The sequence below is a fragment of the Python bivittatus genome, unplaced genomic scaffold, assembly GCF_059951505.1.
Source record: "Python bivittatus isolate LINGU-HERP-01145 unplaced genomic scaffold, Pbiv_v1 ctg000590_np1212, whole genome shotgun sequence".
Taxonomy (NCBI): Eukaryota; Metazoa; Chordata; class Lepidosauria; order Squamata; family Pythonidae; genus Python; species Python bivittatus.
In genome coordinates, this window is record NW_028277086.1 from 7744620 (window position 1) to 7888798 (window position 144179).

The 144179-nt window shown below is 40.3% G+C and overlaps 1 protein-coding gene across 3 annotated transcripts; it reads right to left on the reverse strand.

The window, feature by feature from the left end:
* Positions 1–1947: 1947 nt before the first annotated feature.
* KHDRBS3 (KH RNA binding domain containing, signal transduction associated 3) lies at positions 1948–97148 on the reverse strand. 3 transcript variants are annotated; one of them, XR_015797552.1, is made up of 11 exons: positions 96775–97147; positions 60456–60574; positions 49422–49538; positions 42945–43091; positions 37210–37349; positions 31966–32158; positions 23343–23425; positions 11150–11208; positions 7218–7364; positions 5621–5673; positions 2095–2179 (listed from the first exon to the last, which is right to left on the reverse strand). XR_015797552.1 is itself a non-coding variant. In XM_088148943.1 (10 exons), exons 1-10 carry the CDS (start codon positions 96860–96862, stop codon positions 2085–2087), a joined length of 1182 nt encoding a protein of 393 aa, XP_088005069.1. In that variant the 5' UTR covers positions 96863–97148; the 3' UTR covers positions 1948–2084. The 3 variants fall into 3 exon arrangements, 2 of the variants coding, with proteins under 2 accessions (XP_088005069.1, XP_088005070.1); XM_088148943.1 differs by lacking the exon at positions 11150–11208 and having other exon boundaries at positions 1948–2179; positions 96775–97148; XM_088148944.1 differs by lacking the exons at positions 2095–2179; positions 5621–5673 and having other exon boundaries at positions 6713–7364.
* Positions 97149–144179: the final 47031 nt, after the last annotated feature.

A 144179-nucleotide genomic window follows, 5' to 3' on the forward strand; every position in this document is an offset into this window, starting at 1 on the left:
CCCTTTAATAGGATGGCTATCCAAGTTTATGCTCCAACCATTAATGCAGAAGAAGAGAAAGTTGACGGCGTTAAGGTCCAATTCAATCTGAAATTGACAAAACATGCAAGCAAGATATACTGCTTGTGGTGGAGACTGGAATGCCAAAATTGGAAATAGTTAGGAGGAAACATAATTGGACAGTATGGGTTAGGAAGAAAAAAATCAAGAAAAATAAAGCAGGAAAGTGACTTAATTTCTGCCAATCCGATGCTGTTTTCATTGCTAACCCTGTTTTCAAACAATATGACCCCTATATAATGGACAATATCAAATCAAATTGACTATATTATTGATACAAGGAGGTAGAATAACTCAATTATAGCAGCAAAGATGTGGCCAGGAGCTGACTGTGGAACAGATCATAGATTGCTCATGTGCAAATTTCAAGTCAAGCTAAAGTGGGAGAATAAGGCCATGATATGATCTTGAGCATATACCCACTATTTTCAAGGAACCACTTGAAGCCCTGAACTTCACTGATAATGAACCAGAGGAACTGTGGAATGAAGTCAAAAAAGTTGTTAAAGATGAACATAAGAGACCGCCAAAGACTAACAAAGAGTAGAAAACGAACTGGAGGTAAAAACAAATAGAAATTGCTAAGAAAAGAAGAGAAACCAAGGACAAAGATCTCTGGAAGAAACTTAACAAAACATTTCAGAGAGCTGCTAGAAGAGTCAAGAAGCAGTATTATGACATCTGTCACTGGACGTTGGAAATGGAACAGCAAGGAAAATCACCAATGGACAGATAGTGACTTCAAGAAGCGCAAATAAAATGGAAGGAATATACTGAAACTCTATACAGTAAAGGTGTCAATATCCAAAATACCATAGAAGATATTCCCTGTTTATAAGTACATACTAGAATATGAAGTTAGATCAGCATTCTGGTTATTACCAAGTTGGAAGGCTACAAGAATTGATAGAATAGTTACAGAAATATGGCAAGCAACAGAAGAATCAGTAAAGGTTCTAAGCAAACTATGCCAGCAAATATGGAGAATGACACAGTGCCCAACTGATTGGAAGAGGTCAATCTGCATATCAACACCAAAGAAAGAAGACCTAACAGAGTGTACAATACCTTTAATTTCACATGCTAGTAAAATAATGCTTAGGATCATCCAATGCAGATTAGAGTCCTACATAGAAAGGGAAATGCCACATGTTCCAGCTGGCTTTAGAAAAGGCCAAGGAACAAGACACAGTATTGATGATCCACGCTGGATAATTGAGAAAGCCAAAGAGTACCCAAAAGAAGTCAAAATGGGCTTCACTGACTAAAGAAAGGCCTTTGATTGTGTCAATCATGTCAAGCTGCAGAAGGTCCTTAGAAACCAGGAATCCCAGAACATCTTATGGTCCTCATGTGAAACCTATGCACAGGACAGAAAGCTGCAGCCCAGATGGACTTGACAAAACAGACTGGCTCCAGTGCGACAAGGCTATATACCCTCCCCTTATTTATGCTGAATATACTTTATGGGAAGCTGGACTGGAAGAAAGTGAGCACGGTTTTAAAATTAGAAGAAACTTCAATAACCTGTCCTATGCTGATGACAGCACAACACAAATTGCAATGAGAAGGATTTTTGATTAACTGAATTTCTACCAACACCATGGAAATAAATGTTTGGTTCCCCCTCCTTCCTTTCTCTTCATATGATTTTGTATCTAGAAAGCCGGCTGACATTTAATCAAAGTATTTTCTGGCTATGTTTATTTCCTCTGATTGCATCCATGGCAGGTAACCAACTTTCTACAATGGACAAGTTTGAAAGAAACCCTACCTCAAGTTATTCTTAAGAGTTGTTGAGTTGGGTAGTATAACAGTTTAAATCATCATCATCTATGGAAAAACTACAGGAGTTTCATGACTGAAAAATATTCCTTTGCACAGAACAATAAAAAAGCCCTTTTATTAACATCTCTACAAATATACAGCAGTAAGTGATGAAACACTTAAGATTTAAAACAGAGATCCAAAAAGCTATTTGTGTTACAAAGTTTAGAAACGATAAGCAGTATAAAAAAAGGAAATCATACTGGAGTTTCATACACAGGCTGGCTGTAGTTTCGGAGGCACATTGGTGAGGAAATGATTTTGAAGTTGTCCGTATCAGTGACCAAAATCCCTGGAAAACATCAGAACAAAAGACACACATATGTGTAGATATTCTTGAAATTAATGACTGATCATCCTCCTGGGACTTTTCATGTTGCAAGGATGGAAAATAGCAATTAGAAAGGTTAGCAATTTGTTTGAGGAAATCGAGACAGAACAAGTGAACAATGGCTTGGCTTTACTGTTTAGCTGAAATGATCTATGACTGAAAGCTTCAAACAGCAGGCTAAACATTAAAAGATACCCTTTTAATATTTCATGTTTTAAATGTAAACTAACAGGGATATGCCAAAGACAGGGCTGTCTTTATTCTGACTGTCCACAAATTGAGATGTAGTATAACAAAATCAATAATGAACTTACAAAGCTCTATGCAGGCATGAGCTATCTATATGTGCAAAAATCAAACTATTTCAGGTTATATGTATATGTATACATTTTTTTCAGTGCAATCTCACTGAAAACAATTTTTTGAAAATTAAAAGCATGACAGGCCTCATTAATTGACCTGATTGTTTCGCTTCTTCTGTGTTTTTGCCTTAAAACAATTTATTTTATCACATTATTTTTTCCTGAGTGTTTGGTCCAACTTGTTCATATTTTAAAAATATATGCAGGAGAACCTCATCAATAGGTCAGGGGATCCCCAATTTGGTGTTCTCTGGAAGTACTTGACTTTAAGCCCCATGTTTCATAGCTACCATCCATTTGGGGAAAACTACAACAGGTATTAATCAGCATAGCTGAATGGACTTTTCCTCTTATAGCTGTAGGATTCTGATATGCAGAAACATAAACCTAATTCTCAGAGCGAGAAACCTACTGCTTAGACCCTGGACTAAAGATTTTTTTTGTAATATGCAGGGAATATTTTCTTTGGAAGATTATGAATTTGGAAAGAAATACTGCCTAGGCAGAGATTTAACTTTTAATGAGCACAAGAAAAAAGAAACTATTGCCATTATGAAGCAGTATGTATAAAAACTGCATTATTTTTAAGAACAATAAAAATGGAATGCTTTTTCTCAAAAACCTAGACTGAACTGATACTGAATATTTTGGATATGAATATATTACATGTACAGATAATTGGTAAACCGAATCAATATCTCTACTTAAATGCATTAAAATAAAATGAAGAATCAATTTGTTAATTTCTGAAATACTAGTATCTACGTCCTGTGCATTGCACAGCCATTTCATTTTCATCTCATGGGGGAAAAAAGATCTTTCTAGACTGCTCAGTAACTGCCAGTTCTAATTAACTGACAGACTAAAATAGAAAATATTAACTTTGGAAAGAGGAAGGGCCAAAAAACTCCTCCTCAACATAATCTCCTGAAATATCATACCTAACCTTAACTTCTACCTATGTGAAATAATTCAGAAACATTTGTCTAGAACAAAGAAACAGATACAGCAGAAGACAGTGAGATGCAAGTCCTGGAGATAAGATAAGATTAGATAGATAGATAGATAGATAGATAGATAGATAGATAGATAGATAGATAGATAGATAGACAGACAGACAGACAGACAGACAGACAGACAGACATCGTTCAGTTGCAAATTAACAGTTAATTTGTCAAATCTCCACAAAATAATGAGAAATATACAAAATAGCACAAATGAAAAACAATGGCCCAATCTGAATCAGTGAATCCACTTTGCTTTTATCAATTGCTTACTCATGACAATGCAGTAGTTAAGTGAATTAATGAGAGTTTGAACATTTTGTACATGATTGATTGATCTGCTCTTTACATTCCAAGCCACATTTTAAATGTCTTGGTATTGTTTTGTTCCATGCAGATTTATTAAAGAATAATACATTTATTCATTATCTGATTCAAAGGAATATCTAACTGTAGTACTATTCTTTCTGCCTCAACAACTTCAAAAACTCAAGCAGAGACTGTTGTAGCACCAGCACTTAACTACCCTAGCAGTTTTACTTTCTGAGATTTTGTACTTTTCAAAACAACTTTTATTTCTGGAAATTTCTGGAACAGACTTTGGGTAAAAGCAATAAAATATTCTATGGTACTATTATGGGGGAAAAGTGCATCAGTTCACATAAAACGTGCATCACTTTATACCTTAAAAACACATGCCATTACGGGAATAGGCTTTTATGGGGGGGAAAAGCTATTGAAGAAGGAGCCATCACAGCACTATGGCATGGTTAAACACATACTATTTTCCAAATGGTGTAAGAATGGTGTCATCAAGTACCAAGTAAACAAGCGGCAGATCGAAATTGAAAAGACGTAAGGACTGGTGCTCAAGACTCTACATAACTGATCATATTGAAATATCATAAATGGATTCTTTACAGTAACTTTGGAAACAATGAGATAGAGAGTGGGTTTTTTAAATTTGTTTGCACAAATACTGGTCTATCTAAAAACATACCTTAAACTCCCTACACATGTGGTTGCCGAAAGCCAACTGTTACTTAGCAGAAAGAGTCAGCTGAATGGTTAGTTATAAGGCTATGTTTTCAGGTAGTTTTGTTCTTGAGCCATACATCACTTTCGCCCAAAGTGATTCCCTTCCAGATGTTTTGGACTAAACTCCCAGAACCCCTGACCAACATGGAGTCTCCAGATATCCAACAGTCAAATTGGGGAAGACTGACTTTAAATTTACTTCGGATTTCCCTGCAAGGCCATGATTTTATTTAAGGCACAGATAGGATGCAATTTCCCCCACACACATAAAACTCAAAATAAGGTATCAAACCAAAAAAAAAAAAAATCATCTTCCTGCATCTGAAGTTTTTAAAGAATATGATTTAAGCATTTGGGAAACACCTGCCAAATTCCAACACCCACACATCACCTGTCAGGAGGTGCCTTTTCCCCCAAAGGAGACAGAGAACGTGTCACAGAGTATCACGCAATGAAATGAGCACAGGGTTCTTTTCAAATATACATAGGCCTGATAACAGGTCACAAAAAGACAGAGTAGACAATTTGACCAGGGTATTAATACCATGGTATGTTTCCTGTTCAAACTGCACCTCAAAGCCACACGTTCATGTCAAAAGGGTGAAAGGATAACTCACCAATTGGGATGTCAACACAAATGACAGTCCAGGACTCACCCTGGGCTTTGGGTTTCCAAATCTACAACAGCCAGAGCCCGTTGCATTCTTTGGTTTTTCATCTACTCCACAAAATCACCTTCTACCACAAAAGTGTAACAGCATCTTGAAACAGAGCAGTTTTATAACTGTCAACAGTAACAAGCATCAACCATAGCTTGTGGGACACCATTAACGGTGCAGTTTGATACTCTTCAAGCAGGTAAAAGTTTGGCTATAAATCTCCTATTTCTTTCAAGATGGGTAGAAAAGTGCCAAACAGTCTGAAACACAGCTTAGTCATTTGAAACTAATTCTCTGGTACATTATTAATTAAAGCTTAAAATAAAAATAGATACCTACTGAAGTATGAAGAGAAACAGGTCTCTTTGGCCTCCATACACTCCATGTGACTCCTAACAAAAGAAGAAAATTACTTTTTTTTTTTACTAATTCAAGAACTCCACATTTCTAAAATCTAAAATAAATAAAATGAATGATAAACCATAATACCACAATTAAAAGACATCAAGCCAACAAAGAACAAGAAGTTTTAGGGGGCAAAACATTTGCAATGTTTTGAGTTCTTAGTTACATTATTTGTCCCATAAATTCTAGGATTACAAGTTACTAGTTATGATGTTTTACATTTGTTTAATCAGGAATAATTGGCTCCAATTAAACTGACCGAGCTAAGGCTTTTTAGGTACTAGAACAAATTAAACTTTTTAATATGAAATTTTAGGTGGTGATCTTAAAGCCTCTCTCTATAATCTAAAATAAAACTTGCTAATTGGTACTCTTCCCTGCTTTTATGGGTTATATTAAGATAAATTAAGTGAGATTAAAATCTTATTTGATTTATTTACCTTTGCAAATGAAGACCGTTTTAAGGGTTACACATCCTCTGCCTCTGACGAAAGCGACCGCAATTAGTCAAGTCAGAAAGTCTTTAAAAGCTTTGGGTTTATTGCTTCCAGCACGGAGTGAGGTTGTCATTAAGGTATCAAAACTCTCAGAAAACAACAACAACAAAAAAATTCCAAAGTTGCACTAGTGAAGAAACGCTCAACAAGATGAAAACTAAGTCACAGGTATTTTTGTTGTTCCTTTTTAAAATTTATCTGATTCAGAAATGCATTAGCTATTTTAAAACAAGAATATTTTTAAAAGGTGGATTCCAGCCGCTCAATACCATCTGGACACTTCCTTTAACAACTCTTTAAATCTATATTGTGTGTATAAATGGAAAATATATATATATATATATATATAGCTATAGAAAATATAATGCACCTTTAGGTTTTTACCATATTTTTTAAAAACAAAAATAGTTGTACAATATTTTAATAGGAACCATTTTATGTTGATCATTGTTAAAAATCACTCCCTCCCTGTTTACTACTATTTATTCAGGTTTTTAAATAAATAATGCATACTCTCACACACACTGAGTTTTCTTTCAAAAGTTTATTTAGTATCAAGCAAGAATAAACTTTGCTTAACACTACAGAACATTTCAAGACTCAAATTACAAAATACCACATTATTTGCATTTGTGATGTTTCCCTTTTTACGCATGTTTGCAAGAGAAAAACTAGCAAAATAGTTGAAAGATAAAACTAGAGAAGAACTTAATTGTTGAAAACCTTTAAAATAAAAGGTTACGCTTAGATTAAAATAATGGATTAACATGTTTAGTAAACCTAGCTGTTTTTAACACTAGTTAAAGGTTTTTTTTTTTCCTTTTTGTATGTTTTGATCACCTATTTTTCTTTTTCTCTCTTTTTTTTTTTCCTTTTTCCCCCAAATACAATCTGGAAATAACAAAGCTCATTTCACGTGTCTTCCTTCCTGTACAGGTTTTTCATTCAGCAAAAAATAGATTAAGCTCAGTCCGTCCATTCAGATTAAGCACTTTGATTTTAATAAAAAGGGATTGTTCATAGAAAAAAATTACTTTGAACAGTTTACAGGACTGGAGATTGGGCATTTCACAACATCGGACAGTATAATCAGTATCTTGCATATGGCTGCTCTCTGTAGGTTCCTTTTGTTGCCCTTGCTGAAGGAGCCTTGTGTCTTGAGTTGGTCCACTCTTCCTGTCCTGAAATCACAGAAAGCAAAAGGGGTCAGCCTTTTTCTACCAATCTGCAAGGAGAACATCTACTTCATTTTCAAGATGGAGGAGGGTGGGTGGAAAAGTCATCCAATATGAATGGTTCTCACGCTTCCTCGATACCTGTCCCCTTGCCCTCAGCACCCTAGAAACACAAATTACACCGAACGTCTGAACAAAAATTCAAGACTTAGCCCAGAATGAGGATGTGGACCTCAACCTGAAGTCTCCATTAGTAAAAGCTAGGCCCAAGCTTAATTCTTCAGTGACAGCCAAGCTCTAGGTCTCAGATTTGCACAGATGTTTCTCTTCCCTCTTAAGCAACAGTTAAAAGCTGCCTATTTCCCTGGTGCATTTGCACACCCAGCTTCACAGTTATTCCTTTCAAAATAACTTTGTGGCTGGAAGAAGAGATGCATTATATCAAACAAAAATTTTAGGGGATGCCGACAGTTGCTGAGTCGTATCTCCCTAATCGCATGGAAGAAGCACTGCCTGAGAAGTCATCCCTTCCCTCCTTCCCTTGGCAGGTAATGAGGAATAAAAAATTCCAGTCATCCAAAACATTTTTAAAAATTTAAGCGCATCGGCAATCGTTTGGTCTAGTGGTGAAGGCACCAGGCTAGAAAGCAGGAGACGGTGAGTCCTAGTCCTGCCTTAAGCATGGGAGCTGGGGGACATGGGGCCAGTCATTCTCTCTCACCCCAACTCACCTCACAGGGTTGTTGTTGGGAGGAAAATAGGAGAAGGAAGGAGTATTAAGTATGTTCGCTGCCTTGAATTACTTATAAAAATAGTAAAGGCAGGTTGAAAAAGAATAATGATTTTAAAAAATCCTTAGAAAAACTGAGAGGAACCATTTTTGCTCCTTGTCTAAAAGTGCAGCAGGGACAGGTGTCAGTGTATCCCTCTTGGGAGACTACTCACAGCTCCAAATGGCTCTCCTTTAACTACGTATTTGAGAGTGCAGGGATCCAGAGAACCAACCCGCTCAAAGATATGCATAATATGAATGCAGTGGGGGAATCTCGGCTCTTTTCTTTACACGATTACTTGCTACTTCCCCCTCCAGTCCCGGTGCATTAGGCGGGAGAAGAACAGGAGAACTAAGATGGTGTCAGCATGAGAAGTAAGAGAAGACGGCAATGGCTCGCTCCCTGCTTGCACCAAGCACGCTGCGAGATCAAGGCTAAAATGGCCCACTGCAAGGAGGCCAACAGGAGCCAGCTCCCTGCTGCCAGACAACTCATGTTCATGCTGAAGCATGGGACAATCAAAGCTCTGAAGTCCATGGAGGCCAATTTAGCATGTTGCAAGGGGGAAAGGAGGAAGCTCCGGTGACTTCCCTTTTTCCAGCATCGTGTAATCAGCTCAATTAGCGAGTTAGAGTCATTTAAATCTGTGACATGGAGATAGCTTGCATGGTAGAATAATTTACTATATTACGAGAAACCCACGTTAAGAGTGTGGTCGCTTCAGGTGAGAAATGCTGTTTCACCCCCACACACATACTTAAAAAGAGCGCCAGAGAATCAGCAATTCAGTCTTGTCCCCCCCAAAGTCTAGCAATTAGTAGGAAAATTTTGAGTCACTCCCTCTGACAACAGGCAAAATGCAGCGTGCGTGTCTGTGAGTGTGACCGTCTTCATGCGGGTGAGTGTCAGACCTGACTGAAATGTTGGTCCCTGATATTCAGCCACAATTTTAACTTTTTACCCCTTTGCCAATAGCACCTCTGGACATCCTTTAAACGGTACTTCTAATCTATTACAACTTTCAGCTTTGCACTCCAGCCCTTGCTTTCGTTTCAACTGACCCCCGCGACCAGCACGCCGTTTCTGCTTCTCTTCACCAATGAGCATCCTACACCCCCTGCCTATTGAAAGCACTGTTTGGGACCTCTGCAGAATAACAGTCTGCTCGAATGTGTTCCCGTGGCCCAGAAAAGCCAATCTGAAGTGCTGAAAAAAAGCCTGCCAGCCATCTTGGAAATGTTCAAAGGTAGCCTTTGATTCAGAAAAGGACCTGGATTCAGAATGAGGTCATGAGCGCTTCTGCAGATCCCACCAGCCGCCCGGGTCAAAGGGAGGCTAAGGGGCAGCCTGGCATACTGGGAGCTGTGAGGGGGTTCCCATGGGGCTTCTCAAAGGAACTGGCAGTGTGCATTTTCTAACAGCCTGGCCAATTCCTTCCAATTTAGCCCTGTTCTCCTCCTGCCGCTGTTCCTGCCTGTTCTCTCCCTGCACAGATAACGGGATGCCAATATTCCCTGCTCTGTTGAGCCTAGGTCTCCCATGGGTGCCCTTTCATTTTCCCTTTTCCTATCTAAATATTGGAAATGCCGTTCTGTCTTCTCCACACTTTCACTTCTTTTTGTTCCTCTCCTCGGTCAAAATTTAGACTGTAGATTCTTTTTCTTTTTCTCTTGTTTTACGTATGTTACATTGGATATTATTTATTATTTTATGCAACAAAAGCTACGGCTTTATATTTTGCTGCAGACTTGTAGGGTTTTTTAAAAAAAATTTGTCTGCCTAGTCTACACCGCCAGGATCTCCTGGTGGTCTCCCATCCAAATGCTAACTAGGTCTGACTTTGCTTTTCAAGATCAGCGAATGGTTGGCTGGATCCTACCGCTTGGCTGGGTGGAGAATGTCAAAATAATCATAAGAATCAGAGGGACCACCAGCAGCAGCAACAAAAGAAAGGTTTATTTCTGAGCTTGAATGAGCTTTTGCTGGGTCTGTTTTCAGAGATTCCAATTGTGTCCATACTGCTCACAAAATGAAGCATCACAACAACATGGATTTGGGGGGGCGGGGGGAGTTGTAGAAGAAGAAGCAGCTTCTGACTGTGCTGAAGTTTGGTGGAAGATGAAATGAAGAACAGCTTGTGCGTCCCATTCATCTACGCATATGTGTAAAAAAGGGCCACACTTAAAATAGATGTTCTAATTAACGAGACACCCAATTTACCATACGCTTGCCTGCCTCAAGTGGCCTTTGAGTTCTAGAGCAGTGTTTCTCAACCTCAGCAATGTCAAGCTGCGTGGACCTGGACTCCCAGAATTCCCCAGCTGGGGAATTCTGGGAGTCGAAGTCCACGCAGCTTGACGTTGCTGAAGTTGAGAAACACTGCTGTACACTAAGCACGGGTGAAATGGGACCCACTCCATCCAATCTAGTGGAACGGGCAGAAAGCCTGACCCAATTTGCTTTCACCGCCAGCCATTTGGGTAGCCCCCCCTCGCCCCCCCGTCCCAGTGAAATGTTAAGTTTAACTTCCCAATCACTCCAATTTGGGGACGGACCCCAGAATCTCCTGCTATATAAAGCAGCAAATTAAAAGAATCACAGAGCAGGACCTTACTGGCACCTCCAACCCCAGCTCAGTGCAGGAGTTTGAAGCCCAGCCATGCTGAATTGTGACGGTTCAGCCTCTACAATAAATACAGACGATAAAAATAAGTTCCCCACCTTTCTGTGTCACTGGTTCCGCCGGTGAACTCCTCTTACTGTCAGAAATGAACATTGCTAACATTCACTCAGAATCTGCCTTCCTGTAATTTCAAACCCTCCTCTGTACCGCACGCCGGAACGAGAGAGAACATGTTTTGAATAATTTTACCTCCGTGCCGTCTTGCCTCCATGCATAATTAATTTCCATTTTCAATAATAATGACAACATGGAGCATTATTACTTTGGGAAATATACGAGAGCCATCACCTCTTTCTCTACATAAAAGTTGATTCCAGAGCATTAAAGGTACTCACTGTAAGAATCGTATGTCTCGTCGTTCAAGCCATGGGCATAGTCATAGTAATCGCCACCACTGTTTGGAAGGAGAAGAAAAAAAAAATATATATACACACACACACACACACATACACGGTTACAAGATAGAACTAAGCTGAACCTACTTAGCAGCTACGTTTTTGCAGGTCTTTCAAAAGCAGCAAGAAGACATTAGTGGGCATTCCATACTGGCACAATGAACTACATACATCCCTCAGTCAGGTGGTCCTAGATACATACCCTTCGAATGTACACCATGGTGTATTGGCAGACCTGATGGAAGCCTGAACCTGCAGTCCCCCAGATGTTCCTCAACAGCAGCTCCCAAAGCTTCGTCAGCAATTTTCCCTCCCTGTTGGCCATGCTGATGAAGCTTTGGGAGTTGCTGTTGAGGAACACCGATTCTTGGAATTTATTTATTATTTAAGACTGCTTTTGTATTGTATTTGGATTGATTTTATCTTCTCTGGAAACTGTCCAGAGTCGCTTTTTAACAAGATGGGCAGTGACAAATTTGATTATATATATATATATATATATATATATATATATATATATATATATATATATATATATATATATATATATATATATATATAAATAAAAAAATACCATCTTGGTAGATGGTATTAAGGCGGTATTAAAGAGCTCCAAATAAAGACAGCTAAATACAGGTTTACACTGAAATTATTTATTTATTTTAAATACTTACAAGGGTTCTTAGTTTTGATTCCAAGGAGAAGCACAAAACCAAAGAGAAACCAGATAATAATAAAACAAAACAAAAAAGAAAAGAAAAGAAACAAAAATCATGTAAAAACTGTAATGACTCAGTAATGCTTCAAAATGACCAGGATGCTCAAAAAAGATGTTCACTTGGCCGTTGTTTTTTTTTTTAAAGGCAATTCTGGCCCCTGGAGAGGCTCCTTAGGGGAAGGTGGAATGCCACAGCCAAAAAGGAAAGCCCTCTCTGGTTGTTGCTTGGTCCTTCTCTAAGAGAAGAGAATGAAGAGTTTTCCCCTGCTGATTTTGTTGTTAATGTTATGGGCTTACTGGCTCGCAAGGAAGTGTAGCACATTCAGTGTCTCAAAGTCATAAAAAAGCTGACTGGTCATCATCTCAGTAGGTGGCACCAATCACCCCTAACTGGCTGCAGATCTACTTCAGGCCAACATGGTCCTTGATGCACTCCTTGCTCTACCGAATCTTTAGATTCTTTTTACTAAAAAAAAAGAAGAACAAAGACTAATCTTGTGTGACTGGTCCCATCCATCACAGCAACTGTTTTGCGAGAGCCTCCACAATATGCCATCACGTCAAATAAGTCCTCTGACCTAAACAAGCTGGGCCCTCCCTGCTCTACATTTCTGCCTTGTTAACTGAGACAGATTCCTCTTACAGCTGGAAACGTTTAAACTAAGGTGTGACTTTGGCACTGCTGCTGCTAAGCTCCTGGGTTGAAATGGGCACCCCTTTGCCCTTAAGGGGAGTGAGGCCCATATCACATGCATGGGCAGGATCGGGGCTTTTCTAGTGTTCAGAGTGGGGAATGATTTGAAGGGGTTTCCTGGTTTTACTATGTTAAATCTAATTTAGGATTTATGCCAGTGTTGTCCAAACTTGGCCACTTTAAGATAAGTGGACTTCAACTCCCAGAATTCCCCAGCCAGCCATGCTGGCTGGGGAATTCTAGGAGTTGAAGTCCACTCATCTTAAAGTGGCCAAGTTTGGACAACACTAGTTTATGCTACAGCTTTCATGTGGCTCCCCATCAGAAAACGGGGAAACCATGCAGTTATGGCTGGAAGGAGCTCGAGGGGTAGAAGGGCAAGCAAACAGATCCCTTGAAGACTGCAGGTGGCTGAATGCTCTCAGGTCGCCAAGTCCTGCCTTGACCCATGAGCTGTAAATTAAAGGCAGGATTTCCAAATGCCAGTTTGCTCCTGATGAAAGTTCAAGATTTTCCCCAACAGGCTCCTTCCAGATGAGTCAGCATTACATATTTGGAAGTGAGAATTTGCAGTCAGCACAGTCTACCAGAAAAACTTCCTCTCTGCTGTAGGAGTTGTGTTTTTTGAGCAGAGAAGCGAAGTTGAAGGCACTGGCCATGCGTTGGAGGCTTCGTTACCATAATGAATGCAAACCTTCTCACCTTAAATGGTAGTCACTCTCCCGTATGGAAAGCATATGAGATAAATATTAGTACTACAAGGGGGTGAGGGTCCAATGTACACCATGGTGAACATTCTCCATGAGGAACCCCAATGAGGATTATGGAACACAGTCTGAACAGCTCGGCTGGAGACGAAACTGCAGCCCTGTTTTTGACTCACAAAACTTCACCTCCCCCATCACGCCAAGATGCTCATATCTTGACGCAGAACTTTGAAGTGACAGTTGCTATTCCTCCATACAGTATCTGATTACTTATTGTAGGACCCATCAAGGATGGAAGCTTCAAACAGCTGAGCCCCTGTTCCACTCCCTGTCAATCCTGTCAGATTTACTTTGGCTGGGCTTCATTTTATAACCGAAGTGCCTGTTCAAGCAAACGTGACTCGTCTTTCATGACATGTAAACAGTAAAACCAATAATCCTTGGAAAGGAAGAAAAATCGCATATTTACATTGACGGTACATGAAAAAATCCACAAGCGTTATTAGCTTCACCCCCAGTAATCACATCAACGAAGTGGCAACTCAAAGTGATCTGAATTGTTTGTTCAGTGCGGCCAGCACTTTGGCAGGTCCATAACTGCATCCTGCTGTAACCCTTTGGCAGACTAAAACAGACCTGACTTTTGTTAAATATTACATTTTCTAGAAAGCAGCAACCCAAATAGGAAACCTATCGCTAGGTGACTACTGGGTCTAAGTGTGCAATCTGGCCTTCATTTCAATGTCCCTCCTGCCACGACAGCAGGGTCACAAAATGCATTTGCGTGTCCAGTATTTCTGCTATCATTTCAGAGCCTTCTGAAAGTACATTTTTAAGGTAGTACCTGTTGCAGAATAAAGCGGTTTGCACCCTGCTCAACAAAATGGCATGCCCACTTGTGACTGTAAGGGCCGTATCATTTTTCTTGTTAAAATAATTTTGGCCAGAAGGAAAAACTCTTGATGCTCGGCCAGGAATCCCCAGCCTGTCGTTCCTTTGCACATGGTCAAGAGACAGCATGTGATATCAAAGGGCTTCAGCAGAAGGACTTCAGGAAACTGACAGAATCGGCAAATCTGGAGAGCGGCATGGTTGGAAGACGTGACCAGGTGTTGAAATCATCCTTAGCTGGGGCAATAGGAAGTTCCCTTTGCATGTCATTTTAGTCTCATTCCAGAAAAAAATGATACTTAAAGTAGCTGCCACTCTCACTGGCAAACAAAACTAGGACACAGAATATAGTTCATTAGCAACCTTGCAACAGGCCTGCAGGTCTTTCTACTTAAAGTTATCAAAAATGGGTAAGGAGCTTATAGCTTCATCATGGGCACCAGTTGTGCCTATTCTCAGAACAGGAGGCCCTTCAGACAGTCACAAAGTCAGATGGCCTTCTAAATGAAATAAATACGTTTTATTTAGCTATGTTCTTTATGTATAATCCAGTGAATGAATTCCACGACCTAGCTCAAAACAGAACCACTAAATCAAATAAACACTAAGTGGCAGAAATGTAACAGGCTGAAACTGACAAGAAAGTGAAGAGTTCATTTCATTGCCCTAAAATAAGGCAGTAGACAAAACAAAAACATGTTTTGACCTGGGCATGGAACGAACACAACGTGGCTCAGAGGCTGGATGGATTTCTCCAAGCAGGGTCGCAGTAAAGTTGTCCAGAAACCCAAAACATGCTGACCTTTCCAGATTTCAGCTGAGACAAACTGGGGGGGCTCTCACCAGAAGGGCTGCACCTTGCCCGTCTCCCTTCTCCTCTATGTGGCCTGTGGACTCACCATTCCCTGATCTGCCCACTTCCACCTTTCTCTTACTTCTCCCTTGGCTGAGCACCATTTTTGCTGATGCTGTTTCAGTTCCAATCTGACGTACCCAAGTGGGCCAGGAGCTTAAGAGAGCCCTGCGGGATAATTTTGCTTCACTGTCCATTGGAACTGTCCTTTGTGACCTTGGATATTATGATTCCGATTGTTTAACTTGTTTTTTTACCCAGAACACAAACACATTCCAAGTCTGCATTTGTTGTGTGTTCCAAGTCTATGCCTGGGTGAATCATGTCTGTTTGGATCTGAGATGGACCTCCCAGGACTACCTAGGCCGTGAGGAGAACTGTATGTGCACAGAATTTTGTTATCCATTCCTGTTTCTTCCTTTCATGCATTATCCCAATTCTCACTCTCCAACAATCTCCCAGGTAGAGAGAAGTAGCTAAGCATACAGAAATGAGAAAAGTTAGCAAGATAGATCAGTACAAGTGGCCCTCAAACCACACAAATCGGGTTGCCTGTTTGTGATTGGAAACAGAGATACAGGGTTCCAAGTATCCACAATTTTTAGTGCATGGTTCAGTTTGGCAGACTAGTTTTTAGGGTGTTTTGTGTATTTATGCACACAGAATAGCATATGAACTTTTGCACATGCATGAAGAATTTTTTTCAAGTTACCACTGTCTGTGGGTCCATCATCCACAGATTTTAGCCCTTTGCAAATAACCAGGATCACCTGAATCTCATAACCCTCCAGTCAGTCAAGGAGCCTGAAGATTACAGGGACTGATGCCAAATAAATCTCGATGGCCCTGGCTTGGGGAAGGCATATAACAACTATCTAGATCACTGTTTCTCAACCTTGGCAGCTTGAATATGCGTGGAGTTCAACTCCTAGAATTCCCCAGCACCATGACTGCTGAGGAATTCTGGGAGGTGAGCTCCACACATCGTCAAGCTGCCAAGGTTGAGAAACATTGATCTAAAGTAGTAGTTTGCATCTTCAGGTACACATATATTTCTAATGTTCTAGAGAACCACAGATCAAAGTAATGGACAGGCACCATTAAAAGAGAGCAAGATGCGCTGAAGCATCTTGGACTTCCAGGAGCAAAGTTTCCCAGTTCAGCTATTCCATCTCCTAGCATTTACAGATCTGCTACTTGCTTGACCTTTGCAACGGCCTCAGTGCAGTGCTTAGCGCATGGTTCACTTGCATGGAATAACTTTTGCGTTCTGCATGAATAGCACTTCGGGTTCAAAGCCTCCAGTCAACTGGAAGGAGACCTGCCTAATCATGTTAGATCAACAGCTGTGGAGATACGTATCAGGTTAAACCCTGGGCAAGTCTGGATGCTTGGTATAATAATATGAATTATGAAATCCTACCTTCCCCGAACAACCGAAAGGTCTTCTCATACATCTATACAGCAGCTCCTTAGTAAGGGCACAACAAAAGCTTGACTCTTTTAGTAAAGATGCTCAGATGTTACTTGTGCAACCTTTCAGTTTTCAGGAAAGTATTTCTAACAACTTAAAGCTATTTCCAAGTATGATACATGAGATAGCTTGGGTTTTTCTAATAAAAAGATCTTTTCATGTCGTCCCTGTCATTTGGGATGAGCATGACAGTATCTAATCAATAGCAATAGAAAATCCTCCATTACTCCAACCACGGCTTTTATGTTTTGCTCATTTGTGTATTATTTGTGGTGAGGTAGCTTAGCATCAGCAGGAACATCAACTTTGATCTCCATTCTTTGCTCCATTCTGGCACTTCTAGTGAGCTTTCATCTCCTATAGCTAATGGCTGCTTGGTTGTCTCACAAGCAATTAAAACAAATATAAGTAGGATAATCTCTAGCCGTAGCATAATTTTAAAAGGTCTTTATCTCTGAGAATAGCATGTCACAACCCTCATGATACAAAACACTCTCAGCTCTACAAAGAATAAGCCTTCAGATGATCCCTTTTAAGCTACTAATTTTAGCACAGCTTTTCCCCAAGCTGGATACCTCCAAATATGTTTATTTTTACTGACTGATTTTTTTTTTAGGCCACCCATCATCTAAATCCCTGGGTGTTGTACAAAAGGCTGGGATGGGACTAGAGCTGGCTGGAATCTTGGAAAACAAAATTCTATGCATCTTGAATTGCCAGATTTGGGCTGGAGCATATAAATACCCCATGTCCACCTTTTTAGATTACCGGCACTTCCACGCCTAAACTGTTTCTACTTTCTAATCCTTACAAAGGAGGGTGAAGATGACCTTCCATCATCTTCAAAGTTGCCTCTGAATTACTGGAAGTACACAGGGAACACCCAGAGTTAATCAGGGCTTTCTCCATCTGCCTATCTGGGTTTCAGCAGCATCCCCTACTCCAAACTGTTGCTGGTCCAGAGTTCCAAAAATTCCTTCATGCCCCCCCAAACTAAAAAATTAACGGTTAGCACAAGTGCCTTCCATCTCTTCAGCTATGAAGGAAAATTATTATTTTTATTTTTAAAAACAAAACATCCAGGACCCCTTGCAGTCACATTTTTGCTGCTTTTAAAAAAGTGAAATGACAGCATGTCTGCATGTTTGCAAGCAGACGTGACAAGGAGTCAGTCCTAAACAATGCAGATGCACTCCAAGGAAAGGACAACCTAGAAGCTCAGTTGTGGGGTGAGTTAAGAGCTCTTACCAATGGGAAAAGACCATCCATCCAAGTTTGCAGCATTTCAGACAAAACCCAGCTTTGGTCTAGTTTCAAATATCTAGGCTATCATGACTCCTGGTCCAGGAGATATTTTTCAGAAGCGGTTTGCCATTGCTTCCTTCCTAGGGCTGAGAGAGCTTGTCTGGCCCAAAATCACCCAGCTGGCTTCATGTCTAAGGTGGGAACAGATCTCTGGATGCCCTAGTCCAGCACCTTAACCACTACACCAAACTGGGTCTCCCAGTTTCAAATAGACTGACACAAACCCAGAAAACAACAACACTTCTTGTCTCTCAAGGCCCATGGCTGGTTCCACGCTGAGACAAAGCCCTCATGTAGAAATATCCCAGCTGTACTGTTGGACTGAAGCTGTAGCAATTGTATTTGCTTCTGACAAGGAAGAAAATAAGAAGCAGAGAGACAAGTTTGGTTTACTGGGAGAAAATCAGCTTCAGTTTCTTTATATCAAATAATAACTGAGATGAGGGGGGAAGAAGAGTGAACAGAAAGCTCCAGTAGACTACAGGAGACAGAGAAATGAAGCAATTAGGGATGCTATGCTGGATTCTTCTCAGTAACAGAATTTTAGAGAGACCTCTATTTTTCAGAAAGTCTGAAAAATGCCCCTCTGGGTGAAGACTCAGTCTGTGTTTCTTCTAAAACAGATAAAGCTATTTCCTTGAATAGGACTTAAAAAGCCTTACTGTGGTACAACCTTCCCCAGCCGGGTTCTTCAGGAGGTGCTTTGCTTGAAAGGCCCAGAATTGCAGCTCAGGCTGGCTAGATATTCTGAGTGTGGCTACCCCAACACATCTAGAAGGTTCTAGGTTGGGCAAGACTGACCCAGTGCTCTCAAAGTGCTTCCTAGAGCAGCTGAGAACCAACAATCTCAGAACTACCTGAAATCTCCAGATGTTTCTCCATCACCACAATGGTTAGAATCTTATTTATCTTTTAAATAGAAAATTTTCTTTCTCAGTTCACGCTCAGCAAAGGTTTTAATGCAGAGCAAATACAAGCCAGACCTAACTAAAACTCATCTCCAGAGAAGCCATTTCAACTGTGTGTGCACAAAATTTCCACGTCTGAACCAAACAACTTTCTGGGAACAAAGCTTGTCTGGCTTGTACACAGCAACCTTGCAGTGCCAGCAGGGGATTAGATCTCAGATACTTTTTCCTTGCTTTCTTAACTAGGCCACGCCAAAATTTGGAAAGCTTCCCCTGAGCCTTCTGTGATCAGGAAAACAAAGTTGCTTGCTTAAAATTCAAATATATTTGTAACTGAAACTGAATAAGCCTTCCAGATTTGACTCTATTCACAGGGCATCATCTGCCATGTGGAGCTGAGAAAGTAAAAATGTGCATCTTACTCTTAATACAACATGGCTTTATTGGGAACAGACGTGCTTTCAAAGGAGAGAGAAAGCAGATGCCTCATTAAAACTCACTCTTACCTCCATTAGTTACTTTTCCTTGTGAAAGTCAAGCAATCATGCATTTCTGAGCAATAGATTTTAAAGAGATGTCTTCACTTCTATTCTCAGGCAGACATGAATACATTTTTGTGACCTTAACATGATGGATATCCTTTAGACAGATATATTACAGCACAAAGTTGCTTCCCTTACATAGTGCAATGCTTCAAATGTTAGCTTTTTTTAGTTGTTTTCAATAATGATTAGCCTGGAGCTGAGATTAATTTTCAGTCCTTTAGCATAGCTCGTTCCCCACACCATCTTTTCATCCTATCTGGATGTATAAAGTCAAGAGATATTGTTACGAAAACTTAATTTGTAAGACTGGATGAAGTCTGGTGCTCTTTGAGATACAACTGGTTGAGATCTGGACTTGGACATGACATATCTGAATCCAGACCTATCACAATCTGTCATGTCCCACCTTGCCTTCTGTTCCCCATCAGCAATGTCTTCCTGACTCACAGGTCTGAGAAAGAAGTTATATACTTTGACTAAAATTTAACCAATCAATCTCCTCCATAGCAAAAACAGCAGCAGCAACAACAAAAACCCTGAGTAGTTCGTACAGCAGTGAAGGCCACATTGGAAAATTACTGCAAGTAATTAGTTGTTAGATTTTTATTTCATTTTCTGGCCCATTGGAAGGCTACTACTAACTTGTAAATTTAGAACACATCAATAGCTAGAAAGGGCTGTGTTTACCGACAACAATTCCAACCAGTAGCTCTCCATACACAAGAGTGCTTAAAACATATTTATTTGGATATGCCTGACAATATACCGCTGATTCAAATATAATTCAGAGAGATGGAAGGCCAACATTAGCAAGTCTGTTTTAGTACAAGTTTTAAAATCTCAATGCTACCACTTCAAAACACCGGCTGCAACGTGGACCTTCAGAGTTGAATTATCCAATTAAATATACTCTAAAAATCCAGGAAGAATGTTGCTGCGTGCCTTTGCAACAATGCAGCACCATTTGTCCTGTGATTGATAACTGCAGAGCATCGCAAACACAGCTTGGGTGCTCTCAAGCTCTGAAAGAGGCGCTACAGCTTTCACAAGCAAAAGGATTTCTCTGCAATACACTTTTCATGTTGCAGTTTTCTTGTATATTGGACTCAGGAGCTTAATTCAGCCCTCCACTGTGGCTTGAGAACATCTACAAAATTCAAGCATTTCTGTCAATGCGCTCCTGTCACAAATTTCATACCATCCACTCAATTTTGGGAGGAAGAGGAGGAGATGGCTGCAAACAAAAGTAAAAGAAAGGAAAATGGGGCCAAGAAGCCACAGGGGGAAATGATGAGAATAATGAGTAGAAACCATTGAGATTTTAACACTAGTGACCTCACACGCTCCAAAACCAATGTGTATTCTAGCATATAAAGATTAAAAGCCATGTTTTAGACATCTTTCTTTTTGTTTAATTTTGATTCTCAACCACGCTGGATCTAGCTGACTCCCAAACTCTGTGAAGTAGCTAGCAACCTTATTCAAAGAAGTGGTAGAAAACCTATCCATAATTAATATGCGCACTGCTTTGCGAAAACATAAATTTCCCTGAGGATCAGGCTATATTTTTCTCAATTTTTCCTCCCCTCCTTCTTTTCCTTCCTTTAAAACGTTTGCAAGCTTATGCCCAAGTGGTCATCTCACGATAATGCCAAAGCTATTCTATAATGTTTGCTTAATATCTTCTAAGAGGCAGGTAAGAAATCGGGGGAAAAGCAATCCTTCATATTGCACTGGACGGGAAACTAATTCCTTCCCGTTCTTTTTCTGCAAGCTGGTCACATCTTCTGAGTTTTAGTAACAAACTTCATTCTCTGCCATGTTAACTCTCTGTAGCATCTGTCACTGCCATGAATGGCTGATCATAAGTATCTTGGTAGTGATCTGAGTGCTATTAAGCAGATGGCAGCGCTAAATCCAAATGATGTACTACATCTCCCTAGTGGACTTTGTTTCTATACTCTACCATTATTCCATAATTCCTCTGTGATAAATCTTATGTATGCTAGAGAACATTAAATAGTGAGCCGACATCAGCAACAGATTTATCAGCAATAGTTTGCATTTGCCCCTATTATTGCCTTTGCAAACACTTGTGTGCAAGACGGCAAAAACCCTCAAGGCTCGCAGCCCACTGGCCTAATTTTGTGCACAGCAAATTTTTCTTAAAAAAAGAAAGGAAGAAAAAAAATAGATTACACATTCCAGGGCCATTTGTCTTTACAAAATGCATCTAAAACACAGTTTGCCGACTACGCCTGTTAAAACTCTGGTCTCCCATTGGCTTCTGTTCAGAATGACTTTATAATGGAATTGCTTTAATGCTGACGTTAGACCAGTCAAGTAACAAATTCTTGAGGCTTTGATACTAAGATTAGTGGAAAGTAGTTCAAGAAGAATTATAATGGAGTTCCACAATGCTACCTAATGTCACTTGTAACACGAATACTAACATAGGAAGTTACGTGGAAGCAATGCAAAGACCAATCAGCTGGCTACTTTACAGAATAACAAATCAGCAAGATACAGAGGGCGGCTTTCAAGAAATGCTGGTTTAAAGCATCCTACCTACCCATCTTCCTTACAAATATCCAGTCATTTCATGTCCTTAATTTGAGGTTCAAACTATAGTCTTTGAATATCAAACAGCTCATCCCAAATCATTAGAGTATGGTATAAACAAGTTCAGTATTATACAAGAAGAAGATCTACAACAGTATTTTTGCAATCTAGTTACTGTGGCTTTCTAGACTGGCCCCGTGCTGGCTTGTCTCAATTAAACTTATGCAAATTGGTGCTGCTAATTTCCTCTGAACACGATTGCCCACATCAGAGTCAATGGAGTTTAGTCAACGGAGTTGAGTGATTAAGCCAGCACAAACCCCAGTGGATCTTATATACCTTTCTAGTCAGCTATCAAAAGTAATTCCAATAAATAAATAAATCCTATAAATAAATAAATCCATCTATTCATCCATCTCTCTCACTACAGTATCTGTGAGTTACAATGTACTGAATTCACTTCATAAGAACAACAAGAAGAATGGCTAGCTAGGTATTGAAATTTGCTTCCAGTTTGTAAGCTAATCCCTAAAATCATTTAAAGTATCCATAGCTAAAATACACATTAAAAAACCCCACCCTTCAATGGTATTTAAAAGCTTGCAACATCTGAAATACTGTTGTACTGCTTCAGTGCAAATGCATATAGAGCTTGGAAGGTAGTATTTACTTCCTAGCACAACAGTTACGCAAGATGGAAGATAGCTATAAATAAAGCTTAACATCTAATTGTCTAGGGCACTTTGAAATAGTTTAAAACTATTTTATTATTTGTAAAAGTATTTCTATACCACTTCTCATTATAGAAAACCATGCAGTGGTTTAACCATAGCCATAAAATTATCCCAAAATAAAACAAAGTGAAATAGAATGAAAATAAGATAAAAGGGAAATAAAAATAAGGCAAAAGCAGAATAAAAAAAATATACAAATAAAATGTTAATCATTAGAAGATATATGCTAGGTGGAGTTATAATTAAAACATCCATGTTGTGACCTAGCACAATGCAGAGGGGAGTTCACCCCCCAATATAGATGTTTTTCCAAGAAAGCTCTTATAACTAACAGCTACAGCACAGAGAACAGAACCTCTCCTAAGATTACAGGCACTGTAGGCCAACATAAGTGGACTTTCTCTGGATATAAATCATCAATTTACGCAACCAGATACCTACACAATTTTACTCCAACCTGAAAATATACTTCATTTCTACAATTTAAGAGTTGACATGGTGAAAACGGAAAAGACAGCCTCTGGTTAGGCAGGATCTCCTGAACTGAATATTTGACAAGCAAAGAGTGTTCCCCAAATGCTTCAGAGAGACCACCGCTTTTCCCTACCCAAAAACTCCATTAACTCTCAGACATCTTCAACAGAAGAACTGTATTCTTCAACCCAGCCACCTACAACTGAAACTTCTTACCCTGCTATTAAGATGGCAGTTCTAGCTAAGCGCAGGAGATGAACTTCCTTACCTTTGTGCCGAAGTGCTATAGCTGTTATCGTAGGAATCATAGCTCTGTTCATCGTATGAAGTGCCATATCCATCATCATATTCCTGGAAAGACAAGCCCACATAAAGGCACCGTTACAATTCAAGAATTGTATCAGAACATCAGTTTGTTTGTCTGAAGAGCACTCTTGCCAGAAACCTAAATTCGCTGATAAGATAGATGCTGGAGAAACTGATTAAGCACTGAGTGCTTAAGCGCTGAGCAGCCCACGTCTAATTCAGTGGACTGAAAGAAGCTCTGGACTTCCATTTCTGGAACTGCCTGCCCCACGGCAAGCAAAATCTTAGAAACACCTGATGAGAGGACATAGGAAACTACTACTCGGAAAGTTCATCTTTACTTACGGTCACATTAACTGCATTGGACAAGGAAAAATAAACAAGAAGAGGGGGAAAAATACAGTGGGGCAAAAAAGTATTTAGTCAGCCACCAATTGTGCAGGTTCTCCCACTTAAAAAGATGAGAGAGGCCTGTAATTTTCATCATAGGTATACCTCAACTATGAGAGACAAAATGGGAGGAAAAATCCAGAAAATCACATTGTCTGATTTTTAAAGAATTTATTCGCAAATCATGGTGGAAAATAAGTATTTGGTCACCTACAAACAAGCAAGATGTCTGCCTCTCACAGACCTGTACCTGCTTCTTTAAGAGGCTCCTCTGTCCTCCACTCGTTACCTGTAGTAATGGCACCTGTTTGACCTTGTTATCAGTATAAAAGACACCTGTCCACAACCTCAAACAGTCACACTCCAAAGTCCACTATGGCCAAGACCAAAGAGCTGTCAAAGGACACCAGAAACAAAATTGTAGACCTGCACCAGGCTGGGAAGACTGAATCTGCAATAGGCAAGCAGCTTGGTGTGAAGAAATCAACTATGGGAGCAATAATTAGAAAATGGAAGACATACAAGACCACTAATAATCTCCCTCGATCTGGGGCTCCACGCAAGATCTCACCCCGTGGGGTCAAAATGATCACAAGAACGGTGAGCAAAAATCCCAGAACCATATGGGGGGACCTAGTGAATGACCTGCAGAGAGCTGGGACCAAAGTAACAAAGGCTACCATCAGTAACCCACTATGCCGCCAGGGACTCAAATCCTGCAGTGCCAGACGTGTCCCCCTGCTTAAGCCAGTACATGTCTGGGCCCGTCTGAAGTTTGCTAGAGAGCATTTGGATGATCCAGAAGAGGATTGGGAGAATGTCATATGGTCAGATGAAACCAAAGTAGAACGTTTTGGTCTAAACTCAACTTGTCGTGTTTGGAGGAGAGAGAATGCTGAGTTGCATCCAAAGAACACCATACCTACTGTGAAGCATGGGGGTGGAAACAACATGCTTTGGGGCTGTTTTTCTGCAAAGGGACCAGGACGACTGATCCGTGTCAAGGAAAGAATGAATGGGCCCATGTATCGTGAGATTTTGAGTGAACACCTCCTTCCATCAGCAAGGGCATTGAAGATGAAACGTGGCTGGGTCTTTCAGCATGACAATGATCCCAAACACACCGCCCGGGCAACGAAGGAGTGGCTTCGTAAGAAGCATGTCAAGGTCCTGGAGTGGCCTAGCCAGTCTCCAGATCTCAACCCCATGGAAAACCTTTGGAGGGAGTTGAAAGTCCGTGTCCGAACATCACTGCTCTAGAGGAGATCTGCATGGAGGAATGGGCCAAAATACCAGCAACAGTGTGTGAAAACCTTGTGAAGACTTACAGAAAATGTTTGACCTCTGTCATTGCCAACAAAGGATATCTAACAAAGTATTGAGATGAACTTTTGATATTGACCAAATACTTATTTTCCACCATGATTTGCAAATAAATTCTTTAAAAATCAGACAATGTGATTTTCTGGATTTCCCCACCCACCCCACCCCCATTTTGTCTCTCATAGTTGAGGTATACCTATGATGAAAATTACAGGCCTCTCTCATCTTTTTAAGTGGGAGAACTTGCACAATTGGTGGCTGACTAAATACTTTTTTGCCCCACTGTAAATATACTAAAATAAATATACCATATAGCCTGAGAACAAGATTTATTATGTATGCATGTGACATATAACCAACTAACTACTGAACTGAATCCCCCCCCCCCCAACCCAAACAGCAATGACTATGGACAGAATTTAGCATCCTCTTTAGAAATTGTGGGACACATATTGATTAATGGGCAGAGAACATTCTTCTCAACCTCCCCAGCAATTAGATAAAAAGGGCAATGCAATAGCAAATATGTAACAGTCTTAATTTCCCCCTGCTGGAAGGCCATAAATGCTATTGCACTGGAACATTATCAAATCTCCCTTCCATTAACATTAATATGGAAGGGAGATCATTACAACTGTTCTTAGAGAAGGATCTCCCTACACTTGCTAGGCAACTGGCTAGAGTAAAAGGCCTTCCAAGTGAACTAACACCATATGAGGTACAAGTTGTACCCAAATCTTTCTGAAGATTAGGATCAAGCATCCAGTGCTTCAACTCCAATGGGGCTCTCTCAGAGCCAAGAGAGATCAACCACTGGGCTGAGACACCACAGGATTTGGTCAATTTTTTTCTTTCAGGATAATAGAAAATTATCCTGAATGATCAAAGAAGCAAAAGAGCAATCAATCAAGATCAATCTTAGCCAGCACTCTGAATACCAAAATTTCATCCAAGCCTCTAAAGAAATTAATCCAGATTCCAAACAAAGTAAAGGCCTGGAGATTCACCAAGATACTCTAAAATGCTCTAAATAATTGGATTGGACTTCTTCTAGAGGTCTCAGAATCCAGCAATGACAAATCTGTGAGTCATGTAACAGCTGACATGGCTGTTCTGACATGTTTACAGTGGTGGAGATGTAGTCACAAGGCCTGCTACAAGCACTGACAACTCCACTGTCCTGCACAGTGACCACCTCTCCATACAGATGAGGATTAAAACCCTGGATGCTGCGTTTGTGGTTTGCGGAAGCCATTACAGGTAGTCCCGTTTAAGAATGAGTTCTGTTCCCAAGGTCTGTCCTTAAGTCGAACTGGTATGTAAGCCAGAACAGTATTACTGTATAAGTAGTATTGTGTAATTAACTCAAACCATTGTGTGTTTAACTCAAATCACTGTGTATTTAACTTGAATTTTGCTACCATAGGCTCCATTCTTAACTATGGGTTGTCCTTAAACTGGGCATTCTTAACCCAGGGACTACTTGTAAAAGTCCAGCAATGCCTGCAGCTGGCAAGCCTCTTGATAACCAGGGCTACATTTGTTTTATCATAGTTGATGACAAGCCTTTCCTCTCTGCAATCCGAAGCAAGAGCTGGGAGCCTCTCCCTTAAACCCACTTGTGGTAGAAAGGACTGCGTAAAGACGACTGAGAGAGGGCTGCTGGCAGCTCTGGGGGGCAGAATTCAGGGCTTGCTGAAACGATGGAAGTAATACAGAAATGAAAAAGAAGGGGATGCATTTTTGTCTCATTCCTTTCTGAATGGGAAAGGCAACGTAAAGGGCCATGCTGAACCTGCCTTGAAGTAGTTTGATGTAATCTCGTAGTCAAAAGGAAAAGGTGGTGATTTATTTAAAAGGTTCCCAGTTTTGCCCAAAGCTTCTGGAAATATGGAATTGAGAACTGCCCTTAAATTAATAAAGAGTGCTGCTTTAAAGGCAGTTGAAATACTTTTCTACCAGGTGATGCAAGTACTTGTCAAGTTTTGGCTGACACCTCCTGAATCCAGCTTGCTGCTCTGCCAAACATTCTCCTATGCCAACCAGTTGACTAATTTCCCAAACAGATGCCTAGTCTACACTTTGCTAATTGGATTTAAAGGGCTAATTGGGCAGAGGTTTGCTGGATTCCTCCTTTCCTTTCTAATAATTTGGCACTGTAATTGATCACACACAGTGCTTGGAAATTGATTCAGAATTATCAGTAAGTGTAAACAGAGATCCTGGTTCCCAGTAATGTGTGTTGACCTTGGACAGTTGGCCTGGGATCAGTGCTCCCCAGAGAGGAGTTGCAGTTTTTCAGTTGTAAAATGAGTTGCAAGATTGCAAAGGGAGACAAACCCCTCAAAGGAAAGGGAAGAAGAATCACAAACTCTGGTCAGTGCAACAAGTAATTTTCTGGATCCTGGTTCAACAACAGAAGACAAATCTGAATTGGAGGTGAAATCAACAGGGATCTAAAAGCTTGTTTACTGTCCTCTGTCAGCAACCATACCCTATAATTTGTTGAATTCCTATCATTCAAGTCTACTGTGTCCTCAGATCAAAAGGAAAGGGGGTGCTAATAATATCCAGAGTGTTTTCTTGACCTAAGTTTAGTTTACTTACCTCTTCTCTTACTAGCCAATAAAATCTTTTCATTCTGAAAGGCTAGAAATTTAAATAACTGCAAAAGTGATTGGTGCTTAGAAACTGTCACCTCCATGCTGATCCCAGTCTTTTAGGATTCATAGTTGTCATAACATACATGTGCCTGTTGCAAATGATTTCTCTTTCAATCACCAAGCAGGGCACACTCCAGATTTTATTTTTTGTACTGATTTAAGTGTTCTAAGGTCCTTTGTCAAGGATCGATTATTACCTGGTTAGGGGTGTGTCTATGGCAGTGTTTCTCAACCTCAGCAACTTTAAGATGTATGGGCTTCAACTCTCAGCTGCTCACTGGGGGGATTCTGAGAGTTGAAGTCCACACATCTTAAAGCTGCTGAGGTTGAGAAACACTGGTCCATGGGTCTCTCTCCTGCAGTGGTATAACACCATGACAGCTGCTGGATTCCACTTAGTTCCAAAACTTACTTAAAGATCAGTTTGCTGTGGTGCCAAACATTTTGGCTAAGGCCTTGGTAACCTCAGCCTACTCACTGAACTCAGAGATTTCCCTGGTTTACTGATCTCTAGAGTACAGGTGGTGGAAATGCTTAAGTGAATTGAATTATGGTCAGCTTAGAGAGCAGTGGCTTTGAGGGTGGAGAGATTCCCCCCATCATTGACTGCATCTGTAGAAAATTGTTGGACAGCCTTGTTCTGAGTGGTGCAGGAGCTAACACAGCCTATAAGGATGGGCTTTGCTTCTGTCCTCGCTCATATCTGCAGACTGAAATCACCATTAGTGAGGAAAACAGGAAGGATACCAGCACATCGGCTTGTCTGATTTTACTGAATTGATTTCTGTTGTTTTCCTTAGGAATGTGGAAAGAATGCTCTCTTGGACACACTCTGTCCTCTAGACCCTGCTCTCTCTTCGCCAGGTCTGGCGAGGAGGAGTTCATCTGCAATCCATGGTTTCTCCTTAAAAAGTGATCACATGAAACTCAACACTGCTTTAAAACTGGGCCTTAATTAGGAGAGGCCTTCACATTGATATCTTTGGTGTTTGAGGTTCGAAGTGCTGCACAAATTGGCCACTTATGTAAACAAATGGATATTCTTTGAATTTTAAATAACTCTCAGGAATATGAATTTGAAGAGAAATGAGACGCAGCATAGGTTTTGGAAAGGCAAAATCAAATTTTAGACTGGGCTTTGCTTTAGTCTCCTGTCCTTGTTCCTTTGATGCTTGAGATAAATGTTAGTGAAAAACGTTTCAACTTTAGTGACAGCCAGTGTGATAGTGTTTAAAATGCTGGAGAGAATTGGAGATACCCAGGTTTATGTTTACCCTCCTTTGAAGAAGCGCAGTGGGTGACTTGGGCCAATCTCTCTCTTTCTCTTGCAGCCCAACGTATCAAAATTGTTGCTGCAGGGGAAAAAGGAAGGGAGATGCACAAAGGCTGATTTGAACTGGAGCAAAGGCAACATATACATCCAGCAAATAAAATGTTTGCCTCACATAATTCTAATTTTTAAAATGCCACAGTAACTCTGGTAACAACTCAAATTTTTTTTAAAAAAAATCCTGCTGATAAGAGCTTCTTAGGTGATGCCTGAAAATTAAAGTACTTTCCTACTGGAGGGTTCCTAGAAACAGATTTCTGGATTTATTAGAAAACCTCCCCCAAAATCTGTTGCATTGCATTTCAAACATTGTCCAAGCATAGAACTTGTTGGACACATACGTCTTTATTTATAGGCACCCTTGTCTGACATCTATGAGGGGTTAAAATTCTCTGAAAAGCTTGTTTCCTTTTTGAAAAGAGATGTTTTGTTCTGCATGTTGGAAGCACCTCTATCACAGGATTTGTAGACCTTTACTCTTATTTCACACTTGCTAATTTGGGAAACTTTTGGTAAAACCTTCCTAGGAAACAATGTAGGGTAAACCTGTTACTCTTTTATTAAAGATTTTACAACCTCCTCAAAAATAACAGTGTTAGACTCCTAAACTCAGATACCTGCCTCCATATTAAGCTTTCTCCTATACACAGACCCACAGAACTGGAAGCTATTAAAAAATCAGAAGGAACTCTAATATTTATTTACTGCAGATTCTCTGCTAGCCCAAAGTCACCCAAAGATCTCCCTGGCCCATATCCTTGGATTTCCAGCACTTTAACAACTTCACGATTGTTGACATGAGCCATTCTTTAAATATAGAAGGATCTCATTAAGTTTATTTTGCTCATTTCAGATATCAGGGGAAAAACTAAACTAATCTTTGGTTCCAAAGGGGCAGGGCCATAAAGGCATATCAGTGTGAAAACACAGTACAAACAGTGCCTTTTGGCAGGTTCAACAAGATATCCCAATGTAAGATGTTCAATTATTGACATACTTGAAAATTTCACCTACCATCTTTTAACCATTTTTAAAGTTCTAAATAATATAAATATAAAAAATATAAAATATAAATAAATTTTATAAATAAGGGACATTTCCTTTGTTGTCTAAGAAATTCTTCATCTGGCTAGCAGTATAACGGGGTAGAGTTCTAACATTTTAATTCTTGCAAACTGTTTTTCGACAGATGCTGCTGTCAATAAGTCAAAGTGTGCCACGAGACCACTTTGTAAAAATGGATCTAATGAGAAACAGTTGGTTTGAAGGTTATTAACTAACATCCGCATGCCTTCATTGATCAATTTGATGTAATAATTATTCAGATCAGAGTTATAGTCTGGTCCTGTATCTTGAAAACCACGGCTGCCAGCTACATTTCAAGGAATTTTAATGTTTCCTGGAAATTAAGCTAGTGGTTTTGCAATCAGAAACATTGGCAGTCATTGCAAAATGAATTCAAGACTGGTGAGACCCAACTCTTGGAAGTTCCCTGCATGGACAGACAGCGTTATGGGGTACTATGTTCTGAGAATAGGTTATACTCTGCATTATGCTCCTGCAGCACAATCAGCAGGATATAATAGTGTTGCCAACTCCATAACTGCAAAAGCACCTCATGGAATGATCAACATGGTCTGTGGCAGCCATGCAAAAGAATTCCCTGAAAGCAGGGAGATGCAAGTGCCTGCATCCAGCCCAAATGGAGCCCCCTCCCTTCCCATGTGGTTCTGTTCCATGTGGAAACTGTCAGAGAGCATTTGCTCCTCATGTCCGCCATGAGACATCTTTCTCCAAGCAGGAGAAGGTGAGGACCAAGTATTCTCTGCTTCCCTATGAACAAGGAAAGGTGCACTTTCTTGAAATGTTGGAAAGAAATTATGTAGAATCATGGGGCTTGGAACTCTGGCTGACAATCAGATAACTGTCCACAAACTGAACACAACAAGATCAAATGCTGAGTTGAGGGAAAAGCTACCAAAAGAAAGATCAAATTCAAAATTGGGTCCAATCTGGCCAGAGGCTGCAGAGGGAAAAAAATCAAAAAAAGATCCCCCAATGAATCCTTATGGAAGAGGCAGTTGGGTGGCAGCTTGGAAAGTTGCAGACACCGGCACTCTAAGCCCCTCCCTCCCACCATCTGGTTGGTCATGTGATCCAAAGAGGACTGATTATTAAGCAATTGGAAAGCATTCCCCAAAGCAGGGTCTGCATGCTTCCCTACCTTTTCCATGCAGAAGAGGAAGGACTGGGAAGAGGGAGGCTTCCTCTTTCTAATGCACTGTCCAGCAAATGACCAACCTCCCTGGTGATGTGGAGGCACAGCCCTTGACAAGGATTCAATTCCTCCCCTAGTTTTAGGTCAAGAGAACTAGCAAGTGAAAGTACTGGTTAGTTTCCTTACAAACTACAGATAAAGCAAAGGGGGAAAATGAGTCATTCCATACACTATCTCCCGTTTCTCTGCAAAGCAAAAACAGCAGGAAGGATCTCAAAAGTTATACTTCTTATTTACAATCTTGCTTGTGCCAAAATGGAAGAACGTTGGTTTATGTTTGTGATCAACAAAACCTGCCACAATAACCTCCTTATGCCATTAAGAGATTCTCTTTCTAACCCACTTGCTCCAATAATACAGACGGATGTCTCCACCACACAACAGAACTCTGATTATGTAGCCGCCTGACATCTTCTTTTACTTAGGATGCTTGTGAAAAATAAAGATGGCAGCTGGTAACCCCACAGCAACCATCCCAAAGCAATTTACTTTCTGTTAAAGGTGACCCAGGGAAAAATCAACTATCAAGGTAGGCATGTAAAGGTGGACCAGTTGCCATAAGAACTCCCATATAAATCCATTATGGGGGGACAGTACTCACATATTCCCCGTACGTATCCTGTGCTGGAGGTGGTGGAAGAGGTCGGTAACCTGCAGATGGAGGAACTCCTCTTGCCCTGGGAGTGATAAGGCTACGACCGCGGCTGACGGGACCTCTGCCAGAGGGAACTCCCCTGGGCGCTGGTGCTCCCCTTGGAATGCTTGTGGGTGGTGGCAGCACACCCCCACGGGCTCTAAGAGGAAGGAAAGAGGCAATTTCTATGAAAATGGCACCTTCTGATTTTTATCACCACCCACAAGCTCTTCCCTGGTGGACAGAGAGATCAGCACAGAATTACATGTGAAACATCCCATGCAGCACCATTTTTAACCCCAAGTCTGTTAATTGATAAGAGCAAAGGATTAGCAAATATACATGGACATAGAAAATGTTCAACAACTAGGAATGAATATGTATAATAGCAAGGAGCTTCTTCCCTTTGAAGTACAGTGGGGCAAAAAAGTATTTAGTCAGCCACCAATTGTGCAAGTTCTCCCACTTAAAAAGATGAGAGAGGCCTGTAATTTTCATCATAGGTATACCTCAACTATGAGAGACAAAATGAGAAAAAAAATCCAGAAAATCACATTGTCTGATTTTTAAAGAATTTATTTGCAAATCATGGTGGAAAATAAGTATTTGGTCACCTACAAACAAGCAAGATGTCTGCCTCTCACAGACCTGTAACTGCTTCTTTAAGAGGCTCCTCTGTCCTCCACTCGTTACCTGTAGTAATGGCACCTGTTTGACCTTGTTATCAGTATAAAAGACACCTGTCCACAACCTCAAACAGTCATGCTCCAAACTCCACTATGGCCAAGACCAAAGAGCTGTCAAAGGACACCAGAAACAAAATTGTAGACCTGCACCAGGCTGGGAAGACTGAATCTGCAATAGGCAAGCAGCTTGGTGTGAAGAAATCAACTGTGGGAGCAATAATTAGAAAATGGAAGACATACAACACCACTGATAATCTCCCTTGATCTGGGGCTCCACGCAAGATCTCACCGCGTGGGGTCAAAATGATCACAAGAACGGTGAGCAAAAATCCCAGAACCACACAGGGGGACCTAGTGAATGACCTGCAGAGAGCTGGGACCAAAGTAACAAAGGCTACCATCAGTAACCCACTATGCCGCCAGGGACTCAAATCCTGCAGTGCCAGACGTGTCCCCCTGCTTAAGCCAGTACATGTCCGGGCCCGTCTGAAGTTTGCTAGAGAGCATTTGGATGATCCAGAAGAGGATTGGGAGAATGTCATATGGTCAGACGAAACCAAAGTAGAACGTTTTGGTCTAAACTCAACTCGTCATGTTTGGAGGAGAGAGTATGCTGAGTTGTATCCAAAGAACACCATACCTACTGTGAAGCATGGGGGTGGAAACATGCTGCTTTGGGGCTGTTTTTCTGCAAAGGGACCAGGACGACTGATCCGTGTCAAGGAAAGAATGAATGGGCCCATGTATCGTGAGATTTTGAGTGAATACCTCCTTCCATCAGCAAGGGCATTGAAGATGAAACGTGGCTGGGTCTTTCAGCATGACAATGATCCCAAACACACCACCCGGGCAACGAAGGAGTGGCTTCGTAAGAAGCATGTCAAGGTCCTGGAGTGGCCTAGCCAGCCTCCAGATCTCAACCCCATGGAAAACCTTTGGAGGGAGTTGAAAGTCCGTGTCCGAACATCACTGCTCTAGAGGAGATCTGCATGGAGGAATGGGCCAAAATACCAGCAACAGTGTGTGAAAACCTTGTGAAGACTTACAGAAAATGTTTGACCTCTGTCATTGCCAACAAAGGATATCTAACAAAGTATTGAGATGAACTTTTGATATTGACCAAATACTTATTTTCCACCATGATTTGCAAATAAATTCTTTAAAAATCAGACAATGTGATTTTCTGGATTTCCCCCCCCCCATTTTGTCTCTCATAGTTGAGGTATACCTATGATGAAAATTACAGGCCTCTCTCATCTTTTTAAGTGGGAGAACTTGCACAATTGGTGGCTGACTAAATACTTTTTTGCCCCACTGTACCTATGTTCTCCCTCCCTCCAACGTAACCCAAACTTAATCCACAGTAAGGCTATGCAATGCTTTAGGGTCACTATTCTGGAATATGTGGGAGTATGAGTCTGTGTCTCATTAAAGCAGCTGCATCTCTTTCCAGGAGAAACCTTCCCCAAACTGAATCCCAAACATCCCACAGCAACTTTATTTAAGCAACTGATTGCTTAAATGTAAATGAAAATTAAGAGATATGAAAAATAGCAAAATACGTTTGTACACCATTTTTGGCAGAGCACCCTCAGTAACAAGTGAGATTAATGCATGAATCTACTGGATACTTCCAAGCCCTGGCCAGAAACAAATCTGCTGCAATAGTTTAGGGAAAAATCAATCAATCAATCAAAGAACAGTATCTTGGAGACTGGTAATGATCTTCTCAAACACTCATTAAGAGAGCCATGCATTTTCCATGGGTGGGGATATATGCTACCAATTTCAGATGATTGATCACAGGTCCTTCCCACCGTAGTTCATCACATACACCTCATCTGTGGTGGGTTTCTCCTGAAACATGGCTAGGGAATGAGATGGTATGAACTGCAGCATGAGATGTTTTAATAAAGGTAAAACATAGCATTGTGCACTTAGCAGATCTGCATGATAAAATGCATTAGGGAAAGTTGTAATCTACTGCTTCAGAGAGCTCTTCGCAACTAGTCTTTCGACTGAAAACCCTGAAAAAATATTAATTTCGTTTGTCTCTTCAAAAGGAGTCTTGAACATACACGCATACCGTCACACAAATGCCAAGTGGATGTAGAGATTATTTCACTAATCGGTATCACTTCTCTTGCCTGCTTCTGGCAATGGGGGATATCGCACACAGAGAAAACTCCACATGCTTATTTTTAATGCTTCAGAAATGAAACTTAAAGGTCATTAACCAAAGCAAAAAAAGATTTCTGGTTTTTAAGAAGGAGCCCTAGCAGCCTGTCTAATTCAAGGAACAGTCTTAAAGAAGGAAAAATATGTAAAGAGGCAAGCGGAAGGAGGAGGAGGAGAACTGTAGGGTCACCAAGCCACTAAGCAGTTTGAAGATTACTTCAGCGACCAATACATCCAACCTAAACCTTTTATTTTATAGAACGGAGGCTAAGCTTACATTTTTGTGTCACACAGATGGTTAGACAAGGATAACAGTTCATAATCTACAACATATGTACGCCCCTGTCACCCACAGGCACTCTCTCTCCCAGCAAATCAGAGACAGTAGAAAACAATCACATTTTCCTCTGGAAGCTCCATAGCTTCTTCTTTTTTAACCAGACGTGATTGTACCATTCACTAAATTATTTATTTTGTGCAAAACTTCTGGGATTTGCAGAAAGAGCCATCAGCAGCACTTTGTCTGTCTGAAATATTTATTTATTTCATCTGAAGAATTTATAAGGTGGTCCAAACTGAACAATGTGATTGTGGAAGGCTTACAAGGAAAAAAAAAATCCAAGATAAAAACAGCAATCAATAATGATCAGTAATAAGCAACCAGGCTCACAGGTCACCAGTTGAGAGAGAGAAAAATCTTAAAAATTGACATCAGAACATGACTAATGTTTCTTTATTCTTAACTATTAATACTTTATTTCCTCCCTATTTTATATCAGAACTGTTTTGTTTTCTGGGCTAATAAATAATACATTTTCCCTAAAGATACATATTTACTTAGCAATCCCTGAGATTTTTCAATTTTGCCTGCACCAAAAAACTATACCATAGTTTTGTATGACAATGTTGGCAGTGTCCATTACCTCAGAACTGTGTTTCTTCTTTCACGTTAAAATCTTTTTCCTAATTAATTCTTCTTACTTTAGACAGCATAAGTACATATGTAAAGCAAGGATATTTTTGTCCTAATTGCCTCACTCTACATTTGCTTTAATTTTTTTCACCATCTCTTTCTCCAGGTAAATATCCTTTCCTTTTTTTTTTTTTCATAAAGAACTTTATTAAGTTTCAACAAGTAATAAAATGTAAGGAAACAGAAAAAAAAAGAGCAGAAAAAGAGAAAAGATCAGAACAAGAACAGAATTTAAAATGCAGGAAGAAAAAAAAACAAACAGGGAAAAAAGATAACTTCTGACTTTCTTTGGTACAGGTACAAGTGTACAATAGTCACCTCTTACTCTAACATGTAAACTAATATGAAGTATTTCTATAGCTATAAAAAAAATAAATCGTTAAATCCCAGAATTACAATTTCATTACTTCCGGTTTCAAGCAAAAAGTCCAAAAACGGTTTCCAAATAAAAACAAGCAAATATCCTTTCCAAGGCCAGAGCAATCCCTCTTTGTTTTCAACTTCTTGAAGAATCTGGTGTCATCCAAAATTTTCCCCATCTAACTTCCCATCTGTAGTGCTGGGGCATTTGCCAATTCAATAAATGTTTATTTTAATTCAATGAGATAGGCCTGAGATGAGCTCATTTATTCCCGCTTGCTAAATTTTGATTGATCATTGACCAACAAGGTATGAAGGCAGGAGATAATGGTTTGCATACTTTTAAAGCGCATACGGCACATTTCAAAAAGGTTTCAGGAGGAGGTCCTAATTCATACATGACATGGTCGTCACTGATCAAAAGGCAGGCAGTTGTATGTCCCAGCAAAAACCTACCTCCAGCTCACAGGAAAAACTTCATTTCCCCTTTCAAAGACAACCTACAGATCAATATAATTAACGTGATGCTGTGCAGGTTTGCCGAGCAGCTTCCAAGGCATCTCATTAGCGACACCCTTTCTCTCTTCTGCCTTGTTGGTTTAGAATTGTTTCTCAGCTCGCACACCAGCAAAGTTGGGCCTTTTTTTGCCTTTTCCTTAATGAACAGATTACATTTTGAGAGAAAGGTTGCAGTATGAAATATACCCTAGTTTTCAGATGGTTTTGCATTCCCTAGATCAGTGTTTCCAACCTCGGCAACTTGCAGAATGGGTGGACTTCAACTCCCAGAATTCCCCAGCCAGCATGGCTGGCTGGGGAATTCTGGGAGTTGAAGTCCACCCATTCTGCAAGTTGCCGAGGTTGAGAAACACTGATCTACATCATTCTCATACAGCTGTCCATCCAAACATACTACAGCTAAAAGCGCAAAGCATGGTGCAAAAGGTGCAAAGTCTTTCTGGATATGCAAAAAAGTGGGAGAAATTAAAACCCCCACCCCCCGGCACTGCATACCTTGCCAAAGCAGGAGAGAGGCCTCCCCGTGCCCTTAAAGGAGGCTTTCCACGGACTACTGGAACTTCTGCATTTTCTGATCCACCATTCAAGTAAGTTAATTCCTGCAACTGTGCTTGTCGGATTTCATCATTGTAGTCCTAAACAGAAAAAGAAAAAAGAAAGGAGATGACGCCGTGGAAGGTACACTCATGTCAAATCTTTAAAAGCGTTTTTATTTCATGGTTTTCGTAGAGCTGGTGCAGACTTCTTTTTTTTTTTTGGTACTGAGCTGATTCAACAACTTGATAAAAAAAATGGTGCAAAACAAACATTTGAAATAAAGTATTCCACAGGATTTAAAAACTCCAAGTCTGAAACTCTCTTCTTCTCTTTAAGCTTACTTTAAGCTGGTGAGTGTAAAAAAAAAAAATACAAGAACTGTCTTGCTGGATCAAGCAGGGTTTGAAGATTTTTTTTTTCCTCCTGTTCGTCTTCAGCATCTTGTGGGAAGAGCTTTAATGTTTCTATACCTAGAGACTTTATTATTTGCCATGGTCAACAGCCCTTTACAGACCAGCCTTCTTTAAATTGCCTACTCCAAACTTTTCTAACTGCCACACTCCAGAAATGCAGTCCTAAATCATACGCAATTTTAGAGTTGCAATGGCCAATTCTGTTAGAACCATAAAGCACATTCCAGAAGTATTTAAGCATATCCTGATAAGACAGACTGTAATCACCCAGCTCTGCATAGTCAAGGAGAAGCTCTTCCCACAACCCAACAAACAAGCACTTTCCACCCTACTCATCCCACATAAAGCTGCCTTACTGAACCCCCCATGAAGTACAGATGGATACGCCCCAGTGGAAGCAGCAGCAGCAGCCATAAGTAGAGGGTAATGGATGTATATTATTTACTGAGCATTGATTGTGGAAGAGAAGACGAACACATCGGAACCCAAGATAAACCATATCACTTAAGATTCTACTATCAACGGCTTATCTCAACATAATGTAGAGCAGTGTTTCTCAACCTCAGCAACTTTAAGATGTGTGGACTTCAACTTCCAGAATTCCCCAGCCAGCCATGCTGGCTGGGGAATTCTGGGCGTTGAAGTCTACACATCTTTTAGTTGCTGAAGTTGAGAAACACTGATGTAGAGCGAAGAACAAAGATCTCATGATAGGTCAGGAGCTTTAGGATAGGTCTGATGGGCACTGATTGCTAGATAATACAAAAGCAACAAACACAGAGTTGTTTGAAAATAGTTTCCAAATGCACTAGGCATTTTTCATATAAGCTGGCCATGGCAGCCTAGACTGAATTCTTCATTCATATTCAGACTGTAGTCTACTGTTTTGCTGACAGGTTGATTTAAACACATTGAAAGAACTCGCAAGCAGAAGCTCCATGCCGTAAGAAAGAGGCAACCCATAAACTCTTCTACTCTCCATTGACCTCCTTTTCGAGAGAACTGCAGAAGTTCTTTCAGTTTGCAGAATGCCTCCTGAGTCTTGAAAAAATATTTTAACAGTCCTGCATGTGAAAAGGAGACGTGTTCTCCCTCATGGAGGACGCAAAAACAGATAAATGAGCAAATGTTGGCTCTTCAGTGTTCAATTTCTATTGCAGGACGTTCTATAATTGAGTTAGATAACGTTATATAAAGGAGATTGAAGGAAGCCAATATGGTTTCTTTCATTTTACTCCACAGGGACTCTATAGGCTTTATTTCCCACTGAAGAAAAGTTATTCCAGATACTAAATTCATAAATCCTGTCAGGATTGCTAAACACTTCATTAACTGAACAACTGGAAGAACAGATTGAAAACATTTGTCTAGAAAAATTCAAAGACTACTGGGAGAAAGAAAAGGAGACATGTCAAGTTTCATATAATGGCACATGCCTTTGCTATGGGTTTAAAAATCCACAAAAAGAACAGATTGCATTTCTGTTCTTTTTTATATGTTTGTCCACAGAAAACGTCAGAAATTTTAGTACTAAATGCATGAGTCATAAATCTCTAAGGACCCAACAATGCCTGGACTTTAAGGTAATAAAGAATACACATGTCCATAGGCTAATGTTAATCTCTAGTTACACATAATTACATCTGCATTTTAAAAAGAGGCAAAGCTTTTAAGGCATACAAGGATCAATGAAACAGAGGAAATTTCTCGGAAGTTCCTGTGCTTAGCCTTGGTCTCTAGTTCTGCTATTCATTTCATAGGAAGTAGGGGGAGGATTCTCAGTTTTTTATGCTCACTGCTATATAAAAATACATAACCTGTTTTCTAAACAAAAGCTGAAGATCATTTACAAGAAGAACTTAATACAAAACTGGGTAAGATACCAAGCATGTAAACATCAGTGAAATTACTAAGAGGCTAGTATACTACTATCATCCTGATAAAATGTAGGGTAGCAGAAAGGATCTTCAACTTAGCTATAGTCCTGAGATTACTTTATCTTCCTACATAATTTTAAGGTAGTAACACAGCTTTATGGAATACTAATGTGATGCAAATGCTACATAACGTGTAACCTACATACTATTTTTTAGTCCTAAAACAGCATAGATGGATTCCTGGCTTCTTTACAACACTGTCATTTTATTGCAGAAGTGCAAGGGTGATCTAACATTCAAAAGATTTAGGAATGTGTTCATTTCAAATTACTAAACTACATATTTATAATGTCCTTATAATGATAGCTCTATTAGTATTATCTAGGGAATGACAAAATATACAGAATTGTTAAATTACTGTATGCATTCATGTATAAGCTCATCCACGGATAAGCTGACCCTAGAATTTTTAACCAAAATACTGTGAAAAATGTGCTACCCGCAGATGAGCCAACCCTCAAAATTTTCGTATGTTTGAATTTTCACAATTAGCTTATCCATGGATAATCCACTGTTCATGGTATTTTGGTTAAAAATTACAGGTAGTCCTCAACTTATGACCACAATTGGGACTGGGATTTTTGTCACTAAGTGACATAGCCATAAAGCAAGATGTCACAAGACTGCATCACTTAGTGACCACAATCCCGGCAGTCCCCGTTGCTGTCATTAACCAAGAGTTGCAGGTCTTAAGTCGAGGACCTACCCCAATCCAAGCCATTCCAGGCTTGGTCCCTCCCAGCGCAGAGCCTCAGTAAGGTAAGGGACTGCCTCCTGCTCCCCCCACTCGCCTATCTCCACCCCATTTCTGCCTTCTGGCCACCCTGCAACCTACCTTGCAGGGTGACAGTCAGCCCCAGAACCACGTAGCTCTGGGGCTGCTTGCCATGCCCTGGGAAGACGCAGCTGCCCCAGCCCAGTCCCCACTGCAATTGCCCTCGCCATGCTGCGCTCCAAGGACCCTGCCACCCTGTCTCCCCAGCTGACCTCTGCAGTCTTCTTGCTCCCGCTGCTGATGGGGCATGCCCGGCCTGGCTGCTGGGCCGAGCTGGGGCTGAGCTTCCGATGTGAAATTAAAAAAAAAAAAAAAAAGCCCAAAGCAGCCTGAGCCACAGCACACCGAAATGCCCCTTTGCACCACACTCCTAGGTGGGGCTGGGCTAAAGTGGGCTTTTGCTTCCTGCTGCGGGGAAAAAAAGCCATAGCCCTAGCCCAGACCCAACCCAGGAATATGGCACAAACAGGCGTTTTGGCACACTGCTGCTCAGGGGCTGCTTTTGGCTTTTTGTTTTGTTTTAATTTCGCAGCTAATGCCCAGCCCCAGCCCAGCCTTGCAGCCAGGCCAGGCACACCTTGTCAGAAGCAGAGTAAGACAGTGAAGATCAGCTGCAGTGGTGAAGCACAGGGCAGCAGAGAGGCAAAAGGGCATAGATGAGGGGGCAACGTAGACAGGTGGGGGGAGTTGAAGTGCCCCTGTGATCATAAGTGCAGGCAAGCTGCCAAGCACCCGAATTTTGATCACGTGACCCCAGAGGCGCTGCAGTGGCCGTAACTTCGGGCATTGGTCATACATCACCTTTTTCAGCATGTTTGTAACTTCAAACAGTCACTGAATGAATAGTCGTAAGTCGAGGACTACCTGTAGAGGGTCAGCTTATCTGCGGATGGGCTTATACACAAGTATATACAGACTATATGGGTAATTTTAAAAAGTATTACCATGTATACTCACGGACAAGCCCGTCTGCAGGTAAGCCGAACCCGATTTTGGGGGTGTATTTTGACACCTAAAATTCTTGGCTTATTCGTGAGTATATATGGTAGAGTGCATGTCAAATAGTTTGTAACATACAGTAAAACTCAATTTAACATATTATTCCTGGGTAGGAGGTGTCCATTAAATTCAGTCTGAATGTACATCATCTGTATAATTTATGTCAATGACATAAATTGGCAGAATTAATCTAAAGTTAAGCAAATAATTTAAACTAGTATGAATATAATTGAGTGTAATCCATTATTTTAGGGGAATGTCCGAATCCATATTTTTTCTACTGAATCCATAGTAAACTGGAGTCTAATCAAGGGTCATCTGTATATGTAAATATTTCAATCTTGAGATAAATATAAAATGCAATCTCATTTGGTATTCTCCCCTCTTTTTGCATCATTCCGCAAAGCTTTTGTGCTAGACCATTAAAATATTTTAATTTTTAAGTATTTTAATGCTTCTATTCTGTAGGCTGCTTTCTATCATTTTAATGTTTTGTATTTTTATGGTGTTTTGAATTTTTTTTTTTTAATTTATCAGCAGTGGGAAGTGCAGAAAGAAGCATTTGTCCTAATAATCAAAAACACGAACATAGCACACTCAACTGGATTGCCTGCTGCTACATACTCATTAATTGCATAAATTTCTGTGCAGGTATTAGGAGAGAACTGCCTGCCTAAAGTGGCCAATAAAATGGTCAGGCCAGTGTCTAATAGCCAAATCTACTTGTCAGTAGCAGGTTCGGGGAAGCTGTCTAAATCATCTGCAATGATATCAAGGCAACAGAGTACATGCAACTTTTGAACAACCATAACAAAAATACATTAGAAACTAAACACATTGGTTAAAATCATGGACCTCATATGACTGCATTAACTTAGACCACTGAATTAGTAAGGCCAATACAACAATATGAGATATGGTTTGTAAACTCTCAACTTAATGGGATCCAGGGACTACATAATACATGCAGAACTGTCTCTGCCCTCTGCTGATTTCCTCATTTTAGGAGGTACACAGTTTCTGTGTACAGATATTTGTGACTACTAATAACTATCATTGATTATCTTCAACCATCAATGAATCCTGCAGTTCTGGACTAAAACGTATCTTTCCACATCATAGATAGGAAATGCTAATGTAAAATGAAAACAGGTGACTGTTTTAATAGTTACTTAGACCTTGTTCCTATATGGAAGCATCAAACTAGCATTTTCAGTCACGTGTAGCACACAACACAGATGCTAGATCCTTTCAAGGAACAACTCGTGGATATATGGATATGCTAGAAACATATTGTAGCATTCTTATCAGAAAACAAAGCTACGGCATTTTGAAAAAACCCAAATGTCCAAATGCTTTAAAATAAATTTAAAAAAAAAACTTTGTTGTGCTAGTGATTTGGGTTTGTTGTTTCTCAGTTGCTTTGTATTTTAATTTTTGTAATGTTCGTAATTATTTTTATTTTATTTGAATTCTGTTTGCTGCTCAGAGTTGCTTGTGAGATGGGCAGCCACATTCATTGGATAAATAAATAAATAAATAAAAATAATGGTTGTGATCTGTGCTTACAGGAATGAGAAATTTCTTAATTTCTTCCAGTGCATGTCCCATTCTGGCATATGCTTCTGCTGGTGGGGCGAATACTTCAATTAAAACATGTAGATCATCGTTTAGGTGGAAGTACTTTGCTTCTCCGCTTTTCCTCAACTCTTCTTCCTGGGGAGACAGAAAAATGTTGGATGAAATCATTGCATGGAGAAATGCAAGAAATCACAATTACCATGAATAGTTTTACAGACTGCTATTTTTGGGGTGGGGGGTGCTGTAAGTATATAGCCGAAATGAATCTGGGAAAAAAATACAACATGGATTCCCATGTTATCATTTAACTAAATAATTCCAAGATACCACCACTAATTTCTTATAGTATATGAGGGATAGCAAAACTCAGTTTGAGGGGGAAAGATTCCTGTCGAACCTGGAAGAATTACCATCTTTTCGGTACGAACAATATTGAGCTGGCAAAGATACAACTGAGCTAAATGAACCATTAATTTGACTTGATGTAAGATAACTTGCTTTGATTCTAACACACCCAGGGAACATAAACTGTGACTCACTGTTTGGTCTAATTCACACGGTATTGGAAGTGTACCTTATGTCACTTTTTTTCAGAATGAAATAGATTAGAATGCATATTTCACATAACTGCCCATTATGGTAGGCTGAGAAGGGAAAACTTAAGTCCGTATCAAACATTACAAACTATAGAGGATGCACAAGGTGATATGATCTCTCTCTCTCTCCCTCCCTCCCTCCCTCTCTCAGGAGCAACCACATATACCTGCTTAAACTATGGCAATACAAAAATAATGGGAATTATGGGAGATGGCATAAATGTCTCTCTCTTGAAAAGCAATGCATGCTCTCTAACACATGTCACTGGATTTATTAGCAGTCACCTAGAATAAAGCCAATGTAGTGAGTCCACAGTAGAAACCGGAACTTAGGTTGTTAATAATAATAAACTATGGCTGTTACCTCCATGGCTTACTTCTGAGTACCTATAGGGTGTCAGAAACAGAATTCTGAATTCGGCTGCACTTTGCCAACAATCCTCTCACGATTTCATTCTATGGCCGTTCAACAAATCCAACATAAAACGCAAAGCTGCTCCTTTAATACTGACTGTCCCACTGACTCGGAGCCATCGTGGAGGTGAGGAAGAAAAGAATCCCTCAAGTACCAGGCTATCTACAACGGTCTGTCTCTTACTTAAAAACATGTTGGATTTTGCACCGCTGCTCTTGTAACTGGGGTGGAACAAGATGGAGTTCCACATCTTCTAAAGAAGTGACAGCCTTGTGGAACTGCTCAAAAACCTGCTATGCTCTTAGAAATAGGTATACTTTGGATACTCAGTTAAAAGCTGCTTATTTGCTCAAACATCCACCCACCCACTGCCAATGCCTAAACAACAGGAAATACCTTGGAAATCTGAAGAAAAAAATACCAATTCTATCTTCTAGACTTTCTTGAAATGAAGGCTGAACAGAATTCTGTTGCCCACTAGAGCTGTCAGTCAGCGAAGTATTTTAGTGCGAGCATTAATAAAGATAGGCAGCCTCCATTCTCATTCACCCCTGTCCTGGTCACACCAAAAGATGCCACTCTTACTGCCTACCCAACAAATCCATGACATTATTTGATGTTTTTCTTCAAGACTGCTAAGCACCACCAACCTGTAACATATACCGTAAGTTTGTTGTAAGTTTTCATCATAATACTTTTCACTCACCAAGTGTTCTATTTCTGCTCTACTTCCTCTATTTTGCCATTTCATCTTATCCCTTCCATTTTCCACTGCACCTGGGTGGGCCACTGTGTTTATTTTATTAAATGTTCAGGCATATAGCACAGAATTAGATAAAAGACTGCTTGCATATTAAGATAAGTAGGTGCACGTTGGGAAAAACAAAGCAAAACTAGAAGCACAGACCAATATGACTAAAGATGGGGGTGCTAAGGACATGAAAGGTTGCATTCCCCACCCCCAAATACTTCAGAAGCTCCTGATATCCACGATGGCCTCCCTAACTTCTGTAGTCTATGTTTGTTCTGAAGTGCTCCTTTCTCATTGTTCTAGTTAGGGTGTATTAAAAATACTCTACACTAGCATCTCTTTTTCCAAACAGGTCCACAGACAGACATTTGACATCTCTTCAAAAGTTCTTGCGCTTGCTCTTGGTATGAGTTGTGATTACCAGTTACTTAGGAATGTCAATCAACCACAACTTATGGGCAATAATCTTTTTGTTGTAAAGTTTACAGCAAAAGTAATGGGATTAGTTGATTAGCACATGTAAATTGAGGAAGTTAAGACATCATAACTGGCTGTTTGAAGCTTGTAACCAAAATGGGTAAAAGGAAAGATATAAAGTCTCTGCCCATATTAGTTTTTTAGCTTTTTTCTCCTTTCGTTCCTTCGTTCGTTATGGCATCAAGCTAGAAAGTGTTCAGTCCCACGATCTGTATTCCAGTGCTGTTTTACTTGCAACTAATGAAGGAGGTTTTTGAAAGATGAAGAGAATTCTTTACTTTTAAGTAATTTAGCGAAGTCCACAAACAGAATGAGTAGGAGCTGCAAGTAATAAATTTAATCTGGAAAAAGCTAAGCCAGCTTTCACAAAATCCTTTTTAACGCTGAGAGCTATTAGACTCTAATAGTCTCTCTTGGGAAACAATACAAGCCCTGATATACTGAATAATTTAAGACTGAACAAAGCACTGAAATAAATAAATAAACAAACCACCTAGTAAACAATCCTTACAGATCTTACTAGACTGTCTGAAGAGCATCCAGGTTTGAAAGATAAAACTGCACATTAAAACTATAATAAAGTCACTGTATGCTAACGTGTGACTGTCAGGTAAAGTGAAAAAGAGGACCACAGACAGTCCCACTGGTTCAGACAACAGGTAAGTGCAAAGGTCATTTTAAATGCATTTTAGCTGAACTTCCCAGCCACCTTAAGAGGAATTTAGAATCCTGGTCTGCTTTGCTCAGAATTTTCAATCTACACAACGGAAGACCTAGAAGAGCAGGGTTTGAAATAATCAAGAGCTATGGACAGCTTGTCTACTCATAACCTAAATGGTATCTATCTCCTTATCTTTACCATGTTCACCAACCCCAGTCTATACAAGTCTGAGGCTTATTTATGTACTTGGTTTACATACAGAAGTACAAGGGGAAAAAAAAGATATAAAAAAGGGAAAGAGAAAACAGATGGGTGGGGGGAGAAAACAATAAAGAAAGGGAGAGAGAAAGAGAAAAAACACATAACAGCTCAGTTTTTAAACACAGCATTAAACCCTGACCTCACTGAATGCCACTGATGAGTCTTTTCCATTATGTAGGTAGAACGTCAGTTCATGAGTGGAAACGGAACACGAATCATCAGCCCAAGGTTGTAAGTCTGGGGCAAGGCCATATTTCCACTGCAGCAAAATAATTATCTTTGCTACTCTACATGCTCAATAAATCCAAAGTTCTTCATATCCACATTTCCAATATATTCTTCAACATCAGATTAACACTTTTCAATTTTCTTACTCTTTCCAAAACTGTATTAACAAACTTGTGGTATTGGAACAAACAGGTTAATAACGGACTTGCCCAGAGACTGCATGAACGTATATCCTCCATCACTTAAAGTTTCTGGCTAACAAAACTAACCGCCAGCTTTTTCTAAGCATTCTCTAAGGTGTCCAATAAACATAAAAAAGATGTTACTGTTAAAATTAAGTCTAATTTTAAAATCATTCAGATACATACTTAACATTCTTTAAAACTCTGAACCCTTAGTTTGTTCCTATCAGTTATTCCAACTCTTTATTCCAAAGTCCTTGTAAAAAAACAATATCCACATCTTTAACTGTCTATAAAAAATACAGGAGATTTGGCATAATCCAGAACACATTTCAATGCTAGCAGCAATTCAATAATTTTAGACAATGCTAATGCATCTGGACTAAACTGTACAATTAAAATATGTTTTAATTGACTACACTGCCACTCCAAAGTCTTAGCACATCCAAACTTCTCTTGCAATATCTCTAGTGCTTAAAAAGTTTGACTGGCAACAAGCTAGTCTAAAGTGCTAATACCCTTATTAGTCGACAAACTCCAAAATAAAACACACACACCTGCAATGTTTAGATTGGAATTACTCCAGATTAGTTATCATTGGAACAAGAGTCCAAATTATACCTGTCCCAAATATGCCTTGCAGTCTTAAATGCTGGAAATGTAACAGAATTTTGACTGGGAAAAGAAAAATCTATCCTCAACCAAGATATCAGAGAAGCGACATTAACAGCTTTCTCACTGTGCCCCAAATGGTTTGAATTTGATCTCTTGAATTCCATGAAGAATATACCCCCAGTGATAATGCTGAAGACTGGGCAAGTTAAAGCCCCCATCATTGCATGACATTTGGATAAAGAAAATCCCCAGAGAAAGGAGGGGGTGCAATTTAAAGTTCTATTGCCAACCTACAAAGCCCTCGTAGTTCAGCATCCAGTTCTCTGCAGAACCACATTCTCCTCTGGAATCAGCCCAGCCAGTTTGATCCACTTGCCCCCCTTTTTTTGGGGGGGGGGGGAGAAGCTCAACAGGAGTGCTTTTCAGTGGCTGCATCAATTGTTTGGAACAGTCTCCCAGTGAACATCTAGTTGGCTCCCACCATGTCTTCCAGAAGCTGCTCAAAACAGAGCTCTTCCAGAGAACACTGACCCCATCTGCGTTTGGTTAATTTAACTTTGCTCTATGTTTTTTATCAGCTTGTGGATCTTTTACTTTAGCTGTGTATATATTGTTTATTTAATCTGCATGCTGCCAAGACTCCCTTAGGATTTGACGGTCTATAAACATAATTAAGAATGACAATATTCCAAGGCAAATTAGGATTATAAAAAAGACATAAATAAGCTTTTCTCCTTATGTTACCTTTTACTAGTCATTCATAAGTTGGCATCTACCAAATGCATCTGAAGATACGGAGATCCAGCCCACCTGATGGGCATTAGATTGCAGAAAAATGGTTTATACATAAACAACAATCACTCGCTTAAAGTACTCTAAGAGTGACTCTAAGTCATGCATATTGCATTCCTCCCCCTTCGCATGGGATACCAATTGCTGGATTTAATCACTTGCCTTTCATCCCTTTTTTTTTTTTTAAATATAACCTAAAACAAAGAGAAGTAAGGTAGGGCAGCCAATGTGCTCTTGGGTTTCAACTCAATCCAAGTCATCTATGGGGAATGCTTACTATATTGATCATGCAGTTACTAAATATATTAAAAGGACCAACTGTGCTATTTGTGTTAATGAATAGGTGGGAGATTACAAATAACATAAGATACATTGCGTTTTTTATCTTTTACCAAAAGTGCAAATGGCCTTACCCCAAGACACACACTCCTTTAAAACTGAATTGCCCCATGCAGGCTGTAGGGCTGTCTTTTCAGCCCTGTTCCTTATATTGTCATTTATGATGATGGGAAGGCTGTTCTATGCAGTAGAAGAACCAATAATAGAAGCCCTATTGTAGGGTGGTGTTTCTTTAAACCAGGGCTCTGCTTCAGAAGTCTATGGAACGAAAGCCGGCTGGGTGACTTTGGGCCAGTCACTCTCCTTCAGCCCAACTCACCTCACAGGGTTGTTGCTGTGGAGATAGGACATTTGATATCTAATGGTTATTACTAATGCCATGCATTTGGTGCCATGGCTTTAAAATTACAATACTGATTTACTGTTTTATTCTATGTATTCTTTTACTCTGGACTGTATTGTGTTCTATGTTTTCAACCACGAGAGTTGATTTTGACTTCAGCAGCATGGAAATTCAATCAATCAATCAATCAATCAATCAATCAGCAAGCTAACTTGCCATCTACTGGGAAGGTCTCCCTCTCCTCAAGCAACACACTCTCTGGTCATTCTGATTCTGTATTTTAATATATTTCATGTTACAAACTCACAAAGATACACTGGCTTCTTCTCTTTCTACCAGCCCAAATCAGAAAGGAGGATAGACATGCTTGCCAATTGTCACCCCTTTCTTCCTCTTTTCTCCTCTGCAATGCCCACTCAGAAAGTGTCAAACCCTGTTGCATGTTTCCATACCAACGGGAACGGCAGCCACTGAAGTGACATAAGGATTCAAATGCCTGTAACACAGTGGTATGGATTTTGCATATGGCTAGGCATTAACAAGGAAGAAGTTGGAGGCTGGCTTGGGCAGTCACCAGTACGTTCCATAACTGTCCACAGAGGACGTACAAAAACTGGATTTTCTCCGAAGCAAGGAATACATGGTGGGAAGAGCAAAATGCATGCAGAATGCAAATGGAGAGAGGTCATTACATGCACCTTGAATTGTGTTTGCTTTAATTCTCCCCAGGCTACACTAGGATTGGTAAAGAAAGACACACACAGCAGTACAGCGTACACTAATGATCCTCAGCTAGCAATTTTACCTTTGCTTTGTCCCTCATGGATCCTTTTCCCAATATTGACATTTTTGTCAATGTCTCTTCTTGCAAGCGCTTCAGAGAATTGCCACGTGGGCCCAAAAGTTTCCCCACAAAGTTGAACTGAAAGACAAAATAAGCAACAATAAAACCAATAAAGTATCTACCCACAGTGCTGAGAAGCTGTAAGCTTGACTTAAAGATTCGTGCCTGGTATGAAAAATGCTGCTGAAAACAGCATTTGGCTATTTCTGCAAAATAAAGAAGCACATTAGGTTGTAAATTTTACTGCTACCGAGGAGGAGAAAAAGAAGGAACATAGAAAAAATTATTACCATAATGTTAGTGCTTTTTTCTGCTGAAAGCTTTCTCTGCATTAAAAAGTTCTAAGGTACGAGAAAAGTACATAAGAACAGAATTGATAAAGGCACAAATAAATTCATAGGAATCTGAAAACAAAAATCTGGAGCTCCAATTCAGTCAAAAATAACAAACTCCATTAACTTAATCCATTTCAACGAAAAGCAGATAAAGGATTAGACTTGGTGAATGGTGAGCTCAAAGATTTCAAAAGCAGGCTTTTCTATCTCCCCCTTCTCCTCTTTCCAGAACGGTCATTTGGAAACCCTCCTGAGCAACAGAGCGCTGTCGGTTGTTCGGGACGCTTGACCAAAATGGCTCCACCAATTTGGAAGAAAAGCCCCTTCCACCCTGACAAGGCTTCAAGGTGGACACTGACAAGTTATCCTTCCAAAGCAAGACACCTGCGGGCTAGTTTTCAGACATGTCAAACGTTTCTTTTTAAAAACCCTGCACATTTTTAAAGACAAATTGGAAAGGTGGGGAATAGTAACGGTCAAAGAGGCTGTCCCATCACCAGCGATGGGCTTCAAAATCAGATCTTCAGAAACATTTTTAGAGGGGTACTGAGGAAGCACATGGAATAGGGCCTTTACAACTATGGCACTCAAGTGGTGGAACTCTTCCCAAGTAAAGCTCATCTGGATTCAACGGTCTTTGCCTTCTGGCAGCCAAGAAGTCCTTACTACAAGGAGAGTTTGACATGAACAAGAACTGATTCCATAATCAACTGTTTCTGTGTTTTGCTTCCCTGGCTCCAATGTTCTTCTTTTCCCACCATTTATTTATCTATTTATTTAATATTGTTATTGAAGGAATTATCCATCTACAGTATCTATCCACTCACTCACAGCAAACAAGTCTTCAAAGCCAGTAAGAGAAAAGACTATTAAGAATTCTTCTTGGCTTCAGCCTTCTTTGCAGGTGGCAAGAGCAAATTACAATATTCTAATGCCCCTCTATCTCAACAAAGACACTGGGGCAGCAACAAATCTACTAACAGATTAGTTCCATAGAATAACTAGTTATATGTTTCCTTGAGTTATCATCTGAAGACCCGCATAAGTTTTTACCCTCCTTGGAAACCTATGAGCTTACAAGAGAGTTTTGGGGCCCATTTCCATGGAATTCATATCTGGACCAAATCGCTAGAATCAAAAATAACTATCTGAATGGAGAGAAAGGTGAGTTGTATGAGTTTAGAGAGACGGGGGGGGGGGGGGGAGTGGTCATTCAGGCAGCTTTCAAGCTCATCACAGCCTGCTTCAACATAATACAAGATTCTCCCTGAGCTTCTTTTAACAAAATATATTGAAGAAAATAGCAACTAGATAGCTTTTACTTTTAGAATCCATTGTTGTTGGTGGTGTTATTTATTAAACTTGCATCCCCCCCCCACTCTAGTTGGTTAAGACCTCAATGTCAATTGACAAAGAGATTATTCACTTAACTGATAAGAGAGGAATGTCCAGGGGGCTGGGATTAAGGACCAAACTTGAAGACTATTTTGTGAGTGGTGAGGGTAAGAGTAAGCATCACAATAAAATGCAAGGAAAACATGAGGTATGGATGAAATTTCCACTGATCCACAAAACATCTTCCCTATTATCTCACAAAATATCTCACGACAGAGTCAGAGAAGGGCAAGGTCTTGACACTGAAAATGGGCATCTGTACTGGGAATGGACAGAGATGGTACTGACAGTCTGGGGCAAAGCAAGCCATTCCTGATACTTGATGAAATCAGCAGAGATGGCGATGAGCGGGGAGAAAGCAATCTGTCTCTGATCTGACCCTCAGAGATAGAGCCTAAAAATAAGTGATCTCAGGAGGGAAAATGGTCCCCTTTAGGGTTGAATGGCCTCTTGATAAATGGAAGAGGGTAAAAATAGCAGTGAAGCAGGGATGTAAGCTGCAGTATTCATGTTCTTTCCTGAATGGACAGACTATTTCAGCTCTTCAAGTTGGCTCAGAAGGAGCCAGGGACTTAAAGATTACTCAGAGCTGTGGAATTTATTCTTTTTTTTTGCCTTTTGAAAGCCTGCAGAATTTCTACTGGATTGACTGTCCTGGAGTATGAGAAACTGTCCAGTAAGTTAGATTCTTGGTGGGCAATTACTGCACCCAAGTTTGCTTTAGGTTTTTGTAGGTTTTTGCTGTTTTGTGAGATAATGATAGAAGCAACAAGAAAGAAGGTCCAGAGAGATGACCAAGGGAGTTGGAAAGAAGTTTGTGTCTATGGAATCACCAAGTCAGACTCCTTCTGCAGCAATGCCCAATGGCAAGATGGTTTCCTTTTTTCTGGCTTATATGGTGAGGAACTGATAACGGGAAAGATTCTCCATCAGGGCACAGATCAGGCATGAGGTGTTAGACCACAGCAGCTTGCTGTTTCGGTACAGGTTTCTTCAAAAAATGAATTAAGTGTTGCATGTGGGAAAGTCACTAGAAATGAGAAATTCTCAAAATAAATCTGAAAGAATTGTTGTGGCAGACAAAGAAAAGAATATTAAGAACGCCATGGCAGATATCTATACCACGGGGCTGGGAGCCCACAAAAATGCTCTCTTCAATCTCTAGAGCAGGGTTTCTCAAACTGTGAGGTGCACCTCCCTTGGGGAGGTACAGACAGCGTCCAGGGGAGGTGTGAAGAACCTTTCCCATTGGTATGGAAACATGCAATAGGGTTTGACACTTTCTGAGTGGGCATTAAGAACACTGACTGGCCCAAAGTGATGGGTGATATTTGGGCTAGGTGATATTTGTTCCAATATATCCTCCTTTCCCAAAGTTTTATTGCATTGTTTTCATTGTTCATGTGTGTTCATTTGGTGTTTGGGTTTTTAGGGGAGGTGTGTACTTTAAGATTACACCACAGGGAGGTGTGGTGGCAAAAAGTTTAGGAACCCCTGCTCTAGAGGTTTCTGGGGAGAGTACTACACAGCCGCACATGAGTCACAGTGAAAAACCCAGTTGTCTGTAATGGTCATTGACATGCCCAAACAGAATGTAGTTAACAGAGCTGACTTCAGTTTTATAAAAGTATCTGCAATCCTACCTTGGAACTTTCAAAAGACGGCAAATACAATCCCAAAACCCACAATGTGGCCAGTAAGAGCTTTAAGAAGGTTTTCAAGTAGACTAAACATATCACAGTTGAAGAAAATACGGAACCAGCACTAACATCAAAAAGACCCTGTGCGCAATCTGGGGGTCCTCCTGGACTCATGACTCCTGCTCAAAGAGGTGGCGGCAGCTGTGGCTAGGAGGGCCTTTGCACAACTTCGTATTGTGCACCAGTTGAGCCCATTCCTAGACCAGAGGGACCTACTCACGGTCACTCATGCCCTGGTCACCTCCCGGTTAGATTACTGCAATGCGCTCTACATGGGGGTGCCCTTGAAAAGTATCTGGGAACTTCAGCTGGTGCAAAATGCAGCGGCACGAGCAGTTCCATGTGTTTCTAGTAGAACACATGTTACACCTCTGCTTTGCAAGCTGCACTGGTTACCAGTTTGTTTCCAGGTCCAATTCAAGGTGCTGGGGCCGGGCTATCTGGATCACCTCTCCCCTATTTTATCTGCCTATCCTACCAGATCCAGCAGAGAGGGCACATTATGGGTTCCGTCACCTAGGGAGCTACATTTGGCAGGCCCCAGGTGGTGGGCCTTTTCTGCTGTGGCACTGTGCTGTGGAATCTTCTCCCCCCTGAGGTGAGGTTGGCCTCGTCACTGTTGACCTTCTGGAGGTCTCTCAAGATCTGGTTGTGCCAGCAGGCCTGGGAGCCCAGGGACCAGGGGAATTATTGAGGTGGCTCCCTTATTTTTAACATCCTTTTATTCTGTTTTATTTTGCTTTTTATATGTTTAATGTATTTATTGATTGTTCTTAGCTTTGTTGTACGCCGCCCAGAGTTGCCTGTGGTGAGATGGGCGGCTATATAAATTGGTTTAATAAACCAACAAACAAACATGACAGAAGATACTTCCAAACTTTGCTAACTATTTTAATATGAATATTAACCAACCCAGTTTACTCACAGAGTAACCAGGAGTCTGCAATTCTTGGTCCCTTAATCCACAAATGGGTAAGTGTTTGAATTCAGGGAACTCTCTGTGTTAGACCATTATCTAACATAAACATGTATAACTGCTGGGAAGGCAAAGAGTTTTTACACAGAATCATGGGGGCCCTTCTTTGGAGTTCTTGGTGTTTTCTGACCTGGGTTGTTTTCTTGCAGACGTTTCGTTGCCTGACTACACTCCCTTCTAGCACTGAAGATGTTACCTAGTCGGGTAATGAAACGTCTGCAAGAAAACAACGAAGCTCAGAGAACCCCAAGGACTCTATAGTTCAACCCTGAGCTACAGATATTTTCTTCTATTGGCCCCTTCTTTTCCTATACTAATGGAAGTATTGATTCCCCTCTGCCTCGTGATAGCTATATCTTTGTAGCCAGCAATAGCACAGAAACAGTAATTCTGCTCAGGATCACTGATGGGAGGCCAGGGAGACATCAGGGTGGAAAGATGGAGTTAAAATAATTCTGATGTAGGAAAGATCTGGAGAAAGACACAGTTAAAGCATCTTTTTCTCCCCCAATAATATTGATTGTTGTTTCTCTGCTGCTAACTGTGCAACAATCTCACACTGTAAAGTTGATTAAAAATACATTCTCTCCCGCCTGGGATTGGCGGGCAGTCAGGTTGCTCTTCTCTATCCTGGCACCCTTCCAATGTATTCTGCCAGTTGCAGTCCCAACACATTTGGAAGGCACCAGATTAGGGAAAGCTGAGCCAAGACCTCAACAGAGCCTTCACTGTCAAAGTTGGGAAGGGAGGGAAATCAGCAGCAGTGGTCAAGCTCGTAGCAAGAGGAAGTCAAATTAGGGTCATTCCATTTGCATTCACTGGTATTGGTTTCTTTTAACCAATGCTACCCAGAGATAAAGCATTAGCACTACCCTCTTCAAATCATACCTCTTATACTGGTAGGTGGAAGAAGTTCCACAGATACGAAGGATTAGGAGATGCACTGACTGATTTCAATGATTAGGACAGATCGTTGAGGAGCCTTTGGATTTTAGAAATCAATAGTGAAACGTTTCTGAAGGTACTGTAGGTGTAATCCTAATAACCAGGACCCTATAAAGAAGGACCACCTGTGCTGGGAGGCTCTATCTCCATCTCTATTAGGTGGTCTTGCCTCGTTTGGCTCTGATTCATACCTTACCTAGCACACCTTAAATTACCAATAGAAGAGAATATGTGTAGCTCAGGGTTGAATTGTGGAGTCCTTGGGGTTCTCTGAGCTTGGTTGTTTTCTTGCAAACGTTTTGTTACCCGGCTAGCCGTTTGCAAGAAAACAACCAAGCTCAGAGAACCCCAAGGACTCCACACCTTAAATTATGCCTGGTCTTGTGACCAGACCCACTGCTGAGTCGATTTCTCCCTTCTGCTGTTATTCCCAAGGAAAATGGGCTTTAGCAGCTGAACTTTGCATTTTCAGAAACCAGGGGGTAGAGGATCCATTTCCTCTCTCCCCTCCCCCACAAAGAAGGTTTTAGAAGAACCCCATTTCAGCTAAATCTAACCTCTGTATCTAAAGTGACACTGCAGATCTGGAAATTCTCTTGAATTTCACCCAAGAATGTTGCATACTGTGGAGACTTTGAATAACTCATTTTTTTTCTTCCTGTCTTCTGACTCCTCTTCCTGGAAATCAACTGCCCGGTTTGATAAAGAGTTCTTAGAAACTCAAAAAGCTGGCAAGTATTATATAATATTTCATTCTGGTTTATACTCATGGGCTACATTTTTCTAAATTTTCAAAGAAGCATTTGACAGTCACATAATCTAAGAATTCTAAGCAAGCTTAGCTGTCATGGCAGAACGCTAATGTCTTCTTATGGAATAAATCAGGGATTTTTTTTTTTAATAATGATGCTAAATTAATCAACAAAAAGTGCTTTTACAACAGCACTGAAGGAATGATCCAATGTCATATTGATAAGCATAACGATAATAAACAAAAAACAAAACTACGTTACAGACATAAGAATACCAAAAACACTGATCATATTGCTATAGTCTTCTTCTTTACCCTTTGTCTAAATACTCACATACTGAACTTAATACCTACCCATTGTTGCAAATTCGTTCCTTCCAATGTTATGTAATACTTTTAGACAGCCCCTATGCCCAAAAAATTCAGAATTATTCAAAGGGATTGAAACAAAAGACATTGTATGGAGTTCCTGAAAAAGAAAAATTTTTGAACTGTGTACATGGGCATCATAGTAAACATTAAGTATACCGTATATATTTGTGGATAAGCTGAGAATTTTAGGTGTCAAAATACACCCAAAAAGTCAGGTTCAGCTTATCTGTGGATAGGCTTATCTGCAAGTATATACAGTAATACTTTTAAAAAATACCCATATTTCCCATACATACTTACATATAGGCCCATCCACAGATAAGCCAACCCTCTAACTTTTTAATCAAAATACCATGGAAAATACAGGTCGGTTTATCTGTGGGTGGCACATTTTCCATGGTATTTTGGTAAAAAATTTGAGAGCCGGCTTATCCACGGATGGGCTTATATGTGAGCATATATGCCAAATATGAGCTTCATACTGGAGGGGAAAAGCCTTTAATGGTGAGAATGAATTGGGAAATTAACTAGAAAAAGGTTCTTGGGGCAGAGCGCTGAAAACTCCAAGCCACTCAATGGCTGCTGGGAAGAGCTGAGCTCCATGCTAGGAATCGAAAATATGGTGTCACTGTACCAAGAATGGGTATACAATTTGGGTCAACAGAAAAGGTGTAAAAAGTGACTGACGGCTACAACTGTTAGGTTTTTATTGCCTGTAAGCTACTTGGGGAGTCTAACAAGCTGTTCCACTTAGGCAGCAAGCTAGTCCGCTTGAACAGATATGGTCGCTCCAAACATTCAAAAGGACACAGCGTCTTAACACTCTGAGGAGCAAGTTCAGAGGGCTGCTTCACCTGTTCCATGAAGCACTCCCCCAAATGCTTTGGACAACCCTAACAAACATTATTAATATTAAAATAAGACTCAGGCAAGGGAGATTGGATCTCTACATACAGCACTAGGTAGAAATACAGCATCCCTTCAAACTCTGACTGGTTGGGAAGCTTAGTAGAATCGGGTCTGGTTAACACTTGAATGGAACTCCTCTAGGGAATTCCAGGGTTGAGGACAGACTGGGAAGTCAAGGAAGCATTCCCAGAAAAAAACAAAGGCTGAAGCTTTTCCATACTGTTACCAAGAAAACTATATGGCTATGTCCAGGGAGCTCCTAGGAGACAAACTCAATTTGGAGACTTCATATATATGCATATATATGTATGTATATGTGTGTATATATGTGTACACACACACACACATCACCCTCCCACCCACCCCATATATAAAATGGTAAAGTGAATGCCACAACAGATACCTAGTGACTTATCAATATCCCTAACATATTGAGGGACAATCTCTGATAGGCAAGAAAGACTGTTTACTGAGATCATTATACCTAGAAATATTCTGATACACAGTTGTACGCTCCTCTTAAACTTTTATGGAACCAGACCTGTCAGCGGGGAGATGTAGCCATCAACTAGTCTCCCTCTGATTCATACATCAAGTTCCATTTTGAGAGATCAGTTTCCGTAAAATTGTTTATTCTTAGGCCATTTCTTCACTAGTGACTAATAACATCTTCACAGCATCACTCAGAGATCGCCAAAATGATTGAAACCCTGAATTCATTGTTATTACTTTGGCACATTGTTATACTTTGGTTGGATGACTTAAGATGTCATAAGTTGCTATTTGGAGAAATGCATTTGCTCGTTAGCTCCTGGTTTGGTTTGGTTTAACAAAGAGGGGACTCTCGTGAATGTTTAACTAGCTAAGGAACGAACAGGATGGAGACAATACACAGATCTCACAACTAAGGAAATAAAGCTATGGATGCCTCAGCCAGAAACATTTATAGTCATCAATGATGTAAAGTCTGAATAATCACACAGCTTCAAGTGCAACCTCTGCCAAACTGGGGCTAGCTAGCCTGGCTGGGAATTGCAGTCCCAGAGACTAGGCTAGCTGGGAACTGTGGGAGAAAAGCCCAGCCAAACTGGAAGATGTCTGCTTCAGAAAGGCAGCCTTAACCGATCGTCTAGGTATCGCTAACGTAGCTTCTCCACAGGACTTTGAGAATTAGAGGGGGACAGCAAAAATTCAGCAGCATTTGCAAACTCTAATTCTTTGAAAAAGCCATGACAGTTACTGGGAAGGGAATAGCGGAGCTGCTGCTATTAAACTTTATTGTATAGATTCAGCCTCAGACAATTAGCAAGAATACTTAAAAAAAAAAAAAAACCCCTCCAGACATCAGTAATGCCTTGTCAACAATTCCCTCACTTTATTAGAAACGATCATTGCTTGAAATGTGCTCCATAGTTAACATATATAAAGATCTAGTTTTCAGTTTAATGGAACAGTGGTCAATATAATCCAAATCCTGTCATGATTTAATGATTACAAGGGTTCTTTCTGCAGCAACAGAACAGCCTGAAATACTCAGCTAGGTATGCTATTAAGGGAAAGCAGGATAAATAAATCTTCAGTGCATTTGTAAAACGAGGAATTACTCATTTACAGTAAACCATGCAAGAAATCTATTTCATGATGTCAAGCAGCTACTTTAAAATATAAATCTGAAGATTGAGCACTGCATACTGACCCAGAGTATCAATTAGGAAATATTAAACTCTAGTTTTGTTACTTGATGTAAGCAATTTAGAAAGCCATTTTTTTTTTCATTTTCAGAAGATACGCAGCAACAGATGCTGCTCTTTCGAGTCTTCCCAAAGAACAGCAGCATTGTGGCTAGTGTTTCAATGCACAATTAATTGTGATTAAACTTGCCTTCCCTTTGCTATTAATAAAATAAGCTGTTCACATTGGCAATTTGATTCTTATTACTAAAAGGCATCTAACTCTAGAAAATCTCAAGCTCTTCCTTTTAGAAAAAGCCGCATGCCACTCACCCACAAAAAATGCAACAGCCATATTCAGCTCTTTGGTTATATTTATACTCAAACAGAAATGTAATTCAGGGCATTCTGAGGTATGGCTGGAAACATCTGTTAGAAGGGTCAAAAAGCCATGCTTCTGCATACATAACCATCAGAGTTAAATGCCTGTGTTCATTCTTAATTCAAATCACTAACTCATTCTCTAGCCGAGGAATGTGCAAAATCAATCATTCTGTGCTGATCAAAATGTTCTGAAGGCTTTCCTGCAGTTTTCTGGAAGTTAATTCTCCCAACAGGAAGCAGTCCACATTCTGGAACAGCATGAATGCTTTCCTGTTTCCAGAAAATCCCTGGAGGCCAGAGTCCCTTAAACGGTCAGATCAGTTCTCTGCAAGATTCAGTTCCCAGAAGATTAGGTTTTGCACATACAGTGGTACCTCTACTTACGAACGCCCCTACTTACGAATTTTTCGGGATACGACCAGCTCCGGCCCCAAAGATTTACCTCTACTTACGAACTCGCCTCGACTTACGAACCGGATCCGTGGCCATTTTCCGCCCATTCCACGTGGTCCGCGGCCATTTTTCCACCCTTGACACGTGGTCCGCGGCCATTTTTCCGCCCTGTCGCGTGGTCAGTGGCCGTTTTTCCGCCCCGACGCGTGGTCCGCAGACGCCGGAACGGATTAACGGTAATTACATTGAACCTTATGGGAAAATTTACTTCGACTTGCGACCAACTTGACTTGCGATCAGAGTCACGGAACGGATTAAGTTCGTAAGTAGAGGTACCACTTCTACTTGATCCCACGTCAGGCTCTGCATTACCTGTTCAGAAAGTAATCACTAAAACCACAACCTTTGCTAGTAGAAGTCTCTCTCTCTCGAACACCACTTCAGGTAACATCTTATAAAAGTCAAGGTAGGCTAAAGAGCCCAACAACAGTTCCCTTGTCTCGTTACTCTACAAGCTACTACAAAAGAGAATGCCAAACACTGAAACTGGTTCTTAACAGTTCTTGGAATGACATGTTATTGTTCATTTATTTTAACAGCTTTTAAGGATAGACTCAGAATTATTTATTAACCAAATCAAGCATTGGGACTTGTAAGAATCTATGTTTTTGTTCTGCGTCTTAGGGGTGGAATTTACTCATTCAGATACAATATTAGCGTTATACAAACCATCTGGGCCTAAGGCTGCCAACAATGATCTAAAAAAGGGATGGATCCACAAAATACAAACATTCAAAAATTTGTTCAAATTTCACTCTTTTTACATTTTCTACAGTGCTTTGTGCAATCAGAAAAATGTGTTTACTTGTATTGGTCTGCTTACAGAAAGTATTGTATTTATGATATATCCTTAACATTTTATGAATACATAATGCTGTTTATCAAATTCTTGTTTATGCTTTAGCTAATAAAACAGTGACAATAGCTAGGTAGTAATTGTTATAAAAATAATATTGAACCTATATTTCCTGACATTCGTGGAAAGATTGCATGATTCTTTCCAGATACATTGTTGAATCTGAAAACGAGCAGAGTCACAGTGCATGGTAATACCTACAATGTGCAAAAACAGCAGCAAATGAGCTGGAATATGCACTGAACTTACCTTAGGAAATTGCTTTACTGGAATTAATACTTTTTGCCCCAGTTTCATGTTTTTATTAATCACTACATCAATGTATTTTTCATCTTCTTTGCCTTCTCCTTTCTGGAATTTATCAATTTCTGTAACAGGAAATACAAAACTTACTTTAGAATTAGTTTTCCTAAACAACCGCAAACATATCTTCCTTTAAAACAACCAATACTTCATTAGGGCAATTCATCTTCCACCCAAGTTTAGATGAGACAACAGAAGAAACCTGGATCTAATCTAATGAACTGAACTTCCATAACTACTAGATCCAGCCCAAGAACCATACTGGGTAATGAATCTTGCATTCTAAAATTTATGCTGTATGAAAGTCTTTGTTTTGCCTGATTCTATTTTTCCCGTCCACCCTAGGAAACAGGAAACCTTTTCTGTGGACCACACATAACTTTTGCCTAAGGATATTCCAGACTCCCCTTATTCCCAATTCTTTATTAAATCTCAAAATTCCTCCTTTTCGACGCTGATACATTTATCTAAAAGACAGAATATTCCATCTAAGGAAGGCAGCCTTAGAAATGCATTTTATACCAGTGAACATTTGCACATAGCAATGTCTTCCATTTATAACACACAATGCCATATATATTTAGCCTCCTGGAGCCGACACACAAATTTAATAAATTATTATTATCGAAGTGTTGCACGCACATTTTTATGTACATATTTTCTGCAAATATTATATAAAACAGACGGGTATTATCCTCCCACATCACAGAGTGATGGTTGGGCAGAAGAACTTTGATGGTAGTCTCAAAATATACAGCTAAAAAGCATTGGTCAGAGTTTATAACTATTTGTTTCAAGTCTGAATTTGTTGATGTAACAGTCAGATTCTCCTAAAAATTAAATCACCCCCCCAACCATCATATATTTAATAAAGAGCCATACTTTAAAAATAGAACAGGTGGGTATACAAATAAAGTTACATGCAACCCAGAAGTGTAAACTCCTGCTGTTTGATTCATTATCAAGTAATTTTTATAAGAAACTTTTTTTAAACTGATTTAATTTCTTACATTACAAGAAGAAACAAATTCAAGGAGTGTCCAGCAACTTAAAAACAGATCTTATGAAAATGAGGTTATTTTACTTGCTAGGCCAACGATCTATTCCGAGGATCATTCCTCTCTTATCTTGAACTGATTATGTTTCCACCCAATTAGTAATAGAAATATATTCTGCTCTTGTTGGGTGATTTGCCTGTATGAAGATTAACAAGTTAATATTCAGACATTCTATACAATCATGGAGATAATTTGCCTGTATGCAGATTATCAAGTTAATATTCAGACATTCTATACAATCATGGAGAGAAAACTTCATTTCCCCATTAATGTTGGCTGGAATACCAAGGGATATAGCCCTAATATATCTGGAGGGTACCAATTCTGGGAAGGCGGAGCTAAAGGACAATTATGGGATCCTGCTTCTAGAGGGTTGTCCTTGGTGACCTGTAAGATCTTTCAAGATTTTATCCCATGAAATAATTGTTCTTTAGCTGGTTCACACAACCCAAACTACACCAAGATTCTCTAAACAGCCATAAAGAGTTCATCTAGCATTTTATTAATGGTTGAAAGGAACCTGGGTCAAATCCTGCTCAATTCCATAAAGAGGAGTAGTTGCAAATCAGAAATCACAAACTCCTCATTCTCACTAGCTGGAGAATCCAGACACACAGGTTAGGTCCTTATTATCACAAAATAAATGCAAGGACATGGCAAGTTACCCCATTCATATTCACTCCTGCTTTAAGGAAGAGTAAAACTGGATGATATCAATATAATCCCCAAACCCACTAGTGGGCTATTTTCAAATACAGCACACTGATTTAGTTGCAGATAGCTGGGCAAGACTGACGAGGAAATCTAATCAGATTTCCAAAGTCAAATGAGTAGGATTTGTCTTCTTTAATCGCTAGATTACATACTGCACTACTAGTAGGCTTTGTGTTCTGATGTAGTCTCCTAGCTCAGAAATAATGGATGAGCATGTGATTAAGGTCTTTTTATAATGCTAAGGATTAAAATCCCATGTTCCCAGATCATGGACACAATGCCCAGAAATTCAGGTCAAATAAAGGAATTACTGAATGCTATGCATAACACAATAGGCTAAGCAAGGGTTGTTTACGTAATAAACCCATACTGCAGACCACAGTATCACTGGTTGCATTTGGATAATGGAAAAGAGGACTTCTTTCACTAACCTCAAAGAATTAATCTTTTTGTGAGAGGACCATAAATGTGAGCCTTGCTATCTTTATTAATGCTCCATGCAACAGAACTTCACCGTATTAAAGTGAGGCCTTTAAAGTGATTGTCTCCATCAATAACTAAGGTGAAACAGTGGAACCACAGATTTTAGTAAACATTAAGTATATAAACCGCAAGCCCTTTAGTGGTTAGCTTCATCACACAGACTTGGCAAAGAACGAAGGTCCAGAGGCAAAATATTCTAACTATGTGTTGTAACAAAGATTTCTTGAGACCTTTCTATATGTTCTACAGGCATTTTTGTTAATATAGTAAATGCAAACAGAGAGTTTCCCTTAATCTGAAAAGCATGTTACTCTAATGAAACTTTTGCTTAAGACATTAATTTCAACATCCCAACAGATTTGTAAAATTACTTTTTCTATTTTCAAGGATTTGTAGTGGATAGGATAAACAGCTGCTTAAAGTTCATTCAAAGAGCTTTCACGGTGCATTAACCCCTCAACCTGTGGCTATCTAGCAATATCTCTTGAGTCTCTAATCTAATTCAAACACAATTATTTGTATGTGGAAAGTGATTGGTTTATGGGGGAAACGTTATGCCATTATCTTGGGATTCTAGGTACTTTATAGAAGTAAATACTGAATGAACTGATAATAAAAATGCCAAATCTGGACCAAGCAATCTAAAATGGAAAAATAAGTTTGGAAATATTTGAATTTATTAAGCTCAGGTACAAGAACTTAAAATGATAAAACTCTTATTATGAGGTACTGTTTACTGAGGACAGATAACATGAGAAAATAAGAATCTCAATGAGTTTTGAACCCAGTGAGGTGAACTCCTGATGCCTACATAAACAGTTCATATAATTTTCTCTGAAGGAATACAGAATCTTCTTCTGAGATTCTTTTAAACTTCTCGGCTAACTTTTCCCACCAAACCAGGTCTTCCTCTTCATCTTACAGTCACGTATGATCCAACTACAGCGCTTTTTCTTCCACAATTCAAATGCCATTTGTTCTCATGCTCTTTCAGTCTGATTTTCCCGTTGCCTGATCCGTGTCCTTTCAACAAAGTCTTCTCCAATCAGTACACCCTTCCATTGAGTAAGTATCAACATTAGCTATATTGGGTGGGAATTCTGGGAGCTGAGAATTCACACACCTGGAGGGTGCTTAAGTTGGGAGAAGGATGATTTAACGAATAAGTAATCTTCATTGCAATATTTTACACTCCATTATTTCTCTAGAAAACTTAGACAGTTTTCTGTCTAAAACTATGAAATCAATTGTAAAATATATTCCCTGAAAGATTATGGCACCACTCTAGACCTCTACAGACTGTACTTGTTGTCTTCACCTGATATCCTTATTATCCTTTGCTTTTAACTCGGCTTCCATTCTGTAAGGATCATTTCAGCTCTCATTAAATGTTGTGACAGAGGAAGCTTCTAATTTAGATGGGAATATCAGTGAATGTCTCCTCTCTGTTCCCTCCCAGTCATAGCCAATGAAACTAAAATGACTCTGGGAAGAAACTTATCACTGTTTTAATAGGAAACAGTGTACATTCTTCACTCCAACTCTGACCCTAGTAGCTGGTGAATCTATCAATGGAATAGGAAGGAGCATAAAATGAGGGAAGTTAAAGAACATAATTCCTTGATTCTTTGCTAAGCAAATGGATGAAAAAGAACAAGGGTATTATTCCAGACAGTGAGAGTATTATTTTACCTATATAAATCTGACTCATGAAAAAATATACTGATAAATGTCTGATACAAGAATATTTTATTGTCTGGAACAAAAAATAGTATTTCAGGTTCATCTGCTCATAAATATTTCTCAAGTATATTATTACTTGTATTATCAGATTAGGAAGAACATAAAAGGGAACTTATGTTGAAGTCATTTCATCTTCCTGAAATGAATACCAGTTCTTCCTTACTTGTGTGTGATTCAGCTTGACCATCCAGGCAATGCTTTATAAGATGTAAAATAGAAATATTTGATCATGTGAATGCTGTACCTTGTTAATCAATATGGCAAACTTTGGATAATATTTTTTGCTTAATTTAACCTGTAACAGAATTGTGGGTAGGTACAAAGATAGGAAGGAAGGAAGGAAGGAAGGAAGGAAGGAAGGAAGGAAGGAAGGAAGGAAGGAAGGAAGGAAGGAAGGAAGGAAGGAAGGAAGGAAGGAAGGAAGGAAGGAAGGAAGGAAGGAAGGTTGGTTTTGCATCAGAGAATTGTTTAATTGACATTAAATCATTTGAGTCCAAGAGAGATGTATGTCACAAGAGATGTTTCATGGTATACTTCAAAAACTCTGGCTATCCTGTAAACTAATGACTTAACATTAAATATACTAATATTTAATTAATATAAATATATAAATACAAATATATATTAATATATTTAATATAAATATACAAAGGAGTCTCAATATGTTTACCAGAATTCACTTATCTGGAGCATGAGAAGTCAAAAGTGATCAAAGTTTTTATTACCAAAATTTCACAAGACTGAAGGTCCAGATGACAAGAAGCTGGGACAAAAGAGATGAGAATGAATTCTTCAACATTGATAAGAATTCTGTTGTGTTTTTCTGCTCCAATGTCATGAAAAATTATCAGACCAACTCTGCAAATTTTAAAGTTGGTATGTTGACCTTGCTTTGCTTCCCTTGACTGTCTGGTGTGTGTTATCTTTCAGATGCAAAGGCTACAAGTTAAAAATTGGATGATGCTTACATAAGCAGCTCTGAAGCAGATTTCAAACGAATAGCAGGTTTTAAATGATAAATATAAATACTATATCTTCTCTAGTAAGTCTATGAATTGAGCTAACATCCTCATGGCTGTGTAACTATCAACTTCTATATGCATTAATATTCCAATTATGAATCTGATCAAACAGAAATAGACTCATTATGTCTGATTTTCATTCACTTTTTCTTGCAGAGACTGAAAACTGAACTCTTACCTATTTCTTGCAGTTCTTACCACATTATGATATCTACCTGTTAGCACTATACTGTGGAGCAAGCAAGTACAGATTTGTATTCCAGTTTAGCCTTGGACCAAGGGATTTGAAGTAGCATTAAAGAATATGTCCATGTTTGTGGAGTATAATGTACACAACTACTCATTAATTTCCCCTCTGTCCAGCATCGTCACAGACAAAATTTTAGCTGATAAATGAGGGTTCATAATGATCCCCAAATATCTTACCCACGCACACTCACTTTTCTATACCTACATTTATATCTTCTATCACACCTTGAAATTTTTGGTAAAATCTTGACATTCTTTAGCACAGAACAAGTTACTAAAAGATATAAAATTTCTAGAAATTTCAAAGCCATGCACAAAACTATTTTTCCTGTCCCCCCTCCAACCTCCGGAACAAAACCTGAAATATCTCCAATGTTCTTTTTTTCCCTTACTACCCTTAACTGACAAGTTCATCTTGCTGCTTTAAAATTATACATATCAAGCAAAGGACCTTGGAATTACAGGCAGAAATGTCTCCTCCCCTTGCAGGTTCATCTTACTACAAGTTAGAAAATATTTTAGGGAAATAAATTACAACAATTTATCAGCACCAAATCTGATTCCAATTTATTACCCTAAATATTTCATTGGAATCCTTTTACTCTTTCTCCAATTTCAATTTTTAGAAGCAAATGAACAAAAGAAGGCCTAGAGGAAAACTGGAAAAACATGAGTCTTCCCAAAGTGTTTTTTTTCCCCTTTCCCCCCCCCCCCCCAAGTTTTCACATTTCTGAGCATTTGCTGCCTTGAGATCCCAACAGAGTAAAAAATTGGGGTTTAAATCAAATTCTGAAATTACAAATATTTCTCACTCTTGAACAGTGACTGCCAAGTCACCTTATCTCAACCTTGCAAGGCACACTCAACATCTCAGTCCTTAGGAAAGCTGAAAAGAATACAAGGCCAAGCTGAATCAAAGAAACAAATGTTTTTAGAATCATCTTAACTTTCTACTCTTGGAGGAGACATTGCAATGTGGGGGCAGTGTGATACATACCATTCTGGAAGCAAGATTACCTGCCATTTTCTGGCTCTAACGATTTGGACAGGGTAGACTAGTGAAGATAAAAAAGTACAACACAAAGAACAGTCCAGCCAATTTCACTACCCATTGATGCACATAATCCACTGCTTCCCTCTCCTATTTTCGTACAAGCTCACTATGTGCTCAAAACAACAAAGAAAGCCCAGAAGTGGACTAATTTCAGCCTCCTGCTTGTTGTTGTCATTGTCATTGTCGTCGTCGTCGTCATCATCATCATCGTTATCTGTATTCCAGTGTGGTTTAAATCATGAAGTTATACTGCACACTTGGGAATTCTTAACTGTAGTTAAGCCGTGTTTATGATCTTGAATAATAACTTGCCAGATGAGACATCTTTGTTGAGCCTAAAATGGGAGTCCCTCCATTCTATGCAGTATAGGTAGTCCTCGCTATCTGACCACAATAGGGACCAGAATTTAGGTGACTAAGCAATTTGGTCATTAAGCAAATTGGAGCTAATTTTACCACCTTTTTTTATGACAGTCGTTAAGCAAATCATGTAGTCATTAAGCAAATCTCAAGGTGGTTAAGTGAATCCAGTTTTCCTGATGGACTTTTTTGCCAGAATTCACTTAATGACACGATTCGCTTAACAACTGTCATAAAACGGTCACAAACCGCAACCACGTGACTATGGGGGTCGTAAAGCACTTTTTCCAAGTCGATCGTAACACTGGATTGTTGTTAAACGGTCGTTAAGCGAGGACTACCTGTAATACGTTTTTTGTCAATGGCTTAATCCAACAATGGTAATCAGTTTCTGGTTTAGATGAAATGTGGAAATATGTATATAGACAAACTGTAGCTCATACAAAAGGAGAGAAGAATCTATATATGCAGACCAAAGATTCTACACAGAGAAATAATCAAGAACCACCAGTCCCTCCGTCTAGGTTTTGATACTTTTTTTTTTTTTTTTTAACCTGTATAAGTTAGCAAACACTGGTAAAAAGAAACTGACCTTCTGTTTATTCTAATAAAATGACTGAAACTTTTCTATATCTATACCAAATACATTGAGGTAAAAAAGGAGAACATGCTCATCACATTAAGCTCATCCAAGTATTACTTTAATGCCCCTGAAACTATACTTCCTCCATGCAACACATTTTCAATTTTACCTTCCTTATTTTGACTTCTGAAAGAAGATAGCCAGAAAAGGCCCCACAATGCATTAACTACACTCCATGAAATTCAATAACCAGTAATGGAAAAACATGGTAGTATAGTCAGACTTTCTGAGGTCATTGCTGAAACTCAAGGAACGCAACTAGTCCATAAACCTGAACCATTAAACAAAGATGCTGATGAAAAAAGACTCTCCAAAGGTTCTCCTCAAGGTTGTTGCATCCTCTTCAGTGCCAAACAACCACACAGTCAGATAATTGGTAGGCTGCTGGGAATTATTCAACCGTGGAGTTGGAAAGAACCATAAGAATAACTAGGTCCAACCCACTGCAATGTGCAGGAATATCAATTCAACCATTCTCAAAAGCTGTCTACCAGCCTTTTCTTAAAAACTTTCAGAGATGGAGAATCCACTACCTCCATAGGTTCCACCATCTATACAGATCAGGAAATATTCTTTACAGTACATTTAAATAAAATGTATACCCATTATTTCCTATCTTCGTTTCTGTGGCAATGGAAAATAGTTCCCGACCACCTTCCCTCTGCCACTTTTTTCTGTATCTGAACATTAATATCTTTCCCTCAGCTACCTTCTTTCCAGGTTGAATATCCCAAGTCCATATTGTTTGTCCTTACAGGGCATGTCCTTAAGTCCCTGTATCATCTTTCCCAACCACCTCTCTTGTAATCTTCTGGAAATATTCAATATTGTCAATGTTCTTCTGGAAAGACAGTACCTGGAATTGTACACAGTATTCCAGGTGTGGCCTCACCACTGTAGTAAAGGAGAATACAGACTTCATGGGTCTTTGATACAATTCCTCTTCTTCTAATGCAGCCCCAAGCTGTGTTAATTCTTCCAGCAATTGTCACCCATTGTTGGCTCTTGTCAGCTTGTTATCAATAATGTTCTCCAATGTAGTACTGCCAAGCCATGCATCCATTATCATGCATGTGTGCTTTATATTTTTCTTCCTTATGTAATAAATTGCAATTATCCCTGTTGAAGAACATCTTGTTCCACTCAGACCAGTCTTCCAACTTTTTCAGATTAGATTACAATCTTGTCCTGTCTTTCTGGGTATTGGCCAGACCTACCAATTCTGTCTCATCTATAAATCTAACAAGCAACCCACAAATTCCATTATCTAGAACATCAATAAAAATGTTGGGTAATACTGGCCCCAAGACTGATCCCTACTGGTTACTGCCCTCCAACTCAATGTAGAACAGTGTTTTTCGACCTTGGCAATTTTAAGATGTGTGGATTTCAACTCCCAGATTTCCCCAGTCAGCATGCTGAGGAATTCTGGGTGGGGAATGCTGAGGGTTGAAGTCCACACATCTTAAAGTTGCCAAGGTTGAAAAACACCGATGTAAAACAATTCATGTTGCCTCTTGGAGTGTGGTTACCTAGCCAGCTGTGAACCCACCTTAATGTACTGCCCTCCAAAGCATACCTTAACAGCTTGTCAATGAGAATAACATGTGCTGAACAAGGTAATGCTCAGTGATGCAACACATTACAAGCATGAGCTGCCCATTACTGACTTAGAGATCTCTAGAATTTCAAAAATGCAACAGAATACTAGCCAGTTATAACCATCAAACCCTACCCATGCCCACCAAATCTGCATCACAGGGCACAGAAAATTCGGAGAATCTGCTTGGGCACTTCTAGCAAGTGCAGGAACTCTAACAATACTGCCCAAGGAGTTCACAGTGCAAGTAACACTCTATGCCAGTGCTGTTCAACTTCAGCAACTTTACAATGTGTGAACTTCAGCTTCTAGAATTCTCCAGCCAGCATGCTGGCTGGGGACTTCTGGGAGTTGAAGTCCACACATCTTCAAGTTGTCAAGATTGAGAAACACTGCTCTGTGCGATTACAAGCGCATGTGGCAACCAGCAGGACTGTCTACTCCGAGCAGTACCAGCCTGACCAATTTGATCAAATAAGGAGAAGCTTATTACATTTTGGGGAGGTTCAGGGGCTGAAGTGAGAAGGCACTGCTTTTCTGTGGCAGCTATAACGCGGTAGAACAGCCTCCTGTTGACATTTCAGAAGCTGCTAGAGATGGAGGGGTTTCATACTCCTGACTTTATCGTGCCACTTATGACCTCCATTTTAATTGCTTTCATTCTGATGTTTGGTTGTTGTTGTTCTTGCTGCTATAATTGGTCTTATTTGTGAACTTTGTACCATGGATGTTTTAATTGTTTTTTATTTATTCATTTATTCTATGAGACCTGCCGAGAGTATTTTTGATTGAGGCAGGATATAAGTGTGCTTAATAAATAATCCCGCAAACAAACTGCAACCAGTGCAGTAGTAACCAAAAACTTATTTTTCTATAGGCATCCCTTAATATAGTTAAACTATATAAATGTGATATATAGATACACACATACACATGCTCAGTTCCTCCACGTTCCCAGCACTATATTTATGGTTGTATTTCATTATCAATATACCAACTCTCCTTACTTGAAAATTATCACAAACCCAAAGCCCCAAAACAGATTACTATGACCTCAAAGACCTTTGTGCTTTTGATCCTGACAATGGTCCGCTGCCTTGTGACTGCTGTACAGGACAAAAATTCAACCGGGAAAGTTTTTTAAAACGCTTGACTTTAATTCTATCAGTTTTTTTGCAACCCTAATGGCATGCTTCTGGAAACACCTGCCTTCTATATCAGGGTTCCTCAACCTTGGCGACTTGAAGTCCACACATCTCGCCAAGGTTGAGGAACCCTTTTCTATATGCTGCAGAAAAGAAATGGCAGAGTTTATCATTTTAGGAATATACTCTCCCCACAGCCATATCATAAATTATTCCTCAAAGGAAAGTTTATGAAATTCTTTATTATAGCACATGCTGGGCTCCCTCCCACCCCTTTTATGGGGAGCAAAAGGTATGCATGTGTCTAACTTCAATATGAATTTTTCTACCATACTTTGCTTACTATGGAGACTACCTCCTTCAAGCCTTCTTGCGCAACTAATTATTTGTTACACTGCAGCTCCAGTGTGCGTGGGGAGGAGGGGACAAGGGGATTTTAAGCAACTCCATCCAGTAAATGGAAAAGCAGGTAACTTCATTCATGGGCCAGTTTGAAATGCTATGCCTCCTGCTGCCTCTCTGAGTTTACATGCATTTCCACTGCCAGCTTCTGCTTGGAAAGTTTTTTCTCCACTCCTTCACTTCTGCCAATTTATTTGCCTCTCTTGCACTTAACTGCCTTCAGCCCTTTTCTGAAACTATTTTTTACTGCTTCAGCAACTCAGTACAGATCAGTGCTTACAAACTTCCTGCTCGGAAGAATGCGTGCTGACTTCAAGTCACTGGAGTACAGAAGAAGGCCAGAAGCAAATCAGCTCAATGTATACAAGTTTATGAATGCCAAATACCCAAACGAATATGCTTTCCACAGGAGTATTATGTACGTATCTCCTTAGCTTAACTGAAGATATATCTAGTGTAATCCCCAATAATAGACTTCTTATTCCCAGCAATCCAAATGCTTTCCGTTTGATTGTAAGGTAATGTAGACAGTAAGGAAGATAACTTTGACAAGAGATATGCAGAAGGCAAAGGAGTTGCCTAGGCAAAAGGAGCTAAAGCATTTTTTTAAAGTTCAGAACTACAAGATAACATTCAGAAGCGGCTCAGGGAAATGCCTCCCTAATTCACTGGAGGAGGAGGAGGAGGAGGAGGAGGAGGAACAGGAACAGCAGCATCAGACTTGCAAGATTCTGGTCCTATAGCCAATCTCAATAAAAGTAGTAGACATCCTGTGGAGTTGATTTCCTGATCTGGTCTGTCTAGTGAGAGAGGTAATGGTCAAGAACAAGGAGAGGGATAAACAAATGTTAACCTGTTCAGTACATCTGAGCATCTCTATAAAGCATCATGAAGTAGATGCAAAGAACTGAATAGCTGTAGAACTAGGGAAGTAGGAACATGATGAAATGGAAAAGGTTCAATCAAGCTCTTACAAAAAAAAACACTCATGGTGTCATCCACAGTGTATGATAAAAAAAAAGTCAAGATGGAGGCCATGATGAGGCCACTGGAGCTCCACCCACACATGTGATGCACGTAAAAAGCAAACAGAGCTTTGATCATACCTTTGGGGTCCTCATCTTGACTTTTTGGACATTCTGCAGGCACTCCTGAGGCACAGCGCTTTAAGCTGCCAATGGAAGAAGCCCCAAACTATCCAAGGGTTGTGTGGTTGGTCAAAGCAATGCTTACAAGTGTATCGGCCATTGAAATGGGAATAGAGAAAAAGCCTCCAACTTTTTTTTTTTTTTAACTCCAGGATCACACAGGTACAGTGGGGCAAAAAAGTATTTAGTCAGCCACCAATTGTGCAAGTTCTCCCACTTAAAAAGATGAGAGAGGCCTGTAATTTTCATCATAGGTATACCTCAACTATGAGAGACAAAATGGGGGGGAAAATCCAGAAAATCACATTGTCTGATTTTTAAAGAATTTGCAAATCATGGTGGAAAATAAGTATTTGGTCAATATCAAAAGTTCATCTCAATACTTTGTTAGATATCCTTTGTTGGCAATGACAGAGGTCAAACATTTTCTGTAAGTCTTCACAAGGTTTTCACACACTGTTGCTGGTATTTTGGCCCATTCCTCCATGCAGATCTCCTCTAGAGCAGTGATGTTTTGGGGCTGTCGCTGGGCAACATGGACTTTCAACTCCCTCCAAAGGTTTTCCATGGGGTTGAGATCTGAAGACTGGCTAGGCCACTCCAGGGCCTTGAAATGCTTCTTACGAAGCCACTCCTTCGTTGCCTGGGCAGTGTGTTTGGGATCATTGTCATGTTGAAAGACCCAGCCACGTTTCATCTTCAATGCCCTTGCTGATGGAAGGTGGTGTTCACTCAAAATCTCACGATACATGGCCCCATTCATTCTTTCCTTTACACGGATCAGTCGTCCTGGTCCCTTTGCAGAAAAACAGTCCCAAAGCATGATGTTTCCACCCCCATGCTTCACAGTAGGTATGGTGTTCTTTGGATCCAACTCAGCATTCTCTCTCCTCCAAACACGATGAGTTGAGTTTAGACCAAAACGTTCTACTTTGGTTTCATCTGACCATATGACATTCTCCCAATCCTCTTCTGGATCATCCAAATGCTCTCTAGCAAACTTCAGATGGGCCGAGACATGTACTGGCTTAAGCAGGGGGACACGTCTGGCACTGCAGGATTTGAGTCCCTGGCAGCATAGTGTGTTACTGATGGTAGCCTTTGTTACTTTGGTCCCAGCTCTCTGCAGGTCATTCACTAGGTCCCCCCGTGTGGTTCTGGGATTTTTGCTCACCGTTCTTGTGATCATTTTGACCCCATGGGGTGAGATCTTGCGTGGAGCCCCAGATCAAGGGAGATTATCAGTGGTCTTATGTGTCTTCCATTTTCTAATTATTGCTCCCATAGTTGATTTCTTCACACCAAGCTGCTTGCCTATTGCAGATTCAGTCTTCCCAGCCTGGTGCAGGTCTACAATTTTGTTTCTGGTGTCCTTCGACAGCTCTTTGGTCTTGGCCATAGTGGAGTTTGGAGCATGACTGTTTGAGGTTGTGGACAGGTGTCTTTTATACTGATAACAAGGTCAAACAGGTGCCATTACTACAGGTAACGAGTGGAGGACAGAGGAGCCTCTTAAAGGAGTAGTTACAGGTCTGTGAGAGCCAGACATCTTGCTTGTTTGTAGGTGACCAAATACTTATTTTCCACCATGATTTGCAAATAAATTCTTTAAAAATCAGACAATGTGATTTTCTGGATTTTTTCCCCCATTTTGTCTCTCATAGTTGAGGTATACCTATGATGAAAATTACAGGCCTCTCTCATCTTTTTAAGTGGGAGAACTTGCACAATTGGTGGCTGACTAAATACTTTTTTGCCCCACTGTAGATAAAGTAGCACACTGAGTGCCATCGCAACCCAGCTTGGGGAACAAATTAGCAGAGGAAAAAAATGCTTTTTTTTTTTTAAATCCTGTTATGGAAGCATTTCTTACATCCTTTTCCTACACTACCTTTCTTGAACTCAGACAAAAGTGTACCCCCTCTTCCTTTCCCTTGGGAGCATGCCAGTTGAAAGGAATGGGAAGACAGATTAAGAGGCTGGGTAGTCAAAGACTAATCTCTGACACACACCTTTCAAATCAAATTCCTCCTGCAGGGGAGGAGGACATCCTGACAGAAAATGAATTCCAGTCAGTTCATTAACCCAAACGAGCTTGCTTTCAAATATTTATTTATTTAAAGCAAACTCTGACTAAATCAATGTTGTATAAACCTAACCCTCATCTTGTAGACAGCCAGGAATGTGGACTGTCTCCTTCAACTCCTGCATTAGAAGGTGAACTTGCTGGCTTTCCTCTTTTTTGTGGCGGGGGGGGGATGGAGGGGCAGGGCTGGCACAATTAAAAATAAAAACAAAATGGAAAGAAAGACTTCTGCCTAAGACGGAGGGCCTCACAACTGGAAAACACAAAACCTCTCCCTGCCAGGCTGCCAGAATGTACATCCTAAATGCAAATCACATTTACAACCTCAGGTGCACACAAAACAGAAAAATCATGAGTCATACACATCCCCTTCCTGAGCAAAACAACTCTTCTTTTTTACATTTGATGTGATACATTGAAGGCTGGTCACTCCAAGAAGCTCAAATATTCTTTTTCAGTAAGATACCTGGTGGATTGCATCAACAGTGTGTGTGCACACACACACACATCCCACTTAGAAAGCCAACCAGCACAGAAGGGAGTTTATTTTTTTTTGCATATTTAAAGCACGCTGAAGTCTCCTCTCCGCCAACAAAGAGGCAGAAGAGAATACAGAGTGCACCGTGGATTTTGTGCATGCTCCAGGGTTGATTTTGAGTGGATCACCAAATCTCAGCAAGTCAACCAGCCCAAGTTACTCTTTTTACAACCTCTAAAGCAAGTCATTAGCCAAGAAATTTTCTGGATGGGGAAAAAAAAAGATAATATAGAGATGGCTTGCTAAGTGCAGGTACACATATGTACACTCTTGAACTCAAGTAATTTGGCCTAATTTTGGAGCTTTCACAGTGCCTTTGAAGATAAAAAGGCACCATAAAACTCAAAATCAACCCTGGAGCATGCACAAAATACACGCACATTCTCCTAAACCCAGTGCTTTTCTTTTGAAGGCCACAAACACAGAAACTCACACCAGTGAAATCCAGCTTGGCTTCCTTCAAGGCAAACAGGCAGTTAGTTCCGGAACAGATCCCTAATGGTGCCATATTTCCCTTAAAATGCCTACTGTACCCCCCACTCCACATCACTCTGCCTCACCTAAGCCAACAGCAACAGGAACATAACCAATTTTCCTCTGTTCAACCAGCCCAGAGAGGAAAAATCCAAAGATTATTCTCCAGTCACAAGAGATAAGACCACTTCTTAGCATATCATCTGAAACATCAAACCAGGGTTTCTCAACCTGGGAAACTTGAAGATGTGTGGACTTCCACACCCAGAATTCCCAGCCAGCTGGCTGGGGAATTCTGGGTGTGGAAGTCCACACATCTTAAAGTTCCCCAGGTTAAGAAACCTTGCACCAACTGTTCTTCTCAAAACAGACATGGCTTGTTACATGCTCAACCCAAAACTTGACAAATACACGAGTTTTGTTTTGAATAAGAGCTACCTGAAAGAAATGAGGGTGAAGATAATTTGACTTCGAACTGTTTTGCATATCTCTACTTGGCACTATGTTGTTGACTGGAACCGTGTTACAAGTAACGGGGGGGGGGGGGGACCTCTTCAGATTTAATATACAAATGTACTTCCTAAATATCTCTTATTAAATCTTTTTGTCTCCTAAACTTGCCACCCAAAATGTCATTTTATAAAATATGCAAAGGAGTTTGAGAAATGTAATTACCTTTTTCTGCAATTCTAACAGCAAATGATGGGTGATTATTAATAAAGCCAGTAAGAGTAAGTTTTCTACTTTGTTCCTTTTACTATCACAAGTGCTAGAGTTTGGAGTATGTCTGAGACAGCAAAACCCTTTTAAATCTTCTTGGCCTGTAACACCAAACACGAGATTCTCAGTCCTCATCATTATGATAATGTTTCTCTCCAGAAAGGAAATAAGAAGAGTTTGCCCCTTTAATAGTCCAAAATGAGGATAACCATTAGAAATTGCAAAAAGATAGTCTGAAAGCTCAGTGAAGCAAGCCGTCTATTCCATTCTGGTGCCCAGGATTGCACAATACAAGGCTAATGGGGACATACTTAACTGAATATACTCTTGCAAATTGCAGTCTTTTGTTTAAAGCCAGGGAAATACTGTAATTTAACTGGTAGACTTCAACCAAGAAGACCAAGTCCCTGCTTGATCACTGGACTCATGAGGGGACTCTGAGCTAAATGCTCGCAGCCAAATATTCCTTAAAAGGAGGTTACTCTATGGCAGTGTTTCTCAACCTTGACAACATGAAGATGCATGGACTTCAACACCCAGAATTCCCCAGCCATCATGCTGGCTGCAGAATTCTAGAAGTTGAAGTTCACACATTGTAAAGTTGCTGAGCTTGAACAACACTGCTCTAGGGATAAAGCTAAGGGGGACCTGTATTTATGCTATGCAGATAAAATATAAAGGCAGTAAGTAAAAGTTCATCTGTGCTAAAGACAACTTTTTCTCCTTAAGATAGCATACCAAGAAACCTAACATACCCTATTAGAATAAGTTACAATACACGGAAGTGCTCTCTGCTTACAGTTAAATCTGGAAAGCTGAACTTCCCATTTCTAACACACTATTTTCTGTGTCTCAGCACATCTTGCAAGACACTGTAAAATAAGTCAAAGGATGTGAAACTCTTTGCCCGGTCTCAGAAAGAAGCTGATAGCTTAGCTAGATAATGGTGCCACAGAAAGGGAAAGAGCTCTCTTGTTCTCTACAGAGATGTATAGAAAAAGCTGCTGCCAATCAAAACGAAGAGAACCCGAAAGGCAGTTATTGGTTATAACAAAGAGAAATCCTGACGGCTTCCTCAGCTAAACAGAAATCAGTTATTCAGAGCTCTATATAATGCTGATTTCATATCCTGTAAATGCAATCCCACAATTATGGAGAAAGATAGATCTGCTGGCAAACACAGAGTGGAAATGTGCACTCAGCTCCCGTTGATGTACCCAGGATGCCATATCCGTGAATATGACAAAGAAAACGTAATTTACATCTTTAAGTAACATGTCATATACAATGAGGTTTTAGGATGGCCTTGCTGGTGCCTCCAACTAGGATAGCTGGAGATGGTGTCAGTTGTGATCCAACAGAACGAGAGGTGTTCTCAAGAGCTTCATGTTCTGAACATGCAAAGGCCAAATTGCCCCAATTTCTAATGCCAACCAGTGTCACCAGAACACCCTTGGTGACATGAGTGCCTGATCCTTGCATCTTAAATCTGTACATACCTACTTCTACATCACACTTTTTCCAGCATGCCTTATCCATTAAAGCCTATTCTGCCTGAGGAATATTTACTCTATTTTCTTGTAGATTCAGCTTCTCATTCTAGCAAATCATTTGTCCCTCTAGAATGTTTATGTTCACCTAAAAAATTAAGCAATACCTTTTTTTCTAGTGTTAATGCATCATTTCTAACCAAATCACTGCTCAATCACTCTTCGCTCACTTTTCTCTCCAACCTTACTGACTTGTTTTGTTACGAAAATATTCTAATTACACTCAAGTTCATAAAAGTACCAACTAGAAAGGAGTACTGCACACAAAAGTTTCTACACAAGCTCCTTTACAATAGTAGTCTACTCTCAAACACAGAAGGAGGATGCCCTAGCATTATAGAAGTTTGTTCCCTTCTTCCATCTTTGGTTCATTGTAGAAAAAACATCTCGTCATGCTTCTTGCCCTCATGACAACAGTTCTCTTCCAATCAAACTAGTTTCTGCAGGAGAAGCTGAAAACAACACTTTTCTCCAATAAATCAATCATTTGAAAAATGTGAAATTCAGTCTTCCACATTTTCAAGTTCAAGAATTTGACAGTGTTATTGAAATTAATAGTTCATCTTTTTCTATTGGAGGTATTGGAATGTCAACCATATATATATCAATGACTTAGACTGAACAGTGCAGTTCAAGGCAGATCCTCGAAGTAAGATCAGGCTAGAGGTTAAGCTATATTTTTCACTTTTAATTGCACAAGCCGTTTAGGTATACTGCTTGAGACTAGCTATCTTCTACAATTATCAGACTCTGGAGGTCAGCAATTAGAGCCCTGCAAGGATTTGAATTAAGAAGCTTTGTGATTAGGTGAAGTAATGATCCAAAAAAAAGATTAGAGCCCTTCAGTCCACACTTGTTATAAAAAAAAAAATTTCCTTTTTGTGAGGTTCAGTATCTCCATGCTCCTGGTACTATCACACTGCAGACAGCCTCTTTGCCTTTCAATGCTCTGATCAAGAATCAGAATGCCTGGCAACGTGGAAAGCTTGTAGACCACCATGAGTGAAGATAGTTACATTCTTCTGTTCTTGATGAATGAGAAGGTTCATTTTACTCTAAATAAAGCATCATAATCAAATGTCTTCTAAGCATCTTGAAAGAGGTCAGAAGAAATCTAAAAGATATCTGAGAATAGCATCACAACAGCAAATTAGACCATCCCCAGTGTTCCTGGCTGCATTCAAAGTTGGTCACCTCACTGCTCTGGAGAACAAGGGACTTTGCATGCATTTTGGCATGTGCAGCCAGCATGGAAGTCATCATGAGTCAAACTGCCCCTGTTCTTCAGAAGGACATAATCCATCAGCAGAACTATACAACACAATTGTACAAATCAACACAACATGAAGATTTATAGGCTCCACGGGGAAAGCAAGATGAAGAACTCCAAACCAGAAATCTCATAAGACGAAGAGAGTATGAGCAGTTAAATTATAAAATAGCAGTTGAATTTTATTATTTTTCATACTATTTTAATTCTAAAATCACCTTGAGCTCATTGAGTCAATATAAGAGCACAGCTAGGCAATAAATGAGCATCATTTTTCTTCTAATCCTGACAAACATCTCTTTTCTGGTATTTAAGAAACCTTTGCTTACCAGGATAGAAAGAAAAGGCCCAAAATGCAGTATTTATTTTTGTTTATTACAATGACTTTTATACTGTGAATGTAACAATTAGAATTACTGAAAGTATTATATTTAAACCTATCCAAATCCAAAACAAAATGCCACAGATCTGAAGGAACGCTATGAGGATGGAGCTATCACAGCCCCTGGGAGGGAGAAGGGTTATTTTTGCTCTTCTATTCACCGCATTGTTTTTATGTAAATTTCACAGCTTACAAACAGCTGAATTTCAGTCCTCATCACTGACCTACAACCATGTTAACAAAAACTAAGGGAAGCTGGAATGAAATATCTGGAGGGCCACAGGTTCTATCTATATCCCTGTCTTAGAGCTTCTCTCTTCAGAAGGATTTACCCTGCCTAAAAAGGAGGTGCATGCATAAAATTAGAAAAAGGGCTATGTTCCTAACTGAAAGTAGTATAATGCAAACAGATGAAAAATGGTAATGTTCTGGTGGAGAGCCACATGAACAAATTGTTTCTGAAGCACTTACCTGGGACAGAAGGTCCAAACTCAAGATGTGATACCACCTTTTGAGTGGCTGTAAAACATCAAACTACCTTTACACCCCACATGGACCAAGAATAGCAAGCATTTCACAAGCCTATTGAGCAGTGAACAACAATTAAGTATGCAGTACATGCAAACTTGGCATTCCAACTAACACTATGCTTCACAACTTTTTCCTCTCCCCTATTTTATCACTTTTTGTTCCCCAACTCACACTGTCATCCTTCTCCCAAACTTTCCCCACCATGGTTTTAACTTTCATCTTCCACCCCCCCAGTTAAGCACCTCCCACCTCTTCCTTTCTCTATTTTTCTTGCTGTGTTTCTCTCTTCCCTCCTTCATTCAGAAGCACCGATTCACCTAAGTGCTAAAGGAAATGTACATTTAACCTCATGCTGAAGACTATTTTGCTGTGCCCACTCTGCCTTAACTAGACTGACAACATTCATGGAGCTGAAAAATAACCTCACTTTTCAAAGACAGGAGAAACAAACATCAACCCTGAAAGTCAAAGAAAGTGACAACACACATTTTTCTAACTTGGTGCCCTCTAGATACATTTAAGCACAAATTCTTGAAGCTGTTCTAAACACTACAGAACGGTGGTCAGTCTTGTTGGAAGATTGGAAGTATATCTCCACCTTCTGCATTCCACAATAAAAGCCACAGCACCCAGTATATCTTATTAAGAGGAATGCACATGTAGGATTTCCACTTCAAGTGTCTTTTCTACTGAATCTAGCGATTGCACAGAATTTGGAAAGTAGCTTCCTCCCTCTTTGAGAAAAGACAGCTTGCAAAAATACAGAGCCACCCATAAGCCCAGCTGACCTCTGAAGGTTCACTGTCTTTTCTCCTTACAAGAGGGGAGAAAGAATGTTAGGTACTCTTTGTCCCAGGCATATTTCTACATGAGCAACTTTAATTCATCTGCTGCTGCTGCTTCAGCTCGGCACTGTTACCCTAAAGAAAATCCTCCCTCTCCAGATCAGAAATATTCATTGCTTCACTCATATTTTTATTTTTCTCTGAGAGATCAGACAACTTTGTTCTTAAAGCTGAGGGAGCACAACTGGCCCCAAATCACCCAGAGCCCTGTGGTAAAGCCAAGATTTGACTCTGGGTCTCCTCTGTTCCAGACCAACTCCTGGAATGCTGCTCCCTAACCTGATCTTGATTCCAAAGTCTACTCACAGAGAGTGGCCTTAGGCCCCAGGGAGAGTTGGAGTGACAGGGTATACTTAGAAGTAACGAAGGCCGGTCCAAGGACATAAGAGGGAAAGACCAAAGGAAACTTTTTATTAAAAAAAAAAATTATATTTAAAATTTGGTCACCACCCATCTCACTAGGAAGTGACTCTGGGTGGTTTACAGTAAAAACAAAAAAATATTAATTAAAATGCAGTAAAAATACAATAAAAATACAATAAAAACATATACATACATAAATAATATCTTTCAAGGTGCTGCCGGTAGAAAGGATATTAACATACAGGATCATCTTCAAGGTGCTAGCCAACCCCAGGGTTGGTTGACCCTCTTCTCGCCCCATGCCAGTTGGCAGAGCCAGGTCTTAACTGCTTTCTGGAAGGTCGAGAGAGTAGGGGCCTGCCTCACCTCTGGGGAGAGGGTATTCCATAGGGCAGGGGCCACGGCAGAGAAGGCTCTCCTTCTGGGCCCTGCCAGTTGACATTCTTTTGTCAACAGGGTCCACAGCATACCCTCTCTACTTGACCGGGTGGGATGAGTCAATATAATGGGGGTAAAACAATCCCTCAGGTAACCCGGTCCCATGCCACGTAGGGCTTTAAAGGTGATAACCAACACCTTGAATCGGACCCGGAAGCAAACTGGCACCCAATGCAACTCCCACAGCAAAGGTGTAACATGTGCCATCTTTGGGGCACCCAAAATTGCCTGCATGGCTGCCTCTTGAACAAGCCTCTAGCTTCCGGATAGCCTTCAAGGGTAGCCCCATGTAGAGTCCATAATTAAATGAACACAATCCATTCAATCCAAACTAGACTATATCTATTAAAGTACTGCTACCTGAACATGCTGTATGCATAAGTGTATCTGGGTGTTTGGGGGATTCACAGCGCACGGGGGGGCTTATGAGCCAAAGACACCCAGACAGGGGCCCTGCACTTTAGGAAAACAGTCTCAGGGTGACATCATGGAGGAGCATTATTAGTAGAAGGCCCAGAGTGTGAAGCAAGGCTGTCAGGGACATAGACTCTTACTGGCAATCGACCGCACAAATAAGGTGAACTGTGAAAACCACCCCAGCCTGAAGGACCAACAAACGAAGACAAGCAGATTGACCTGACTCCAGGAAGAATGCGCTTTGAAGTCTTATTTCCCCATCTTTACTGGGTTTGCAAAATATGCCCCAGCAGCCCCTTTTAGAGTGACCTGTACTTTTGGGAGGAGCAAGAGACAAGTGGAACTTCCTGAAAGCCAAGCCATGGTGAGATCTTGCAGCAACACTTCACAGATGAAATAGCTCAAATCTGCTCTAGTGAGGGTTGTACATGAGCAGGTCAGAGAAGAGGAATAGGATGTTACCACAGATTTCTTTTAAAGTGGCAGTTCCAAAGAAGCAAATATGATCTGTGGTACAAGCAGATTCACACGCTTCTTGGTTCCTTTGGGAAGCATTTGAGGAGGGAGTAACTGAATCCATGAGGTAGTCAACCCTTCTTTCGGAGAATAGGTTATATTTGCTGCCTTGAAGAAAGCAAGGATGACACTCCCCCCCACCCCAGAGGAGGCCCTCCATCAATCTGAACAATTCAGAAAATTACTACAAACCTAGTGTTATGACTGCAACTACAGAATGCCCTAGATCAGTGTTTCTCAACCTTGGCGACTTTAAGATGGGTGGACTCCCATCTTAAAGCAGCCAAGCTCGAGAAACACTGCCCCAGGTGAAGTGGATTATCTGGATCCCTTTCAGTTAAGATTCAGGCCTGAGTATGGAACAGAAACTGGATGGCCTCTGTCCAGGTCTGAGGTGGGGAGTGGACTCTTGCTGGTCCTTTCAAACTTCTCAGCAACCTCTATTAACCATAGTAGCCTTCTGGGTCACCTGTGAGGATTAGGAGGTGGCAACACAGTTCTGCAAAGCTTCTGCTCCTCCATGAGTGACAGTACCAGCTGATGGTGGTTGGGAGGAAAGGTTGTTCAGATGGCTACCACTTATGGGGTTCTATGGGATTTGTTATTTTCCCCTCTACTTTTTAGTATCTGCATGAAACCATTGGGAGAGAGGTGAGAGATCTTCCATAGCCCGCTGATACCGTTACCTATCTCCCTCCTACTGGGGATGCAGTAGAAACCTAACATGATGCCTGGAGGCTTTAAGGAAAAGCCAACTGCATCCTCACAAGACAGAAGCTATCCCACTCTCTGCTTGCTCCAGTGATGACTCTGGGCAGGCAAGCACTCACCCTGAAAGATCAAGCCTACCCATTGCTAGACAGTCATGTGGAAGGCCATGGGTGGGTGGTCTTTGGCCAGCATGATGCCCTGACTGCTATTATTCACATCCTTAATACCTTCAGAATCCACTACTACAATGTGCTGTGTATGGAGCTGCCTCTGATTACTACCAGAAGCAGGTGGCTTGTGCAGGTGTTGCAATGGCTTCTGAGTATAACTCAAAGTGATGACTTAACTTAGAATGCCACTGATGGCTCAGTGCCTGCTTAATTAACAGGTCTGCCTTTTCTGATAGAACCAACCTGTCCAGCACATTCCTCCTGAATTGGGGTGCTAATAGAATTCCCCACCCCATGAAAGATCTGGCGGGGGGGGCAGAATATGCTTCTTAATCTGTGATCCATCCCTGTGAAAGACCTTACCTGAGAGATCCAGATGATCCTTGACAGCATTTAGGAAGACATTACAAACTGAGCTTTTCTGCACAGTTTTTAACTAACTAGGATTCTTATGAATTGGGATATGGTTGTTTAACATAGGCAGCAGGGGGTTACATTGTGATGTTTCATTGAGCTTAACTGGTTTAATGTTTGTTTTTTGTAAACTGCTGGAAGTCCAGATGGAGCTGGCAGGATATGAACACTGGAAAAATAAAGTATTTCAAGAACTTAAGTAATAATAAACTAAAAACTGCCAGTAAGTCTAAATTCCAGTTGCTTTGAGCTTGTGTGACTATGTTCCGACCTCAACACCTTACAGAGGAGCACCTTCCATCAGAGTCCCCAGCATGCTGTTGGGAATGGCAAGGGGAAGAGGAGGAGAACACTTCCTTGGGAAACTAATTATTACAAAGCACACATTTATTGGAATGCTACCTGCCATCCTGTCTAGCCCTTCCCTCTACAGGATACACATGGCTTTGTCTTTTCTCAGAGATGCAAACATCCTCCCCAACAAAGCAGCAGGCACCTGCGCCTCCTAATTTCTTAGAAACAGTATAGGATGCATTCTGGGAAATAATGATGGCGCATGGCATTTTGTTTGTAGTGAACCAGGTATTTATGGACACGCTGGCTCCCTTTGGGCATTACACTGAGGACAATATATTGCTAAGGCAATACATGTAATCACATGCCACCCTCGGGAAACCACCCCTGGCCCTCTTTAAAAGTTTTGGGACAACATAACCCTTCTCCACCCTGCCCTGAAGATTCCAGATCAGGTGTCAGTGGGTCTCTGGAGGACAGCTGAAATTGCCTGGCAACTATTTCTCTCTAGCTGACCTCATCACACTCATCCAAATCACTTCAGAATGACTGGAGGCAGCACAGAAAGTTCATCAGCACATCTAGCGTGTTGAAAATCTGTTCAAGAGCTGGCCCCAAGCAGTGTTCAAAGCATTCTGCCCAGCCCAGTATGTTAATCAGCAAAAGGGCAGACTTGGGCCTCGGGCAGCTTCTTTCCATTCCAGCAGAAACTACTATTTTCTCATACTTTAAAGCACAAGCCCCACCCATTATTTTTCTTGGCTGTGGTCTTCTTTTTTAAGTAGCTGAAGGAATTGCCCAATAGATGACACACAGTATAAAGACAGTCTACTAGGGATGTGTTATATGCTAATTTTTCAATCTGCAGACCATTCCAATGCTTACATGCAACAAGGTGGCACACAACGTTTTGCAACCATTAGGAGTCTGAATGCAAGACTCTCAATGTGACATAGCTCAAAACACCACTGTTTGCACTGCTACAGACTTTTTATAGCTATTTTCTTTGGACCTTAGGCATACGCAATCTCTACCTAAGAAAAGGCTGTTCAAAAACTTATTTTACAGGCATATCAATTAGATGCTGCAAAGCCTCTGCAGTCAGAGATATTTGCTTCTAGTAAGTACGTGGACAGAACTGGGTTGCTCAATATGTTAAAAGAGCATCACAGGTTCCTGTTCTGCGCACCATCATTCTTGCGATTTTTATAGCCTTTTTCAGATGGGAAGTCAATGAAATCCAACAATGAAACATAGTAGACTATGCCTTCAGAGATCATCCTATCTTTAATTATATTAAGAATTTTATATAGAGTAAAAGACAAATCTAAGGAGGAGGGAAGGGAAGGAGGGAAGGGAAGCGAAGAAGAAAACTAAAGTTATCAAATATAATGACTTCCAACTTTTTCTTCAACAGATAATTACAATCTTATAATCCCTCCTAGATGTTATACAAGTCCCTTCAGCCCCTCACTTAATCCACATTTTTTAATCTTCGAACCCATAAATCTTTGTATCATTTTTAATTCTTTCAGCAAAAAGCCTATATAAGGTTTCCAGTCTTCCAGTACACAGTCTACTATCATCCATTCACAGTCCTACACGTAAACGCAAACTTGTGTACTGTATAGCTGTGCAGAAAATGCAAGAGAGATTTTTAAAAAATGAGAGAAGGAAATCACAGCTATAAGTTCCTACTTACAAAGAGACAGCTGCTATGATGGAGCAATTCCCACATGTTCCACCACTCCCTTTATCAAGGGGAAAATATCCTGTTACTCCTTTACAAAAACAGCTTGGTAATACAGTGTTGGTTCTATGCATTTTCTTTTCTTAATTGTTTAAAGTTTCTGCAGCAGACAGGTTGCTGAATGAACTTTTTTCATCGAGCAATCATAAAATATTTTCTTTTGATAAACTTATCAGCAAACATGTTGTGAGTTTATCAACACTTGCAGCTGTCTTAGTTTACAAATGAAAGCAAATACCTCAATGGTAAATTACAGCAATAATAACAATTTCCTCCTTCCCTTTTAGTTCTATTACTCAGTAGGAAGGATGCAAACATAGGATTGGCGTTATACCGTTCAAAGCAGAGAACTATGCTAGTCACAGCCTAAATATGACATAAAGCAGTAGGATGCTTAGTAGAAGAACCTGGAATATACACAGCTTAAGTCAGTGTCAAACACCCTATCAAGAGTCAGATACAAGTTCATACTTAGTTTAACCCAGGGGGCAATCTCAATTTACAGCAAACTGGGCAGAGCCACAGAACAAGGCTTCCCCCATTACATTTTTTTTTGTATCTTTTCTGGTAAACATCTATAGTCCCACAATGCCACATCATTCCATTTTCCATATCAACGTCTGCCGCTCATAATAATAATACATCTTGCAAGCCTAAACTTGGGGACATGGCTTGAGATGGCAAACATCCACAGCTGCACAAACTGACAATATGTAACTCAGCCTCAAGATGAGTTACAGCAGCTAGGCACACGTCAGTTATTTTGAACTTCAGCTTCCACCATTTTTCACCACTGACCTGCTGAAGTTGATAGAAGTAGAAAGCCAGAACATACCAGAATGCCTAAGGATGATGCAGTCTCTTAGAAGTGCCATTTCTACAATTTCTAGGGACCTCACAATTGCGCTCAACACCAATGGGAAAGCCTAACAGATGCTTGCCCAGTACATCCTACTTTTTTTAAAAAATGGGCTAAATAAATAATGCAGTGGCTCAGTGCTTTAAGGTTCATATGTAGTTATTCTCACAAAAACTCAAGAAGCAGAAGCAGCTTTTTCAGGGACATCAGTTAGCATCTAAGTGGAGCGGATCTCCATAATCAAAGCAAATTATGAGACTTTCTAATCCAGTCATTCTGAAAATGGCTGCTACAGTGGCCAGGCACCAGCCTACAGGAAAAGCTCACAATAACAGGTTGAAGCAGCCCACAGCTTATATCCATTAACAAGCTGCCTGCTTCCAGCTAAAGTAGATCATCTGAACAGCACAACGGCTTCCCTCCACTTCACTGATTTAAGTTTAACCTCTTCCTCACAGTTATTAGGTTTGCTAATCATATATAAATCCAGGACAGTCTGAAGATATGTTAATCCAGTCTTAAGATGAGTTAGAACAGCCAGGCACCACATTCTGTGGTTGTTTGCTGTGCCCACCAGGGATGGTGAGAGTCTTCGGCAGACGACTGGGAAAAAAAAAATAGCAAAGAAGGATCCAAACTATGCAAGTTAAAGAAGATAACTGGCATGCAAAAGGATCACTACTAGTTAAGTTGAAAACATCATTATCCTTAAATGGCTGTGTTACTATCCCATATCTTTAACACAGAAAAAGAATTTTTTTTTTGCTATTGTTTGTCTTGTGCTGTTTTTGCATTTTTGTTTTAAATGTTGTAACAATTGTAAACTGCTCAGAGTCAGGCAGCATATAAATTTAATAAATTATTATTTTAACTGAAGTAAAGCTTGCATCCATATCTCAAGAACCATTCCCCAGAATCTTGATAAGATCTCCTATACAGTTACAGAGCGCTGGCCCAGACAACAATTACAGAAAAACTTCAATTTTTACTGTTCTTCTATGGCCTGCTGCAAGGAAGGGAGTATGAGCTTGCTTCCATGTGTGAGTCCAATGTACAGATGAGAGTCAGTCTTATCAGACAGGGCACTCTGTTTGACATGCAATTTGTTTTAAACAATAGTTAGCAATTAAATTCAATATTAATATGACTCTGCCCTTTTGGGGAAACTTGCTTCAATGTATGTGTTGTGTACACATTTTAACTGGAAAGAAGGGGATCTCCCAAATTGGTTTCAGTTGGATGTGGCAACCCAAGATTAACAAGATGGGGAGTTTTTGCCCATGTTTATAATTTTTCTACTTCCGTATGGTGGCAAAGGATGTGTTGTTTTTAGAACTTCAGAAAATTTTCTGTACAACCACCACACTGTTCTCTTCTTCCTCTTCCACCACCACTGGCAAAGTTGACAAATTATTACTTTTTGTGGAAACATCTTGAGTTCTTTTTCCTGTTAGTTCTCCATACAACACATCTTACATATTGCTTATTCTTCTCCCATGACTGGCCTTCAGGAACAGAAGATGGCTTCAGTTCATCCTTGTTCTGAAAGGCATATGCTGTCACAAACGAATGTAGAGAATAGCCCTCCCCATTACTACCCCAGCAAATCCCAGTGATGTCTGTGGTTTATATGCACGTGGGAGTAGTATTAAGATAAAAATGCTTTTCTTCTCCAAAGTTGTGCATACAAGCATTTCAAGAACTATGATTGTCCGCATGTTAACAGCTGGAGGAGTTCCAATCCTCCATTCCACCACACGGTAAACTATCACAGCTCAACTTCCAGGCCATGCATATCAGCCCTCTTCAATAATACAGAGATGACCTTTAGATATATTTATATGCCTCCCCTATGATCATCCTTTACTCTTAAATACCACAATGCATTTTGCTTGAGAACAACCTTACACAGAATCCTTTAGAAGGCTACAGATTGATGGAAATCATTCTGGTCAGCAGCCAAGGTCTTTTTTGTTTGTTTTTTGAGTCACACTATAATTACAACAAATAAATACTCCCCAAAGACAATAATGTTAAATGTTTGCTGTACACGCTATTAGCGTAAGTGGCATCTGTAAAACCAAAAGGATTCACCATTACTGTACATTTAAGCTGCACTTTTTGGTCCCCATACTCTGCTTACAGCTTAGGAAATGAAATTACTTTTGTTCCACCTCCTCAGGAAAGTCACTGTTTTATTTTTTATTATTATTTTATAAATAGTGACTGTATGTCACTATTTGCTTTATTTTCAAATGTCTATTATAATTTGTGACTAGACCTTGAATTTGCAAAGCACAATACATTGGCGAAAAAAACCAAGAATTCTCTGCATTTATTCTCCTCTACTCCCTCATGATTACATTTCTCATGATCATACCTAACAGTGAGACCTTGAGGACAGCCTAAAGTAGTTCATCCTTTTCCGGAAGGTACCACCTGCTCTTCTTTTAGTTTCACAAGCCAACATTCCGTGTAGCTCAATCAGCTCAGCTTTTTAAAACACTACCCAACTTTAGTTGGTGCAGACACATCTTTCCAAATCAGTCTCTAGTCCTTTCAAAAACACAAGCAAATGCTATGATGGCTCACTTTTCTATCCCAAGTTTAAGGCAGGTACACCAAAGTTTTGGTGGAAAACAGAAGAGCAAGCTAACAAACTTATGAGTAGCATCTATCCAACATTTATTAGATTTATACCCTGCTCTTTCTAAAGGACCTCAAGGTACCATACATCGCACCCCCTCCTATTTTTCCTATCAACCACCCCTGTGAAATAGCTTGGGCCACAAGACAGCGACTGGCCCAAAGGTACCCAGTGAGTTTCTATGGTTGAACATGGCCTAGAACCTAACTACCTATTTTCACTATTGTATCTCACCAGCTCTCAGTATGGAGAAAGCAAGGTGGGATGAAAATGACAACATTCAAGACTGAAGTGTTGTTCTGATACCTTCATCCCACCAGCAAGCACTGCAAATAATTACTGAAAAGGATGTGCAAGAAAATTTGTCATCTTCTGATACTATGATCTAAGGATATTCTATATAAACATTTATGGAAGCAACAATCAGGACTGTACACACAGAAGTGACAAACCACATTTCCCATAATAACCTATTTTTTCAGCAAGTGTGATACAAGCCAAACTATTAAAGAGTGTAATTTAACAATACATGTTCTACAGTGAGAGTTTTTCTGGAACGGTGAGGAAAAAGCACAAAATTACTGTTGTTCCTGCATCATTTTAAACTGTCTGACAGATCACTAATATTTGCAAAGCCAACAGAAACAACCTATCAGAAACTGAATTCAGCGCATGGTCAAGGAAACTTACATCAGACTCCACTCGAGCACGAGCTGGCTTCACAGAAAGATTGAAGTGATTCTTAATGAACTTAAGCTATATGGATCAGTCTCTTTATAAACTGCATCTACTGTGTTAGCATTCTCTTCTTAAAGCTTCAGGTCAGCCTGTTTCACACCCCAGCGGATCTAGCTTTAAGGAGCCAATGATGGGTCAAATCCAAAACTGAGGGCCGTAGTGGGAGAATGGGATGTGACTGCTTCCATCCAGAAAGCACCTTTTCTGCTATAATGAAAGGAGATTGATGGTTTTGTTCTTAGCGACCGTTTTATGCTATTCCCAGATCTCAATTCTTTCTCAACAACTTTAAGGCATTGCATGCCTTATTTATGCAGTTTGGGAGAACAAAAATAATTGGCACTGTCTTCTGCAACGTTGTCTGCTCAGCGTATATCTAACTAAGGTCTATTAAGCTAAGGACATCCAAGGTTCAGGGCCTCTTCTGATCTAACTGGAGATCCATGACTAGTTTTGTCTTGAATGCCTCCTTAAATTCTCTGCTCTGCACAAATACTCTGGCAGTTTGATTCTGCTCTCCCAGCAGACTAATCCACGCAGAACAAGTTTTCTGACAGTAAGATGTGTGAAAGACAATGAGAGGAGTTTAAAGCATTTAAGTCGTGCTTGGGTCAAATCTAAGCATAACTATCAGAGGGATGTGTTTTTGAGATGGAGTGTTTTTTAAAGAAGACTCTACAGGGAAAATGAATACCGACTTTACTATTTATAGACACTCACTCTCCTTAATTTTTGTGGAACTATTTAGACATGGTTTCCATTAAGCTTTAGTCCGTAATACTTGCTAATGAATCTACCCTTTCATAAAGTCCTTCATGGAACCCTAACAAATGGTCTTGTTTATTTTAAATCACATACGGACAGGAACTAAAATGCCTGTCCTAGGTTTTGGGGTACAGACGTTGCAGGTTCCCAAATTAATTTGAACAAGGAATGGAATCAATACACGTGACTTACTACTTTGGAAGCTTACTACTAAGCTGTAGCACCAGAAATGCTGGCTGGGGAATTCTGGAAGTTGAAGTCCACACATCTTAAAGTTGCTAAGGTTGAAAAATACCGATGCAAATCTACACGGACACTTTGCAAAGCAACAAGAGACTGATGCAAACAACTTTTACCTGTGTCTTTCCCTTGTCTGTCACCCCTAGTGGTCTTGGCATTTACAAAGCCAGCGCTTCATGTCTCAATCATGGATTTCATTATTATTATTATTATTAGGTCAGGCTAAATAAATGCACCTTTTGTAATTTTTACTCTATAACTGGCAAAATAAGATTTGGTATTTCCTACACGTAATTGGTTTGTGCTTGCTTTGTCCAACAATATTTAGTTGTTTAATATAGCCAGTCCTACAACTGAACACATTAGGGTAGTTTATGGGGATTACTAGCTAAAATTATAGTAAAGCAAGCTGTATTGCATGCTGGCATCCAAGAACACTTGCTGTTCTATAAAAATGCAGTGTTCAAGTATTTATCAATGCTTAAGAAAGTATGAATGCCCCTTTCTGTTCAACCCAGATCCAAAACGGATGGAATTTCATAGCTCCTTGAGAAAGTAAATTTTACATACAATTGCTGCAAAATACGCCACGCATCTCACCCATTTAAATGGGAATAATTTAGGCAAATCTTAAATTTTCATGAAGTCAGAAAAGGGGACTATTACAATGTATACCTAAACAGGTAACATCAGATGAAGTACTTAAATTTGTGGAAGTCCTCTGGAGTCCGTGCCTAACCATTAATTGTGTAGTTTATGACTAAAGTATCAGAGAGCCAATTATTTTCTCAAGGCATGTCAGCCTTGTGAGGTAGTCCAGACCTCACACCTAGATGAATTTCTACTTTAAAGGTTACATCAACAGAATCTTGCAAGTCTGAAATCAAATTTCTCCGCCATTGCCTTTGCAGCCCAAGAAACTAGGGAGGGTCCCTTTGGAGACGTTTGCCATGCCCCCATTCCTGCTGCAGGCTCAGCTGCCTCTTATCTGACCATCCCCTTGGATGAAAACGCTAAATAATTCTATGCTTGTAATATTGACTATCTAAATTATAATTGAAATCAATATTTTTCCCTCCATTTTCAGTACTCTAAGCCATCTAAATAGAGTGTCAGTAACCTTTAATTATATTATATAAACATCACTGTATTGAAATACAATATAACAAGATTTATAACACAATGAAAACTAAAAAAAAATAAGAATCATGGATACATCTATGAAGTTTAGTTGGTCATTACCTTCTTCCAGGATTTTTTTTTTTTTTAATTCTCAGACTACTCTACTACCCCAAGATTTCTTGGCAGCCTCCCAACCAAGTACTGCCCTAGCCCAATCCTGCTTAGCTTCTGAGCCCACCTGCTGAAATACAACTTCACTGCCCTGTGTATTCTTTGAGTTCATTAGCATTAGGAATATTCTGTTTTAAACTATTTGTCACTTTTATCATTGGGTAATCCTACATCTTTATAAAGATAACCCCCCCCCCCAAAAAAAGCTTAGGAAATTCCTTTATTCCAAGTTAAAATAGTTCTCATCTAACTGAGCATTGCCTGTTAAGACCTGGTCCTTTATTCAAGTTCTTTTTAAATAAATGCCCAGATTTCAATCTTGGCAAATTCCAGTATGAAATGACAATGGGGCCTTCCTGAACCTCTAACTGCCATCTATATTTCCCAAAATGTCTCAGAGTTCTCAGCTCAAACATATCCATTAACTAAAACATTACTATAAGGGACAGTGTAGAAATGTTTGCTTGCACATGTACTGAAGCTCCCATTTTTTAATGCAGAACTGAGGCAGAATAGGATTATCAGTGAATATAAAGAAACAGCTTTAGAAAATCACGGTTTCTTTTAGGAAATAAAGAACCAAAACAGTCTTCTTTACAACAATTTTTTTCTGTCCTGTGTCATTGAATAAATGCATGCCCTAGATGACCTCATAACCTTTGAAAGGAGGTAGCATGTCCTAAAAAACAGTGCCCAGACCATTTAGCGTTTTCAAGGATGAAGCAGGAGCCTTAGCATTGTGCCTAGAAGACAAGAACTAACCATGTTCTCCTAGCTCCTTTACGCAGCCCACAGGACCGAGGGGAGCCAGAAACCCACAGCATCCAAGCCAAATTCCAAGAGCAACTGCAAGAGACAAGGATGCAACGGAGGGCAGACCGTTTTAAAGATAATTGCATCCCTTTCCTCTTAATTGATTCTGCAGCTTACATTTTCAACTGTCTTTAATATTACACACCATCCAGGAACATTATGGAGTTGGGCAGCCTTAGAAATAAATAGAGTACATTTGCGGCTACAGTGCTTCCTTACATTAGGCGAAACCTCGGCAATTTATCATAGCAAACCTGTTCCTGCAGACGCTCAGACAAATTAACATTGCAGAGCTTTCTATGGTCTAAGATTATCTACAGTATAAAGATACATAACCTTTAACGGCAGTTTAAATGCTGCCTATCAGCCTACTTCCAAAGAGGTCATTCTCAATTTCAATTAATAAGCATCTCACCAAGATGAACGTAAGCCTTGGGATTGATGTTCAGGCAAGCATCGCTTAAAACAAAGTGGTTTGGGAACTTAAGCATGGAATGCAAATATTAAGCACAGAGTATACATTAGAACTCATCCAGCAACAGGATATGGTACTGCCAAAATTTGTAATTAAAAAATAGTCTTAACTGAATTTCAGTATTTTGTAATACAAAAAGGTTTAAACAGCATTTTCTAAGGGATTCCACATACCCTCTTCTACCTGAAAACATTAACTTGATTATACTTTGTTTCACCATTTAGGTTTTAAAAGCAAAACCACATGGCATCATATTTCAAAATCTGCCCCCCCCATTAAGTCCATCTGCTCCAACATGCTTCAAGAATGAACCAGCAGATGACCCAGGAACTAGAAGTACACATAGAATAGCCTTTCCTCACTGTTTACTCCCCAAATAAATGACCCAAAAATCCTGCTTCTGAACATTTAAGCATTCCCTAAGTATGACTATAAACACCTCACAGTGATTTACATAGAATAAGAAAGATTACTGGCTATCCAGAATTTTAAACCAGGGAAATCATCAGTGGGGGGGATGCAAGTTTAGTATTTTCTTCTAATATTTCCTTAAAGTTAAAAGCAAGAAACTTATCCAGAAAATTCTGAACTGTACTGCTGAGAATATTTAAATGCCTGTTTTATTGTTGCATTCTTGAATTAGCAGGACTAAAGTTGCAGTATTCAATATTGGGCAAGGCAGATTGTAAAAAGTAAATATAAAGGAGTGGGTTATCTTTTAGAAAACAACTGCAAGTTCTTACTCCTAAAATACAATTCCAAAAATGTAATTCCAGAAATGCCCACGTAGAGTCCAGAACACTTAAGAATCAGTTTGTTTACAAGAAAATTTACTCAGATGTTTCCTTTGATCTAAAGCTGTGGCCACGCACCCAAACGGAACATGAGGCTCCCAGCACAGCACCAAAATAGGACTAGGAAGCAAAGCACTAAAGCCTTCCTGAGTTTTAGCTGCCCAGGGTGGAAGTTCAGCCCCATAACTAAGCTACGTTGGCATAAGAATACTGCCATACCACACCACGGATCCATCTAACCCAGAGTTCCGTTGTGAGGCAAAAGGAGACTGGACCCCCAAAGTGATTCATTGCCACATGCTCCCAAATATGTACGTATTAATCCCAGTGGCAGTCAACAGACCCATATTTCAACAACTCTCGAGTATCTGCTACAGAAATTAATGCAACCTTATGACAAACATCTCCCAGAGGACTCACACACTATTTTGTGAACATTTAACTGCTCCTATTCAAAGATGTCCAAAAAGACACAAAAAACATCCCACTATCAAACTATATTGACACTGAATTTTGCTTAGTGCTCAACTGTTCTTACAGTTCCTCCAACTGTAAATATGTTGATAAGGAGCAGCCTAAGGAAAGACATTGGGGATGGGGGGGGGGCTGTCAGCCATCTCATGTTAAAGATGCAGTGACAAAAATGTTTTGAAGTCTGTCTCATGGTAAAATTAATATTCCTCACCTGTTAAGTCAGTAAGCCGAATTTGTTTTAATAGGACTGTGGAAACAGGATAGCCCCATTCCAGACTCCAGCAACTGCAAGTCTACCTGTTTATTAAAAGCACCATCTGTTATTTTCAGCTTCGAGCTAGCAAAGGCCAGTTTAATGCTACAACCGTAGAGAAAAGACTGTCATGCTTTCTCGTGATCTCTCAAAGATCATCAAGTTCTCTAAGAAGGCATTACATTTTCAGGCCAGCCAAAAATCAGAACACAAAATTCCATTGTCTGGGGGAAAAACAAGCCATTTACAAGAGTGAGATTTTAAAAATCGGCCCTTCTGGGTTCCAGAAAATGCAACAATGATTAACTCAAAGCAGTGGAGACTGCCTATTTCATGGAATACAGACAGCTACAAAGCAAAAGCTATTTACGCAGTAGCCAGTCAATACCACAGATTCTTTACACATCTTTGCCATTAAGCTGAGCAGAAGAGGAGGCTTTTTTCCTCTTCCCACTTCCTGCCCTGAAGGGAAGACAGGCTCCTTTTTAGTATAACAGCAATCCATATCAAAAAGAGACATTCGCTTGAAATCTGTGTAGTTACAACACCTGTATTTCTGCACTCCCAGAGTATGATGACTTCCCTTCCACAGAAATACATCTCAGACAATTCTAGTAAGTCAACCGCTAGAAAGGAAGCATTCCTGTGGGGCGGCCCCTGGACTATCAACAAGGCCACCGATTCCCTCTTCTGGGGATCAGCTGCGTCAGAAGGGCAACCAACCTCATTTGGCGCTTCTCCCAGATTCACAACTCATCACTTCATACCCTTTTCTTACACATACTCCAGACTTCAAAAGAAACCTTCAGGTGTCCCTGCTTTCCCTTTAAAGTCTCTATACCTAATTGCCACAACCCCTGCGTGCATCAAGTTCCACCTACATACAGAAACCATCCTCTGAAACAAACCCATCATCTCCACGGTATGGTGGTTGGCTATCACTTGTAACCAGGAGGAAACTTCTTGAAAGCAGACGGCGAAGTCAGGAATGCCTTCCCCTAACGCCCCCACCCACTAAGGGGCTCTAAAGAACCTCCTCGGGTGATTCCCCCCATGGTGGTGCAGGCTCAACTGCTCTCTGAACCGCTTTTCACCAGCGTCCGTCCTCCATCGGCGGCTAGAGGTTAACAAAGGTCATCTTTCCGAGCAAAACCGGCCTTGGGTGCAGCCTTCAGTCCTGCGGGCACCTCCGGCGCGAAAACACCTCCCTCCTCCTCCTGCCCCGGCGAGCAGGCAGCCCCGAAGAGGGAGGCTCGGCGCCCCGTTCGGTCCCTTCTGCCCAGCAGCACCTCAGCCGGTCCAGAGAAAGCCGAGGGGGGCCGCTCGGCTGCAGGAGGGACCCCAAATTCAGTCTCCCGCGATGGAAAAAGGAGGGGGCAGAGGCACCCTGGAGCGCGGCGACCCGTCTCCGGCAACCGCGCCTTCCACCACGCGGTCCATCCGCAGCGCAGTTCGGCCTGGGTGGGTCCCGGTGCCGGAGCGGCTCCGGCTGACCCGGCGCTTTCTCCCCAGCAAACTAATTCGTGGGGCGCCAGCAGGGCCCCCCGTCCGGGAAGCGGCCGTGCCGCCCCGGCCCGGAGGAGGGCCCCAGGCTGAAGCAGCGCTGCCTCGATCCGGCAGGGGCTTAACCCGGAGCGCCGGGCGGAGAAGGCGCGGGTTGGGACGCCGCCGGGCAGCCGGACGAGGGCGCGCTGCCCCGGACCTCGGCGCCCCCGCCTTCCGCCGGACCCCCGTCCGGGGCGAAGCGGCGCCTCCGCCTCAGGCGGACCAGCCCCGCCCGCCCCGCCGGTTGCGAGCGCCGGGCGAGCCGCGCGGACGCCCCACCTTGGTTGACCAGGCGCAGCGCGTGGGTGAAGGACGGATCCAGGGAGTCCTTCTCCGCCATCAGCTCGGGCAAGTACTTCTCCTCCATGGCCCGCCCGCCTGCCCTGCTGGGGGGACCGGGCTACTCGCTTCGACACGCCAGACGGTGCGGCGGCAGCCGGGACGCCGGTAAATCCTCCTTGGCCGGGAAGCCTCCGCAGGCAGGAGCCGAGGAAACGAAGCGGCCCCGGTTGCGTCCTTCCCCGGACAAAACACAGGCGGTCCTTCTCCCCGAGGCCACGGATCCAAAGGCGCTGAGCTGATGCTACTACTGCCGCCGCCACACGACCGCCCCTACCGGCGGCAAACCGCGACTGAGCGTGCGAACGGCAGAGGAGCTCGCCTTAAGTAGTCGGCTCACAGCCACGCCCCCTCCCCGCGCTGGAACGCCGCGCCTCCCTCCCCAGCGCCCGGCGAGGAAAGGCCGAGCCGTTCCCTTCTGCCTGCCTCCCTTTGTTAGCCATTGGGTAGGAAGCGCCTTATGACGCCGGGAGGCGGGGCCTCCGGTGCGATTGGCTGCTTTTCTCCCCGCCTTCCCCTTCGCGACGCTTAAGGGGTGGGTTTCCCGACCCACCACTGCCTCCCCGCCGCGCAGGAGAGCAGCGCGCCAAAAAGCTCCCAGGGCGCGCGCCTGGGAGACGCCGTTAGGGGGCGCGCGGGGCGATGGTCGGGGGCGCGCGCGCGCTGGTTCCTTTGCTGACGCCTCAGGGCGGGTGGCAGCGCCTCAGGGCGTTCAGCAGCCCGTCGCGGGCGCGCCTGGTTAAAAGTTGTACAAAGCCCGCCACTCAATAAAAAGATTACAGTGTCCCATTTCTGTCCCTAAACTCCCCAAGCTTCCCAGCGGACGAATGAGCTCTCCCAAAGTGGGGCTGGGAGACTCCGGACCATCCCTAGGGGGCAGCAACGGTGGGCTTTTCCCCCTTCTCTCTGCTGCCCCCTGGTGGGCGCCTGAGGCGTTGCATCCCAGGGATTTCCACTTGCAGGATGGATTTTGCCCTACCTAGGCCCTTTGGACCGCAATTCCTATCATCCCCAGGCAGCTGAACATGAGAGGATTTTTGGGGTACACACACATGTTTATTACAGCCCTAAGGCCAGATAGAGGATTATTGGGGTTTGGGGCCATCACTGGGAAAAAATCATTGGTGACCAGAAATCTGAAAATTTCCTCCAGTGGTCTGAGAGGAAAATGGAGGTGAAGAGGAGGAGGCGGACACTAAGACAGAGCAGATGAAAATAAAGATGTGGAAAAACAAGTTATACCACATTTTTTGGAAGCGAGTACACCATGCTCTTTTCCCTTACTGCAGAGGAAAAGGGACTGGGTTGCTTGATTGTTTGTCTGGTGTTAATCCTTGCTGCTGGCAAAGATGTGTTTTGGTCTTTTTGTTTCCTTCTTAGCTTAGTTTCCTTCTTAGCTAAAAAAGAAAAAAAACAAAAATGCCAAAACACATCCTCCCCAGCGGCCCACACCCAAATAAGCAAGGATTAAAGCCAGACAATCAAGCAGAAAACAATAGCCTAATCAAGAAACTACCAACTACACCCCCACCAAAACTGGCAAGGCAAACTACTGTATATAAACCGGGAGCAAACCCCACACTCCCTCTCACTGATGATGTTACCTAGTTGGGTAATGAAATGTTTGCAAGTAAACAGCCAAGCTTAGACAGCACCAAGGACTCCACAAACTGGAGATGGATTAATCAAGGTGGCTGAAGTTTCTTAAGGGAAGCAAAACACAGAATGATAAGAAATTCAGATCCCAGGAATCAACTGTTCATTTGGATCTTGGTGAAAAATTGGATCTCCCATGTCAAATGAAATATGCTTCATTCTGTCAAGTCAGACTTTTGAGAGGATGAAGGCAAAGGTTATATGTTGCAAGAAGAATCAGATGCAAAAATACATTGAGGAACAGCATGCAATAAAGATAAAAGTGATTTGGGGGCCACATCAAGGATATTTGGTATTGTTTGATTGATGCTCCCTTCCTTCCTTCCTTCCTTCCTTCCTTCCTTCCTTCCTTCCTTCCTTCCTTCCTTCCTTCCTTCCTTCCTTTCTTTCTTTCTTTCTTTCTTTCTTTCTTTCTTTCTTTCTTTCTTTCTTTCTTTCTTTCTTTCTCTGTTGAGTGACTGTTGCATTACTAAACAGCCAGACACTGAAAAAAATCTCCTTTCTGGATCTTTGTCCATGTCCATGAGTGATGAAGGGAATGGCGCAAAACTTTTGCCTTCTGTCCTAAAGGCACAGTCAGTGATAAGCAACTGCAGATAAATTGGAGCTAAGCGGAAGTTCCCAATTTAGCTCAACACGAGACTGGATTCACATCTTGTGTGAAGCATACTTTAACCAGGTCCTTGTAACATGGTCCAAATGATTGAGGCCATTATGGCTTTATATGATATGAGAGCCAACCTGAATATCATTAAGATGAAATGCAAAACAATCATTAATAAGCATTTAGTGACTTCTAAAGGTGCTCTGAACCCACAAAAATTGAAGTGAAAGATTATACATTCATATATTTAGATTAGACTACTCCAATGCACTCTAGATGGGGCTGCCTTTAAAAACCACCCAGAAGCTTCAGTCAGTGCACGTATTATAAAATCTATAGCTCAAAATTGGTGTAATATGTGCACTAACTGCAGGCCCTGCATTAGCTTACTATCAGCTTCTGGATGCAATTTAAAGTGTCAGTTTTAACTTACGAAGCCCATATGCGTTGGTGCAGGGTTACCTGCAGGACTAAACTACTCCAGTTCTGCCAGGAGAAGCAGCTGATTGTCCTCCATTTCTGGAAGACAGAAAGCTCCCAGAAGCACTGTTTTTCCAAGATGGGGCTGGCCCTCTGGAATAGCTTCCCATTAGAAGCTAAAAAATGGAAAGCAGAGCTTTTGCAGAGGGTTTTGGGGAATCTCATGCCATGTATTTTGGGAAGTTCTATTTGTATTTATGTTCTTATGTAAGACCTAAAGGACCTGATTGGGGGTAGATCCTCCTGGAGAAAATATAACTAAGAGTCAACATTAACTTGATGGTCCATGATGTAGAGTAAAGAACATGACCCTGATGTAGTTATGCAAGTTCCATTGCCAAGACACCTAAAAACAGCTAAACAGATAGTTTCCAAAATCAGCAAACATGACCCAATATGGTTAAAAACTCAGCTTCATACCTATGCAGCAGCAGGCTTCTGGGTGAGGACCAATGGCAGATTAGATGTCCTTGCAAGCAGCTCCATGAGCAGGGACAGCACTGAGGTGGAATCATCTGCCAGGAGCCAGTTTCTGGCTAACGGAAATCTGTCTGGAGAAAAGGAGAGATCTGGGGATCACTTGCACTCTGGAAGAGCTTCTCCTTGCGAGGATACCACAGGAATTGAGTTTCCTGTGGTCAATTGGAAGTGGCTTGGAAGCCAAGGGGTTACCCACACACCCTTAACCGCTGTGCCGCCTTCAGGGACATTTGACCGGCAACATCCTCACTTTCTTAAACACCTTTGGACTTAATTAATTTACAACCTGAGAGATATTCTGAATGGCAGTGAAGATCAAAGGCTCTTGGTGAGTTGCCTTCTTTTTGAAATTTAGAAGGGGGGGGGGGGAATGCTATTTTAAAGGATTTTAATTTAAAAGCAAAAAGCTTAACAAGATCATGATTCAATAAAGTTTTAACTGGATAAAGGGGACAGTGATTTTAAAAACAGAGGAAATTATTTTTTTCTGATAGAAGTGCCTCTGAAAATAGCAAAATTAATTAGACTAATAGACTGGACCTTTGTGGGAATGCTGACTGTTTATTATTAAGGACAGTAGATAACTGGTGGATTTTACAAAACAAGAAGATAAAGATAATATGAGCTGAAACTTATAAGTTAAGGGCATTTATGGATGATTTGGTGCTAGTTTTGGAAGATCCACTAGAAGGAGTAGAAACATTAAGGGGAAAATTAAAGGACTTTGGTATGTAAGCAGGTTTTACGATTAATAATCAGAAGACAAAGATGCTAACAAAAATTTGAAATTGGAAGATCAAATAGAACTGATGTAGAAAACTGGCTTAAAGACTGAGAAGAAAGTAAAATACTTGGGTATTACTATGACAAATATGAATTGTATGCTATTTCAAAATAAGTTAAGATATGGAGTGAAATTAAGAAGAACATGTTAAGATGGGAGAAGTTAAAATTGTCACTGTTGGGGAGAATCTCTGTGATAAAAATGAATGTTTTGCCAAGAATAATATTTTTGTTTTAGACAATATCTGTTTGGCAACTGATGTGCCATTTAAACAATGGCAAAAAGACCTATCTAAATTTATATGGCAAGGGGAAAAAAACATGAATTAAATATAAAGTGTTACAAGATGCAAAGGAAAGAGGAGGACTGGGTTTACCAGATTTGAAATTGTATTTCACTGCTTGTTGTTTGGTCTGGATGAAAGAATGGATGTTGCTAAGAAACAAGAGACTTTTAGAGTTAGAAGGTTAGGATGGCATGGATATTTATGGCATGATAAAGTTAAAATTAATGTGGATTTCAAAAATAATTTTATTAGACATGCCATATTGAGAATATGGAATAGATTTAAACCCAGGTTGTGCCCAAAAACACCTTTATGGATCTCAGCTCAAGAAGCATATCATGGAAGAGAAACAGCAGACAAGGACAAATGGTTGACATACTGAGAATTATTGGAGAACCATCAAGGGGAATTTAAAATTAAATCAAGAGAGCAACTAATAGCAGAAGGATACAGTTGTCAATGGTTTTCCCATTTACAATTATCAGAAAGATTCAAAATAGACAAAAAGACATGGTCTGGAGCAAAGTAAGACAGAATTTGAAGTGCAATTGTGCACTGATAATGAACATGTAATTGCTAAAATGTGTAAACTTTTGTTCAGATTTGAAACAGAAGAACAGTTTAAAGAATGTATGATAAAGTGGGCTAAGAATTTTGGTTATAATATACGGATGGATCAATGGGAAAATATGTGGTTAAAAGGGTTGAAATTATAACTTTGTGTTATGATCTCAAAGGTAATTTTTATAAAACCATGTATTGTTGGTACAGGACACCAGAGAAATTATCTAGAATGTATAAAGGCACTTCAAATGTATGTTGGAAATGTGAACCACGTGAAGGGACATGTTATTATGCTTGGTGAACATATAAAAAAGGTAAACATTTTTGGATTCAGATATATATATTATACAGAGGATTTTAAAGACTAATATTCAATTAAAGCCAGAAGTTTTCCTTTTAGGATTGATGAATATTTAGAAAAAAGCCATGGAATATTATTTCAATATATGATTACTGCAGTGGGATTATTATATGCACAGAGTTGGAAAGATTCAACACTACCCATTATGGAGGAATGGTTGGTGAAATTGACAGATCTTGCTGAGATGGATAAACTAACTTCTCTGATTAGAGAAAAAACACTATCTACATTTATTGGTGACTGGAGACCTCTTATGGACTTTTTTTGTAAAAATGAAAAAATGAACTAGTGATTTATGGTTTTGATGATTACGCAGGATAGATTATAGAAAGAAAAGCATTATGCTGTAACTGTAGAGAGAGAGAATTTAAAATATAATTGTACTTATACCTGCTGTAAAGAAGATCGGAAGCCACTTCTTCGTACCTTTTTTTCTTTTCTATTTTTCTTTAATTTTTTTTCCCTAAACGTTTTGCTTTCTCTTTGCTTGCTTTTTTCTTTTTTCTTCCTTACTTTGTATTAGTTTTGATCTTCTCTTTTAAAAGTTTTAATAAAAATTATATACAAAAAAATGCCTATGCAGTAGCAATAACAGCAGTCAATTTTCCTCCACTCTTCCTGCATCTGCAGATTCCCACCTGGCAGCTCTGTGTTGAATAATTCAAACCCTTTTATGGGAAGATGGGTGGAACAAGCCACCTACAAGCAAGCCAGATGATTCTACAGTTTTCTTAGCAGATAAAGTTCTCATATCTGTTGTGGGTTGAATGCCAGTTGGACGGAGTCTAGGGTGATGAGTGAAGTGGCTCTTGCATGTTATCTGGGATACTTAGCACCTGAGTAAGTCCAAGAAGTAATTAACACTTTTCTTGGGAAAGGCGTAGTTCCACCTGCTCTGAAGGAAGCAGTGGTTTGCCTTTTTCTTGAGAAGATCTCCCTGGATCTGGCTGTATTTCATAACTTTTGCCCAGTTGCCAACCTTCCTTAGAGAAAACTCATCTGAAACAGTCTTCAGATTCAGGCCTGGTCATAAAAAAGAAATTGCACTGGTGGCTTTGGTGGATGACCTAACCTGGAGCCAGATTGATGGGATATACTCTTCCTAGTCCTTTTAGACCTCCCAATGGTATTCAGTGTCATTGGCCATGGTGTCCTTCTGGACCATTTGAAAAAACTCTGTGGTTGTCATATATACATGGTATTTTACATTACAAGATAATTATTGGCCAAATTAGACATATATTCCTAAAGCAGTCTACCAAAAATGCTTCAGAAGAAGGAGCACATATGTTATTTCTGTAAAAATGAACATAACCTAACAGGGTCTGCAAATGGGATCATGTGAGTGATACAGGAAGAATAGGGTTTTTCCCACTGTCCTTTTCCTTCTCCAAATCCTATGTCCCCATGGGATTTTCACTGCAACATCCCCAGTACAGCCTAACACACACTGAGGACTTACAGGATCATAAGACAAGCCCCTTTAGGAGTTATCTGGAGTTTGGGAATGGCAGTTAGGAAAAAAGGTAGCTCATTCTTCTGTCAGCCCTCTAGAAACAGCTGTTTTATTTTCTTCAGAAAATTCAGGAGGCTTCCAAAGAAGTTTAGAAACATCAGTAGTAAGACTACCCTTGTCCTTAGGATTATTTTCTGAAGCATTGACCCCCAGATAGGAAATGATTACAGTTTTGGAACAGTTGGAATTATGGGATGACTATGGTGGTGAGAAGGCCACATGTGGCTGAGACCTCAGCAGAAGCAATGGAGCAGCCAACCGAAATAGCTGCTATGAGGTCATACCTGCTTGCAGGGCCATCTTTGATCTGAGCAGAAGTCATTTGTATACTTTCTATAACCAGCAAGAGAAAAACATTAGCACAATAAAGCATTTCTGATGAAAGAAGTGAAAAAGCATCATAATGCTGAGAAGAAAAATGCAGGGATGCAAGTCACCAGAAGCTTGACTCAAGAGAGTCTTTGCCTTTTCAATACGATAAAATAGCTTAATCCATGTAGTCCAGTGGGGAGAAAGGAGATGGAATTGTAGTAGACTTTCAAGATACTGCCATTATCAAGTGTATAGATTTATATCTATACACTTGGAGGACAAACTGTGATGGAATGGAATGATGAAGGCCAGGCTCAGGGAGATAAGCATGTTCTTAGTTCACCACAAGAGCGTGGGAAGTTCAAGAGGATTTGCATTTGGACTAGCCCAAAGAACTCCAAGAGACAATGCAAATTCAGTTCTGCTGTGTTTATTAGCTACAACCTCTAGAAGGAATCTTCCCAGACTGAACCCTAGCTCCCAAGCCAGCCAGCCAGCCAGCCACAACACTGTGAATTCCTCAGGGAGGTGCCAGCCTTATCCTCTTGAACTTCCCACGCTCTTGCGGTGAACTAAGAACACACTTGTCTCCCTGAGCCTGGCCTTCATCATTCCATTCCATCACACAAACACACTTATACAACCAAAGTACATTCTTCTTACCATCATCTTCACCCAACCCATTTCAGGATTAAGTACTAGGGTACTGTTTTTACTTTAGCTGGTAGTTGTGAGACCCTGAAAAGCTTCCCCCATAGTATTTGTCAGTTCCACCAATGAACCAGTGTTTATTGTACTTTAAAGAGACTAAGCAGAAACTTCCTTGCAAGTCACATTTCCAAAGCAATATTGCTAATCATCAGGTAATTTCAGTGAAAGATTTAGTGAACCTGTCATTGAAGGCAGATAAGTGTACTACGATTAATTGTTAATTTGCACAAATTAACACTTCATGGGAGGCATCAACAAGCATGATAAGTGTTAACAACGGAAGAGGTAGTGGGGATCTCCACATCATGGCCATTTGGAAATCTCTGCACATCAGCATTTTGGCTGTTTTTCATGAGTGCATTTCTTCCATCAACTCTGGCTAATCCATTGACACTGTTGGCATGAGCAAAGGCAGAGCTGATCAAGCTGGGCATTTGGGCTACCTGTAGCTTCTGCTGGGAAGAAAGATCAAACGCAACAGTCTGCCCACCCTGGAGGCTGAAAATCCAAATGGTTTCCAGATTCTCTTGGAGATTTTCCTACAGATTTATGTGGTGTTTCTGCCAAAGCCTTAGTATTTGTTCAAAACAAGCAAATTATTTCAGTTCAGTGACTATGTCCCTAACCCAGCCTAGTACTATAATACCTTGGCGGGTTCCACTCTTTCCCTGTTATGGTAGAAGACTTTTGAGGAATACCCCCAAACATTAATAAGAATGCATATTGAGTTTTACTTTATGGCCATGATCCTACTTTTCCACCACTGTTAGGACATCTGCGTTAATGACATCCAACAGAGGTTTGCAGATCATCAAGAATTGTGTAAGAGCTGGAAGTCATGCTGAGCGAGAAATTGAGGGAAGGCTGGGGGAGGAATGGAAGAGATAGCAAGTCATTTGACAGCTTATCACATCAACATCAGCTCAGCCCAGGTGGGGAGAAATCTGGGGAAAAGCATCTCAAAATATTCAGAGAGACTCTGCCTTAATTAACTCACTCTAAATTTCTCCCTCGGGCCCTGCTTGTTCCTGCTGAGTCTTCAAGCTGCAGATTCCTCCTCCATCTGTACCTCGATACACACAATATTTCCAGCCCAATACAAATACAACTTCACCAATGTCCAACAATTCCCCTCCATTGCTTAACACTTCTACTCTTTCTTATATATATTTTCATTTACAAGGCAGATGTACCTCCATCCAAGTATTTTAATTAGTCACAAGGCTTTCAGTGTCCCCCATGACACTGGACCTGGTTTCAGCACACAGGAAAAAAATATATGTACACCCTTGAGACCGTCATACCATCCCGTTACAGGCCACACACTGACTTTGAAAAAAGGAAATCTGTGATCTGTATTTTAAACTAGGAAACTGGTACAGGAGGGTCTACTCCAGATCTGCAAATCCACAGAGACAAGTGAGTGTTGTTGTTTTTTCTTTAAATCAATATGTTCTCTTGTCTGTACAAAAATAAAATAAAATAAACCTTACATGTTACTCTAGACCTGGCTGTGCATTAAATATAGGAGTAGAGTGGAGACCTAAGACTTTATCAGCTAGTTCCTCCAGCTTTCATGATGCCAAGCTGGATCTAGAAGATCTAGCATACCATGCTGTTCCTGGTGCCTCCCTCAATGCTCATCCTTTGGAGATAGCAAGAGAGAATTCAGACCCATCTGATAGAGCTGTGTTCCCACTGTGCCAAATATATTTGCAACTTTTGAGCAAGTTGGTGCCAAAATTACAGAATTTTAATGAGCCTTATGCTTTGATCCTAAAATACATTAATTTTAAAGTAAGCCTTTCACAAGGGTGCCACTGAAAAAGAAACACACTACAAGTGAATTAATACCTTTACCTGGATATTTCACAAGCTCGCATCCTCTGGTAATGGGAATTTGAATAATTCCACTGAACTGGCTAAACCTGCACTTCTGCCCACTTGCATTTGAAAAACATTTTTTATTCCTTAGATTCATATCCTGCTTTTCCTCAGAGAAAAAAGCAGGATATGAAGCAGGGAGAGAGAAAGGGCGAGAGACTGGTACAAAATTCCTATGATTGGACGTGGACTTGAACACAGGATTCCTAAGTTAACCACTACATTACCCTGGCATTGCTTTATCAATTTTTATCTCCAAGTAGAACTGGGGATATCTAATGATTAGGCCCATGCAGCAATTTAGACTCAAAAGCAAAGAGCTAGTTTGGAATATGCAGGTATATTGCTTTTGACAGTGAAGATACTAAAGTGGTGAATAGCTTTCACCCTTTAGGAACAACTATCAACAGAAAAGGAACCAGCAGTCAAGAAATGTGCTGCAGACTAGCACTTGGTAGAGCAGCTATGAAGGCCTTGGAAAAGATATTCAGATGCCGTGATGTCTCTATACCTACAAAGATCAGAATTGTGCAAGCCATGGAATTCCCTGTGACACATTATCGAAGCAAAAGTTGGACTTTGAAGAAGCAGGATAGAAGAGCATTGATGCTTTTGAACTTTGGTGTTGGAGAAAACTCCAGAGAATATTGTGGACAGCCAAGAAAACAAACCAATGGACCATCAGACAAATCAACCCACTGTTCTCACTCAAGGTGCAAATGACCAGGCTCCAATTATCATATTTTGGACACATAATTCAAAGACCTAGCCCTCTTGAAAAGTCCATAATCCTGGGAAAGGTGGAAGGGAAGAGAAGAAGACAACCAATAGCAAAAAACATGGATCTGATTACAGCATCAGTGGGTGCACTGTTAGAAGGCCAGGCTGGGGACAAGTTATCCTCCAAATTGTTCATCTATATGTTCACTAAGAGTCATGATGGCACATAATCAATCAATCAATCAATCAATCAAAGATGTACCACTTTTTTGCAACACCCTAAAGTAATTGTCTCTTTTCCAGGGTTCACACAATTACTCTCCAAACTTGTAACTGGAAAAAATGTGTTTGGTGTTAGGAGTTGAAGATAAGTGCTATCTTTGTTCTCTTGCACACTCTGAAGGACTTTTTTGCTGCTGAACCCTCAGCATCGCATAGTGCTCATAATGACTTAGTATTGGGTTATTGGGCCTGGTTATGACTTATTTATTTGTTTGCATATTTATTCTGAAAATAACCATTGATTTTCTCTGGGAATATTTTTCACAACTTAGCCAATAACCATCTGCCAGGACTAAACATGCAAAAATGTCTGCAGACAACAAGTCTTTCAAGCTATCTCAAGGAATCTATTTTGATCAAGGGTGTAACACATACCCCCAAATCACTGCAGTCACTGATGCAACCTGCTGGCAGCAACTACTATTATTTCAACATCATTTGTTCAACTTTTGCAGTCGAGATAATTATTTTCATGTAAGGGCACTGGTCTAAGTACATCATTTAGGTCACCACAATAATTTTCTCCATGCAAGTAAATCCACAGGAATAATTAGATTTCCTGGGTAGAGATTTTGAATATCTAAATTTGCCCTGGGATGTTAGGAAGATGCTAACTGGATGTGGCTAACAATTTCCAGTATCAACTAGTCTGTGCTGGAAAATAACTGTAGGTCATTTCCACTTGAGTCAGCACCAGCATGCTCCCACCCAATCCCTCTATCCAGATCAGAGCAAGTACACAGATCACTCAATTCGGCTAGCAAAACTATAGCTTGATGATTAATTATTAAATATCAGCAAACATTAAAAATTACCTAACAGCAAACATTAAAAAAATACCTAACAAAATGGGATTAAAGGCAGGGAGAAATAGAGATGTGAACTATGGGCAACAGTTTACATTCTCTCTCTCTCTCTCCCCCCCTTTCTCTCTCTCTCTCAAGGCATGGAAGGTTCCAGAGCCATTTGAAATAATGCAGAGGATAATTCAATGGAAAGTCATGTGACTTTGGTTATTCCATCTTAAACCCTTTTATGTACATAATAGTAGTGGAATAGAGGTGGACAGTAGGACACCAGGTGATCGTACTGTTCTGCACTTTGGTGGATGGGGATGATGGATCCAACGGTTTGACTTGATCAGTCTTGCATAGCTTTTCTTAAAGCGGCCTACAATGGAATGAAATTGTTCAAGACTTTAAGATTACAGAATATAACAATTTATCAAACATGAAATTAAATACGTATGATCTAAATTAACCCCAACAGCTCAAACTGAGAATCATTATTCAAAGTTTTTGCTTTCAGATTTATGGTTGGTTAAATACCTCTTCGGTTTCTCAGGGTATATATAACCAGATAATAATTCATAAATTGGAATTTGCACATTGAAGTCAGAGGCCTGCAATCTTAAAATGCAAATTTAAAAATTACAAAAAAAACCCTTGAAATTTACTCCACATCTGCTAACTATTTAACCATGCATAGTAATTAATTCAATCTACCTCATTCAAGGTGATAAAAACCAATGATTATTATTTTTACTCCAAGCTTCTTGAAGTAGTGATTGCAACTTACAGTGTTAAGTAGCTCACAGGTTATAGTTGCTTATAAATATTTCAGTAAAGAAAATAAAGCAGTTTGAATTCCTGTCTCTTTATCCTGATAGTTTTGCAGAGAGGGAAAGTTTCAGCTGGTAACAAGGAATGTTTGGCTCAAGTGTCAGTTAGCTAAGAGACTGAGATTAAGGTCTAGGTCTTTGAATCATTTATAAGTAAGGTTGGAAAACATGTTTGTGTCAGGCCTGGATAACCTTTGTATGATTCATAAGAGTACATCTTAAGCTATGGAATCCATAGCACATTATGGATGGATGGATGGATGGATGGATGGATGGATGGATGGATGGATGGATGGATGGATGGATTCATTCATTCATTCATTCATTCATTCATTCATTCATTCATTCATTCATTTTGTATGCCTGGTCTGAATCATTCTGACTCCTGTTTGTTTACAATAAAACAAAATGCAATAAAATCCTCTACTGCAAGAAAAACAAAAGCAACTATAGTAAACCTTCCACAATAAAAAAGGTTTTAAAAAATTAATAAACAAATTAAACATTCACTCTATAACTGTGATGGAATGGAATTATGAAGGCCAGGCTCAGGGAGATAAGCATTTTCTTAGCTCGCCTCAGGAGTGTGGGAACTACAAGAGGATGAGACTGCCACCTCCCTGAGGAATTCACACTGTTGTGGCTGGGTGACTTGGGACCTGGCGTTTCAGTCTGGGAAGATTCTTGCTAGAGGTTGTAGCTAATAAACATAGCTGAACTGATTTTGCATTGTCTCTTGGAGTTCCTTGTGCTAGGCCTGACAATAACCCCCAGAATACCGGAATCAAGAACAACTGAAAGCCAAGACCAATACTAAGAATAAAAAATGAAAACAGTAATACAAAACAAATAGATAATGGTGAAGGATCACAACCCAAATCCTTTGAGAAGAATTCAACCTTCACGAGCTTCCAAAAGGCCATTAATGAGTGGGACAGAGTAATTTTCTGTAGGAAGCTGTTCCAAAGTATAGGAACCAGAGATGAAAAACAATGTTTTGTAGCCCTTCCCCCCACACACCTCATAAAAATGGGGCAACACCACCAACATCTTCCAGGAGGACCTCCTTGACCTATCCTACCTTAATGATGTTGTTCTGAGGACAAAATGAGGGGAGGAACCCAAATGAAGACCTACAAGCTCCTAGAAGAAAGGATAAGAATATAAAGTAAAGTCTATGAAGATATCTGTATATTATTTCCAACAATTAGAGGTAGTCATGGGTCTAACTGCCGACACTGAGGAATATATCGCCATTCTTGTTTGGAGCTTTCAGTTCAGATACTGTATAACTGAATACTTTTAGTTCCTGTCAGAACCATCTAGCATCCCATTAAAAAATATAGTCAACTAGATATGCCTAAGAAAGTCAGAAGTCAAGCATTGAAGATGGTAGTTCTCATTTTGTTTCCAGAAATTGTCATATTGCTTCCAGACCTGAAAGTTCCAGTTAGCTATTATTGGTAAGAACCTATGATAAGACAATAATTATAACTTTTCCTGTCTCTTTCCAAATCGTCTCAGCTGATGATTGTTATCACTTCATCTTGTGTTAATGGAGGCTGTATGTATATTATGCAGTGTGTATAACTGTGTTTTCTTGTACCTGTTCTGCTCCTATCATCAATCATTTTCTCTGTCTAAAGATAACCTTAAGGAGTTCATTATTTATGACAGAAAATGTCATCCTCTAAAATGCCTCCCCAGATGTTGCATCACACTGCATTTCTCAGATGGATCTCAACTGCTTGGGTAGATCTCCAAGAGTCAGAGATGCAGAAGTAGAGGAAACTGATTCCATCAGAAGTTTCAAAATTCAAAAATTCAAATTCTACCCTGAGAAGTTCCTCCAAAGGATTCAGCAGACAAGGAGGACAAGGATATTGGAAAAAACTGTGAGGGAAGTGATAGAAAATGAGTGCAGTTACTACTAAGATACAGCAAGGCAGACTGTTGAGCAGAGAGTAACTGGAGAGTCTCACAGAGCTCATTCTTCTTACCAATGAGACAAAAATGTACCTGGGGTGTGTCATCCATTCTACTAGTGAAAGCTCACAGACTGAAATGCCCTGTCTATAAAACTAAGTATCCATCTGGGTAGGAAAACCTTTCTCACGTGAACAACTGTCATTTCTTTGTGATTTTGTCAATATAGAGTATGTTTCTGGGTGCCAAGGACATCCTACAGATGCACTCAGAAGTGATAGCATCCATGGCACCATTTTAACTTCAGTAAGACTGAAACTATGAACAAAGCCAGGCCAGATTCTGAATGTATAAATATTCACCCTTAAGTAGAGAGGTATGGATCAGGATCTTGTCTATTTAAAGTCTGCACTAGGAAGACAGAATTCCCTCCTTTCTCAAACAAATTAATACCTGTTTCCATTCATGCAGAACTCCTGTATTTAATGCCCTCTAATCACTCCACATTCCAACATAGCCTTTTGCATAAATTAGCTTGGATACCATTTTTTAACATGCATGTTCTAAAAGTCCTTTTATTAAAAAACCTAACCTTTCCCAGTGTAATGTCTTGTTTGGATTATATTGCACAGCACCTGTCAGATCCATCTTCTTTTGAACGCTACTTTCAAAAATAAACTTTTCTTCTTAGCCACAAAAACGCACATGCTCGCATGCTGTATCCCGGGCTACTTCCTGTTCAATAGTGGAAGCAATTTTAGTGTCTCCCAAAGTCGACTTCCTTCAAAATCCACAAGGAGTTTATTTTATGTCTTTAATCACAACTTCAAACATATCTACCCAGGGAAGGTGTGGGGAACGACTGCCCTGTCTTAGAGGGCTTCCATCCTGTGATGTGCAAGGACAACACTATTTCCAGCTTTATAGCCTCATCCCAAGGGCTGTCAGTGTGCAAATGATGACTTCCTGATGAAACTGCACCATCCCTTGCACCAACCTGGAGAATTCTGGAGGAGGCTTTCCTTTTCTGCAAGTTGTGACTCGTTGGAATGCAGTACATGTTGGCCATGTGCATAGCAGGCGCAGCAGCACAGACCTAGAGTGTTTCTATAAAGGGCACAAATTCACAACATGAAGGTACAGATGAAAAGCCCAGGAAGGTCAAAGCAAGGCTAGGCCTCCTTTAATGCTCAGAAGGCAGCCCAAAGAAAGAACATCCAGGTCCTCCTATGAAAAACACAAGAGATAAGATAACTTTTTGGTGTCATCTTGACCTGATTTAAGTTTTAAATTTAGAGTTGTGGGATTTGGGGCTTGCAATATTTATTTCCTACATCTTCCCCGATCATCAAAAATAAAATCACTTTCTGTCTCTGAAATCTCTCCGTGGGATCCGGAAGAGTCAAAGTCCTGTTCAATCATGGAATACTCACAGCAGGAAAACAGGTCCCTGCAGAAACTGAAGAAACATACAGTACAAAGGAAGAGATCTGGTTAGCAATCAACAAAGGGGACAAAGCTGATTTTAATCCCCTCAAGTCTTTTCTTTTTCTGTCTCTCTCCTTCTGTCTCTCTTTTTAAGCCTCCTTAAAACTTATTAAGTGTGTTACTAAGTTATTATTAAGCAAACAGGTATTGTTTGCTAGCCTCCAAGATATCACCACCAGATAATAGTTGGTAGCCTCTTCTTTACTGCTGTAATTGTTTGATTCTGATTATTCTCCTGTTCCTTTGGATGTAAGGGCCTTTTCCTGGCCTTAAGGAGACAGATTAAAAAAAAAAAAAAAATCAATGGATGGTAACCCCTTTCAGGATTTTCCTATATTTAAAAGTCTTTGGGACATATCTTCAGAAAGACAGACAGACAGATATTTCAAGCAGAGGCAGAACTGTTTAAGTTGAATTTTCAGAATAAGCAGAATCCCTTTCCCACCTGCAGTTTTATCCAATACTTAAAAACTGAAACTGATTGAAGTGAGAAAAATCTGTTGTTGGATCTCTACCTTTTAAAAATTGTATTGATTTTATACTTTCAAGGCAACTGAAGTGGACTTTAAATGGGGTTGTTCTTCCTTTCCTATTGCACTGTTTCCCTTCTTTTAGCACCTTCCTTCTAAGATACCCACTCTTCAGAGAAAAATGCAAGCAATGCTCAGGTACCTCCAATTCCCCCTCTCCCAAACTTCAATAGCTTTGTAAGGCAAATTATTTTCAGAAATAGGAAACCAGAACCCAACACTTCCTGCTATGATTAAATCAAACTAGAGGTCCTGTTCGTTTCATTCTTTCTTAAAGCAGGACAGCATATCTCCCATTCACCTCCCCAGTACAGCTCACTTACAATTACTGACATTCCATGTCCCTTTCTCAGGATCTGTTTCCTATCATTAATCCTGCTACCTCTATGTTGTTATTGTTTCAGGATTCCCCCTCCCCCTCCCCCTCCCCTCCCCCTCCTCCCCTCCTCTTCTTCTTCTTCTTCTTCTTCTTCTTCTTCTTCCATTGAATTTTGGGTGATCTCTGGGAACGCTGAAAGCATAAGCAACAGAGTCCAACATGAGTGTATTGACATTGCAGAAGAATGGCAAAGAGATGGTGGTCTGCGCCTCTTTTTGCCTTGGCACACATAAAATAGATCTGTGTAGAAATGGTTATCTAGCCAGCTGAGCCCTTGTGTGTGCCACTCAACAAGCTATCTATTGCAAATTTCTCCACCTACACACTTAGCAAGCTTTGCGGATTGCATCACTGTGTTGTAAATCATTCTTGCCTTTGAGCCTTTTATCTTTATTCCTACTTGTAACAATTAAGATAAAAAGGATAACGCAAGCTCCCTAATCTAAGACCTGTGAAAGGGAGGGTGAGCAGGAAAATATTACCCATGAAAATATTCTCAGCAAAGAGTCACTTCTCTCCATTCCCAAGTTATGGACAAAATATGACATCGGACCATCCCCAATGTTGTCTGCTATGGATCCGTCTTCAAAATATTTTGGCAGAAGGTTCAGTATCTGAAATTATGTCCAAGTCACTGATAAGATATGCTACCAAACCATCTCTATATGTGATTATTTATACTGTCTTTTCAAAAAGTATAAAAAGGTGGCAAACTCCTCCAGAGAATTGGGATCTCAGCATAAACCCAGAGTGATCAGGGGGTGCTGCACAAGCACGTGCCAGCTTCAAGAGATGTGTCTGCTGCCATTTCTGGAAAGCTGAGGAGACATGGGGTGGTGCAGCTTTCTCTCTGTAAATCTCTTAATACTGATTCATTAAAATCCTTCTGGCATTTCACCCTGGTTTGAACCTATTGTCTCTGGAGCTGGCCACCGGGAAGCAATACAGTGAGCTTCAGAGAGGAGCAGACACTTCCAAAACATGGAAAAGAAGCTTGTAATTGTCTCCTCCCAGTTTTGATCTGGACTCTGCCAATCTCTTGTAGAACTATTTCTCAATTTGAATTAGCTCATCAGACTGTTACAGACTTCTTGGAGGCTGAGAAAGTGGATAAATCTTGCAAAACATTGCTAGCTTGGAACATTTGCTCATTCCTCTATTATCAAGAGAATGGCTATGCATCTCCCCTTTCCATCAAACAGTTGTTAACAAAAGAAGAAGTCCCTGCCCTAACAAATTAATAATAAATTGGGTACTAAAGCCAAAGAATCCAGTTGTTGACATTTCTATAACCTAATCCCTTTTCCTTTTCAACAAATCTGATTTTAAAAGACCTTGTAAAAAAATTATTTTTTTTTTACATAGAAAAGATCCTTTCTCTGCTATCTATTTAAATCATATCAGATCATAGTTCATTTCTGTCTTAAACTTGCTGACCAATTTTTCTATAACACATTTCATCCAGAGAATCCAGATGCTTTTAGGAGAACTTCTACTTCTGGAAGTTGGAGGGGGTAGTGGTGGTCTGTTTAATCTACCTTTCCTAGGCCATTGCAAAAATCCGGATAGCTGCTAGATGGTAGCAAAGGTTTAGAGTTTCCATATCTCTTTTATTTCATCTCTTGGTCCCCCAGGTTCTTGCAGCCCAGATCTGGTAACTCTACCTTTCTCCAGGAATATTTTTTTGCCCAGATAAAGAGGAAGAAAGACATGGTTAGAAGACCTGAGAAGTTTACAAATCAGAGATGCCTTTATCTGGCCCAATGGCAGGATCTATAATGGAGGGAGGGCGATTGAATAATAAAAGCTTCCTCAAAAATTGACATGTCCTATTAAAACAGCCCTCCACCAAGAATCCCTGAAATTCTATCCTTTCATCTTCATGATTCTAGTGGGATCATTTCCTGTAGCAACTGTAAAAAGAAGTGAATACTTTAACTCCTTGGTCTTATTGATAAACCCTTTGTCACCCTTTTCCTAACGTTCCCAAGGAAACTTTCCAAGAAGAAATCACCGTAGAATCTTTGAAAAAGTCGTCAGTTGTATTGACTTTCCAACTGTTTCCATTTCACATAATGCCAGAAGAAGTGCAGAACTTGAAAAATAGGATCTAAATGAGCCTTTTAAATTAGCAGAAAGAGCTAAGGATATCTTTATAGCATCAGTAGTTAGCAGTTGATACATTCCTCTTAAATCTCAACTTTGCTGTTGTTGCAAGTCTCCCAAATTAGCATAACAATCCTTGGGTAAAAAAATGAGTCCCTGGCTGCAAGCTTTGCTGCGTCTCCTTTTCGCATCCATTACAAGTACGCCTGCCTGGGATTTGCCATAAATGTTCTGTTCACAAGATAAAAGGCAACACTTAACATTCTCCCCCACCCACCCCCCGGGTTTTCCTTTCCCCCAAACTTCATTGTGCCACACTAATGCACTCTGATGCCAACAATACTATAAACCCAATAAGGACTCTATAAATGACATGTCCCATTATACTATTTTTGATATGCATTTTCTGCTCCTACCCTTTGAAGAACTCCCTTTCTGATGGAGAGAGAAGCATAATTTTGCAGTCATTCAATTCACTTTTCCAAGGCGTATATTATGGGAGCAATTTCCACCCTGGATTATGAAACAACTGCCTAAAACCACCATTTTGTCTTGATTTATTTGGCTGTTTTAGTACAAATATAATTTTATAGCCACAAGTCAAGGCTGAATAACGTGCAATTACCATCATTGCTTTGGCACAAATGGAGGGGAGGTAGAGAAGAACATTTCAGAGGACAGAAGCACATCCGGTATTGGGCACTGTCTCTACTAACCCTTTTCTCCTCTAAATTTCTTTTCTGTCCCCCTAACCCCATTCCCACTACCAAAATGAATATCATATCAAGTTAACTATTAAAGTATTATTATTATTTGCTGATTGGGTTCAATGTGATCCAATAGCAGGAACATGCAGATGGATGAATGATTCACTAGTTAGCACCATTAATTTACAGATCCAATGTCCTCTGTTGGCAGGGAACTTCAGTCTGATGGTGGTATCACACCAAGCTTTAAAAGATTAAAGAATGGCCTCTGCTTATTTCCTAGTGCTTTGCTTAGTCATATGCTTTCCCAATTCAGTACCAGCTCAGAATGTAGATTGGGTGGGAGGGAGGCTGTCTGAGGATGCTTCCCATATAGAAAATTTAGCAGGTCTGGTTTAGGCATCTCTGGTCAAACTATGTTTTTCAATGAATCCCTAAGTGAACCGAAGCTGATCCATCCACTACAGAAGCAAAGTTACTTCTTACTGTAGGCCACCCAAAGTCACTGGGAGTTGGACAGCCTATAAATTGTATAGATAGATGATGATGATGATGATGATGATGATGATGATGATGATGATGATGATGATAGATCTTTCTGCAAATTGGAATGCAGACTTCCCGTTTAGGTCAGTTGCTTGTGGATTCAAAAGAAGAAAATTGAATACAGCAGGTCCGGTGTAGACACTCTTTCAGTCAGCAGTTTGGAACCTGCTTTGGCAGAAATAATACCTTCCAAATATTTTCGGTAGCCTGTAAAGAACCTATCCATCTATTCTTGCTTTGGGATTTTTTCCCCCCATTCTTCCTTGCAGGAGTGTTCTAGTTCAGAAATATTGTCTCCTTGCATACACTGCATCTTTGAGATTGGTGTCTGCAAGCTATGGTTAAAAAAACAGGGGTGTCTGCAAGCTATGGTTAAAAAAAAAAAATCAAAATGGCAGCTCCACCCCTTACATCCCTGAGTTGTAATAGTGTGACATAAGTGCAAATGGGTGGAGCTTGTATTGTGATGTCACAATGCTCTTTTTTTTCATTTTGACATCCATGTGCTTGAAAGCAGACATGGTTAAGAATGGTCTTTAAAAAAAAGAAATAAAATCCCAACTGTATATATCACACCATTTGCTTAACGGGTCACTGAGAGACTATCTGCTGTTAGTTTTAAACCTGGTTTGTTCATTTGCTTAGGATATTGCATGAACTCAGTCTCTTTGTTTAGTTGATGATTCCACATCTGGAGGATCCAGAACATGGACAGTAATTTAACAGTAGGGTGAATGAACTTTGTGAATGCAGCCTCCATTTGACCATCAGCATCTGGAACACTGCAATTATGTCATGTGCATCACAACATCGTGGCCTGCGTTGTGACATATTTTGCATGTGGACATCATGATGCAGGTGAGATCATGTGCCCCTTCTTCCTGCTTTTGCAGATGCCCAAGCTTGGCGTGCCAGATCAAAGCCATCTCTAAACTTGTGCCCAGTCATTGACAGGGTAGTGCCTCCATTTTTTTCAGCCTCAAAGTGGCAGCCAACACCCCCAGAAATGTCATCAATCCCTAGGTGGGTTATCTGCAACTCAGTGACATTGGCAGTTATCCAACCAGATCAAAATGAAGTATTGACTGATTGATTTGTTCTCCTAGGTTTCTACCCATCTTGCCTCCATCTTGAGCTCACAGTGGCACACATAACATTCTCTCCTCCAATTTCCGCCACAACAAACCTGTGAGACAGTGGAGCTGAGAGACAGTCTGTGGCTCAAAGTCATCCAAGGTCCTTCCATGGCTGAGAATGTTTTTCATCCAGGATCTCCCTGGTACCAGTCCAATACCACCAATTCTCACTAACCCACCATAAAGCCAGTCAAAGCTAAAGTTTGTTTTCAGCATTACTGAAAGCAGATCAAGTTGCACTTAGGTCTCGTATCTTCTATTAACAGAAAATGTGTTTTCTACTATAGTAACAGGCTTACATGAAAAGTAGTAATATCCAGACAGTCCCACAAAATTAAATGCATTTGTTGAATTAATATCATTTTTCATTTATATTCCGCCTTCCTACCTGGAGGACTATCAAGAGAACTAACAATAATAATTTATTTATTTGCAAGATCCATATCCTGCATTCCTCCAGGAACTCAGGTTGGCATACATAAAGTTCCGTCCTCCATTGTTTCCCAGAACAATAACTCTGCAAGGTAGGTTGGGCTTCTCCAAAGTCATTCAGTGAGCTTCTGTGGCTGGGAGTATCTAGTCAAACACTTCAGCGCACGGCCTCTCAAGTGTGACCTTATGGGGCATCTTCTGAAATGACTCTCTTCCAATATTTATATGTAGCTAGAAAGCCTCTCCAAATATTGGTGTTCAGATTATTTCCTAATGGGATTGGCATTCTTCTGCTCCATTTGAGTAACACACCATAACTGAATATATGGAAACACTATTTTGTGGAGATATGAAAATGTTCCATTTCATTGGTGAAGCACTTTCATGGACTAGCCTTGGAGACACTGGGTTTTTGTTTCCTTGTTTCTACTTCCTTCCCTCTTCTCTTCTGTTAATACCAGCTCTCCTAAATACCTTTCAGCAAGTGCTCCTTCTGATGAGTGAAATCCAGGCTGATCGAAAATAAAATTCGTTTTAACCAAGTTTTGCCATTAACAGGGGGGTGAATTGTATTTCTTGAATGCAGTTCTAAGCACACTTGGGAACAAGTTATGCTGGTTTAACTTATCATTGTATACAATGACTTTCATCATGGAGCGTACTTTAAATGACATTGACACCTTGTATAGTTAACAGAGGCATCATTATTTGACTAGCAGGGAGGCCTGCCAACGTGTTCAATGCAGCAAACTTGTGCAACTTTTCTTTTTTCCAGAGGAACAACAAAATGCTTAAATCATTCTACAGCGCTTGGCATTCCCATAGCTGTTTACAAACTCTTACTAATCCTCAGGACCAACTGTAGTACAATTGCGGAAGAAGATTGCAGTGGCAAGGAGGTTTAGGTGGTGTTCCATTCCTCTCCTATCGAAAATGGATTCTTCTCTGTGGACTTGTGCGTTGATGGCTTGGTGAGGTCTTTGCCTTCCACCCATACCATCCCTCCAGATGTTTTCCATAATGAGCCGGTTTCTCACACAGCTGAACTCAAAAATATGCTCATGCGCTTTTAATTCCAAGGCTAACCATCTGGCTGGGGAGGAACGAGTGCTGCCCTACCCCTGCTTCTGGTGACTCTTAGGCAAGAAACATAAACTATAAATGTGCTTAATTAGAAGGGCGAGTAATTGCAATACGGTATTATATATGCTTTTGAGGACCTGCCCGGAGGAAGCACTGGCATAGATCTGATGCCCTGGAACAGCGGCATGCATTAGCTGGAATAATCTGGGCAGGGATATCAAAAAACTCAAGAGGGTGGCCAAAACCATGTGCTCAGTTCCCCACTCCTTTTTTACATACATCACATTAAAAGGGGTATTTTAATGTGATGTATATAAAAAAGCACATGGTTGTGGCCACCTTCTGGTCTTTTTTTTTTTTTATCCCCTCCCTGGAGACACCCTTGAATGTGGGGAATGTGAGGATGAGGATGAGGATGAGGAAGTCTTAGCAGCCAAGGGGTTGTGAGAATCTGTTTTGCTCTTCTATTGAATGTAACCCTGTCTTGTTTTATTCCCTTGCCTGTGAATATTTCATTTCCTCATTATACTTTGTGGTTAAAGATCTCCTTTGGCTTGGCTTGGCTGAATCAATTGTACCAGCACCCACCTTATTTTGCTTGCTCCTCACTTCCAAAGCCACAAACTCCCCTACCCACATTTTAGTGTGCCAAAACATTAACATAAGCAGGTAGAAAGTTGAGTTGATCCATCAAGGTAAAAACAATCTCTGTGCTTAACAAAGAAGGATTATTGGTTCTCATCCTAGCTTCTGCAGGATTAAGTTCAAGTAGGTAAGTTGAGAAAAGAAGATGTCTGGAGTGGAACTGGATTTCAGACAACCCAGTACTTCTGCTCATCTATTGATGAGTTGATGTATGAGCTAACTTGCTGGGGAGCGAGATCTGATGTGGTACCAATAGATTACTTGTTAGAAAGAGAGCTAAACTGGCCTAAACCAGGTAAAGCTATATCCTAAAATTGGCTGTTCCTTTTTAGAGCATACTAGACAACTCTGTGACCCATTGAGTCATCCTATGACAGAAAGGTAGTGCAGTCTGATGTGACCAGAATAAACATTAAATTTTAGGCTGACCATATTTTTTTAACCCAATGCTGATGGCCCCATGATCATCTAAGAAGACTATATATATCATACATAGAAAAATAATTGTAGTGGCAAATGAACTTCAATGATAAGTCAATATTTGCTTACCTAAACAGATAAACAGAATGACCACAGGTAGGCAAAAAGCGGTAGGAGTGGGAGTGACTTCCAACTTCCTGCTGGCTTCCCCATTGACTTTGCTTGTGGGAAGCTGACAGGGAGTGTCAGAAATCATGATCACATGACCACAAGGACACTGCAATGGCCACAACTTTGCAAATAAAACTGGTGTCAACATCGTGGAAATTTCAATTCCACAGGATTAATGGGTCCCAGATTTTCTATGCATTCTTTAAGTTAGCAGATTTTAGGTACCTTGATTCAAAAACTGTTGCAGTATAGTGCACCATTTGGGCTAACTTGTGGGTATAAACAGACAAACAGATAAATACAATGAGAGTTTTAGTAATATATAGATTTATTCCATGTTTCTGATCATTTTGGTCTCCTAAAGTAGCTGGCATAAATAATGAAAAAAGATGTCATGCAAACTAAAAATACAAGGGACAAAAAGAAAACGAGAATGGGAGGTACTTTTTTAAGGCCACAAGAAAGCATGGTCCAAGGTGGGCTGGTTTTCACTTGTGAATGTTCTTGCCTGAACTGCACATGATGGCCCTTCTGTCTAGTCATATTCTACTTTCAGGATGAGGAAGGTGGCAGAAAGATGGGAAAGGTGTAGGAGCTGCCATGGGTAACTGAATCTTATCCACAAAGGTGGTATGCCAACAGCAACGTCCCTGTGCAAAATGGGTGGATTATGTAATTGGTAGCATGCTTTCTGGAATGTTTCCATTGCCTTTCCTTTCCAACAACAGAGAGTTTGCCTTTGTCCCCTGGCCAAGAGATAAGGCTAGAATGTGCTGCCCTTCAGCTTTCCACATCTAGAGTATCTCTCACTAGCTGTTTGGCATTTAACCCTTGCAGTGCTCTTGCTTTGCCTGATACAGAGATGAATTTGTTCTTCTTGCCATGATGCCCTTCTTGGAAGAAAAGGGGCAGTGTCTTTCATGGGCACTTCATTCTCTGCCCAAGGCCACCTTTTTTTACTCTTCAGAGTTCTCCAAGTTAACATTTATCAAGGCAATATTTAATGAAGAATACAGGGCACACACTGAAAAACTTCATGTATGAAACCTTATCATGAAAATTACAGAAACTTGACCCTGAATGAGGAAAGAGAGTCTCTTCTTTTAGGCACCAGCCTTGTAACACAAAGAGGGTTTTTTTTCCTTTAACAACCAAGTTTCATAAACCACTAAGAAAAGTGCGTAGCAACTGCAAACACCAGCAGGTCCTCAGCACAAATGACAAGCAAGAGTGTCTAATTAAATGGGTCCCAGCCAAAAGCGACAGAAGTGGAGAGCTGAATTTTTGGTTTTTAGCTTTTGCGTTGACTATTGCAATCATTGTAGCGTAATAGACTTTAGATAAATGTCAAGGCCAAAGCAAGACAATGTAAGAAAGTTTACATAAAGCAGGCTTTTTAGAGCAAGCTGAATCAGTTGAACGGCCAGCTGAACATTGCTACATTATTTTAATTAAGAATCTATTGTGAAAGTACAGCTACTCATTTCTCAGCACAAGGCACTGTGGAACATAACTGTCAAAAACAAAACTTATCCACCTGGGACTCCAAAGGAAGAACCACCATAGAAATCCATCTCGTTCTCTTTCTCTTTTGAGAAAACCTAAGAATCAGATGTCATAATATTTCAACCAACTTTTTAACATATATTTCTAAAAATAGTATCCCGGATAGCCATGGATGATGGGTAAAGAGATCTAAGTCTGTCTATGCTTCCTATCTTCATAGAGAGATGGGGGGAGGGAAGGGGAGAGAGAGATAAAGGATAGAGGATAGCTAGATGATAGAGATAAGTGATAGAGATAAGAGATAGATAGATAGATAGATAGATAGATAGATAGATAGATAGATAGATAGATAGATAGATAGATAGATGATAAAGTTATTATTGAGCACTTTTTTAACAACAAGAGCCCTACCTGCCTGTTGCAAAGACAGCTTTCATTGGAAAAGCAGGAAAAATTAGCACTAACATTTCAGGGTCTTTTAAAACAGTTGATTCTCACAACAACCAATATATCCTACTCTCATGCCAAAAATCCTTTACTTCCACCTGTTTTAACACATGGAAGTAGATCTGCTCAAAATAGATCCATGTTCTCCACATCTCTATGTATATTTGCAGACAGTTACCTGAAGGGCCTCCTTATGAGTCACCATTTCATTTCCTATTCATACATAAAATAGCATACCATATAAATTAGGGTGATAAGATATCTCCTCTTTTCTTTAGGTTTTTTGTTCAACAAAAAATAATAGAAATTTTAAAGTCCTATTCATTTTACCAGGCAAAAGGGTAGCCATACGGTTGCATTCAAGGCTTGTTGTTCAATATGGGATTGAAATTGCATCCATGTGTGTGTGCTTGTATTACAAAAATGTACATGAGAATGTCTTGCCATGTTCATATTGTACAGGCCTCCTTCAGGAAGGGAAGGGCCAGTTAGCAGGAAAAGACTCCACCGTAGCTTAATTTATCTGATCACACCATGCAAACATATCTCATCTGAAACCATTCAGATGCACCGTTAAAAATATTGTTAGATAGAGTCCTGTGAGGTCATGCTGTCGCTGAAATTGACTCAATTTTATTCTGCCTTCCAGCTCACATCTGGAAAACTGGGCTGTTAATAATGTTCCACATCATTAGATTACTACAAGAAACCATGAAACACAAACAAGGAAATGTTATGTTCTCCAAGCATGAAGAGCACAGCTTAATTGCAAACAGGATTATAATTTTTATTTGTGTCCACAATCGGTTGTGTAAAATTAATAAGAATCTAGTGCAAAGTGAAGTTTTCAATAATCATGTTAAGTACTACATCACTTGCATCTGAAGAGCTGTGAGAACATCCAAGCCAGCACAATAAACAGAAAATTAAGTAAACATGAATGTTGCTTGTATAGGCTTATACAGACATGTGGCAAACCCCACAAAATTAAACACTGAAGAGTGGTGGTGAGGAATAGTTTCAGTCAGTCCTGCAATCTAGACTGGAATGTCAACTTATTCTGGATGAATTGCTCAAGATGTCTGTTTCAGCTCTGGACCCATCCCAATATTATGCATGGATGCAATTTTACATAAGGATTATGTTCATAATATTCACTCTGCACAACTCTAAATGATGTTATTTCTTCAATTTTATACACATTACCCACTTTCTAGTTCACACCTTATCTACCAAGAGCAACCAACATTTTTACCTCTGAAGTCCTGCATTCTTTTTTGAATTGTCCATCAACAGTCACAAAAGGCAGGTCTAGTGATCTGATAATGTTAACAGACAGTTTGATTGATTGACTGGTCATCAAATCAGTGTCAGTGGTTAGCAACCACATAGACAGACCTTCTCCAGGATGATCTGTCCCCAATCTAGCCCTTCAGATCTTCCAACAGCACACCCATTGCCACTGTATTCAGGTCCATCCACCTTGCTGGTGCTCATCCTCTACTCTTTCCTTCCATGTTTCCCAGCATTATGCAATTCTTCCTCAGAATATTGGTGTTATGAAATTTTGATGGCTGTAACTCTTAGTTACAGGGTGCCTGTTCCTGGGTGAACATTAAGTTTTACAAATGTAATCCTTATGCAAACAATTTAGCAATGCCTGAATACACAGCCATTAGAAATGGGTTAGAGAACCTTAGGCATAGAAGAGAGTTCAGCTAGGCCAGACCCTAGGACTAAACCATCCAGCATCTTGTTTCACATCAAAAACAGCTAGTGTCCTCCAAGTCTTCCATTTGCCATGAGTAGAGGAGGCCAACAGGGAAAGATAAACATTTATCTAACAATGATCCTGTTGGATCTCTCCCACAGGAGCAGCTACCAAGATTGGGATGGTCATATGTGGACCCTGTCAGGCTCAGCCCAAGAACAACGATGAAACAGTTCAGTCCAGTACAGTTCTTTTATTTGCTTACACCCTTTAGACAGAATCTCGCCAGGCTAACTCTAGGATATACAACTAGTGACTCTAGGATAGCAACTAGTGGATATACCCCGTGATACTCTAGGGAGGGGCTAGTCTAAACCTCTTCTTCTTCTTGCAGTCTTGCTGTGGACTTAGAAGGCGCTTGTCTTGTCCCCCTCTCTGGAATCCACTACCTCCCTCCTGATAGCCTTGATCTCCCATACCAGCTTCCTCCTCACAGATACCTTCCATTACCGACACCATGTGTCAATTTCTATGGCTTTGCTTTGTATGGCTAAACTTTACATTTTTTGCACAAAGGTACTTTCTTCCCTATATGGTCCTTTAAAATGCTAGCTGGTCACTTTCCCACCTTAACATATCTTGACATGTATACTGATTTATTACCTTGGGTTCCTTGTATATGACCTGTCTGTTTAAAGGCAATGGAGAAGGGTATTTCTTTGTGCCTGTAATATGGCATTGTTGTGGCCCAGACCTGGCTCACCTAAAGCAACCAAATCACTTTGAAGATACAACATAAATTTATTAGGCATGCAAACAATTCCAGTGTACACTGAGTTCCCAGCAAAGCATTGGCAGCTTGCTGAGCAGCCCTGAGCAAAAGCAGAACTATAGCTTCTGTACCTTTGGCCTACTACATTACAAAGGCAAAACACAGGCAAAAGGCAGACATGATGTACATTACATGTACATGGATCTTGGAATGTTCCTGATAAACCCATCTAGGTGACCTTATTATTTATACTTTCCTGCTAGGTCAGCATGCTAGCCATATTTCACATATGGTGGGTGGAGGGAAGTCATTGCTTGGCAGTGAATGGAGGTCATATGTGTATGGAGGGGGTACCATTTATCACTACAATGGGTTAATTCAACATCCAGTTTAAATATGTTTCATTGAACACAGCTTCCAGGCCATCTGGCTTGTCCTGCCCAATGTTGAGGAACACCTTGCCTTAACTCTGAACAAGTGTGTTGTGTGAACCCAGCCTGTAAGCCAGTCTGGTTATTTGTCTCTTTTGTGTACTTTTTAATCATGGAATTTCTGCCAAGTTGTGACTGTGAATATTGCCATGACTAGTGCCTGCATTTTCAAAGTTACCACTTTATGACCAAGCTACCTTTATGTGGCTCCAACTCTCCATTCTACCCCCAACCCAACATGGTACAGGTGGACCTTGTTTAATGACCACTCATTCAGCAACCATTCAAAGTTACAATGGTGCTGAATGAGGAGACTTATGGCCAGTCCTTGTAGTTGTGGGCGTCATAGTGTCCCTGTGGTCACATGATTGCCATTTGTGACTTTTACTGCTGGCTTCTGACAAGCAAGTCAGTAGAGAAGCTGGCAGTAAGTTGCAAGTCACGGTCACGTGACATCATGCCTAACAACTGCAAGGGATTTGCTTAATGATGGCAACCAGAACTGCCACAACTGCCATCAGAATCAGCGTGGTCGCGTGACATTGCGCTTTACAACCGCATCACATACCGACAGATTTGCCGGTCCTGATTACCGTCGTTAAGCGAGGACCTCCTGTACCTTCTCCTTGACAAGTAAACAATGCTGAGGTTCTGCTAGGATAAAAAGGCATCATTCTAAAAGGGGTAGGCTGGATTAATCCTCTACTGTGGAGTTCCAGCTTTAGTTTTGCACCATTCTCCAACGGCATTGTAGTTTGCTTCTGAAACCAAAAAGCAAATCACTAGAATGATTAATGTTTAATGCTTTGTCTGTTTTTTATGCCTTTTTACTGGTTATGCTGTAAACCACCAGGAGTCTTTGGGAGTGTGGTGGTCTATAAAAAACATAAATAAATAAACAAACAATGAGCAATCGGTTCCTAAAATAAGGAAAGGCTTGTCATGTGATTTTCGTCACCTCACAGTAGGAAATCTAAATCTAATCCAGTATGGTATGTATGTTTGTGAGGGAGCCTGTATCTACCATTTTAACTTCCTTTTTATGTCATCTTATCCTTTCAGCTGTGCATCTTTGTTAAAATAAAAAAAAGAAAGATTCTATGTGTCCTTGTAAAGTGGTTGTTTGTCCATCTGGATCTCTCTCTTCATCCTATCAAGGTGGCATTTAATTCAAATCCAAGAATAAGGAAAAGTTACATTGCAGAGGCAGGGAAATGGGGGGAAATGAGGGAAGAGCTCTTGCTTGATTCAGGTCACTTTCATTAGAAAAATTTCAGCAAAAGTCCAGCGAGTTCCTGCTACAGCAGCTTAAAGAGAATTTGATGCTGTCTGTTTTCTACAGCTTTGATCTGCCTGTTTGGTGGTTCACCTGCACGCTGTGAGACTCCAGCCCGTTCATTCTCCGGGAAGTCTCACGACGACTTTTGAGGATAGGAGAAGAGGATACACAATGTCACAACCATGCCTCCTAGTGGATTCCCACCTCATGCAGATAATCATTTAAAAGGTGTGCAATATTCACATTTTAAAACAAACCAAAAAATTGTTCCTGAAAGTGATTCCGGTGAGCTCACGGTTACATTAATATCACAATAAAGTAAGATGTGGTGTGTATCCTCTGTATGCTTAGAGCATAAAAGGAAAGGATAGAAAAAGTAGAGGCAGCAGGGAGGGAATGAAAAGAGGCATATATGCAAGGGACGAGTAAATCAATAAATAAAAAAAATGCAATCAAAGAACAGAGAATTCAGTATATTCAGACTGTACTCAACCTACAGGTGGGCACTAAGCTGGGGTCTGAACCTGTATAGTTTGAAATTGACTCATTATAGAATCCTCCACATTGCTTTGGACACTGGGCATATCTGGAATTTTTAGCCAATGCCATGCCATTCTCACAAAATGGCAGCCTTTGGGGGGGTGTCCAGCCACAAAGCAGCCTTTCCTGGACTCAAACTATTGTAGTTCCTCTCCACTACCTCTCTAGGTTCCTACGCTGTTTTCTACCATTCCAGGTTCCATTTCTTTCTTTCTGGGCAGATGGGAAGACTCCTTCAGAAGACACTGAGCTGCAATAACCTTTATTTTGGTTTCTTCTCCAAATGCCTCTGGGATCTATATGGCACCAGAAGCATTCTGGGAAATGGATGTTGCTTGAAGCTGGAGCCTTGCTTCACCATATGGTAGCATCCAATTAAACTCTTTTTTTAATTAAAAGAATGTTTAAAAAATAAAATAAAATGAAGTGAAGCATTAAACACTGGAGCCCAGTGGGATGACACTGAAGAACCAAACCTCAGGGAGGTCCCAATTGTTTTCCCAATTGCAAGATGCTTCTTTCTTCTTTACACATTTTAGATTGTAAGATCCACAAAGCACAGCTGCAAAGATAACACAATCAGTGTCCTGTATGTGTCATGCCTAGAAAAGAACCAGGAATCAGAAAGGGTCTGTTATGAGCAGAGGATTATGGCAAGGCACTCTGCATGGGGCTGCCCTTGGAAACCAGTCAGAAGCTACAATTGGTCCAGAATGCAGCAGCACGCACAGTGTTGGGCACCCCTAGGTTTGCCCACATTACACTCTGTTGCATGAGTTCCATTGGCTCCAAGTTTCCTTCAAGGTGCAATTCAAGGTGCTGGTTATTACTTTTAAAGGCCTACGTGGTATGGGACCAGGTTATCTGTGGAACCATCTCTCCCTGAATGTATCTGCCCGTCCTACCAAATTGCATAGGGCGGGCATGCTTCTGAGATCCCACAAGATGACTTCCCTGAAATGTTGCCATCTTGTGGGATCTCAGAAGCATGCCTTTTCTGTGGCTGCCCCTAACTTATGGAACAACCTCCCCCCAGTGATCCAGCAGCCCCCCGCCCTTTTAGCCTTCCAAAAGGCCATCAAGACCTGGCTTTTTACCCAGGCACTGGGGTAAAGTAAGAAGTTTTGGGGCTGGCTGCGATTGCAGTGTAGTGTGTGTCTTTCCAAAGTCTTCTATGCAGAATTCCCAGACCTCAACAAATTGTAATTTGCAACAAAATAAATTGTGCCCCTCTGAGCTATAGAATACATTGGCAAGAATAGGTGTGGATGGAGAGATGTCATAAACTTGTACATCATAATGTCTCTTCAGATTATGAAGCATCCAGGGAAGGTGCAGATGCAGAATTTTATTTAACTGATTTTGTTCTCAGAACAAAGCAGTGCGATCAAGTCTGATAAGCAGGATCACTGAGATGAATATGGAGGCAATTCAAATATCGGACCCACCCCATATATAATGCAACACTTAATAGATACTAAACAGTTGCTTAATATAAACAATGATTTAGAATGTGCAATATTGTAATTGTACAGAAGCTTGTTTGATAAGTGCAGTATTCCCTTGTTTATACTTACACATGTTCATGCTTCAAGGTGATAATCTTTTGAGGTTGGTCAGCATGAAATGTAGAGGTTCTTGTCTGTCAGGAGCGTCTGCCAGGGGGGTGTCAGAAAAGCCAAGCTGATGGCTGTAACTGCATAATCAAAGCTCCTGTTGTTGTTTTTACGCACATTTCAGCATGCAATGGATGTAAAAAAGGGTTGGTGCTTCAACGCTTGGTCAAGTCCACCATCTTAAGCATCCAGATGATCCACCATCTTTTTTCTTTTTTTCTTTTTTCTTTTACCTCCCCTGCAGATGCCCTTGTCAGCTATCTTATTTATATTTGCTGGTACAGGGAGATGCCACTGCAAAATTATGCTACATCCATGCCAGCCTATAGACATCCAATTGATTCCTTTTCTAGTTCATGAAGGGGTCTACAGATCTGCAGGAACCTGGCCCTGATGTGGATATATCCTTGTTTTGAGAATATTGTTTTTTTATGAATGAAAATATATGACATTTGGGATACATCTGTATTTTTACAATCTTACTATATCTTCTTCCCCATACACCCTTGCTTATTTCATGAGGCAGAAGTATGACAACCAGTTGGACAGTATTTGGCTGTTGTCATTCCATTCAGCTTCATTCCTTTCTACATAGAATCTGTTTTCCAAATTTGGAATTTATCTGGATGGATCTGATTTTGTTTTTGTTCTTCATAACTATTCTTCAAGAGCTTCCTCAGAAGAAGGAAGGGACACAGAGAATGATCTTTTATCATTGGCTGGAGGGAAAGATCTTTCTGACATTGGCTAGCAGATCTGCAATTTTTTTTACAAGTGCTTACTACTTTCCTCTAACAATGTTCTGTTTTTATATTAGAAGTAAAACCGATGTTGTAAAACTTTCATCTGCCTCAAAGGAAATCAAACTAGAATTGGACACTGATCATATTTGTAACACAATGGCCCTGCTCACAAAAAGCACTCCACCAGCTCAGTTCAAAATAGTGCCTGCAGTTGTCCAACATGTTAAACTTGACTTAGTTTTAGTTTTGAATATGTATATTGTTCACTGTATTCAGTAACAATTAGGCATAAGGAGTGAATGTAGTCACTGATGTGCAATAGCTAATACAATGCCCTAATACTCAAAAAGAATTCCAAGGAACAAGTCAAACACATTGTTCTAAAACTTAACAAAAAGATGACAAGGGAGGGATGATGAGTGCAAAACTGGAGGGAAATATCTGTACATTTCTAGTTTATTTGTGTCTGTTTACATTGTTCTGGAGAATATTGTATAACAACATCAAGAAAATGGTACGAAGCTATTCTTCCTGTTGGAGGTTTTGGGTTTAACTGTCTGGACATCATGTTGGGTCCAGTGGCAGACTCTTCAGCATCTCATGACCTGCTGATCACAAGGAGGCAGCAGGGTATAGATAGAGAGTTAAGGATTAATTCTGTGTCCTCTCTAAGTTGATCACTCTGCCTGGTCTTTGTCTAAGAAACTGCTGATCTGAGGTCATTTCCTTCAGCTCTTCTTCCCAGGATCACATGCATGGAGCATGGTGCTAGGTTTTTGTTGTTGTTTAGTCGTTAAGTCGTGTCCGACTCTTCGTGACCCCATGAACCATATTGCGCCAGGCCTTCCTGTCCTTCACTGCCTCCCTGAGTTTGCTCAGTTTCATGCTCATTGCTTCAGTGATGCTATCTAACCATCTCATCCTCTGCCGTCCTCTTCTCCTTTTGCCTTCAATCTTTCCCAGCATCAGGGTCTTCTCCAAAGAGATCTCTCTTCGCATTAGGTGGCCAAAATATCTGAGCTTGAGCTTCATTATCGATCCTTCCAAGGTGCTAGGTTTACCCTATCCTTATATACTATTTCCTACATATAAATATCCTTTCTTTTATGCCTGTTGTATAAAACAGAAATATGGAGAAAGAAAGAAAGAAAGAAAGAAAGAAAGAAAGAAAGAAAGAAAGAAAGAAAGAAAGAAAGAAAGAAAGAAAGGAAGGAAGGAAGGAAGGAAGGAAGGAAGGAAGGAAGGAAGGAAGGAAGGAAGGAAGGAAGGAAGGAAGGAATTTCTGAGGCTCTTTTGAAAGAATGTGAGATCCATGTTCAGAAGTAGCCCAAATGAGCTCTAAAGAAAATCCAGCTTAAGGAACTCACTAATAAAGACTAAAGAGTTATCATCTCAATTCTCAACATCCTGCGCTCTAACCCTTAATTCTTGCTATTAAAATTCATGAAAGAATGTTTGTGTAAATCTTGCTTTCTTCATTGTGCTCTGCAGTTAAGGAGCTTACCAGCATGTGTAAGTGTGTCAAGGCCCTTTTCATGCAGTCCATTGACTGAGTGGGTGACAGGGCACATGGTCAAAAGTGTGCATTGTTTCTGGGTCTTGGTTAGCTGGTGAGGCCCTGCTCCTTGCTTATATGTTTTGAACACCCAACTGTTCTTGTCTGAAGAAGATCCCAGTTCAGCTCAAATGCATTTCATTCATTGTACTCACTAATTCATCTAACCACTATCCCCTTTCTTTTAGTATCTCTGCCATTCAAAGCCATAGATGATGACCTACTTTTAATTTTTCCTTCTTCTGACACCATGAAATGCATCTTTTGCCAACTGTTAGTCCTGCTGGGGTTCTTTTTTCCTACAAGTTTTCTCTTCACCTAGTAACTGTTTACTCACCATATCTGAATTCCTCACCCATTTCAGAACATCCTCTAGTTATTTCCCCCCCACCTTGTACAAATCAGCTACTCTATGCATTCAGTCAGAATGGGGTTCAGCCTGGCATCCTTCAAACACTTTGTAGTTCTGTTCCCATGAGATTTAGCTAGCATGTCAATGGGAAGGAATCGTGGGAATGGTAGTTCAAAACATCTGAAGGGCAATCTCCTGGACCACTGTAAGTCATAGGAAACAATGGTGCTATGATGCTCCACATTCTGCATAATGATGTTTTATAACCATTGCTGCCACTGAGATAGAATTTAGGACAAACGATCAGCTCAATTCACTGATTTCACCCCAGCATTTTGAGAAATAACAAGTTCTTTCAAAATAATTCAAGAGGTAAAAATAACATCTGAACCATTTTCAGATTATAAGGACATTGGATCACAACACTGGAAAGCACCCTAAGTCTAGGCAGAAGTCTTGTGAGGAGCAATGGAGACTTGCCTCTGCTTCCCAGGAGAAGCTTAGCTCCTCCCAGAAGGTGTGGAGCATTGATTGGCATCACAGAGATCTTCTGATGGAAACATTGTATTTTGAAATTGGCATTGTGGCAAAAGTGGAAAGCCAAGAAAAATGAAATTTTGAGAAGGAGTCACCAGTCCTTTAAGCAGTATTTCCAGGGGGACAAATGCTTCCTTTTGATATGGCCCAAAGGGAAAGTCTCAAGGACTTCAAGATGCCTTGTAACTCATCTCCCAATAATCCACCCTGGGAAAGGGCTCCTCCCCTAATGCCCAAGCATTGAAATTCCCATTCCAGCTTCTATTCTTGTTGTTCAATTGGATGCATAAATTCCCTTTAAAAACTTTTTCTCCACTTCTGCAGTTATGAGCCTCTGGGAATAGTTTATTTGCAGAGAAGCAAAGGGAGGGTTTATTGGATAGCAAAACACAGCTCTATTTGTTTCCTGGCTTTTTCAGTTTTGTTTTGAAAGATTAACCTGTACAAGAAAAGCACTTTAATGGAACATTGCAGTTTTACGAACACAGCCCAAAGAAATCTCTATGCAGTATTTATGTTTTCCTCAATTATCAAAGTACAACAGTTTTGATGATTCAGCAGGTAAGAGCAAGAAGATTTTTTTCCCCCCACCAACTCCTTGCTCCATTAAGATCTGGGCAGGGGAACCCAAATCTGTACTTAGAGCTCAACCATTTTTTCCCTATAGGCTGTTCTCTTTTTCCAGTGCAGGAAACGGTAGAATGTGACCCCAAAGCTGAAATGCAGAAGGGATAATGAAGCCTAGCTGAAGAAGGCAAAGATCATTTGAAGGCCCCTGAATGACAGTGTCCCATCCAGTGCCAGAGACATACCCTCATGTGATCAACAGCAAAACAACCAGGGAAGAAAGAGTTCTTAGTTTCTGCACTAAAGACACTCAGATGCTGGGTCCAGCATGAATTATGTACAGATCCTCCCATGTATTTTGGTGCATAATTCATGATAAATTCTTTCCTGAGATAAAATTACCAGGCACGTGAATCTGAAAAGACCCAATAACATTGCAGTGTTCTCCATTAAGTAATCATCACATCTGGGCATGATGATTGAAGTGTTCAAATGGTAGATTCCCCAAAATAAGTAGTCCAAGGCAATGAGAGAAGTAGAAGTAGGGGGTCAAAGTCCAAGGCCTACTGCTAGGGACCCCCAAATGATTGTTCAGGGGTTCCAAATGGTCATCCCAAGAATTAAATTAGAAGATACTATTGCAGGGATGTACAAGGTTCAATCCAGAGATTGTTGCCTTCAGTATTTTCATTAATGACTTGGGATAATGAGATTGAGGGGATGCATTTCAGATTTCCAGATGAAACAAAATTGAGTAGGATAGCTAATACCCTGGAAGATAGAAAAAAGTTCAAAATGATGAGAGATGAGAGAAGTGAGCTGAAAATAACAGAATAAAATTTAGCAGAGCTGCCAAATTGGAAGAGGAAGAGGATGAAAAGGAGGAATGAAGTGCATTGGTATTAGGTGAGGAATACGTAGCTTGGTAAAAATAATTATATAGAAAAGATCCCAGAATTGTAGTTGGTCATACACTGATTATGAGTCAACAGCGTTACATGGCAATTAAAAAGGCAAATGCAATTTTAGATTCATGAATAAAAGTATGATTTCCAAATAATTAGAAGTAATAGTTCTACTCTAGTCTGCATTGGTCAATCCCCACCTCAAATATTGTGTCCAGGTCTACGCATCTAAGAAGGATTCAGACAAAGTGAAAACAATTGTAAAGAGGGCACTCAGGATGATTAGAGGACAGGAGTGGAAACACTTAAGTGCAAACTTCCATTGATGTTCAAATAATTGATCCAATCAGATGCAGATTTTCAAATCCAAAAAGGGTTTGCAAAAACCTTTCAGATCTCCAAAATTGGTTTAAAACCTTGGAAATCATTTTGTGGTCATCTGAAACACTTCAAATCACTTCACAGATTCAATTGAGAAAATACTGAACTAATTGAATCACCTTTGAAACAAAACTCTGATTAAACCTTTGCACAGCCATAATGTTTCATTCTTACTATAAAAACACAGTATTGTTGTCTACATTAAAATGGTACAGGTATGGCTGTCAAAAAGGTTCTCACCATTTCCAATACAAGAATAATGTCTTAACATCTAAAATTAGCTACTGCATGGCTAGTAATAAGTACTCTGATGAGTACTCTGGCTAGTTGAGTCTCATAATACTGCTGATTTTGGCCAGCAGTAGTGAAAACTGAAGTGTACACACAAGCAACCATCTGTTCAATTGGGTGGGGTATTAATACAACAGCTTCCATGGTGAGATCTGTCAGGATTAAAGCCAGTGAGGTGGGAGCCAGTGGTTCTCAGGCTAGACAAAACCATTATGTAAATAGTGAGCTGATGTTTCCCAACCTTAAGGCCAGGAAGAGAACAGCCAAAAGTCGACTGATGTGAAAAGGGGAGAAAAAGACCTAGAATTTAATCCTTGGAGTGGATTATAATGTTTGATTTCTGGGTTTTGCAGCAGGCAGAACTTTGGAGCGTATATGGTTTCAATTGACCTTGCTTTGTTATGTCTGTGAGATTCTCCTGTAGGTGAGCTCCTGAATATGTATGAGGCTAAGTGTCTGGGGAGTAAAAATTTATAGTTGTTCCCGTTGTGAAGCCTGATGCAATCCAACCATGCTGAAATAGGAGCTATACTACTTCTCTATTATACACCAGATTACAACTGTACTACTGAGTTAACTATAGAGTTGAACCTTCTGTTTTCTATCTCATTCTCCTGCTGTCAAAATTTTGAGCTGCCAAAATTATATATATTATAATTTCATCATTCCTTAGGGCAGGAAGCTAGTCTGATGTTATGCTCTTCTATTTTTCTATATTTCTTAACCATGCCATTTCAGTTGAATGGAAAAGAAAGGGCTCCCCTCCACAGGAACTGAGAATTTGATGAAATCCTAATGGCTAATGTGTCATGTTCTTGCACACTGGCTAAGTTGCAATTCACAGCTGACTCTCTCTTTTGTGCTCCCCAGATCAGTGGTGAAGCAGCAGCAGAGGAATAGCCAAATACAAAGTTGTTCATTTAGTGACAGCAAATATCTCTGATGTTTTGTGAAGGTTGTAGTAGTAAAGTTGTTGGTTGTTTTTCTTTTTTGTTTTGTTTTTACAGTTGTAGAAAAAAATCAAAAATTCACAGTCTATAACAGGGACTGGGGTCATGATAGATAAGACAGACCTCCCCTCATCTTATCTGCCCTATGTCACCAATGGTAAAAATAGTAATAAAATAAAATAAAAATAAATGTGTTTACTTTTTGTGTCAGTGACGTCAAAGTTCAATTTCTATTTTCTATTACAAAGAATACTTGGAAAGGCCACATATGCTCTCTCACGGCAGAGTGGCTTAAAAGTGAAGGGAAATATTATTAAGGTCTTGTTCCTAGATCCTTCTTCCCATTTAAGATGGTTCTTAAATGCTTTCTGCTTGTTTATGGGTTCCCAAACACAGGATGGAAGTTAAACAGAGCAGCAGAAGATGCTTCTGCAGACAAACCATAGTGAGCTAAGACAAAAAAAGGCAGATGGCTCAAAAAATTTCCTTCCTTCCTTCCTTCCTTCCTTCCTTCCTTCCTTCCTTCCTTCCTTCCTTCCTTCCTTCCTTCCCCTCCCTCCCTCCCTCCCTCCCTCCCTCCCCCCTTACTCCCCCCTTACTCCCCCCTTACTCAAGGCAAAACGTCCATTTTCTTCCATAAAGCAGCATCCAAGGACTTGCTAGAAAGTGCCCTTGTCCAGGAATATGTGGAAGTCTGTGGTGAAGAATATTGTGACAAATTATATGAATCCCCAAGGGCTGTTCCCTGGACTTGATCAAGAGTGAAGCAATTGTTCCTTTAGTCATAAAAGTATCTGGCCAGAAAAAGGCTGTAAAAGTAATAAAAGGAGTGGTTAGAGGGAGGCATTGTGGAGGCTTCCTCTGTTCTCATTTTCTTTTGCTTTCTTTGAAGCTGGCAGTGGGAGGAGGTTCCTTGTAAAATGCTTCAGGTTGTCAGGAGAAGAACAAGATCAGAATGCAAAGGAAGGTATTTCCTCTTTGGTTTTCAGCCAGTGAAGATAGATGAGAGAGGGGGAGAGGGAGGGAGAGGGAGAGCAGGAGAGGGAGAGGGAGAGAATAGATAATGATGGAAGGATGGATGGATGGATGGATGGATGGATGGATGGATGGATGGATGGATGGATGGATATTTTCCTCCATGTTAGTTTGCATTAGGAGCATAATTGAGCCCAAAGAATTAACTCTTCTTACAAGTCAGATGGAGAACAGGATTTCAGGAGGATTAAAATTCACTCCCCCCACCTTTTGTTGGCACATTTGGAATTCTGAGAAGCAGGTTGTGGATGTTCCCACACAATGGCCACCACGCCCATTCATAAAAGGGTGGGCATTAAGAAAAAATCCTATTTATCACAACACTGACCAAGAGTGGCTCCTCGCCACTCCATCTAACACTTCAAGGTGTTCCCTTCTACCTCAGCTTACCTCTGTCTTTTCTTCTGGGCAGGCTTCCAAACAAAGCTCTGGGCTGCAGCCATCCATGTTAAGAGGAAGCCTAAGGCTGGGATTTTGCTTTGTACTTGACCAGCTTCTTTATGCTGTTGTCACAGATGAGTGAGTGGGTTATCATGCCAAGTGGAAAGATGCTGAACTGGTTATGAGGGTTCTTTTTGTACACACAAGTGTGTTTTACTGTGCAAATCATGACCTGCATCCTTCTACAAAGGAGGAGGGTGAGGCGATTCTAAACCCTATCTAATCTCTGGAAAAGTGTCTCAATTTCTCTCCCCTTTGGTTAACGCCTCCTGGTGCTTATCTCTCTTCTCCTCTCCTTCTCATTCCTCCTCCTGATATACCCCCTTCCTTCCTTCCTTCCTTCCTTCCTTCCTTCCTTCCTTCCTTCCTTCCTTCCTTCCTTCCTTCCTTCCTTCCTTCCTTCCTTCCTTCCTTCTTCTCTAGCACGTTACTTGGAGAAGGATAGGGTAGGATAGGATCATGCATTATTTAATAAGAAAAAAGAAAAAGTATGTGGAGTTGAAGTTGCAGATCATCAGGCTTTAGGCTTGAGTCACTGGCCAGATGGGCCAACCTTACTGACCTTTCTGCCAACTGAATACAACCTCCTGCCTGGGACTATCCATCTGCCTACCTTAATGGAGATACAGTCTGTATTAGAGTTTTTATTTCTCTTCTGCATGTGTTCTCCCCCTGGAGAAGTACCTGTACTCAGAGTTCTTATCTAACACTGCCTGCATGTTTGCTGAACGCTCCAAAAAGAATGAAATGGTACCCATATGTGCTGTAACTGTCAGGTTCAGCCCAAAGAACTCCACGAGACAGTACAGGTCTAGTTCGATAGCTTTTATTAGCTTTCACTCACAAGACAGAATCTTGCCAGAGTGAATCTAAACTTCCCAAGCCAGCAAGCAAACACTGCGAATTCCTTAGGGTGGTGCCAATCTCATCCTCTTAACCTTCCCATGCTCCTGCTGGGGGCTAAGGAAATGCTTATCTCCCTGAGCATGGCCTTCACCAAACCATTCCATCACAGTAACAGACACACATATCCTGACACACATGTGATGATCCAGCTGTATCTGCTGGCACCCTTGGACCCAGGCGCTGTATCTTATTTTTCTAGCAGCCCTGAGTCCTGGGGTCAAAACTTCCCAAAATGTCTGGAGCAATCTAAATGTGGTCCATGCCAGTGTCACTGGTATTTAGATATTGCTCCATTCCACCAATGCCTTTGGTTAAAAAAATAAGGTCCTGGGGAGAAAACCACCTTTGTTATGGCAATTGCTAACTATGGACAGAGATATTTATAGGATTTTCTGCACAGCATGCCTTTTTAAAATATAACTATTTTTATATATACACATCTTTTCTAAAAAAAAAAATAAAGTTTCCTTGCCTCACCTCACAATAGCAAGCAGTGTCATGACAGGCAAACCATTTCTCTTTTTCCGCTTGCTTCCCAGTTAGGGTTGAATGAAGAGTGGGAAATTATGGTTCCTGATTCTTTCTTGCTCCCCAACCCCATATGAAAGCAAACATGGCTTTAAACTCCACAACAGCGTCAACGTTGTTAAGGGCTGGGAACAAGGCAATGATAATGTTCATTTGGAAGTTCTCCTCTAGCTGTGTTATGCCTTGGACTGTTAGCTACTGTGAATCTCTAGCATAGATAATGCAGACACAGTCTTTTTAAATATGTAAAATTTCCCGGTTTGAGTAAGCATACTTGACTGAAAGAGTAGTGCAACAATTACTTAAGACAAAATAAAATTAAAAGACTGTAACAAATGTGCTGGCATGTTTCAGTCTTGCGGCCTTTCAAGGCAGCTTGACTTTGCGGAGAAAGGCAAATATACAATAGTTTCCAATTTGCTGAATGTGCATGCTTTTTTGGTATGAAGGTTGAGGATTTTCCCAGGCAACCTAACCTTTTATTTCCCTCGAAGAAGCAGGATGTGGTGCCTGTGTTCTGTTATTGACAGCTTTAGGCCATCAGCAATGAACCTATTTGAGAACACTCCATGGCAGGACATGATCTGAGCCAACTGTTGGTGAGATTATTACGAACTGAGATCAGGCAGCTTTTCTCTTACAGTATAGACTGGAAAAGTAAACAGGAGTTAAATGCTAGGAAGGAAGACAATGAAAACTTGGACAAAATCATGATGGATAAGCATACTTCTATAACAAGGAGTGAAATAATTAAACCAATGGTCTTTCAATAGCAATGTACAGCAATGAAAGATGGACTTTGACACAGAACAAGAGTGAGAAAATAGATGGTTTTAAATTATAGTTATAGAGGCAGCTGTTCTGGACTAGAGGAAGAATCAATAAATGAAAGGAAGGCAAGAGCTGGAAATGATCAAGGTGATTGCAGGAATGTTCTTGAAAGAGTTACAAGTTATTACTAGAGAGCGTAACCAAAAAAATCAGGAGTCTTGTAGTACCTTTTCTAACAAATGTTATAGAACCGCAGCTCACAAAAGCTTATACCTTTTAATAAAATGTGTTAGAAAGAGGACTACTAGATTCCTTCTGATCTTTCACCATCATAGACTAACACAGCTCTCCTCCTACAATGTCTAGCCTGAGATGGTAAGTATTTTTCCATATGATCACCAGGACTTGAGTCTTCTTTGATGGTGCTAAACTTTACATGCTTAACTATACAAACATCTCACCTTTGTCAAGGGCTTCCGCAATAAGGCATTAAGTGGGCAGAGTCTTCCATTTAGAAGAGCAGAGTTTTTATGGGACCTGGAGAAAGAAGAGAAGGAAGAGGAGAAGGAAGAGGAAGAGGAAGGGGAGAAACAGCACCAGGCCACTCAGTACAGTATTCAATTCCAGTGTATACTATTGCTTGGCATCAGGATGAATCCAGCTCTGTTGCCTCTCCCCTTTACATTTTTCAAGGCTCTGCCATATCCATTTTGCATTAAAGGAGAGGCATATGAAATGCAACCCTTCTGAAGTTTGTTTTTTTTTTAAAAAAAACTTCAATTCATTCATTCAGAATATTTAAGAGTCCAAGAGAAGATAGGAAAGAAAAAGTGTTAGGTAATATATGGATTTGGGAGAGAAGTTGTTTAGTCTCCGTGATTAATGGGAAGGGATATAGTTCTCTAGAGATACATTAAAAGCCATTAATGTTTGGTTCATTTATAAGTGATGAAGATCTTTCTGGATCAAAGTACTTCCAAAGTACAATAAATGGGAGGCTTGAACTATGCAGAAACTCTGGACAATGCTGAGACTTAAAAGGGTCACCTAGCTATTGTGATTTTTTTTAAAAATTAGTGTCGTTCAAATCTTTCAAGGAGTGCTTTGATTTGACAAAGGTTTGTGTACAGCTCCCCTCCCCCCTGGTCCTCCTCTGAAGTAGCTTTCTGTGCTGTTTCATTCACCCAGGAAATGGGCTTCTGGGTGTGTGCAGTGCATACTGAGAAGCACAATTCAGCTCCAGGAAGCACCAGAGGAAGCAATTCACCCTGTGCAGAGAACCTCATTGAAAATAAACATGTTGTTATAGCTGTGTCTCACTGAGGGTGACTGGTATTCCTCCAACACACAAAGTCCCTGCTAGGGTGAATGACGTTTGCCCTGCATAGCCTGGTTCTTCAGAATTTCAGATGCACTGGGGGAACAAGGGTAATGAGTTACTTCTTTGGCACAACATTTTCCCCCAGAAGTTTTCCTAGTTTGGAGAAGAGGGGGCATTCCATCTGGAATTTAAAATATAGCAGCAGCTGTCTTCTGGGTATCTCCATGCTTAGATGATACCTCGCAATTTGCAGATCATAGGTTACATTCACCCAACCATACTCAAACTGGTTAGATGATGATGATGATGAATATGACGATGACGATGATGATCTTGATATACCATTGGCTACTAAGTTCCTCAGCAGTTTACAATTAAAAAAAAATTAAATCATAGATCTGACAGCACAGAAGCACATTAAGCAAGTCAAGGATTCCCAATTGGGGGGATACTAATTATTTTCTCTGGCCTGGCTTGGTGGCAGGAGTTCCTAAAGGATTTCTTTATATCATTGCCCCTTTTCCCATTGTCCAATGAGCATGATTTGGGTGTTATAGCCAATCACCACTTAAGAGGTGTAGTAGGAACACTTAATGTTTTTAATTGCTCTCTGCTTCCTTTTTTTCCCATGGGAGATTGATTCACCATGCTTGGACACTGCGCCACAATTGACTGATCTTTCCAGTTTGCACAATATAGCTCACTAGATAAGAGTTGTTTGACTCATAATTGCCCTGGTTATGGTGTCAGGCCCTTGAACAATAACCAAGAAAGGGACATTCTCATGAAGTCTTGTAAGACCTTTGCTTTCACAATTCCTTTCAAAGGACAAGAGAAGGTCAGTGAAATTCTCATGCATTGTCTGTGGACTTCAAATACTTATTTTACAAAAAAATGGGTGAGGGATGCACTGAAGGTCCTGAATTTCATATCTCCATGAATCAGCATGGACTTTCCTCACTTCCATTCAATCCCAAGGGAAGGTCCCAAGAGGAAACTCAACCTATGCTGGGAAGGTGGTCCACCAAGACGTTTTGGAAGGATAGAAAGATGTATAGAAGAAAATAGCAACATCAGCAGTAGTATCTACAACCTTCTTCATTGATAAAATAAGTTTAAAAATACCTCCAAAAGCAATATGAAATTATCAAGCTTTCTGAAAACAAGGTAAAAAAGCAGAAGCCTCTTTTACAAAGGGAACAAAAAGTACTGAGAGAAAATGTAAGAGAGATTTGAAGATAATGTCTTAGACACAAAACATCTGCCTGAATAAAAAGGATTTTGCTTGGAGACAGAAGGATGAGAAGAAACTAGTTTAAAATCCTTTAAATGAGAATTTGAAAACTTGGGAGCAGACACCCTTGGGGTCTCTACCAATCAAGCTTCCAGCAGTGATGGAACAAGAAGGAGGTTCTGTCCCTAAGATCATAAAGCCCAGGCAAGTCATAACATGTCTGATTGGGTCTAGTCTTAGTCATGTTTTCAATAGGCCCATTAAAATCAATGGGACATCTGTATCAAGGCTAACTGAATGTCTGACTTCATTTCATTTGTTCTTGCCTGATTAAACTATTGCCTATATGATTTTTAAACATAGATCTCCATATGTCAAAGAGCAAAGACTGACCTTTTCAAAAGCTGAAAATCAGGAAGTGCTGGAAAGGAGAAGAAAGATGTTGTGGCAGAGTTGGGTAAATATGCCCATTTCAGTTTGTCTCAATTTCCATTTTTGAAATCACATTTTGGTTGTTTTCAATTTCTCATTTTTGGAGATCTATCAAGTTTGTGAATTGAACTTGAAGGTTAAAAAAAGAGACTGCCTTAAATGTGTGTGTCTTTTGGCACACATTTCTCCATGCCTTTGTATTTTTGTTATCCATTATGTCTAATAGACAGTTTTTAGTAAATATTTCCCCTAATAATGCATTACTGTACATTATTTTCATGGATATATGCAGACTTCTTTCTTTTTTTCTATCAGCAAATGGCATTTGGAAAGGCACAAACTTCAAATAACTATTTTTCAGTTGTGTGCTTGTTTGAAAATCCAAATCAGCTGAGTTTGCATTCAAATAGCAATTCAACTACTTTCTTACCCATTTTACTGGTAGGTCCAGATTAGTGGCTGCCTCAAGAATTCTTACCGCAATAAATTCTGCTGCTCATAGTCAGAAAGTAAACCAAGGATGTGAGTGTTATATGGTGAATGCTATAAACATGGAACTGTCCCCATTCATGGCCAGTGATCACAGAAGGGTGTGACATGAAAGAGTTTGAGGGTAATCACAGCTGTCAATCCTCTTTCTGGTTAAAAAACGTAAAGAAAAGAAAAATAAGTTTTGCATATACCAAGCCAGAGGCTTCTTTATATCAAAGAAAGAAATAATCGTTTGAGTTCAGTTACTGAGTTATTCCACACCAATACCTGGTTCTTCACAGGTTGGGAAGGAATCTCTGCAAATCTTGTCCTCCTGCTGTTTGGCCGACTAGTTTTACGATCCTGCCCTTTCCTTCTTCCCAATTACAATCCAGGCCTTCTGAGGAATATATTCTTGGCTTCCTCTGTCTGTATTCACTCTTTTTCACATATACACACACATAAAGTGGTGCTTCAAAGGTTGTGAACCCTTTTGAATTTTCAATATTTTTTATAAACATGACCTAAAACATGATCTGTTCTCCACACAAGTCTTAAAACTAGATAAAGAGAATCCAATTAAACAGATGTGTCAAAAACATTATACAGTACTTGTTCATTTATTTATTGAGGAAAATGATTCAAAGCTATACATTTATGGTGGCCAAGGTATGGGGACCTCAGTTCACGTTATCAGTTCATTGCAGGTGCTGAGATTTCTGGAAACTTATTCCATTTCCTTTTAATAAATCTTGTTAAAGAAAACTCTGGGAAAATCTTGTTTTCAGTTGAAGTAGGCTGCCAAGAGCTTGAAACGTGCCATACTGAGGATTTCCAAATGTATCCAGTAAATTTTCATAGACTTTCAACCCTCCATCCTATTTTCAAAATAGAGCTAAAACCTGAAATATGGCAAATATTTGATTATCTCAGAAACCATTTTATTTCAGCTGGGGCAAAGTTTGCATTCCTTTTCCTTTTCCTTTTCCTTTTCCTTTTCCTTTTCCTTTTCCTTTTCCTTTTCCTTTTCCTTTTCCTTTTCCTTTTCCTTTTCCTTTTCCTTTCTTTCTTTCTTTCTTTCTTTCTTTCTTTCTTTCTTTCTTTCTTTCTTTCTTTCTTTCTTTCTTCAAATCCAACATGGTCAAAAGCAGGTGGAGTTTACATCAAGACATTGCAATGCATGTTTCATTTGCCCCCTTCCTTGTACCCCCATGGACACCTAAAATCTACTTCAGTCTTCCCCAGCTTGATGGCTTTCAGATGGGATGGCCTTATATCTCTTTGAATCCTCAGCTAGCATGGCCTTGGACTGAAAATTCTGATAGATGAAGCCTCAGCAGATATGGAAAGCACCAGCTAAGTTGAGGAAGATTAAAAGGAGCTCTCCAAGATTTTTCTGAGCCCTGTTTTCTTCTTCCTTCTATGCATTTATTGACTCAACTTATATCACAATGTACTATTTAAATTCCCGAAGTTCAAAGATACACTGCAAACAATCAAAGCCACACTCTCCCAGGAGAAAAATAACCCCCAAATCTATACCTGAATAATACCATTACTAAGACAACCAAGACAGCAGAAAGGAGCAAATACAAGTTTTCTAGTTCCTCTGAATCTTTTCTCAGGCTGGAGATTACAAAATGCAAGAGATGGAGAAGTAAGAAGGAACTCTAAGAACTGGGGCAGCCATGATGTCTGCAGTTCACACTCAGACATGAAGGCTACAGATGAAAGGCATTATGCTGTTGTTTCTTTTAATAATAACTTTATTAAGTTTTTAATAAGAAACAGCA

What these genes read in the sequence shown, in the direction of transcription:
- KHDRBS3 (XM_088148943.1), bottom strand. Translation starts at nt 96,862, where the DNA reads ATGGAGGAGAAGTACTTGCCCGAGCTGATGGCGGAGAAGGACTCCCTG. An exon ending in CAGTAAAGCAATTTCCTAAG is followed by an intron (nt 49,539 to 60,455) that starts GTAAGTTCAGTG and finishes TTTGTCTTTCAG; the next exon opens with TTCAACTTTGTGGGGAAACT. An exon ending in AGTCCTGTAAACTGTTCAAA is followed by an intron (nt 5,674 to 7,217) that starts GTAATTTTTTTC and finishes TTCTTTTGTTAG; the next exon opens with GAGTCACATGGAGTGTATGG.